Source organism: Antedon bifida, chromosome 5 (genome assembly GCF_963402885.1).
Source record: "Antedon bifida chromosome 5, ecAntBifi1.1, whole genome shotgun sequence".
NCBI classification, from domain to species: domain Eukaryota; kingdom Metazoa; phylum Echinodermata; class Crinoidea; order Comatulida; family Antedonidae; genus Antedon; species Antedon bifida.
This window is the reverse complement of record NC_136230.1, coordinates 30,175,714-30,313,219: the sequence shown is the minus strand read 5'-3', so window position 1 is coordinate 30,313,219 and position 137,506 is coordinate 30,175,714. Positions and strand designations below refer to the sequence as shown.

The following is a 137,506-nucleotide window of genomic DNA, read 5'->3' as shown; positions in this document are numbered from 1 at the left end:
AAAAATATTGTTTTTTTACATTATTTTTTAATATGCCATTTTATTGTCGCATAATAGTTATCCACTTAAAAAAAATGAATCGAAAACAATTTATTTACCTGAAAAAACTGTAATTTAAAGCAAAATATAGTCAAATTGGCTGCCAGCCAATGGGTTTTGGTTGAATTTGACCTTTTTTTTCACGGAAGGGATTAACTTTATTAAAACTACAAAATAATATGGAACGCCGTTTACGCAACATTTCGATGATATGAATTGAATGGCGCGATATACGAATGAAATGTTTTGATATGAATTAAATGGCGCGATATATGAATAAAATGTTTTGAATTGAATGTTTTGAATTGAATGTTTTGAATGAAATGTTTTGAATTGAATGTTTTGAATAAAATGTTTTGAATTGAATGTTTTGAATAAAATGTTTTGAATTGAATGTTTTGAATGAAATGTTTTGAATGAAATGTTTTGAATGAAATGTTTGAATTGAATTGAAAAGTCAAACTATTGGCGGCGTATGTCATTCCCGCTAAAAAAAATACAAATACGATGCGTTTTTATCTTTAATTAATTTGTGTACATGTCATCATTAATACATTTCCTTTCTTTTATAATCTTATACATTAATTATACTTATGTATTTTTTTATACATACATTATCAATTAACAAAAATTGTTTTCTCTTTTTAACAAATAACAATCTTTTTAATTCTTGCTTTGCTTGAAAATAAATACAAAATAAAATGCGTTTTATCTTTAATTAAACCGTTTTAGTATTGCTTTTATATTAGAGTTAAGGGAATAATATTATTAATATTCATTCCAAACAACTTGGCGTATATAACAAAAGGAGAAGAAGCTAACCCGGCCGGCTTAAGAGGTTGAGAGAAAAAATCGTAAGCGAGAATGACATACGCCACCAATAGTTTGACTTTTTCAATTCAATTCAAACATTTCACTCAAAACATTTCATTCAAAACATTTCATTCAAAACATTTCATTCAAAACATTTCATTCAAAACATTTTATTCAAAACATTAAATTCAAAACATTTCATTCAAAACATTCAATTCAAAGCATTCAATTCAAAACATTTTATTCATATATCGCGCCATTCAATTCATATCAAAACATTTCATTCGTATATCGCGCCATTCAATTCATATCATCGAAATGTTGCGTAAACGGCGTTCCATAAAATAACCTATTCAAAGTATGATTTAGTTAATCTTCATTTTTCATGTTCAAATATGGTCCGTATTTTTATTATATCAATATCTGAGGTTTGAGCTCTTGAAAACCTCAGAGAGTATTGATATAATAAAAATACGGACCATTTTATTTATGAATATTTGAGATATACCATCAGTGAAAACAATCCAAAAATTATAATTAATAATAATAAAGTTCAGTCTTAACGAGGTTACGGTCTGTAAAATAATAATACAATTTAGCCTACTAATTTTATTATATATACTGCTCCATTGTTAGTTATTTGCAATTGAAAACCAGAAAATGTGACGTTACAAAAATGGAACGGTCCGATAATCAATCACACTGCGCAGACGCATAGAGCGCGTATTCTTGAAATTTTAACATGGCGTGTTGTTATTAAAATTACGGACACGAGCTCGAAATTTAAAGTAGGCTTGTGGTTTTCTTTAATAAAGTACATAAATTAATCAGTTCTACTCAGACATGGGTTAAAAAGAAGGTAGAGTATATATACACACACATACATTAAGACTGTAAATAGACACGTTTGATGTTCATAGCCAATCAACCAACCCGTCTATTTTTAGGCCTAGCTAGCAGAGCTCTGGGCTAGCAGCAGCAGGACTAGACCTAGGCCTATAGGCTAGATAGTCTCTAGCTCTATTCCTACTAGGCCTAGCAACTAACTCACTCGCTTCGAGGTAGGCCCAAGCAAGTATGTAGGTTAATTTACCATGGCATAGCCTACTATACAATACAAGTACTTTATTCGTGGATATTATTATTAGTATTATCTACTATAATTATAAGTATACTTTTATGTTAAATAAATATTTATTAGGTAGGCCTAGCTAGGACCTCACCTAGGAGGCCTGTACTACACTACAGCAGGCAGTAGCTAGTACTACAGGCTGTAGTACTAGCCTACTGCCTGCTGGTGGGTAATTATTAATAAATACTAAGTAAATAAGTAGGCGGCATAACATTACTGTATACGAGACTGTGCCATGCATTGCCCATGTGTTGTGATGTGTGACCTACTGTACTTATTAATTAATATTATGGTTTGAAATAGCTAGTAGTAGACTAATTTAAATTATAGTAATAATACTGATTTTAATAGACAGGACTTTCTCAGATTTGTGTTCAAAGACTTAAAATTAATAACTGTAAAATTATTAGTATTTTTATTTAATTTAGACCAAGACAAAAATGTGATGAACACTATGGATTCTAGACACAAGTTTTCAAAGAAAATTTGCTGTTCTGGAAGATTGCTACCTAATGCAGTTTGTCAGCAAGACGCAAAGCCGTCACCAATTGTGAGCAGTTTATTTGGAATCTACAAAGAAAGATGCAAAGATGATCTTGGAGCCGTCAACTCTGAATGGTTCTCTTCAGCTCCATGGAACTATGATGCTGTGTCTGGTGTTGATAGCACCAAGATTAAGAATGATGTATCTCGTTTTAGCAGAAAACAAAGAGAAGATACTCTGTGTACGCTGTCCAGTGAAAACATAAGTAAAGACATTATTAAACACAGTGAGCATATGTCATGTTTGGATGTTCCACCACGAAAATCCTTACCGTGTCTGGTAAAAGGAAAGACTGGCCCTCAGAATTATATTGAACAGAAAAACATCTCGTCTGAGCTGGTCAGAGTTACAGATGTTCAGGGTGATGAGGTTCATATGGACAGAGAAGGAACAGATGTAGTCAATGATTCATTAGTACACATTGAAAGAATGCATGATGTTGAGGATAAAAAGGAAGAATTTGCATTCAAAACTCCAAAAAGAAAACCATGTGTTGACAAATCAAAACAGGTATTGTATGTTTCAATAAAACATTTTTTACTCTAATTATTCATTTTTATATTACCGTAATTTAGGCATATTTTTCATGAGAAAATACGCTGGATGGATTCTGCATTTTCTGGTGAAAAGTCGATAAAAACTTATTTTTGTATATTTTTTAAGCTGTATTCAACTCCTCTCTTTCCATCGCCATCAACCAATGTATCTACACCTTCACTGTTCAGTCAAGATGAGCAGATTAATTCTAAGTACAAGTATTGGAATATTTCACCCTACAAAAGACTCAATAGTAAGTCATCACTCTTTTAAACTAATACATTGATTTTATTGTTATAATGATGATATATTTTTTGTAAACATACATTACACATTTCAAAATGGTAAAATATTGCTACTGGTAGTGTAGTTGTTTATTTCCCATCTTTTCTACTAAAACCACACACAAATATTATTTATTCCACACTCACAAATATTATTTATTCCACACTCACAAATATTATTTATTCCACACTCACAAATATTAACTACAGAGAGCGATAGCCTACTAAACTAATTGCCTATAATGACTGTACCCAATTATTATTCAAGGTAAATTTATTCATTCAACAATTATTAAAATCATACAATGTAGTAAAGTTTGTACATAAATACATACTAGTATATAAAGTAGAGGACCTTTCTGGTGAGTGCTTTAGGTATGAAAGTGCAATGACATTATTAACTAAATAAAAAATATTCTTTTTCAGCGTTAAGCCCAGCCACACCTGAAAGCCACTACCAGGCATCAACATCTAATCTTGAAACCCCCGCATCTTATACTCCTTGCCATTCTACGTTACGTTATGTTAAAACATCACCATTTGCTCCTTCTCATTCATTCTGCCATAATGAGTCTTTCTCTACATGTGGTGATACACCAAAGTTTATGGAGGAACTCCTCATGGATGAAAAATCTGAGACTAAGACGTCATCTCGTTTAGAAGAGTCCCTTGCGTCGTCAAACAAGGTTTGTTACCGTTACTTGCATTACTTAAGCTCTGTCTTCATTACCATATTTGGGAACATCACACTTAGTTTGATAGTGTAGACAGAGATTAACTTTTCAAGCAAACCTTATGAGCCCCTATAGGCTCACAGAATTCATTAAAATGAATTAGTCAGTTTCTGTACTTTTTGTGGGAACCTAGGCGTAAAGTTTAACTTATTTAGGCTTCCTTCCACACATACTATGTTTTTAATTACTGTACTCATTTACTTTCCATATTTTTTATATGTTTGGAAAATATATTGAATAAACGAATAAACAATTTAACTTATGTTCATATTGAATTTCAGCTGATTCCATTGAGTCTTGGAATAGATCATGAAGCAAATATCTCATGGACCAGCTCCCTTGCAACACCACCTATTAAGTCATCTACAACTTCTGCAAAAAGTAGTGCATGGCATCCAAGGGAATCAACAGATAAACAATCTGGAGTAAGATTTTTTTTATCATAATATACTTATAGATATTGTGTCGTTTAAAATGAAAATTAAGAAATAATACAATCTTGTTTTTATCTTTTTAAAATAATCTTTAAATTTGTCCTGACCCATTTCCTGCTTGCTTTGACCCTTCGTTCTGTGTCCCAACTCAAGATCATGTATGTTTCTGAGATCCTGCCTTCTTCCTTTTTTATTTTCTCAAATTTTTATTTATAGTTATTTGTATATTTTGAATTTGAATTGAATTGTATTTTTTAAATAAATAAAATCACATTTTTTTAAATTTCTCAGGTAATAGCTAGAGCACTGTTCAACAATAGTAATGCTGATACCTGGGAAGTGGACAGCCATAATGCTACTGATATGCTTGATCTGGCAAAGACCTCATCAGATGAAGAAGAAAGAGAAATGACTGTTGAAACGGAAATATTAGAAGCTACACTACAACAACAAGCAGAAGAAACTACTGATAATTCGTTAATAAATAGAACACGATCAAAAGATGAGGATATATGTGAACAAACCAAGTGTGATCTAGTCTTTCAGTCTGGAAATTCTAAACAAAAACCTGCAATATTCGAAGCGTTAGTTCCAAAAACTTGTGATAAACTAAAAAATAATGAATTGGAAGATGACAACATTGATAGCAAAAACAGATTTCAAACAATGAACAAAGTTGACAATCAGATTGATTCAGAAGCAAAAGTACAAAAACCTTTTCCAATCAAGACATCTTTATCGCAAGTAATTGTCAATGAAATATTAACAAAATATTCTCCTGAAGATGGATCAAATATTGCAGACACGCTTGCATTCCTCCTTGATACACCTCCTGAAAGAAGGCAGAGACTTTCTAAAAAGAAACCACCACCAAAGAAATCATCTTCCAAACGTAGGAGTAAGCGAAAAAGAAATACATTTAAAAAGAATGAGGAAGATTCTGTTACAAACATTCTTGATAGAAATTCAGAGGATAAATATATGATACAAGACGATTTTGAAATGATATCTCCAAATTTGTCTCGTAATCCTTCAGAAGAAAATGACAAACAAAACTCTCACCTTGTTCCAGAGTCTCTACCAGATAACAACAAAGATAAAGTTGTTCTCGAACTAACTGCAACTACTAAAGTAAAACCTTTATTTCACAACAAACTCAATGGTGCTATTGTCGCAACTCCCTCAAGTCAAGTGGATCCATTTTCGCAAATATCTCCATCATTTATTGATACACTGTGTAAGGTTACAGACGATGCTTCTGCAACTTCAGAAGTTGCTAAAGGAGTAAAAAATGGATGCCTTGTAATTAAATGTGCTTTTAAAAATGAAGATAAATGGTGCTCACAAGATAATATGTGCAATATGTTGACCAACGGTGCTATTCTTGACAAGTCTATAAATAACAAACAAATTGATCATTCCTGCCAACAACCATTCCTACATCTGAAGTCTGATTCAGAAACTGAAGCTTGCAATATGACTAACATTGATGAAAAGAATAGCAACGGGTATTCTGTGTCCATATCAAAAAAGAATTCATCAAGATTTATATATTCTTCAGATGCACCTCCAGTTTCACCAAGAATTAACAATTTATTCAACCATGTGTTGACTAACAAATCTTCCTTTACATACTCTACTAAAGGAGCTAGGCAACCATCTCCTAAAAAGTTTAAATGGATGGAGAACGCTACAATAGTAAAAGAAGATAGTGATAATGAGGACGATAATACTACTAAGGAGGTGCCAACTAAAGAGAATGAGAAATTTTCATTTCAAATTAATCCACGCTGTCCTGTTAAAAAAGGTGCGACATTTGAAATTTGCTTATTTTCTTTCTTATTTTTTAACCTTAAAATTAACAAATTAATGTAAAATAATGTAAAAATATAACATTGCACCCAATTTAATTTCAATTACATTCTTTTATTCTCTGCAGATTTCTTAACTTTTTCCACATTTTTTGACAACGAAGATGAAAATTCCAAAAAGTCTGTGGTTGAACATGAAAGAACACCAGTCAGTAGGAAGCCAATACATTTGCCAAGAACACATGGAAAGTATGAACTTAAGGTAGAAGACATACCAACAGATTACATTAATAAGAACATTCCAGATAGGACAAACAATACAAAAGTTGAAAGTTTCAGCAGAAAATCATTGGATGTCATGTTAACACCTTGTTTAGTAGAAAATGTGAAAGAAGGTGATGAACAACTCCCATCAACTTCAAAACAATGTATGGCCGTTGCTTCAAGGGATGCTGTGACACAAGGTCATTTAGATAACTTTGATGATGAGTTTGTGACTGCGACACAAGCTCAGAAAGAAATAGCAGCTGCTGATGAAGCTGAAATGGTATATGCATTCATGCAAGAAGAGGATGAAGATTGCCTGATGGAAGAAGTTAGCTTTTCAGGAGTTGATAACAACCTCAATGGTCCAAGTAAAGTTAATTTTCCGTCAGACGATAACATTTCAGAGATTACAAATGCTAGACAAGGTATGAGAGAATTTCAAAGATTAGTGCGGGACATTTCAGATGAAGAAGCAACTGTTGATGCAATGCAAACTTCAAATTTAAATGAAAAAAAGAATTTAGCTGCTAACTTTCATAGTTTGGAAACTAGAGAAGAAAATGTTTCAAAAACAAAGTTGAAAGTTGATGTTGAAGATCATAAAGATCAACTAGTTCCTAGTTCTGTCTGTACTGACATCGATGAAGCAGCAACACCTTTTGTTGGGTTCATAACTGGAGCAGGAAAGAAAGTAAACATTTCTGAAGATGCTTTGTGCAAAGTTAAGGAAAAGTTTAATGATGTGGATGAATTATCAAATGAATTCTTCAAGACAGAAAACAGTTCGAAGGTGAATCCACTCCAGCCTAAAAAGACAACATCTTTTGGTGGGTTTATGACTGGAGCAGGAAAGAAAGTAAACATTTCTGAAGATGCTTTGTGCAAAGTTAAGCAAAAATTTGATCATGTGGATGACTTATCAAATGAATTCGCCGAGACAGAAAACAGTTCGAAGGTGAATCCACTCCAGCCTAAAAATACAACATCTTTTGGTGGGTTTATGACTGGAGCAGGAAAGAAAGTAAACATTTCTGAAGATGCTTTGTGCAAAGTTAAGGAAAAGTTTAATGATGTGGAGGAATTATCAAATGAATTCTTCAAGACAGAAAACAGTTCGAAGGTGAATCCACTCCAGCCTAAAAAGACAACATCTTTTGGTGGGTTTATGACTGGAGCAGGAAAGAAAGTAAACATTTCTAAAGATGCTTTGTGCAAAGTTAAGCAAAAATTTGATCATGTGGATGACTTATCAAATGAATTCGCCGAGACAAAAAACAGTTTGAAGGTAAATCCACTCCAGTCTAAAAAGACAACATCTTTTCGTGGGTTTATGACTGGCAAAGGAGAAAAGGTAAACATATCTGAAGATTCTTTAAGAAAAGTAAAAGACATATTTGAAGACAATTTTACAGATGATCATTTACAAGAAAGTATAGTAGTGTCTAATAACAAACCTCATGCATCAAACCAAAGAGAGACGCCTTCTGGCAAACCAGACAGAGAGAAGCCTATTGTTGGATTTATGACTGGACGGGGAAATAAGGTTACATTTTCTGAGGAATCCTTAAAGAAAGTGAAACAGACATTTGAAAATGATGACTTTGTGAATATTAATCCACCTCACACAACAAATCCAATTGAAACATCAGCTTGTGGTAAAGACAAAGATAAGCAGTTTGTTGGTTTTATGACTGGAAGAGGAAAGAAAGTGAAAATATCTGAAGAGTCTTTAAAGAAAGTTAAACAAACATTTGATGATGAAGACCTTGCTACATTATTAAAGGTTAATAAAAGTTTGACAGTGACATCATCTAGTAAACCAGACATCGATAAACCATTTGTTGGTTTTAAGACAGGAAGAGGAAAGAAAGTGAAAATATCTGAAGAATCTTTGGAAAAAGTGAAACAAACATTTGATGATGAAGACTTTAACGCAGTAAACATTAACGCTAGTCATTCAAGAAATTCAACTTCTTTAACATTTGATAAGCCAGACATCGATAAGCCATTTGTAGGTTTTAAGACTGGAGCAGGAAAGAAAGTTAAAATATCTGAAGAATCTTTGATGAAAGTAAAACAAACTTTTGATAATGAAGATTGTACATCTGATATTCTCATGAATAAATTGACATCTGACATAATGGAAGAAGACAGCCAGACCACGCCTTTTGTAAAAACTGTGCCTCATAGCTCACACAGTAACAAGCAATTTGTTGGTTTTATGACTGGAAGAGGGAACAAAGTAAAAATATCTGAAGAATCTTTGATGAAAGTAAAACAAACATTTGATGATATTGAAGATTCAACTGATTTTACCTCCTCAAGCTTGAAGAACAACTCTAGTCATTCAATTCCGTCATCATTTAGTAAGCCAGACATCGATAAGCCATTTACTGGTTTTATGACTGGAAGAGGAAAGGAAGTGAAAATATCAGAACAATCTTTAAAGAAAGTTAAACAAACATTTGATGATGAAGAAATTAACGCAGTAAACATTGATAACAACTCTAGTGATTCCGTTTTATCATCATTTAGTAAGCCAGACATCGATAAGCCATTTGCTGGTTTTATGACTGGAAGAGGAAAGAAAGTGAAAATATCAGAAGAATCTCTAAAGAAAGTGAAACAAACCTTTGATGATGAAGAAATTAACACAGTAAACATTGATAACAATGCTAGTCATTCAAGAAATTCTACTTCTACTACTTTAACATTTAGTAAGCCAGACATCGATAAACCATTTGTTGGTTTTAAGACGGGAAGAGGAAAGAAAGTGAAAATATCTGAAGAATCTTTGATAAAAGTGAAAAAAACATTTGATGATATTGAAGATACAACTGATTTTACCTCCTCAAGCTCATCAAATTGGGAAAATAAGTCACTCTCTACTTCATTACACAAACCATTAGAAGTATCAATTTTAGAAGACTCTTTAAAAAAGATTCAACAAAAATTTGATGATAATATTGTACCCAATGTTACTTCAACAAGTGAAGTGTGCACCAGTTCAGGATTTACTGGTTTCAAAACTGCAGGAGGTACATCTGTTCCTGTTTCTGCAGAATCACTGAGCAAAGTTAAAATGGTCTTGGAGAACCAGAATGGTAGCATGGACCTTAAAGATACCAGTTGCATACCGGCATTTGTTACTGGCAGAGGAAACCAAGTCGATATATCTGATGATGCTATTCGACATGGAAAGCAACTTCTTTGTAACGTAGAAGATAAAATACCAAGTAAAAGCCAAGTTGTACCGGCTACAAGATCAATACCAGGCTTTCATACCGCTCAAGGGTCAAAGGTTGATATTTCAGATGCTGCTATCAAACATGTTCAAGGTGTTATTCAAGATCAGACATCAAAACAGAACTCTGAGATGTCCTCAATGGAAGATGTTCTTCTTCGTGAGAAAATGTCCAAAAGCAAGGAAAACTTGTTACTCAAGAGGAACCAATCTGACCGTAATACGACGACTCCTACAGGTTCATTCAGGAAGAATTCATCAAATACACATGGCTTGCATGAGTCAGGTATTCTTTGATTTCAAATACTTTTTTGCACTACCTATTGTCTTGTTTTCTACAAATTTAGAATGATGATTTTGACATTCCAATATACAGTAATCACATTTGTTTATTCAGTAGATTCTTGCTCCAAAGACATCAGGCAAGAAGGAACTCGATCTTTCAAAACTTCTCCAGAGCGTAAGTTTAAATGTTTTTTTTTTTCGTTTAAGTTTTAACTAAATGGAATAAGTTACAACATGAATAATGTGTGTAATGTATACAATTTAACAATATAAATTGATATTAATAATTTAACATTTTCTTTTATAGATATTTTACAAGACAGGATCTTACCAGGCAGCATCACCCATCAGTTTAAGTCACACCCTAATAAGTCTAGTTTTAAGTAAGGTTAACAATTATGAATTACATTATTAATTAAAAACATTACTTACTTAAGTATATAATCTCTACTTCTTGCTTTAATCCACTTGTTTCCTGTTCTGATGATAAGAATAGTTTCTCAAAACATGTCAAGACATTTTAAGGCAGTTTGCCTGTTTATCAAATGCATCACAATTGTGATTTTAACTCGAAAGTTTGGTGGAATCATACATGATTTATCTAACTTGTATTACTGTGTAATAAAGCCAACACACTTGTAAGTAAATTTCTTGTTTTATTTTATAGGAGAGGAAGCAACTTGGGCTCTGAAACTGTAAGCAAATGTCAGAAATACCCTGAAGCGTCATCTTTTACAACTCCTTTTAAAGAAGGTGCAAGTTCAAAGTTCAAATCAGGCCCCCAGCCAAGTAGATTATTTGACGAACCTGCATCGTACAGAAGGACGGTTGTAGGACCATTTGCAAAGAAATTAAAGCTGGATTTGGCATCAGAAAATGGTGTTGTCGATGAATTGTGTGTGAAAGATGGCAACTGTGTTCAGTCCTCTATCAGAGAACAACAGAGTAACAGAATTCAAGAAAAGAAGGTTTGTAAAGATATTCGACCTCTGTTGTTTTTCAGTGCGTTTTCAGCCTTACCAGTTGAATCAATTGGTTGCAGAAACCACAATAGTGGCCCTTACGTCCCAATGGGACAAACATCAACTAAAGTAACTAAACTAAACAAGTTTTTCCTAAATGTTTTTACTGCCATTACTCTATTGAAATAATATTCATATATTGCAGAACTACACTGTGAAACCTTCAAGAGGAACGCTTCGTCATAAACGGAAAACGTCGGAGAGGATCAAGCTTTGTGACGCAGTTGATGGAGCTCTCCCAGGACAACATTCTAAAGAACAAGTAATGTTACTTTATTTTCATAATAAGAATCTTTCTCCCCCACTCTCCAATTTCAAACCACTTTAAATCACTCATTCATGCCTACCATCTTTCAAGTAGGCCTACAATATAGTCTTTCAATAAGGATGACATTTTTAAATTATGTGTTGTTGAAAGATTTTGTTGCATAAAACTACTTTTTTGTTGATTTCTGAAGAAGCATTGGAGTGTATTGTTTACCAACATTTGAATGTTTATTATTATTTCTCTGTTATAAAAAAATAACTTGTGTAATGTAAAACTTATATAATTCCATTTCACATTAGATGTTCTATTATGGTGTGCTGCCCTCAACGGTTGCTATTTCAGCTGATTCTGCTGAGCAGTTCCAGCTTGATGGATCAGACCACTTTTCAGAAGGGGTGCTTTCATCAGGAGGAATTAAACTTACAGATGGTGGTACGCTTGTCTTTGATGATGGGGGTAAAGCGGGAAAGAAAGAATTCTACAAGTATGATAACTTATTTGATAATGTTTATGTAGCTTTATTATAAAGCTCTGTCCACACTATCAAACTAGTTTGACAATAAAGGTGTGGTGTGCCCAAATATGGCACTGATATGCACAAATATGGTAGTGTTATGACATCATCAAGTCCATATATGGGCACATCACATTTTTTTGTCACATACAGTTTGATAGTGTAAACAGAGCTTTAGGTTCACTTATTTATGTAAAAAATTGCTTATCAAATAAAAATAAATTATTTAATGTTTTTATTAATTATTGTCTTATTGCAGTGCTTTGTTAGACACACCTGGAGTTGACCCACGACTTGTGACGCCAGAATGGGTCAGCAACCATTATCGGTGGATTGTGTGGAAGTTAGCATCTCTTGAGCGTTCATACCCAAGTCACTTTGGAGGAAGGTAATTGAACTGATGTCATAATCTCTATCAAATTGTTCAATATTATATTACAGCAACTCTTCCAATACCGGACACCTTTGGGCTGGCTAAATATGTCTGGTTTTCCAGGGAAGTCTGGTATTTGGAATGTGTTTTTAATGGTAAAAATGAATTTGTGACTGGTTGGACTAGAAGAAAGAAAAGTCTAGTTTCCGGTTTTCAGAGAGTCCGGTATTGGGAAAGTTGCCTGTACTATGAATTCCAGTTACTTAATATATTCACAACAATATAAGAAGGTCTATGATGTTTTAATTCATACCTTACTTCTTTGTATAGATTACTTACTCCAGAATCAGTCTTGCTTCGATTAAAGTACCGATATGATCGTGAGATCGATGAAACTCAACGATCGGCTATAAAGATGATAACTGAAAGAGACGATACGCCATCTAAGACTATGGTACTGTGCGTTGCATCTGTGTTTGATCACACTACTGATCAGACCACTAGCCCGTCCAAAGCAAAACAGGTAAGTTGCTTTTGTCTTCCAATATTAATTGCAGGAATTGATATTTTGTGTGCAATTTCTCCCGAATGTTTTGGATATACAAAAACAAATTTGGATGACTATGACAAGTTTAAAAGACAATAAAAACTTTTTATTTCAACCAATGTTTGTAAAGTGCCCCTGAATATGATTTACATCATACAAATGTGTGCTATGTTAAGGTTAACTTTCCGAAAGTTTGTGAAATCTAAATGGTATTGTAACATGATCTCGTTTAGACGCAGACAAGTCTATTACTGACTGATGGCTGGTATAGCATCCCAGCCAATATTGATCCAGCCCTACAACGATTTGTGAAGACAGGAAAGCTGACAGTTGGTCAGAAGATTATCATTCACAGTGCAGAGTTGACTGGTTCCCAAGAGGCTTGTCCGCCACTAGAGGTATTGAAAATGGGGGTGTTTGTGGGTTTTTTTTCTTATTATTTTATAACTCTCATCCAAGTAAAACATTTTATAACTCTCATCCAAGTAAAACATTTTATTATCTGCATTTGTAAAAGAATAAGAATATCATTAATTGGTCAGACCAACTTATAATCGACAAAATTGCTTTGTTTATATCTAGTTTTAGTCAGCATTCATCTTATTTTGTTTATATTTCTCTCTTTCTAGGCACCCCCGAGTTTAAAACTGAAGATATCAGCAAATTCAACTCGTAGAGCACGGTATGACGTAAAGCTTGGATTCCAACGCAACCCCCAGCCCTTTACGGTGCTGTTATCGTCATTGTACGGTGACGGTGGCATGGTTGGATGTTTAGATGTAGTTGTTGCCAGAGCTTATCCCATAATGGTGAGTACATCTTATTATAAAGCTCTGTCTACACTACGTTATGTGATATATGGACATGATGATGTCATATCACTACCATATTTGGACATACACTACCATATTTGGTCACATCACACTTTTCTTCTCAAATAGTTTAGACAGAGTACATCTTGTTAGAAATAGTTATATTACTTTCTGTTTAGAGTTTGTTTATCTGTGAATGAGCTTCTTAACTAAAGATGTTCTTTGATCCATTGGAGATAGCGAGACGTCCTCAGCATTTTTATCTATTATTAGTTTTTCAATAGGCAGATATTCATTTTTTTTAGATATACTTTCACCAGAAATATTTTAAATAGTTTTATAATATGTAAGAGGAGTATAGGGAAAGACTAATATAAAGTGGTTTTTTCTAGTTCAAAGTTATTATTACACCACTTGCTCTTTTTTATAGTATATGGAGAGGTTAGCGGAAGGTGGTTTTGTCTTTCGGTCTGAGAAAGCCGAACGCAAAGCTGCAGCTGATTATTCAAGAAATCATCAAAAAAAAATGGAAGACATTTATTACAAGATCAGTTCAAAATTTGAAGACGTTTCCAGTGGTAGGCTCCTTTCCTTTATTTGCAAAATAAAATCATTTTTCTTTACGTAATTTCAGAAATATCACCAATAAAAAAAGTGTTCTCACATGGAACAAGCAGCATTAACAATTTAATTTTTAAAAGAAACTTAATTAATTAATTAGTTAATTAACTACTCAAACATGCAATGGAAACTATTTTTTTTAAAGGATTATTTGGTTTTTCCTGAATCTATTCATCTTCCTATGTTTCTCCTTTGTTTTTCTCCTGATGTTTTATCATTTGACTGTTATTTATGTATCAACCTCTTTTTATAAATATGTTTGATGTATGGATTTGAAATAAAAACAAACAAATATGAATGATTTTTTTATAGCACCCTCTATTTTTTAAGATTTTGACCCAGTAGAAAGATACTGTATTTATTTAAAACTTTTAAAAGAATATCCACCTTTTTTTCAATTGATACTCTGCTCTATTTGAAAGTTAGATACTAGTAAGTTTGGAATGTTTGTTCCTTGATATCAATCTCTAAATTTGTTTCAAATTTGTTTTCAGAAAACAAAGGTGTAAAGAGGAAAAGAATCTGCAAGTTGTCAGTCAAAGAAATATCAACATTACAAACCGGTCGTGAGATACACGACGCAATGGAAACAGCATTTGATCCAAACTATATCAAGGTAGGTTTTAATGTTTAAGCCCTGTTCACACCTATGTCAAATATTAATACAATGATTGCTGCGATATCTCAAGTTAAGCTGCATTCACACTTGTTTCGTTTCACTGCATGGAAGATGACTCAGTTTTATGAAATATATTAAAGAATTTTACAGCGCCATCTATGGGTGTAGTTTTTACATATTTCGTACACTATGGGTAGGTTTTAATGTTTAAGCCCTTTTCACACCTATATTAATACAATGATATAGCCCATTGCTGTGATATCTCAAGGGTAAAGCTGCATTCATTCATGATGATGATGAGATATTATACAACTGGGGTTTTCCTTTATCTAGATGTGGTTCACTTTAACTATTTTTTTTGTCCTTTTAAATTTAAATCATTTTTGTTCGGTTTTTTCTGCAGAGGTGAATAACTTCAAACTGCAAAATGGCCTATTAAAAGTTTGATTTTATTTATCTCTAATTTTGATGTTTTGGTGAACAATGCAAATTTTAAGTTTGCCATTTGAAATTAGATTTTATAATTTAATTGAATGCGTGTACATGTTCATTTCATTGTGTCCATATCAGAGATAATTTAAATACATTTTATTTGATTTAATCTTTTGTACCATTAAATTATAATTACAAGTTTGGAGTTACATGTTCATTGTTGTGAAATTCCTTGACCCAAATATTAATATAAAGTTTGAGTGACATCAGATTTGATTAAATGTTATTTTCTATTATGTGGTCTAACAATAATGCGGTAACCAACTAAAGCATTTATACATGGAATAGTCGTTTAATTGTATAATTATATAGTTGGCCTAATTTATTTTTATTAGTTTTTATCATCGTGCTTTCAGAAATTCATATAGATACACACATCATAAAGTTTAATTAAATTTAATTGCGTCGCAGCGTGCATTACAGTCCTTCACCCCTGATAGTACTAATACCTAACTTGCTGTTGTCTTATTTTAAAAAGCAACGTAACAGGTGAACATTATTTTAAAACTTTCGCTAACAAATTGTTCAACATCATTTAAAACACTTTAGTTCTTCTTTTTTTGAAATATATTTTTAAACCCAATTTGATTTAATTTATTTCAGCATCATAAAAAGTGCGGACAAAAACAATGACACAAAATATACAGGAAAAAAACATCATAAAGAAATTGCAATGCTAAGAATAAATCATGAATGTCCTTTCTGTATTTGTTGTATCTTAATTCACATAAAGTTTGATAATGTAGACAGAGCTTAATTTTGACTGCATCAGTAGTGCTGTCTGCCCCTGATTCAGACATGGTAGTCAATCATTTGTTGATTGTGAGACATTTTGTTTCATGGTCTTGTGTCAGTCAGTCAGAGTCAGTTTTTTCCCTATATCTATAACAACCCAAGTCTTTTATAGTTGTATAGTACTTTGTATTACTTGTAGATTAGTATTAATATTACATTTATTTATCATTTTACCCAGGGTAGCCCAAACAGTTAGTTTTCATTGAGGCCCTGAATGTTATATTACACAAACACAGAAAGTCTTGCCACTTCTATGTCTACTTTCCCCTTTCTAAGGACCTTTCATCTAAATCTCCTATTTTGAAGGATAAATCAATAGCATAGATAAACCAGTTTATATGTATAGTGCATGATATTGTGTTTAATAGGGAACATTAAAATATATGTTCCATTTAATGTAGTAACAAAACAAATCAAATTCAGAAGCTATTTAATTCATGTTAACCCACTTAGTGCAAATTTTATTGCTAGAATATTTTAAAGCAGTTTTTATGAATAAAACAAAGATAATAAATTATATGTCTGAAGTAAATTTAATCTTAAGCTCTGTCAGCACTATCAAACTTTATATGACAAAAAATGTGATGTGTGGTGATGATGTCACCATATTTGGGCACATCACTACCATATTTGGGCATATCACTACCATATTTGGGCACATCACTATCATATTTGGGCACATCACTACCATATTTGGGCATATTACTACCATATTTAAGAATAAATTCAAGGAATGTACACAATAAAACCAATGTTCGATAATTCATTTAACACCTCTGAGAAACAGGAAAACAATGGCCTATTCTGGTGGCAGTAGTTTTATGGAGGACTACAAATTTAATGTTAGCAAACAAAAACATGATTTATGTATTACACTTTGACATTTTGCATTCTGTCAAGAAACTTAAAAACAAATGTTTGTATTTGTAATGTCTTTCGCATCCATTGCATGTCCTTTTTTAAAGATGTATTGTGTCTCCCCCCCCCCCCCCCCTCAAAAAAAACCCATGAAAAATGAAGATTAATAAAATCAGATTTTGAATAGGGCATTTTGTAGTTTTAAGAAAGTTAATCACTTCTGCAAAAACACCTAAAAATGTGTTCATTTATAAAAAAAAAAAGACAAGACAAAACTTAACCAAACACCCATTCTGCTTTAAATTACAGTTTTTCAGGTAAATAATTAATTTTTTTTTCGATACAATTTTTGGTCAAAGTGAATAACTATTATGGAACAACAAAATGACATATTCACCAACATTTGAAAAAAAAACTTTTTCAGGAGGACATTATACCTTTAACATTTTTGTGTGTTAATTATAAATCCTTCATTTCAAATTTAAATGAACATGTTCTGTTTTCAAATCCAAAAACTTTATTTTTTTAATATCACCATTTGTTGTGCCAAAGGGGGTTTTTACGATCAATCAATATTGAGTATACTATGCAGACAGTATGTGGAGCCAGATCTCCTGTTGTGTAGTATTATAAACAAATTAATTAATAAGCCTAATGGCCCTACAATTAATTATAATACCACCGTTGTACATACATTTGATATAAATATTGTTATAAAAGAAACTGCTATACAGTAGCAGACAAATTGTTTAAAAAAAATTGATATAAATTACAAAGTGCAATTAACTGTAATACCATTTTACTAATAATAGGCCTACATACATTTAATATAGATATTGTTATAAAAAAAACTCTAGACAAATAAAAACAAAATGTTATATTACTAACTTACTGGTACATATATTTAATAAATATTATTACAAAAGAACTTATAGCATAGCAGACAAATAGAAAAAAAAGATATATTGCTAAGTTCTAAATATTAATCCAAAGGCAAATTACTGACAAAATGACAATGCTGTGTATATTATATATATATATAATATTTAATTCTTAATTATTAATATACTTTACTGTCTGTAACAGCAGTGCAATGATCCTAAATGACCAGTCAATGATGATATTAAACTGATTGTCAATTAAGTGTACAATAAGTCTCAGATATTAGATACCTAATTTAATAGATTATTATTACACAAACAAAAGACCTCTTCCTTTTCTTAATATTAGATGAGAAGTAATTCCCTTGAGTCCACTGATCTCTTTTGGCTATTGACCATTAAATTGATATGAGATGATATTAAATAGCTTGATGGTCAATTAACTGGACAATTAGATCTTTGCTATTCCCCTGGACATAGTAACAGTCATATAAAATGTATTTCTTTTCTTTTTCTGGTTTTGTTTGTGCAACTAATTTCTTTTGATTGGCCTGATAATAGTGAATAAAGTGAGCACTTGCGCCAACACTATTCCCTAGGACGCTATCAATATAAGCTTATTCAAAACAAGGTATCCATTTTGTTTAGTTTAATAGTTTTCAATTTCAGCATTTTTACTTTTATGATATCTCTATGGGAGATAGTGATACCTTTCTTTGTTATAGTCACCATCAAGTTATCAAAACTTATTTCTTCATCAAACTTAAAATACCCTCCTAAATGAAAAAGAATTCCGCTTTTTTCAATAAAATTAACTTATAGTTATGATTACTTTATTATTATTATTTCAAAAAGATTTCAGATTTTTAAATTAAATCACGGAGGTAAAACAAATTATCCTCCTTGTCAATAAAAATTAATTTTGATGATCAATTTATGACATATTATGGCAATTTAAATCAATCAAGCCTACATGATGTACCTGCACACGACTACGTTCCCTTGGGTCTAACAAGTCACCCGTCCCCTGACTTTATGACAAGTAAATTATACCCATTCTCCAGCATCTCAAGGCCTAGCCTAATATTTGCATTCAAATGCCAAGTTTATGCTTATTCAACACCTGCTAAAAATCCTTCTTTATGAGTACTTCATCTTTATTGTTTGATGTCAAAAAAGCATCATAATCTAATACATGTTTCCAATTTATGGCAATAAAACTTAAAGTATTTGACACAGCCTAAGATCGGTGCTAATGCTTAAATACTAAGTAAATGATGCTGAGCTTATGAGGCAGAGCTGCTTATGTCATGGCCTAGACTACCCCATGGGTGATATCATCTCCTAGTCTCTGATCACTAGCCAAAGCCTACTGCATCCCAAGAGGATGCCACCAGCTTTCCCTAATCCCACCAAAGCTCAATAAACGTGTTGCAGAATCAATTAAATATCATAGTTCTTCTACTCAATGTTTTTCTTCAATGCGATCTCCATAAAATTTTGTTTTAGTAGTCATATCTGGCGGACTATCTCGGATCAAAACAGTTTACACTGTTTTATTCTTACATTTACTTTTAAAGCTATTAAAAAACATGGACTCATAGTAATAAAATTGCTTTTATATTCTATCAATGTTCAATATAATCTGTCATATTGGTAGTTGATGTAATTGACTTAGTTAGTCTTAAGGGAAATGGAAGCAAGCTAGCATTCCTAGATGCTGATTTTTTGCGTTTTAACAGCATAATTGAGTTGAACTATGATTGATGGCACAATTCAATAGAAAGTGGAGTAATTTGATATTAATAGTTGTTTTTTTGGGTAATAATAATAATAATGATTTAAATATACTCCCTTGAGTTGACTTATTTCCATTTTAGTTTTTTTTTCATTCAATTTCTTTTTTACTACATTGGCACTTTGTTATAAGCTCACCCTGTGTATAAGCCTATGGTATAAGCTCATCCTGTGTATAAGCCCATGGTATAATGAAGTAATCTTGAGTATTACCCTACCTGTTTGTAAGCCCATCTGTGCCTGTGCCCACCTGGGTCTAAGCCCACCCTGACCCAAAGTATAGGTAATATAGAATATAGCCCTATCCCTATGAATGATAAAGGTCCTTTTCGTCCATATCTTTAATTTATTAATAAGTTATAAATTGGAACTTTTTTTTACTAATTTTATCTGATGTATATTTGCATAACTTCTTTTATTGTATTTTTTTTATGAGGTTATTATAGATTAACTAAAATCGAGGAATTACATTGAACCAAAAATAAATAACACAACCATTACTGTTTTAATATAACAGTTGTTAAAATCTGAGGTCAGATTCAATAATAATAGTTTAATTCTCACAATTAAATAGTACATGCCTTACATGAACTTTACAAATCAAATTCAATTAATATGAAATACAAATGATGTTTTTTATTGTCACCTAATATTCCATAATGAAAAATGTCGTAAAATTAAATTACAATAAATAATGTCGGGCAAATAACTATTGTTAACATAATTTTTACTTGCTTGCATCTGTTGTTTGTCCCATGGTTGTGTTAAAACCAAATACTGTAAAAAAAATATGTTAATTTTATGTCTGGTATTTGACTTTTTTAAGGTACTTTATTTAGCTATTTTTTCGACTAAAAATTAATTAAAGCAAAAAAAACTGTTCCACATTGCATAGTCAACATTTTTATTTTGGTGAAAATCCAAGCTTTTATTTTAAAAGATTGAAATTAGTTCAGAGGATGTACACATTCAAATTACTATTTACAGTATTTATTTTTATGAAATACAACCAAATTGTTTACATTTTTTTAAAAGAAAAAGCAAAGAGTAAGTAATAAATATAATGAGACTCTAAAATATGATGATGTAATACACCCAATTTTTTGTTAAGAAAAGGAAAGCAGTAAATGATAATTATAATGAGGCTCTAAGATATGATGATGTACTGTTGTAAAAGTAACAATTTTTGTTTTATTTGGACTTTTAAAAAAATGCTTTCACTCATGTTGTCATATTAGCCCTGGGTTGTGGAGGTATACATTGTTATGCAATACAGGAGTTATAAAGAACATTTATGTCTGAGTGGGGAAAGGAGGGTCGTATTTAAATCGCTATGCACAGTGGTTTAAAAAAATTGTGATATCTGGTGGTGGTTAAAATTGTTATACATAGCTTTTAAAGTAGTACCTAACAAAGATGATTGTGATACATTTTATCTTGGCTTTTTCAATAGTTAAAATCTTTTTATTCTTGCATTGTTTTAAATTTATATATTACAATTTTAATTACATAATAAATTGTAAATGTCAGGGTGTGGTGTTGTTGTAAGAATAAAAGTAAATTTCATTCGTTCAAGGCTGGTTTAACAATACACGTTGATGTAGTATAAAAGACCAGTCCTGTGGTAGCATGTTACTCTGGGTTCAACCGCATGCAACCATGTGCAACAATCACACTATTTAACAGTTTCTTATCTAAAGATATTAATTTATTTCTTTTTTATTGCCTTGTTCATTTATTGCGGAGGGTGGCCTTATGTAAACTTGTAAGAAATGTAGTTTGATGAGGTGAAAGGTCAGCTTTAATGTGTTCTACTTTGATCTCTTTAAATGAAAGTTGTTTGATTTCAAAAGAAAATTGTCTGAATTTAAAAAAAAAAAACAAAAAACTACAGCCATGTGATTGATTGAAAAGATGCATTTTAATTGATTATTATTTATTGATTGATTATCATTGGTTGATTATCATTGATTGATTATCATTGATTGATTACTTTGATTGATTATCATTGATTGATTACTTTGATTGGTTACTTTGATTGATTATTATTATTGATTATCATTAATTGATTATCTTTGATTGATTATCATTGATTGATTATCTTTGATTGATTATCATTAATTGATTATCATTAATTGATTAATTTGATTGATTATTATTGACTGATTACTTTGATTTATTATCATTGATTGATCAGTCACCATATTGATTAATTAACTATCAACTCTTCCACCAATTTGTAATATTCATTTTATTTTGGTTTCTATAGAAGCTGTAATTATTTTGTAACCTAATTGACAACTTTTTAATATAATAATATAGATGCATTTGAGCAGCGAGCAGCTTGAAAGCTTTGAAGCTTACAACAGACGAATGATGGATAAACGTCAGTCTGACATGCAAGCGGAAATGCAAAAGGTCATAGGTCAATCAAATGATAGGGTAATGCTTTCTGTACTATTGAATTGTGTATAAGAGAAGAAGAAATTGACTTTATTTAAAAGTGAAACATTTATTTACATCACCATTTATGAATAAATTTAACAAAGATATTTTCATTGTAAAGTTATGTTATGTAATGCTTTAGTATAATGTAAAATAATATTGATATTGATAATATAATACATAATATACCAGTAATAATATAAATGTTTCTGTAATTGTGTTCATTAAATCAATAATTTCCATTATTTTGTTATTTATGAATTTTCTGTCTCATTTTCTTTTATTATCTTTTTTATTTTCTCCTCCTTCATTCAACTATATTCTTTTCCTAATCCTTTCTACTATCTATCTTTTTTTCTCTTTTTATCATCATTTTCTTTGTTCAACCTTGTACTTCTTTGTTCTTTTTTTTTAAATACATTATTAATAAAATTCAACAAATAAACTTTGATAAAAACACCATAAATCTACAAATTCTTATTAATATTATGTTGCAACAACGTTTGATTTCATCAATTAATTTGACAATCAAAAAGATATTAAACACTCAATTCAAAGCAAACAGGTGGATTTATAGATCAAAAACACCTGTAATTGATATTACTAAGTGTATTTATTGTTAAAATCTTTGATTGTGCACTTTATAAATCATAGGGTTCAAAACGCGTCGTAACACCATTATTAAAAGTCAGACTGGTTGACTACAACCTCTGCGAACGGAGCCTAGCAACAAGTGTTATGTTCACAGTGTGGCGCCCATCTGAAGAAGTTGTCAATCTTTTGAAGGAAGGTCATAGGTTAAAGGTCTTCAATGTTAGTGCGTCGATTGGATGGTAAGAAGCTTTAGCTAATCACATGTCTTAAATACTAATATTTAAATGCTGAAACCACTGTATATTGTGTGTACATAATGTATATCAGAAAGCTAAAGTTGTTTTTCAAGTGTATCCATTTCCCTAGCACTAATATACTTTCCAAGTAAAGTCCAAGCTTCTACATTAAGCTCTGTCTACACTATCAAACTTTATATGACAAAAAATGATGACGTCATATCACTACCATATTTGGGCATACCACTACCATATTTGGGTACATCACACTTTTTTTGTTAAACTTGTTTGATAGTGTAGACAGAGATTTAGTTAAGTTTATTGTAAATATTAAATACCCAAATTTGTTCTATAGGTCAAAAGATGGGTCAAATCCAGTGCAGCTTGCCTCTACAAGATCTACTCGCTACAACATCCTGTCTACAAGCCCAGGTGTTCTAAACGTAGTCTACTCACCACGCGTAGTCACTGATTTCTGTGATGTAGGCAACGTGTGTTTCCAGCCAGACTACCAAGAAATGAATGTTTTAGGCCTAGTGTTGCTTGTCACACCGTACAGCGGTAACAGGTAATACTATTTGGTTACCACAGGTTGGATATCTGAAAGATTAAATTTGTTACCAATTAATGGTTTGTCTTTTAACAATGTCAGTTTTATAATATTACTATCATTGACCATTATTAATTTTTCCAAATTTGATTTATTTTGATACCAAGCACAGACAAAAACATTTGCATGGTACCAGGGATAAGCCCTCTAAATCCCCAGAAGGTGATTTATATCCTCAGGTCCTCTAAAGACATTTTTTGAGAGAGAAAATATCACTGTTTTTTTTTACTTTTATTGTTATTTAAGTTACTGTTTTCCAACTGACAAACCACTAGCTTTAATTTTTAAGGCTTTCTCGTTTTTTTTTTTAGTTCTCGACCGCAAACTGTTTACTTATCTGACAAAGATGTTAATATTTTAGCACTGAAATTTTGGGGAGGAATAAAGGTAAGTTTGTTTGTATTTTTATATAAGTAAGTTTATATAAGTATAAGTTTATATAAGTATAAGTTTATATAAGTATAAGTTTATATAAGTATAAGTTTATATAAGTATAAGTTTATATAAGTATAAGTTTATATAATTAAGTTTATATAAGTAAGTTTATGTAAGTATAACTTTATATAAGTAAGTTTATATAAGTATAAGTTTATATAAGTAAGTTCATATAAGTATAACTTTATATAAGTAAGTTTAGCTATAGAAACCGGAACATGCATAATATAATTGTAGAATTTTCTTTTAGTTTAAGTATCTTCTTTACTGTATCTTCAACTTAGAACAAAATGCTGACATAACAATGCAAGATTATTATAGACCATATTTTTAATGCGTTCTCTCTGTAAATATCACATACATGGATACATGGATACAATTAAACAACAAAGATTTATGCATATTTTAATTTTAAAGGTTTATCACGTTGATGAGATTATGAAACCTGGTAACTTTATATGTGTCAGTAATCTACAGTGGAAAGGTATGGATAAGAGATCAAGAATTGCCTGTGGACATGTCAATGACATGACAGTTATAACACAGAACCCAAGAACACAATTCTTGAAGAATTCACTGAAATGTCTTCAAGATCAAATTATGGTAAGGTAGTCAACTGTTCCAATCAATGCTTGACTCTCTAAAAACCTCACTAAACTCACCAAACCCAGACTTTTCCAAAAGGTCATCCCAAAATCTTTTTTACAATCAATAACATAATTAATAACATGGAAGAGTGAAATTACTTCCCTGGTAATACCAGAAGACTTATCAGGTCAACTCAAAGTGTCATGTATTGGGAGAATTTACTGTGTTCATTTCTATGGGTTTTTTTATACAATGACAAACTGAATAAACAAGAAATACTAAGAACAAAATGTGTAATGTTGTTTTATTTACTTTACCCCCATATATATATACATATAAAACAGAGAATTACAATAAAAATGGGAAGAACCTACACAAGAAAAAAAAACAAATTTTATTTTAAATTAAGGTGATGCTTCTGCTTCCTTTTAATATTATTAATGTTATTTTTCAGGACCCAAAGTCTTTCATTGAAATAAATCAAGATGTGATAGAAGACTTGTTATCCATTGTGCATCAGCCACAGACCCCAGTGACACCATATATTCAACCTCCGTTACCACCACCATTGAGCACTCCAAGGTTACATCGATCAAAGAGAATTGGAAGCTCTGTTCAGTTCACACCATCGCCCTCATTTGCTGTTCCTCGATCATCTGCCCTGCAAGACCGAACACCAGTTTTACCAAAAAATAAGTTTGCCACTCCAAAGAGTCAAGACTTTAGGTCGTACTATTCTAAACGATTGTACACAAAGGATGGTAAAGAAACAACCGCAAGCTTACTTGATCAGAAAAATGTTGACATTCAGGAAGGAATTAAACAAACTCCAAAGACAAGCTGTCGGAGGGAAATCGATCACAAGGCGTCAAAGACACCATTGCTTTCAACACCTGGCAATAGTTCTGGAATAACATTTCCATTGTCGACCAAGAAAACAATAACACCAAAAAGTCAGAACTTCAGTTCTTACTATAAAAACAATGCCTCAGCAGGAAAGAGCCAAATGACATCAATGCCTCATTTGACATCAACACCAATGAGTGCCAAGAAGGAAAGTCAGTTGAAAAGGAATATCTTAAGACTTGAACAACTGTCCAGGATACCTTCTCCTCCTCCCCTTCAGCAACTGTACTCCGACTCTTCAGCACTTTCACAGAGTTACAAGAAACCAATTGATCATGCTCACCAGAACACAATCCGTCAAGAAATCTCAGAAGGAATGGATGATCTGGAACTGCAGGCATTAGATGCAGGATTCAGCAACAGAACTCTGGCTTTAGATGACTCTGGAGATTTTGATTTTTCTGAAGCTTCTCCAGAAGGAAAGATCTCTTGCCAAAATAAGACATTTGATGATATTGAGATGGATTCCTCTTTGAATACTTCGTGCTTGTCGCAAATCTCTGACATCCCTACACAAGTCTTGAGAGACCTTGATCTGTCAGGATTAGAAGAGATTACAAGTAGTGTGTCATCAATGGTCAAGAATGATGACCAAGACACAGCTGACGTGACATCAACATTAACCCAGTTGTCAGAAATGGTAAAAAGAGAAAACGATCCTCCAGCAGTAATGGAGGATGATGGAATATCAGAACTGGTTATAAAAACCAATGTGAGCACATCTCAGGAAGATCTTGGTAGACGAGAAAATGATGCTCCAGCAGTAATGGAGGTTGGTAGAGTATCAGAACTGGTTATAAATACCAATGTGAGCACATCTCAGAAAGATCTTGGTAGACGAAAGAGAAAAAGAGGAACTGATGGCAGCGGAGAGCTCAGTGATGATGGTAAAAGCTCACAGACATTAGATGATACATCATCATCACGTGATACTGAATCACAGAGTTCCTCAAGACGTGTTACAAGATCAAGCTCTAAGAAAGTCTTTAAAATGTGAAGAATGTAAAATAACTTAAAATCTAAAGCTAAAGCTCTGTCAACACTATCAAAATTTGTGACAAAAAAATGTGATGTTCCCATATATGGACATGATGATGGCACATTACACTTTTTTGGTAAAACTAGTTTGATAGTGTAGACAGAGCTTAAGAAAAGTACTTTCTTAATGAATAAGAAACGAGAATGTTTTAATTATTTATTCGATATGTTTGTAGCTTCCATCATACAGCTTTGTATCACGGAAGGCTGCAGGCTCTTGCAGGCTTGTACAAGTCTTCAATGTTTTAACGTGTCCATATCTATGCAATCAACCAAATACTGTACTTTGTAAATTAAGATGAAGAGGTTTTTATGCAAAGTTTAACGTTTATTTTAACAAAAATGTAAAAAAAAAGTGTACAGTGATTGTTGTAAAAACCATCTATAATGTGTTAATATAAACAGTTAACTTTTAAATATATTTTAGTAGTCTTTTTGTGACGTCATCTAATTAAAACCTTCCTACGAAAATCATAAACTACACATTGCATACTACCACAATAAAACTAACTAATTTATTTTAAAAACTTTTATTCAGAAAGCTAAATCAAAAAGGCATTCAAAAAAAAAATTCACAAATATCCACTCACGAAAAATGAATAAACCAACAAAATTTGACTTTGATTAAAATTTAATATATTTACAATGAGATGGATAACTACAGTTGTACATTTCTCTGCATAGAAGTGTCCAAAAACAGATTATCAAGTCAAGTTCTTCTCAAGAACGTTTGGTGTATATTGCTACAGTTTGCGCACCAACGTCCGCTATGTAGATCAGATCAATTCCCAGTGCATAACCGTAGCTACTTTAATTAATACAGAAAAACAGTTTAACAGTTTTGATTTTCCACTACTCGTAACATAATTGACAGTTCGTTAAAAATGACAGCTAATTTGACAGTATTTATAAAAGTATTGTGTCCGCCTTGAATTAATGAATTAAGGTAATTATTGTGGATATTCGTAGAAGGAGGCCTATTGGTTTTGGACATCTGTCTGTTTAGTTCGTGGCCCTTGACCTTATATATATTCGATTGTGTTTTCCAAAACTGGTTTCAACTGAGAATTGTTTTAATTTTTAGTTTTAGTAATTTCCAATGATGAACCATAAGTGAATTCATTCTCTATCCTTAAAAGCTGGACACAGGTCTTTGGAAGTGGAGTTGAATTTTGTCATGAATAAAAGACTCGGACAGGATTTGAACCCAGAACTCCGGAAAGAGCGCGTCCAGATACACGCGCGCGTCCAGATACACGCACGAAACACTATTTTCGTTTTGCAATTAATAACTACGTAATGCTCTATACTTATTTATTTCATAGACATATGCTTATTATAGGCCTACTTGTGTGTAAGCCTATATATTATATTTTTACTATGATGACGTATTGATACGTCACAATTGAATATCTACGCACAAGATGATTGACAGGTCATCATTAATCGTTTGATTGAATTGATAGAAATTAGGTTCTGTGAGTGATTATCAAATGGAACAATAATATAACCCATTAAACATGGACGTACACAAACGATTTGCTGCCCCAAGGCAATATTCAACACTTACCGTGGAGTTAGCATCGTACGTTTGGGCTAAGTACAGGTGCCATGCCCCTATGGCCTTTCCATACGACAGCTCAAGGCGCTTACCCTTCCTAAAAATTATTATATTGATTAATTTCTGTATCTAATTAATTTGTCTTCTTTGTTGATCGAAATTTAAATGTTTATATGTTGATGATTTACACGCCATTGAGGAATAACGACGGTTCGTTAAACGGCATGTATCTGGTTTAATAATTATTGAAAACCGTACACAAGTTAACAATTACATAGTGTGCGTTATTGTATCAATATAGTATAATAGCGACGGGTACTATCGGATAATAGTTATTGTACGAATTGTCACATATCTAGATTTCGTTAAACGCCACTTTGTTCGTGTTGTGTTTTAATTAGACACAAAAACGTGTCCGTTCAGCAATTTATACCAACACTCGTAGATCCGTTCTTAACCAAAAAGAATTCTAGGTCTAGGTGATCAATCAAATTTAATAATGCCATCATCAAAAAATCTACATAGGATTGTTATCAAACTTTTCAGTAATTATTCTCGGACTTTAATAGTCTGTACAGAAATTAATTTACTCTATATAAGGCTTTGCGTTGTCTTTGGAAACACGGTCGCGAATTGAAAGAACCCGATTCCCTTGTTTATGAAAACTTTTCAAATTACAGCACCAGAAACAAATATAAAGTAAGGATAAATATGCTTAACCAGCCAAGCTTATATGATGATGTTCCCCCCTCCTCCTAAAAATCCTATAGCTATTGTCTTGGACATTCGCCGACTGGTAAGCCTACTAAGCCAATAACCCTGCTAAGGAGGAGGACATTGGGTGGTCAGCGGAGGAGAGAAACTTAGGGTTAGAGAAAAGGCGAGTCAAATTGTGCTGAGATTTCGTTACGTTGTCTGGCCATTGGTTTTAGTTATTGCATGTCAATGGTCATCTGTTCTATAATAGTGGTCAGTTCATTCTATTATTCATGGCTGGTTAAATTTGTGGTTAGTGTGTCAATTAGTTGGTGCGCCGCTTTCTCTGACAATGAAAGCCAAAACGTACTTAAATATTATAATATATTAATTAATTTCGAAAGCTTGTTTAACTTTTAATGTGTTTGTCTTTATGACTTTTGACGACGATGTCAGTGATCCTGTGATCTTTCATACATCCGGCCAACAGGAGTAAAAACACGTTAAAATGGGTTATTGTTCTTAACAGTGGTCCAGTTGTCATCGTCCTACCACCACGTGTATGACGTAGTGCCTTGTTAACTCCACGCGTGCGCACAGGTTCGACGACCTGTATCCACAATACGTAGAGCTTAATCCATAACGTAGGAATTGAATTAGACCGTGGGTCACAGCGTTGCTCTTGGCACGTTCAGCGTGCCTATTCGTAAAATCTCGTAATTGTATGGATAAAGGGCTAAAGGGCCATGTTGATTTTTACTACACATGCAGAAAACGTATAAAATCATTGTTCTGCACTCACTATAAGTTGATATACAAACACACGGGAGATCACTGTTAATTAAATAGCACAGTATTGATAATAGAATCTCATTTAGTGAGATAAATATAATTGTTTCAGAAAAATAAACATGTATGTCAGGGTCACTCTTGAAATTTTTCCTAGTGACACTATTGTAGTACATGTATACAGCGAACACCATGACACCCCTATACAGCGAACACCATGACACCCCTATATCCAGGGGACACTCTTATACATCGGACACCATGACACCCCTATGTCTAGGGGACACCCCTATACATCGGACACCATGACACTCATCATATATACCGGTACCCAGGGGACACTCTATACTAGACGTGTGACGTCGTCCCGTATGGGTTCTACTTTACCTACACACTTCTAAATCACTTTTTCTGCTTAAAGTTTGGTTTTTCCACTCACACGCAACGCAAGGACGTAAGCGCAACGCAAGTACTTGACCAATCATAAGCGACAGATTATTTGAACTGTCGCTTTTCATTGGTCAACTCACTTCCGTTGCGTCTATACATCCTTCCGCTGCGTCTTGCTTTGCGTTACGTCGTTGCGTTGCGTGTCTCTAGTGAGAACCAAGCTTTAGTAACGTAGCCAGATTGACTTGTCTCTTTTCTCCTATCCTTAGGTATCTCATAATTTTTAAAATATCATATGATATGTAAATTCCTTTTTTGAAAACGAAAGGCTGCCATTCTGTCGGTCGTACTTAGATCCGAATGCATCCGAATGTTTCCGAAACTTTCTTTGTTGCTAATTAAAACAATCTGGACGCATTAAGTCTTTAAAATAACTGAAATATCATCCTAAGTATATGAGGCGTCGATAAATAGAAATAACAAACTTCCATTTAGACTTGCTGTTATTAACGAACACTATTCCAAATATCGTATTAAGTTTATAATATGTTTTGTTATATCACCTTTCGTGTTAAAGAATACAATTTTATTGTGTTTTCATACAATAATCGTTGGATGTAACTGGGAAAACTGAAATTAATGACCATCATGGCATTATAATGTTCACGATAGAATTACATAATGCTCCTATTATGATGTAAACAAGGTTTACGTTGAAATGGAGGTTAATTGTACGGATTGTAACGAGGTACAATACATTATTAACGAAATATAAATTAATTGGCGATTGGTTCCCATTTTAATCAGTTACTTCCTATAAAAGATTATTATAAGATTAAAATGAACGATCAATGCGAACCCAATCTCAAATATCATTGATAAATAAACCAATCAATTGAGAATTATTGCGCATTTTGTTTCATATAATTTGACTTGATATCGGGGCTAGAATAACTCCGCACCTTCTAGAGTTACATTTAGCCGTTGGTGTACCACGTGATCGTCTACAAACGGTTCACCTGCCGCCTTCCGTCAATGTATTAATTAGCTCGTCATACACAATCACTTATTTTTCCTAGCTTATGTTTAATTACTGCACTAAACCCGTGTTAATCGGCTTCGACCCCATTAACTGTTTATCTCAGATAATTCTAGGCCTGGAGTTATAATCACCGAACGCATTGTTGTGATGTTGACAGCAATCTCGTATGCTGCGCGTAGTCAAGATGTCATATCTAGTTCTCCTCGCGCACCGATAAGTAAAATCATATTTCACGCCTGGTTACGTATTAAGAATGCTTAACGGGTGATAAAACTTCTTAATTAATTTCTCTATAAAAACTGACATGTCGACAAGCGCTTGAAACAATTTCCGACAAAAAATCGATCTGATAAATTATTTAATTATCACGTGTGCATTGTTAAGTGTCGGTATTAGATTTATACTAACAAATCGCTTTAATTTGCTTCACTTGTAACGTTTTTAATTTGAAACTGTTATTTATTTGTTATTGTATGGATGTGTTATGTTCATGGGATAAAGTGATAGAATATCAAATCCAATATCATTTCCCACGTCCATATACATACTTATTGGCTCTTTGTTTTACAGAACACTAAACACAAAACAGGATTCTTTTCACCACGCAAATCTATTTTGTATCTCCACACATGTCAATTTTTGTGCAGTATCATAAGCATATTCCGTATAACATAGAATGTATTTGTTTCACACGTGATGCCTGTGAAAGGGTTTCAGGCTTCACATATGATACAGTATCATTGAATTTGAGTATGATACTGGGTAAATTTAGATCATGTATTAATCCATGGAGTCATAACCCCGTCGACTATTGCATCAATATAAACCACTTCCTCTTTCCCTCCACCTCCTCCCGCTAGTCCACTAAACTCGTGACGTCATCGGCATCTCATGAGGCGAAAAGGTTGCGTAACGATCACGCTATTTATATAATACAATATTATTCGATTATCACTGTAATATAGATATATTCCGTGATACAGCATCACATGAGTTGTCATGCGGAGATACATCACTGAGCATCGGGCCTACACTCAATTTAGCAAAACTCACTTTTCAGTCTTCTCAATCACTTTTAATCTGAATTTTAAGTATCTCATAATATGAAGAAACCTTTTTGTTTAAAAAAAAAGAGCTAAATTAACTGTAAATAATTATATTCTGTCACTTGTTCGTTCCTTTCTCGTTTAAAAGCCCTATTTTTAATATTTACGTAACCATTTGAAAGGTTTTAACCCAGAGGCTAAGCTTTAGTTCTTTTATTCTTTTTCCGCCTTCAATCTCTGTTCGCATTTAGTTTTAATCGTTTTATTGTTTGTAATCTTATTAGACGTACAAAGGCAAACTACTTTTTTTTTTATTGATCTTGCCTTTTACATTTTCATTCGTCTCTGTACTTTCGTGAAAACTAATTTCATAGCTGTCATTTCCTCGAGAAAAAAAATGTCTACTCGCCAAAATTATTTGTTCGCAAAATTATGGTATCGCAACGGTTAGGCCGATGCGCACACATCAACGCCGTAAGATTAAAGCTGCTTTTTGTAGGCCGATCATGAAATTGATTTAGAAATATACATTGATAATGAAGAATTTAGGCTTAATGTCAGTGCATTGTCTAGTCTTCATCTAACTTGAATCTCATATAAAAAGTAAGACATATTTTCTTTTTGTTGCAACCCTGACCATCAGAGGGCGACAGAAGTATTGAGAATGCTGTTTTTAAATTTAGAAATAAACTTCTGTACTTTCACCACACTTGAACATAATCAAATGGATGTTTTACTACGGTACCGGTACTAAATAAGGCCCTGAAACTTCTTTTGTAGAATTTAATTTCCACTTCTTTACCGCTATCATCCGTAAAGAATAAAAAGTAAATCTTCTTATCGGAGATCACTTGTTTGTCATTTTCTAAATGGTTTGTATCCTCTATCATCTTAAATCACTATTCATAATCCATTAGCCAAGATAATTAGGTGCTTATTTTAATTACACCCTCCAGTTATACGGTGTGAGAAACCTTTTAACTTTGCACCAAACGGGTATTTACCAACGAAACAAAATAGCAAATTGTTGTTGCCGTTTAAATCGTTCTTACACTTTGTTCAAATTGTAAGCGAACTTCATGGTTAAAATGGTTTTATCTTTTGAAAATCGTGCTATCGTGAATTCTATGTTATTTTCTAACTGTACTTAGTGTAGCTTTGTTCGTATGCTAATTGTACGAGTAGAGTTTACATTATTATATACAGTACGGACTATATATTTTCTATATTGCCAAAAAATATTTACACACTTTATACATATATCTAGGTTTTGTGACGCATAAAAATGCGCAACCAATCAGAACACAGGTTTGTTCGATTCGCGCGAGTTATTCGCCTAGTGGGGAACATGCATTATTTTACTGTGGCAACGCTGCAGTATCCACTGCATTAGAGTTGGTTTAGGTTCAAATCATGAGACCATGTACATTTAAGGTGTTACGTTTTTATATTTTGTTTTAAATTGTATTGTATCTATGTTTCTAAGCTCAGGAAAACAAATTTCATGTATGTAATAATTATGGGACAATAAATTGAATCCTGAATCTCTTAAATCTTGAGACTGTTCATGAAATAAAGGCGAAACGATTAAATGACTATGAATCTAATTTAATATTAAAGAATATTAGTAAATGTGGTACCCATTATTTATTGGGTAGACGTTTAAGAGTGCAGTACATTCTTAAAAAAAAATAATAATTGGGGATCGTGTACAGTAGCAGTTTTCTGTGCAACTCAATACTAGCAGGATCCAATCAGAAATAAGTGTTTTTATTTAGTCAGTTATCTTAATAATGTATCTATATCAATAACCATTACCAATTGTTCCCCTTTCTTATAAGTTAAGTACCCATTTAAGTCATCGTTTGAACCCAGCTGACATTTCACTGGTCGGTGTTTACAAAGACAAACAATAACAATTTTGTTACAAATCTTCATTTTATTTCTGTAGTACGGTAACGAGATTTAACAATCATTGTTACGTCATTGTGTTCCAGATTTTATGACCCAAATCTGTGATTCAGATTCGCCACTTTTATAGGTAGTACCTGCACCTGTCTTAGATAATATGGTTTGATTGTATAGCTCGAAATGAGGTTTTTAATTAGCTTCATGCCTATAAAACAGATATCAATATAAATTCATGGGTGCCTTGTATCGTGTATGTATTATATTTGTTCTGTGTAAAAAAAATGGATCTTTTATGTAAAACAATTTAGAGACATAGCTATAAAACGAATTGTAAACCAGGCGGCGCCGGAAATCACATTATTTTCAGACGATAAGAAGAAAAGGCGCAATCACCAGTACTTTACAAACTGTAGGCGATGCTTTATTTAAAATTATTTTTATTTCTTTTATTCTGACCGTGAATGGCTCATATACCGATGATGTTTGATCATATTGGGTTTCCGGATTTTCCAATTAATCCATTACAAAAGAACATTCAAGTAAAGAACTGTAACCCGACTTTTTAAGCACGTACTTATTGCCATTAAATCTTAAGAATTCTTCTGAATACTTCATCCTTTTGATTTGTTTTTCGTTGTAAGTATGAAGTGTTACAAATCTGAAAGTTTGAAATACTAAGTTTGACTTAACTGCACGAGTAACAAAGAGCACTCTGGTTCGTGAAAGAATTGGCACATCATCGTATTCATTGTTGTGACTGTCATGGCCACAGGTTTCATCATATAAGCCTTTTTTATAGTTTTGATTTTCGATACTTCAACTTGATTGACCCTTTTTCCCTGAAATGGCCTCAAACAGAAACTAGGCATAGCTTATGAAGATGTTTTGACCAATCATAACTTTCATCATCACAAATGTTAATTTATTAAAAAGAAACAATAGGTATACAACACCACCCCCTCCCTTCCGCTCACCCCTGTACATACTCCCAGTCATGTGGCATTTTTGGATGAATAACAACAACATTTAACAACCCTACTTTGTGGACAAATTTTGTTGCTTGCTATGTGATGGTTTTAGCTGAGTCTTCCTACTTCCATTACACCACCCACCCGCCGGATTTGACTGGAACCATCCAATTACAAAAGACAATGTTCTTGTTTATGCTAATCAAAATGCAAAGACTTCTTAATGTTTTCCAATCCAATTTGAATGTTTTGAGTTGTTTGTAAAGATTTCAAAAGTGGATAATGATAAGCTGAACTTTGATTCTAACATCACAGCACGTAGCAACACCGTGCTGTGATGTCACAATCAAGATTATGACATCACAGCATGTATCAACACCGTCTGACACCAACTGATTTGGTTTCACTTTTTCAGCCTCATAATCGATTGATTGACACTTGATGTAGAATTGTGAATGAAGTTAGATCAAATATTATGAGAAATAGAAGAACAATTTCAAATAAATTAACTCTTTTTCCGTAGAAACAAATCAAAAAATATTATTGTAAAAATGTTATCGCAAGAATTGCAATTGGTATTTGTCATTTCTATTGTCTTCATTTTTGAAATTCAAGAAAAATAATTAAGTTATCTAAAGAGATGGTTTACAAAAGACACAAATATCATTATAATTATCATCATCATCATTATCATTATCATCATCATCATCATGTCGAAGGCCTACCTAATGTTTGTAAAAATGTATTTTCCGTTTATATTATTTACTGATATAAATATAGTTTCGTTGTCCTCTCTGCAATGTGAACTGAACTGAACTTTTATTGTATCTATTTTAAATCAGAGGCACAGTCTCAATGAGATGTGCAACAAGTTTACAGTGAATAAAAAATATATATTTTAAAAAATTAGACATAAAAACAAATTACAAAATATTTACAAGGTATGCTTTGTCATGACAAAACACTGTAAAAGTTGAATATACATGGATTATATCGTTTGATGACATGTCATTAATTAAATATGTTAAATCTGGCTGTCTAGATTTTAATGTCATGTTTGCAATGACCCCTTACTGATAAGCTTGCATGTTACTCATTAATTAATAATAACTTGTTTGTTTTTGTTGTTTACAGTAATTAGTGACGCCAGTAAAAGGCGCAAGACAACCGCCGTATGTCAAAAACTAAGTTTTCCTATTAATAATACCTTTGTTTTTGTTTACAGTAATTAGTGACGCCAGTAAAAGGCACAAGACAACCGCCGTATGTCAAAAACTATGTTTTCCTATTTTATTCTTGTTGTTTTGTATTGTATTTCTAGTTTTTGTGTAAACAGTTTGTTTCGTGGTATGATTTTACCAAACAATGCGGCTGTCAACAAACAGGCAGGCAAACAATGGTGGCTGAATGTAAATAAACCTAATTCTATTAGTATTACTGTATACAACATACTCTCCAATGGATGTGCCTTGTTTTTTTTCTTCTAAAAAATTAAACTCCATGCTGCTTTAGTATTGGTAGTAGGCCTACAGTATCACTATCAAACCTTCGGGAATACTCCGATTTATTTTTTGTCCCATTTCACTATCAAAATGTTCTTTTTTCTTTTCTTATTCCATTTATTCTTATTCCATTTATTCGTATAATTTGTGTATTTTATAACATTTAAGAGATTAATCGATTTCTTCAACTAAGTGTAAATTTTGTTTCTTTGTTTGCCTTGTTTCTTTAACTTACGGTAGTCTTCAATTCGGTTTATTTTGCTCTGATTTTGTTGTTGAATCTTCTTAAAAACTAGGCCTATATACGGCCCACTATATAGGCCTATTTATCTTGCATCATGCATCCGCCACCGCAATCAAATGGTTTAAGTACAAAATTAAACTTACATAATTTGAATTTAATAATAATTTGTGTTACTCCTTATGACCGACCTAATTCCTATCGATCAATGGGCCAAACAAGGCAACGGGTAAAGACACGACTTAAAACCAGAACAACTTCCGTTAGCCGCCGTCCCAATAGACCCACCGTCCCAATAGACCCACCAAGGGCTATACTTACCTAAGTATTACCATCTATTGTGCTGTCCTCTTAAACTTTATTATATTGCTATCTATTGAACTATATTGATATCCACTTATAATGCTATAACAGTGATATATTAATTCTCTTTGTTAAATTTTATGTTCGTTATGCCTTTTGTTTTCCCTCAAATATGTCACGTTTTTATGATAAAACAAATCGAGTAAACTTTATTTATACGTTGAGTAATACTAGTCTGATAACAACTAGAATGTTTGTATTGCTTGTTGTTTTATTGTATACTATAGTTACCGTATTTCCACGCTCCAACTTACATCAGCGTTGGTTTTGTGGAAGTTGCTTATATTGTTAATTTCCTGCTGAAATTGTTTCTATTTTTGTTTTTTGTATGTTTTGTACATGGATGTACTATCCGAAATAAAGGAAATGAGTGAATGCATGAATTGTGAAAACATCAAATTCAATTCAGTTAATTTGACGGATACAAAACTATGAAAATAATTACAAAGTTGTTTTCTTCTATTTGAGAAAATCATCTGTAATTGAATAGAATCCAATGTTTGTAGAATTAATTTTACTCGATAGGATTAAATCTTTACTAGTAGTCATACCAATAGGCGTGTTAATAGCCTCAGCAGGGGGCGGAGTCAGCTTTGTGATTGGTCAAATCATTGAGAAGTAGGTACACCTTTACCACGTCGATCTTAACTTAACACGCTTCACTAAACTAAGATAAGAGGTACTCGCGTGCGAGGCACACGCCAGCCTTTTACAAACTTGAAGGGTAATACGCTGAAGCTAAACAACTAGAAAAGAACAATAGCCTCTTAATGGAAAGGCCAATCGCGAGCTTCGACGTAAGAAGGGAGGCCTTTGTTTTGGTAGAAATGATAAAACGTAATAATCTAAATCGATGTGATAGTTTGTCAACAGACTTTTCATAGCGGGCACGTGAGTGACGATTACAATCGGTATATAAATAGCCTGACAAGTTTCATACTTCAGTCAGACTATCAACAAGTAACATAGAAGCAGGTACTCACTCCTAACAGCAAGATGCATCATCAAAAGTTACCAACTACTGACTCTACAAAGGAGGATAAAAGAAAGGATAAACTATCCCGTTCTTTCTACGTCGACTCGTTGATTTTAGCTAAACCATCGCCTGTGATGACCTCATCTCGCTCACCTCTTAGTTTCACCCCATCTGAACCTAGAACTGTTCACTGTTTTCAATCTCATAACGATATTATGGGGACATGCCCCTTATGTGTACGGAATTCAACGACATGTGGTCGAGTCACCCTACCTACTACAACGGATTCTGCGTTCAAGTCTTCTATTACAGCTCCAATTGTATCTCATCCGTACCATCAACTGAATCCGTTTTTGGATCGCTGTGGTGCACATCATCTCCATCCGGGCATATTGCATCCTACGTCACATCATTTTTCCAGGTCGTCGGGGGCTGCTCCTCCTCAGCTTCCGTGTTCACCACCGGTTGACCGCCGAGCTCTACATTTTGTTGGTAAGTCATGATTTCGTTTCTTTTAAATACTTTTTAATAGTTTGATCATGTTACGCATCATTCATCTTACTCTTTAAATTGAACAAATTAAATCAAATCAATTTGTATTAAAATAATCATAATTAGTAATTATTGTAACATTACTTTATGTTCAGTTACCATTTGATCATAGTTAAACGACTCTCGTCTTGCGACATGACACCATTTTTTCCAGCCATTTTTCTTTGTTTTTTGTTTTTCTCGCCAACATGCAATAAATTTAGTAAATTTATAGTAATTGTATGTTAATTGTTTGTTTGTTTTATTTTAGGCGCCAAAAGGCACGCAGAACCAGACGATGATAGCTCAAGTAGCAAACGGATAAGAACCGCATTCACAAGCACACAACTCATCGAACTAGAGCGTGAATTTTCTGCCAACATGTACCTCTCAAGGCTTCGTCGAATCGAGATAGCTACATATTTGAACTTATCAGAGAAACAAGTCAAAATTTGGTTCCAAAATCGCAGAGTAAAACAAAAGAAAGAAGGCAGTGAAGACCCACGTGATTGCCGTTGCCATAGGATTGCATCGCGTACCAATAGGAGTCCGTCTGCTACTTCTGCACATGTTCACAGTCATGAATCGGACTGTAGCGATAATAATTCTGAAACGCCTTAAAGTATTTGAATTTAAATCGAACACTCATATGCTGCAAACTGGACACTACATTGCCAATAATTTAAGGGGAAACGGGATACGATTGGTTAGGTCAGAGTTCAATTACAACTTCACTGAAGCAAAAACATGTTATAGATAAGAATTATTATTCAATATATCTTTACATTATTTAAGGTGGTAGTAATATGCCTAGGCGGCCTAAAGTTAAATAACTCAAATGAACACGTACGCAATTTTTTTTAAAGATTGTTAATTTCATCGAAATTATTTAAACATTGTGAGCTTTTAAATTGCTCTTTAAAACTGAAAGTATTTAAAAACTTATATAATATATTGTTTCTAAAATGAAATAATAAAAATATTCCAAATGTTTATCATTCCATAATATTTATTATGCAAAATATTTATTTTGTATGTGATTTTTTTTGTATGACGTCATGACGTTCAATGATACTGTAATATTTGTACAATATATTGAAAACTTTCTTAATAAACACAAAAAAAACTGAACTTGATTGATGTGTCGCTTCCTGTTATATCAAAGTTTATTGTTCGTTTGTTCGTCATTTTCTGATACATTATAACTCAAGTACGTGACGTGTTTAAAGTCTAAAAAAGTTTATGACCGCAAGAGGGAGACAAACAAACCAAGTACTGAGTGTCTGCTACTGACTGGCTGACTGTTCTGACTAACTAAAAGCAGCTATTAATACGATCGTAATTAAAGCCGACTGCCACAATATTAGAACAAAACTAATAATAATCATTCGTTATACCAATATAAATTATATTAGCAAATGATGATTAAATTACGGTATAAGGTTTACTGTAGTTTACCAAATAAATCTAAATAATCTAACAGGTACAATCTGGGATAGTCTGGCTGCTGCCTTGCTTCTCTCGTGTTACAAAATGTTCTTGTCAACACTCCGCTTAAAACAAATTACTATCACGGTTCTTCTGAAACAAATTCAACGTGTTTTGGATTGATTTTTATTAGTTATTGCATAATTCAATTTTAATAAACAATATAGAGATTGTGAGCGGCCACGTTGAGTGCATTAGACAGGCCAAATCAGCAGAAAGTAACCAAGTATAAAGGGTAGCAGCTCTATACATTTTAGGCCTCCTGATATGGTGTGTATTATGGTAACTTATACAATGTTGTACTCCTGCCGTGTCCGTCGTACTCAGGTAGCTCTCAATTGTAGTCTTCCTATGCATGAAGCAAAAACAATGTGCATTCAATTATTTTCGTTCTCTTTCTGCTTAATGTCATTAGTTACGGTACCATCATCACAAATCCCGCCCCTTGTTTTACCCCAATAAAGTCTGACTAATCGATTCAGTATATCTTTATCAAAAAACTTAGTCTGTCATTGACAATAAACAACAGACTTCACTTTTTTTTTCAGACTCTGGCTCGTGCCTCCTGTTATCATCTTGATCTTTTCTTGACGAGAAAATCATCATTGTGTTATATGCACTATTGTTTGTTCTTTGGTTATGAATAATAATAAAATTTGATTTATTTATTTAACTCGTATGAAATATGAAACAAATTATTACGAGCCTACCAGCCATGTGTTCTATACACGGACGGTTATATACCAGTCATGGGTGCGTTGTTCTGTACACGTACGGTTATATACCAGTCATGGGTGCGTTGTTCTGTACACGTACGTAGATACCGCGTGCCCACTGACACAATCAAGTAAATCTCCCACCATCAATTATTCTTGATTCTAGATTTTTTTTCTAAATCTCTGTCTACACTATAAAACTAGTTTGACAAAAAATGTTCCCAAATAATGGTAGTAAATGGTCAAATATGATAGTGATATTACATCATCAAGTCCATATATGGGCACATCAATTTTTGTTGTCACATAAAGTTTGATAGTGTAGAGAGAGATTTAGAGGATTTTTTTCCTGACAATTATATATATAATAATTTGTGATCCATAATGATCCATTTATTTAGAACGTTCTGTTTGGTGGTATATACAATAAATAAATAAATATAATATCGCATTTAAAACACCTGTCTAATTAAACCTCTCAATACCTCATCCCAATCAAATACCCGGATAAACATAACATAGATGTTAATTAAAGCTATTTAGATAAAATATGAAAACAAGACAACACAATCCAAGATTGAAAGGGCCACTCATAGATAAAACTTGTACTCGACAATCGCTTCATACTATTTTGATTAATAAGTTGCTGTATGCTAATGCGTGTCCTTAAACAAGTCCATGATTGGCATGATAATACTTAACACAAACTAGTAATAAACCTTTGGCTTTAAATCAACACAACACAAAGGAACCACATTCAAGTTTACATCTCTAGCATGTATTTTGCTTGTTTCTAATTACCGTCGAGTTGGTTTAATGCGTACATCGATTGAGGTGATAACTGCTACGTTTGATTCAAACAGTCTGGAGTGCGCATCTTTATTGATAACATGAGTACACGCGAGTTTATATCATGTTGATAATAATGATTTTACAAAACTTGATGCGCGTATAATGATGTGTAATGGGTTTACGCAAGTGCCACTAACAATTACGTACGGAAGCTTCATGAAAATGTCTTTAAAATGAAAAGAATGATATTATTATAGCCTAATGATCTAATCATAACCATTCATGTCACATAATTTTTGTTTAGAATTCCTATTAAGTATGGCATCAAATATTCGTTTGTTTGTGTACGGTTGTTGCCATTAACATTATGATAATGTACTGTATCATATATGACTATTCCTGATTTGTTTTCAACTCGTCTACTTTTTATGTTTTAGTCGGTTGAAATAAAAACCCGATACAATTTGCTAATATACTTAGTTACTATTCACAGGATTAAACCTTATGCAATCTCAATTTGATAAATATTTTATGTATATTTAACGATATCAGCAGTATAATTATGAATAATTAATTTATTCCACAGGTGCAACACGAAAACAGGTGTCACTAGATAATAATCAAGCATTTATTTAATGATATTTATTCAGCAATTAATTATTCTCCAGCAGATTTAATTGTATACATCATCATCACTAACAGTGTATATAGTATTAAGTGGAACACATGCTGGGATCATGCTGCTAGTAAGAGGTGTTTAACCCCCTTTTCGTAGTCGCTTCTATTCAATAATATTAATACGTTTGCTAACTAACCATACTTACCGTAAAGAAACAAAATTCATTCATTTATTTATTTGATAAAGTACAGTAATTATCTAGCATTATATAATAAAAATGTATCTATTTTTTGTTAATTGATTTATTTTTTTTAGGATGAAAATGATTTTAACTAAAATACATTAGAACCCCTCCTTTGTGTGACACCCTTTCCCAGTCTAATCAAATGACTGAGCGAATAGAAATAAGTGTTTTAACACTTTGGCCAACCCCTATTTGAGAGACACCACTATAATGGATACACTTTTTGGGGGTCCCGGATGTTTCCCCTTATAATAGGGTTTTTACTTTAACGATTCTGTTTTGACATGATAATGCACTCTTTAGACAAGGTTAAGCCTAAAAATGTTTTCTTCTTAAACTTTAATATCGATTGGTCCACAATCACCTGTACCTCAATCGATAAGCACCTGTAGTATGACGTTACAAATGGCCCTTGTTAGTAAGACGTTATTCTTATTGATAAACCGGAAGACATTCATATAGGCCTAACAGATAAATGTTTAGGATCGGATTAGTGTAGGCCTTGTATTGATTGATATCGATTAGCCGCTCTAGTCGCGTGGATTCACTGTTTATTATTTATAAGTTAGTGGTATTTGTCACTTGTTGTTTTAGTACAAATCCCGTTGTTTTCAAACATACTTTTACTTGAATCGATTTTTCTTTCTTTTTATTCCGCCATTGATACCTAATTCGAAAATCGCCTTACTCTTATTACTGGGTGTCTACTATGAAATCAATATTACGAAGACCTTGCTCGTAGATACAATGGGATCGGTATCCTAGGCCCGACTCTCCAAGTTTTCTATCGCGGTATTAATGTACCAAGGTCACTGCTCCACACAGCCTACCCATCACATCGATTAGGCTTAGGATTAATTTGTTTGTAAATCTATAACACTTCATCTCTATATATTATTTGTATTTTTATATTTATTTTTGGAAATTATCAACAGATTGTCGTTAAAATCGTTAAAAAATCAGACATAAGGCAGGAAATATATCAAGTTATACCTGTATTTAAAAACCAAGATAACAGATGAGTTTTTAAGTTAACAAGCGTTTTTGCTCACGTTTAAGTTACAAGTTTAACCGCAGGATAGAAAGGCATCTGTGCGTACATTGCCCCATATGTTGATTTGGGTAAAGAAGACAGGTTCTACACTTGGGTAAAGCGTCATCAACAACGAAACAATACGGTGATACGTGCCAAGGACCTGCGATGCGCGTTATTATACGCAGAGCACGCGTTAATAGTTATATATGACATTAGATGAAATTGTCAGCACGTTGAAAGCAGACGATAAATAGAAATGTGGCTAATGATTGGTCATCTAGGATGACTAATATAATCTTAATTGGTTACGAATCTCGGGCCTGAAACATTGAGTGCAGGTGCAGAGACCACTCAATAACTCTCAATTGTACATACAAGCCTAATTCACAGCCAGTTATATGTGTTTACCTCAAAATACAAAGGCTTTTTCGCATTCAGTAAGGCAGCTGCACTCATAATTTATTGGTTAGCGATGCTGCCCCGATAAGGTCGACACTTGGTCCGGTTGGCTTCGCATGTGCCAACCGCCTCCCAGACTTGACGACAACAGGTTCTTCATCCATTGTTCTTCATCAAATCTGTCGTTTCTATTGTTTCTAAGGCTATATACGGTGAATTTGTACAAGACCTACTTCTTGATTGCAAACTATCTTGGCAAAGTGCCCTGAAGCCAGTACAGCGCAGCGAGAATTAACCGAACAAGCGCGTGTCGAATTCGGTACTTATCGACAACAGTGACGAATTTACACACTAATACTTGATGCATTCAACAACCCTTTAAATATTGCACACTCGGTATATGTATAAGAAATATCATATAGTTTAAGATGTGAAATCAATCGATTAAAGACAAAAACAAAACAATTTACAGCTCAAATTTCTAAACCGCGGTGCGCAAATCTGCTTATTTGTCGGCCGACGAGTGTTCGGCACTTACGTCCTTTGTGCCGGCATATCGTCACCAGCCTGATGTACGCCCATAGCCTATCATATTTCCCTGTTTTTTAGTAAAATCACATCCCTTAGTCAATAACCTAGGTTGATTTTAGAATTTCTATTGAGGACCTGGCTTAAGTTTTTTCTATTTTGTTTATAAAGTTAACATCTGTCAAAAAAGTTTTCGACAAGCGGCACGTCGTGTTAGTGCTGTGTGCCGCGTCGCACGTCTCAGAGGCCACTCGACACCTAATCGAGTTCTTATTTTCGTGATTTATGCGGCTTTTGACAATTTGAGTAACTCGTTTTAGTAAAATGTTTAAATCGCTTTGTTTCTTGCTACAAGTGAGACGTCAAACTGACAAAGAACTATGATGACAGTAGTTATATTTTAACAGCAGATGGCGAGGAGGAACTGAAACAAGTGAAACAAACTAAGAACCTGTCGTCGTCGAAAACACGCCGTGTCAAACATCATATTAATTATTTATTGCAGTATGAATTATATTCATGACAGATTTGTCTTAATTGTATTACTTAAGGCGCGATAGATTAATGCGATAAATGATAAGAAAAATACACAACAATTAAGGAAAAAAAGCTATTTAGACGGCGATCGTGCTCGAAGAATAACCATACCTTTTTATGTTTGTTTGGACTGGTGGCCGCCGACGAAAGTCAACGAAATCATTACAGCAACACTACTTTTGTTCATTTTATTAGTTTATTTATTTATTAATGATGTCAGCTATAATAAATATTTAAGACTTAAGTAAGAAACGAGAATATAAAGGTCCTTAATCGTTAGGGTTTTCAGCTGATGTACAATGCAACAAAGGGTTATTCTTTGGGTCTTAGAGTCGTTAACAAAGTACAGTAAGATGCTTCTCCGTGTGACTTAGGCCTACCGACTACTTTTGCCATGTATAGTTTGTGACTATATTAATATATACAAGTGTAATCATCATCAACTAAAATGTAATATGGTTGTCGTGTTATATATTTCCATATTAAAATTAATTTTTGTTTTCATTACCAACTTAATGTAATAAATTCAAAATTCTATCAATTTTACGACATGAAATATTTCAATAAACGACATAAGGTCGATATGTCGTGTTGTAACATAATCAAATTAAATTGATTTAAATATAAGAATATGATTTAAATGCATTAAAATGATATTTATATGTACGACGGTTCAAGACCATTGGGTATTTGGTGGTGTGTATATTGACCAACATCGGACACGGTCACTGTTTCTGTAAACGTATTGTAGTTTGTTTTCATCTCTGTTTGTATCGCTGCATTATTTTTATCAAGAAAAAATACAAATAAAATGTCGTTAGGTGGACAAAATTATATATACCAGGGGCTTATTAAATTTTGTGAAATAGTGTGTGTAGGTTTGAGAGTTGTCGTCGACTTCATTAATCTCGACATTAGCTGATGTGTTACAAACCTAAAAATTGTAGGCCCTATGTCTTGTTATATTTCTTTTGCAGAATATTTATCAAATAGTACGAATATGAATTTGTTGATTTGTATCATGTTGTGCGTTTGAGGGGGCAAGATTAAAGACTTATAATTAAAAGGTTGACAGGTATACCAGTAAAGTACAGTACCAATTTCCAATTGTGGCGGCGCTCTTCTGTTTGACGTAAAAAGTACAACTTCTAAAAACGAGCTGTATCGCTTTTTGAACTAATAATGCATGCTGCCCTCAAGACTTCATCAAAACAACATGGCTGCGCCCAGTAAATGTAGGCATGAGATATCTAACTGATGTATTCCTGACATTTAGGAAGACAAATATTGGCAAAATGAAGCACGTTATTTTAGCTTGGTAAACGTCATGACGGTAATTCCGACTTTTGATACAATAGTGATTATAAATACAAAAAGTGTAGGCTAGGCCTAGGGACTAGGGTAGCTAGCTAGCTAGTAGGGCCACCCTAGAGTAGTAGGGGCCAGACATCCATCCAACAAGAAGACTAGAGGGTCTAAAGATGCCTAAATACTAATAATACTAACTATCCTAGGCCTAGGTTAGGCGTAGCTATTTACTATGAGAACCGGTTGACAGTGTTACTTTTATAGCTGCACTCCAGGTATAAGACTAATCAAATTATTATTATTAATATTATGTATTGATTGAATTTGAATGATACTACATACAACAACATCAGTAAGTTTTGAGAAACTGTTTATTAATCTTTTTGATATGCGTCAACAAGTTAAACAAGTCATCCTAACATACAGTAGTTGTTTATTGGTTTTAATTGGTTGCAAATCATATTAGTTGTTATATAAACAACAAATCTTAATTCCAAGTTATCTTTAACGTGGAAGTTAGAGACTGGTTCATGTTGGATATTGTTAAAACCTGAAAAAAATAAATAAAATATGATCATCAGTACAGTAGGAAATATTGCCTCAAAAAGATTATTACCCTGTCTGTGATAAATCAATATACTTATTAACATTGACCAGAACATTGCTCAAACTGTCTGACATGCCACTGCAACCACTTTTAAAAAACGTTATGGCTAAAGATACGGTACCGTATCCATACTTTTAAAAACTAAAGATACGGTAATTATAGAGGGCGCTATGTAATGTGGATGTTAATCAAATAGGCTATTGCATTGGTTTTCTGCAAGCCAGCTGTGTAGCCTAGTGGGCATGTGATGAGGCTTTGGCTTAAGGTGTTGGAGGTTCGATACTCTTCTTGACGTCTTTTTTTTATTTATTTTTTTAGTTTTTAATTTAAGAAAGATTATTTAGAGGGTTAGGTTTTTAATATTTAGAAAGGAGTTTAATATTTAGGAACAAGTTTTATATTTAGGAACGAATTTTATATTTAGGTACGAGTTTTAGTAATGCAATTTTACCGTACTTTTAGCAAACGGAAGCGCCCTCTATAACTACCGTATCTTTAGTTTTTAGAAGCAAGGATACGGTACCGTATCTTTAGCAACGGTGTTTAAAAAATGAATTTTTTCCCCCTAAAACACAGAATGCAAATTGAGTTGCAAATTACCTTTGTTGATGAATCAAAGTCAAAACTAGAGTGACTAGCGCCCCCAACTGTAACTGAACTAACAGCCTGTACCCCTAGCACTCTGATTGTGTTCCATGTGAGTCCATTGGTCACTGAACCTCCTGTGTTGCTCACCGTTCCTGTCAGCGTTCCCTAATAGAAAGCATCAAACTTTTGATTGTAAAATATTAAAATGTTCAATTAAAAAAAATGAATTGCATCACTATTACTTTGAGAAACATTTTGTGACATAGATGTTACAGTGTATGGCGACGTGTAAAACAATTAAGTATAAATGGATGTCATTTGAATAATTAAAAAGGACTTACCTTATTACAGGTAATGTCCACAAGGTAGTAATTTCCATTTTCGTAAGTATCTAAATTATTTAAAATGATTTAATTAACAAAAAAAGCATTGATGGAATGGCTAGATCATGATTACATACAACAAACACACGCTTTAGATCATAAACTTCTTGTTACAGATTTGTGTACAATTAAATGAGTCCTAGTTGACTCTCTAGATATAATAGTATCTCTATGGTGCTTACCAACAGAGTCCCCGTCATCCCAGAACATTGATCCGGTCGCTTGGTCCACATCGTCAAGGGCAACGATAAGACCAAATGGATTTTGTCGACTACAGAGAAAAAAAATTATCTTATGAACTTATTATATTATGTATATTCAGATTTCAGAATTTAGTGTAGTCTGTAGAGCTATCACAATGCTGGCAAAATGAACACAAATATCATATGTTGCTTTTTTGTAGTTGCTTTATTTCTTAATGTCATATTAATCAATTCTGACAAACCTATTTAATAACACAACTGTATTTTCTTTAATGTAAAAATGTTAATGTCATAATTAGACTACAATTCATTTGACATGCTACAACCTTTGACACGTTTACCTTAGCTCTGTGTTCCAATCAGGATCCTGTGTGGCAAGGATGTATCCGCCTCTGACATGGAGTGGTATATAGTCCATTGGAGCATTCAATGTCACAATGTTCAGTCTACTTGATGGCGCTATTTCAGCTCCCTTCAAACATTTCAAATAAAATTTGGTTAATACCGTATTTACAAGATGTACTTCTAAAGATAAATATTTTTGCATACATGGCGTTTCATATATATAATGGAATTTTTTTTTTAAATCAAAATGCCCGATGGTGGCGCTACGTAGAAAAAAAACTTACCGTATAGTAATCGTACCAGCGACTGTCTGGGAAATAGGCATCTACGGTCGTAGCACCCTAAAAATTAAATATGATTGCATATTATTATTTAGGCTATTATGGTATAATAATAATTTGATAGTTTATAATTGATACAATGTCTTTTCACCAGTTTTGAAAATATCTTTGATGAGACAAAGGTTTAAATTAAATGTCTTACCTGATCTAGAACAGGTGAGATGAGAAGAGCAGGGCCCCACAAGAACTGTGTATCTACGGTGTGTGTAACTGGATCATTAATAAACCTAAAAAGATGTCATTTGTTAGCGCGTGTACATGTGGCGTGTAAAACCTGCACAACGTCACTAGGATGTAACGCAATGACGTACGCACAACGTAATAATTAATTGACCAATCACAGGAGACAGTTTCTGATGATCCGTTGTCGCTCGTCACAGTTTTCGTGACGTGTGCGCCCTTGTGTTACATTCTAGTGGGAACCAGCGGTCTACTGTACATGTTGTATTATAAAACACTAGACATTTAACTATTATTAAATATAATATAATAATTTTGAAAAATAATATACAATTTTACACGAAGTACTCAATCTGATTGTTATCTTTTTCCTGTCGTCAAAACCTTGTATTAAACACCTACTCATGCATAACGGGTCTGATAACAGTGGATCCTACGCTGTGTGCTTCGTGGAAGAGTGTGTACAGGTATGGAAGGAGTGTATATCGGACGATGAGGATTTCACGACTTACACGGGCCATCTCATCGCTGAACGATGCTGGATCTTGCTCCTAAAATTAACAACACCACAAAACAAAAGCATTTCATTTCAGTTTCCAGTGTTTTTTCTGGATTTTCCACCATACCTACTGATACTATTTGAATAGTTTTTTTTTTGACCAACCAACTACTACTTGATTGATTACCCCTTCCAACCAACCTAGTAAGATTAATAGTCTGTTCCCATTAGAGACGCAACATAAGAATGTAAACGTTTCCGTTATTTATACCTGATAACCGATTCCGTTGTGATTACGTGAAAACGTGTAGAATGCACCCAATTGCATCCACCGCTGGCAAAGTTCTTCGTCCGCGTTGCCATTAAAACCACAGATATCAGCACCAATCTAAAAAAAAGACAATTCATAAAACAACACTATCAACAGTGCGAGACAATTAAAAGCGTAAACATATTCTAAACGTACTCTGTCTATACTATCAAACTTTATGTGACAAAAAAAAGTAATGTGCCCATGATGATGTCACCCTTTATTTGTCAAACTAGTTTGATAGTGTAGACGGAACTACGCAAAAGATGTTCTGCGTAATTCCGTGTGCAACGCGCTCTGTATACTTACGTATGGTATTCCGAATAAGTTGAATTCGAGCAAACCTGTAAATATACAAATATATTGCAAATTTAAACATTTAACCATCGATGGTAATATGGTAGGTGCAAAAAAAGTATAGAACGTCATTTTGGGACGTCATTACGTCAGAGGTCTATAGATAAACTACCAAGAGGGCGCTATATCAATTATTTCCAATGTCACACGTCACTACTATTATGTATGTGTTTGTGTACTCACCAATGATTGAGTATCGTAGATGGCTCCACTGACTCGCGTTATCCCCCAGCCAATGACCGGCGTACTTCCCGGCCCCCGGGAAAGTGGATCTTGAAATGACAATACTTCGTTTCCCAGTAGCGCTACGTGCAGCTCTAGAAATAACAAGAATTAATATATAGAGTAGACCTAGAATAGATTGGTGTACATTATGATTTTAGTTTCAAATGTACAGAGATTTAGAGACTAATATTTGTTGTTAATGTGGAAAACGTTCTTACATAAGTGAGGGTAGGCATTGTGACCATCCGTAGAGATTGTGTACATCGTAGTGGTTGCCGATGTGAGTACATGCGTCGGGGCACAGTGTCTTGTCGGCTAGCTGGCCACCAAAAATCTCTGTTGTCATAAAATAGTAATAGTATTTCGATTAGTTTCCTAGACTTCACAAATTTAAATACAGAAACTCTGGTATGCCTAATGCTCTGTCTACACTATCAATCTTTTATGTGATAAAAACATGTGATGTGCCCATATGCACAGGATGATGTCATTCGGGCATATCACTACCACATCACACCTTTTTTGTCAAACTAGTTTGATAGTGTAGACAGAGCTTAAGGTTTATCGAATTATAGGACCTTTATTCAAATATCACAATGCGTTTACGAGGGCATAATTATTGATTAAGTCTACAGACACTAACTCGGTTCTAGATATTTGTTAAAGGAATATCGACCCTTATCTTTATAAACAAAAAGAATCGTATAGGTTAATAGAAGACGTGGATGGATTTAACCCTCCCAATTTGTTTGAAACGTTTTGCATAATTTATACAATTGGAACATAGTTTTAGATAATTTTTAAATGAAAACGATTGTACACGTACTTGGTAGGAAAGGCGGGTAGTTGATTGTGTTTTGATCACAGCCAGAGATAGATCCTGTGACGAAATTAGCAGGTTCGTTCATGTCGATCCATAGGCCATCGTAATTAATAACGCCATGGAAATCAACGCACTGTTTCTCCCACCATGTTGTGGTCTCCGGTTTATGAAAGTCGGGGAAAACGCTGTTCTTCGGAGGCCAAACCTGGTATACATTAAATAAAGTGTAAAGTAATGATCTACGTATATATCGATTAAAATTGGTTGGGGCATTACCGAGGGGTAGGGACAGGGATTGATAGTACAGTAGATATTTTTTTTGTATGTAAATTAATTACTGCAATTGTTATATTTGGAAGGGTGCACCTTTGTGCTAAGTGTGTCACCGATCTGAAGGTGCAATTCCAAATAAATATACTACATTAAATGAATTTTGTTAAACAAATTTATAATTCAGGACATTTTTTTAGGCCTCCTACTGGTAATGCAGTGGAACTACATTGCCAGTAAGTGAATTATGTATCCGCAAGTATAATGCCAATTTACCACTTCCCTTGGGATTGCTGGGTTCCTATGGTGTCTCCTGCTAAATAGGAATGTTATTGTGTTGTGGTTAAGTAGGCGTGTTACTGTATCCGGTAACTAATTGTAATTAAAATGAATAAAAAACACAAGACAAAGGGCAAATTAAATCTCTTTTGTATATTTGGGTGGCTCTGAAAAGAGCCGTTTGGTTTGAGAGTTTAAAGTAAAACCAATTTACTTTTTAGCGGGCTTCTTAGCAGCAGCTTTCTTTGCTGCTGTTTTTTTAGCGGTTTTCTTAGCTGGTTTCTTGGCTGCAGGTTTCTTTGCTGCTGGTTTCTTAGCTGCAGGTTTCTTAGCTGCAGGTTTCTTAGCGGCAGGTTTCTTTGCAGCTGGCTTTTTAGCGGCAGGTTTCTTTGCAGCAGCTTTCTTGGCTGCTGGTTTTTTAGCCTTCTTTGCTGAAGTCTTCTTCGCTGCCTTCTTTGTCGCTTTCTTAGCGGCATCCTTTTCCTTCTTAGCAACAGCCTTCTGTTTAGCCTTCTCCTTCTTGGCTTGAGCAGAAGCCTTAGCAGGGTTTACTTTGAATGAACCACTGGCACCGGTTCCTTTCGTTTGGACTAACTCTCCAGAGACGACACCTCGTTTTAAAGCCAATCTAACATGTACGGAACTACCTTCTCCAACTTTGTAGTTAGCTGTGATATACTTATCAATAGCTTGTCGTGAAGAGCCGTTACGTTCCTTCAATGCTGTGATAGCCTCTGTGATCATAACGATGTATTTTGGATGCGTAGCAACCTTCTTTGGCTTGGAAGCAGTTGTTTTCTTGGCTGGAGCTGCAGACATGATTGTAGTTTTGGTTTTCTATCAACGTCGAACGATTGAATGAATATCGAATTTACTCACCGCCAACAATTTATACTCGTTTTTGCGGACCGATACCTAAGCGCCTGACTTTAATCTGACCTGTGCGCGCTTAAGTACATAATTGTAAGAATTCGTAACAAACTGTGCGAGTACACTTATCATTTTTGTATTTTTCGTCTATAAATCATAAATAAAATTATATTGTGTGTAGATATTCTTAAAGCTTATTCATTTGTGTTTATTTCTACATATTTTGTGTCAATATTTTACGATAATTTCCACATGAAATTTGAGATTGCAAAACATGTAAATTTTTCAAAACCAAACGATTGAGTTTAAACCACTTTTTTAATATTTTATTATTTATAAATTTTTTTAATTTTGAGTTTAATATCAAGAACAACCATTATTCTACTTGTATGCCAAAATTGAGAAATATTGATGCGTGTTAATCGGAAATATTTGGTGTTTACCAAAGTGGTGTAACACACTAAACCGATCGTTTCGTCACGCTTCGAAACCAAAATATTGTTGGTTCCGTTATGTAAACAAACACTTAAATGCCTAAAATATCATATTTGTAGTAAAATATAAATCATAAAAACTAGAACATATCATTTAAATGTTGACTATTAACAAATTGTGTATTTTATAGGTTGTATATCGATGTAATTTGTTCACAAATGGCATTTATTATCATATTGGTTACTATGAGCCAAAGTCGCCATTTCAGTGACTCGAAATTTAAGCCTGCTCTACACCACAGATATATTAATTCCATACCTTTTGGACTTATTTGGGATTTAAAATGTTTAATAATCATTATTGAATGGGCAGTAAATTTGTATTTTAAGATTTAATTCTATAGTAAACTGTGATATACTTAATTAGGCCTATATATCTTGATATAACATTGAATTGCCGCCACGTCAGTCAATCTGTATAATGGTCACAACGTCCTTATCGGTGGCTCGACACGTCATCGGATATTTTTTTTTAATTTATGAGGTTATGAATTATGATATTTGTGTTGTGAATTTTACTATCATAAATAATATTAATGATTAGATTAAAACTAATAATATAAACTGTAATATACTTAAGTATATCTTATTATTGAGTTCTTAGCAACAGTCTCTGTATTGTTGGTCGTATCAGGGTTGTACCTTGTATATGTGTGTCGATCACGTCATCGGATTTGTATATATAATAAATTGTATTCTAAATTTGACTATCATTAATATTAATGATTAAAACTAATTAATACTTCATAAATAATAGACCGTATGTTTGTTTGCTGTGACGTAAGGACAGGTCTATAAGTAGGCCTATTGAGTTAAGACCATTAACATTGGAGAGACAATTTAAGTAAAACTAGTTATACTATATGTTGATTTATGTATATCGTGAATAAAGATGATTTTTAGTGTCAATGAAATGTACAGTAGGCCTATATGGAGATGTCTGAGTAGAGTAGGCATTATATAGGCCATAATGGAGGCCTATATAGACCGATATATACCTATTTATGTAGACGCCGGTCTATGGAGATGGTGTGTTGTAATCACCTCCCTGGTTGAATATTTTACAGGCTTTCTGTATACAATTCACACCTTTTACAACTCATTTGCCACAATGTACCCCACCCTTTGTGACGTCATCAATACCATCAATAGTTAGTAAAATTAATCCTTAAGTGTACATTTTTTATCTATCACTCCTTTATCGTAGACCGTATGTTATATTTGTTTGTGTTTTTATTTTGATTTTTTTCAGTTTTATTAGCTATTAGTTTTAAAGTGTATGTTTTTAACCCTTATTTCTAAAAACAGGACCATATGTAAAACAGGTGCAATATATATACCTGATATGTTTTTATGCTGTCTAAATATGTTTTTAAATAAATAAAATACAAAAGGTTTATGATATTTCGAGGATAATTCGTACAGATATATATATTTTTAAACCGTTTATCTCACAGAAATTCAATCAGTTCGGAGCAGGTCTGAGTTTTGCATTACTTAGCAATTTTAATGTTTTGAAATATTCTGTTATTTATGATGAACCAGATTTATCTTATGGATGATCGAATTTATTTGTGATGGAAGAACTGATACTGAACACATTAGCAAGGTTTAAGACGAAAGACATTATATTGTCATTGATATATACCTACCTTTCCAATAGCTGGTGTTGAACAGTCATTATTCTTAACCCATACATCAGCTGCGGTACCTTCATCGTACGGTGGATATGTACCTGCTGGAAGATCGTTGCCTATAAAAGGATCCTGAAAATAACTGCACTATTAGTATTTTTTCCTCCTCTTTTGTGTGAAACACCCTTCAGTTATATTCAATTTTCATTCTTGAAAACGTAAAATTAGTCTTTATTCGTTCCATTTTCATTTTAATATTGTGTGTTTTCGTGACTTTCATTTTTAAAAACACACAAAGTACAAAAAGGTGGAATACAAATGTAAAAAAAGTATTTGGTCATATCCGTTATATAATGAGTTCGTATCAGTCTCCCTCAATAAGACAAAGTAATTAACCTTGGTTTTAATTGTGTCGAATTATCTCTGTGTTAGATATATTTATGTAGGCCTACATTTGGTGGATCATTCTCCATGGGTGGATGTAGTGATGCTTAATGTTGGGTTATGGTAACGTAGGCCTATATGAACGTGGAAAAATAATAACTTCTTCCAATAGGCCTAATAATGTTCTTGTTTTTTAGAATGTTTCTGTTAATATGCTGTGTCTTGATAAAAAGGTTTAACGTAATTTATCATCTTATAAATACTAACAGTATACATATGACTAAAATAATATGAAATGTAAATATATTTTACCAAGATTATAATGTAGTGCATTCCTTGGGCTTGTAGTTCGGTGACGTAATTCGGTAGCCCGTCATACGTAACTGGGTCATAGGTGAAATCTCTCTGCTCTATCATATAGTCAATATCACCATATTGTACGTCCTAAAAAGATACAATGATAATTCATATCTGAAATTGTATACTTTTAACTCAATTCGGGTTGCTGGTAACAAAAACACACGAAATTAGTTGGCACGCGCGTCAACAATGGGTCCTTTTGCGTTTATTGTCTGGTAAATTTTTCGTTAAAAAATTACAGGAAACAGTACCGGTACTAATTTTCGCAACCCCTGAATAATAAAAGCTCCGACTAAAACATTCATTCAAGGCACTTAAAAACTCACTTGTTTTGAAACGCCATGAAGTATGTTCGTTGGAATGGCGCTTTAAACGATTAATTGATTGATTGATTTATTGATTAATGTTATTGATTGATTGACATTGATCATATATGATATCATTCTTACCTGTGGTATATTATAAGCTCTCATCCGGGATACGGTATCTTTGACAGTATCTAGGCTGTTGTATCCATAGCGACACAACTGGAATCCAAGTGACCAGTACGGTGGCATATACGGGCGACCGATAGCCTACGATAAAATATTAAATTAAAAAACACATGGATACATTATGTTATAGCAATCGAAATTATAAAACTATTCCCAAAATTCCGAAATTACAATTCTGCTGAAGCCCCTAACAAATAATATTGTAAAAAAAGATGTTGAAAGATCAGTCATTTTATACCGCGTATCTCCATAGTTTCAATTTATATAGACGAGCGGTAACGGTATTAAAGATATAGAATCATTGTTATTCCTTATGACCATTTACGTGACACAACGCGGAGCGGACGAGCGGTTCCCGCTCAGGACAGAAACAGATTCTACGAGAGACAAGCTACGCGGTTTTCCGCTTACCGTTACCGCTCGTCTGTGTGAATTAGCCTTTAGGATTGGTCGGAAGCCGTACTTACTTCAGTATACTGTTGGACAACGTTTTCTGGAGTGGGACCAAGAAAGAAGTACATGTCTAGGATGCCACCGATGGTTCTGTACAAAAGGTACGGAGCTGGTGAAAGCGTCACATCTGGATGATATAAGAACATAAATTATACTGTATTAAATACATACATGGCACCAAGAGTACAAGCAACGAAGCGTAACAAAAATGTGTGCATATTCGCGGAAGCTGTCACAACGCAAATAGGTTTGTGCACATGCGTAGTTGTTCGTTCGTTATAAGCGTATCTTTGCTTATTAAAGTTTTGTTGACATTAGAACCACAAGCTCTGTCTACACTATCAAACTTTATGTGACCTAAATGTGATGTGCCCATATATGGACATGATGATGTCATATCACTACCATATTTGGACATATCACTATATATATATATCACCTTTTTTTTTTGTCAAAGTAGAGCTTTAAATTTTATATTTCATTGTTATATTTTGTTTGTTGATGTCTGGCAATCGTACCTTGCGCAGCACTGTTGAGGAAAAAAACACCATGGGCGTTGAAGTCTTCTTCGACCGCCATATAAAATGGATGCACACCGTATAAATTACCGGTAGCCTAGAAGACAGAATCAGCAAAAAAATAACCTTATTATTTTCATTTTGTAAACCATATTAATTACGGTTTAAAGCTCGGTTCCTTCCCCTTGAACGCAACGCAAGGTTGTCCGCGCAACGTAAAGCTCTGTCTACACTATCAAATGTGCCCATTATATACATATTATGATGATGTCACTTCCATATTTGGGCATATCACTACCATATTTGGGCACAACACATTTTTTTTTTCAAACTAGTTTGGTAGTGTAGACAGAGCTTTAGTGTGATTTGACTAATCACAAGTGATGGGTAGTTCGAGATGTCGCTTCCTATTGGTCAACTCGCTTACATCTTGCGTGCGTCCAAATGCAAAACAAGTTGTAATCTATTTATCTAAATAATTATCAATATGTAAAATATATTAGATAATGAAAGTAAAGTGTGGTAGATTTAATTAAGATAACATTGTCCTGTATAACACCTGTTGGAAGATAAAGTTTCTGGGATGGACAGGCGAGCAACAAACACGAGCAATATTTAACCAAAATACATAAACCTCATCATAGAAAACAATTTCTAAAAGATATCTTTGTTTTTTGTGCCAATTATTACATCATTTATCATGGACATTTATTTATCAAGCTCATCTTAAAAATTATTGATTATGAATTTAACATTTAAAATAAGTCATAGGCCTAAAGAAAATTCTTCAGTGGCAAGATCTTCATTGTAAAAATTAATCTAAAACAACGGCAAATGGTTCGGTTTTTTAGGCCGACCAAACGAGGAGTTGGGAATGAACAAAAAACACATGCACTCAATCGTGGGTGGATTATAGATTCGTTCCAAAACTGTATTTATTGTATTTTTTTATGTTAGTCCACCAGTCGGCGTTTCGATTTTAAGTCTGAAAACTACTCAAGTAGTTTACGTATGAAACGCCATATGTGCCAAAATATTTATATTTTTACTAAAATTAAGCCAAAACTCAGTCTAGAACCAGGGAAGAGTTAAAACTCTGCTAGAACCTATAGACTAGAGTACAGTATTTGAGGTAAATAATAGGACCTTTATTACATAAAACGCATTACGCGTCAGTTTACCGTCGGTGGCTGGTCACGTGCGTACATTCCCATCGTCTGCCAGTTCATGTCATGTTTAAAGCTGTGATGCTCGTGTTCTCCGAAACCATAGATTTTGGTATTCTGTGACATGGCTGTAGCGATTTGAAGAAATTGGTCCGAGAATACAAAACCTCCGATCGAGGTGTCGAATCTGTAACAAAAAATAGTTTTTATTTTACTTTCTTTCTATACCGTATCGTTTGCCAGTGACACCTTGATGAAACGCCAACCATAGAAGATGCATTCATGTACTTTAAGTCTAGAGACGGCGATAACATGGCGTGTCATACTTGAGCTAGAATCACTAGTCACTAGTAAAGACCACACCGAGTCTGTACTTACATAACCTCTCCAGTTGATCGTCTGGTGACGTTGAAGTTAAAGACGGGATCGTTACTGAAGCCGACGTCGTAGAGTGGGTTAGCGGCTGGGACATTTGGAGCGTCAATGGACAATGGCACCTCAAATCGGGCTGCATTTGTATCTGTGAACTAAAGGACAAAGAACGTAGTGTTAGAGCCAGGTTATAACGGTATAACATCAGTAGCGTAACGGTTATTAGCGCTTACTGGCTAAACTCTAGGCCTATACGTTACGCCACTGTATAACAGTTGTACGCATCGTAGAGATTTGCTACCTCCGCGCAGATTATGGTCTGAGATGTTGTTAACATCCGCAATACCTGCCCACGATTAGCATCGGGGATTTTTTTTGTAGAAAACATGTTCAACATTAATATTAAGGCGATAAAACATACCTTAATGTGTAAACGTCCATCTGTCTGGAATTCTACTAGGAGCGTCAAATACTGAGCGTCGCCGCCGTAAAGTGTGTTTGTACCACGCTTTTCTAGGTTCACTTGATAGCCCATTGACGTTACAATGGGATCACCTAAAACGAGTTAATAATAGATAGGGTTACACAAGGCGCAGCTAAACAGGTTCTTCACAATAAACATTTAGACCAACACTATATGGCAATAAAGAGGTAACGTTACGGAAAAAAGTACATATACAGACAGACATCAAAATATGGATGGACTTGACTGACATGGTGGTGACATTAAGCCAAAGGAAAGGAAAAAAACAAACAAAAAAAAACAAAACAATACATTAAGCCAATGTTATTGCCGGATGATGCCACGAAATTCGTATGCAAAATTCGCGCCATCTCTGAACCAATCACGTCCTGGCGTACGGTACTCAGTACACATATTTTAGAAATAACAACATTTCGTCTAAAAGCTTACCAATCATCTCGTAACCCCAGTCGTCTGGAAAATAACAAATTGGCGCGTTAGGTACATTAGTACCCATAAACTCGCAGCCTCTGTTGCGGCACTCTTCCGTGTCAAATCCTCCTTCAGGCATGCAGTCAATTCGGAACACATCTTGTGCTGGATCACTTCCTTCACCGGTGAAGTTAAAGAAACACCATGGTACACCAGCGGTGGATGATTCGCACCAAAGACAGCCTCGGTCCACACAACTTGTACTGGAAGCTCCACCACCTTATGTAAATAACAATTTCAATTTATTCCGGATTTCACTCAGAGATTGAATAAACAGTGTTGTCCACAGACCAGAGGACTCTCTACTCTAAACAACGAACGAAATTGCTTTTCATGGAAATTTTTTTGTTATTTTTTAAAGTAAGTAAATTGGTTCAAAAACCAATTTCCCAAATGTTTATTTTTGTTAGCGCTTTATTCGGTACACTTCTCTCTTTTGAGACAGTATTGGTTACATTAATTTAAAAACAGGACCAACCTGTCTGGAGTGGAGTTTGAATTCGACCGCTACGCCAACAACCTAAAATATGTTTTCCTCTTACGTACTCTAATGCTTACCTGGGAAACAGTCACGTCTATTTTGCTCTGGGATGTCCGTTACACAACCATTCTCACCACCGCCGCCGCCGCCGCCTCCTCCTCCTCCACCTCCTCCCCCCGGCGGTGTTTTAGTCGGGTAACTACACCATGGGACATTTATTCCTGGTGTATTGTCTTCGCACCAAATGCAACCCTTTGCAATACAACTCTGTTCCGAAGCTCCACTACCAGGAAAGCAGTCAACGCGATCGGCAGGTGCCAGAGTGGACGCGCACCCGGGGGCGTACGTAGGATTTGGCGCGTTAGTGGGGCCTGTATAATGCGGAGTCGTGTAATGCGGCGGAGCCGTATAATTCGGGTTCGTGGTTACGGGAGCGTTTGTAACCGAACTGAATGTAGTTGGTTCGTCTGTTACGGGATTGTTATCGTAGAAGCATGATGTGTAGCCGTTGAGTGGGCACCATGTACAACCGGCGTCGACACATTTAGCGTTGTCAGGTTGAGGTTTAGGCCAGCAATCGACACGGTCTTTAGGTGCGACGTTTGATTTGCACGTGCCATCAAAACCAGGCTTGGTGTTATCAAAGCACCATGGTACACCCTGAGAGTACGTTTCACACCACGTGCATCCCCTGCAGTAGTAAGAGAGAGATACCGCTACATTACCTGAATTGTTATTTTAACAATTCAGCAATACCATGTTGCACTATAACATTGTACAAAAAACTAAACCAAAAACTACGTCCATTAGGTAGATTTTGAATCTTAAGTTAACGCACTGGCGGTCGACAACAATCGTTTAGTTCTCATTTAGACGCAACGCAAGGAGAAGTAAAGCTTGGTTCTCACTAGAGACGCAACACAAGGACGTACCGCAATCACAAATGATGAAATAGTCAAACTGTCGCTTGTCATTGGTCATCTCGCTCGACGTTGTGTCTACGTTCTTACGTTGCGGCTCTAGTGGGAACCAAGCTTAAGCGCAGCGTAAGTAATTTGACCAATCATAAGAGATGGTTTTTTCAAACTGTCGCTTGTCATTTGTTAAATTACTTTCGGCGTGCAAATGTTGCATTGCATCCTAAGTGGAAACAATAACATGTTTATAATAAGACATTACTATTCGTACGAGATGTGTGCGTTCGGTACTTAAATAATGAGGTTGCTCCTTTGCAGCTCATAACGAAGCCATCAGATGAATTGTATATCTGGTACCGTAAAAACAACATGTGCTCAGATATTCGGCCGCCGATTGATGCATGCTGTGAATAATATTGGGTGGTGTGTGCAACTTGGCAGTGACTTGCCTTTAGTGACGATGTGCACTGATGTGACGATACTAAGAATGAGATGAGAATGATATGACGATGATAAGAAGAGAGGAGATAATAGGAAGAAAAGACGCCGAATAACCAAATTAAAATGATGGGAAGATCCATAACATACTTAGCTATGCAGTTTGCCTCCGTTGCTCCACTTTCTGGGTGGCAGTCCACTCGATTTTGCTCAAGAACTTCTGTAGGGCATTCCCATGCTTTGTAAGCCAGGGATGATGCCACATACGCTAGACACAGGACAATTATTCTGAAACCGGACCTCATGATTACACGGCTCAGAACAACTGAAATAATTAAGATTTCACAATCGGGACTCGTTTTTATACAGTTGCTTGTCCTGAAAACTTGCCAGCTGTATCCAATGAAGTAGCATTGATAGGCCCTACATTATCACGACAAATTTCGAAAATATTGATTTTAGAAATTTAATAGTTGAGTAATAAACATCTTGATATCTTTGTTATATAATATAGATGAGAAGGTTATAAAGGTGTCAGGGGGCGGAGTGTCGGTGATTGAGTTTTAGGTTTTCAGGCGATCTAGAATAAGCATACTACGTTGTTCCAATTATATTATATTACGGAAACTTATTTTTTGTGATGAGAATTTCGAAGTTGGCTTGTCTTTAGTTTTGTAATGTCATTACGTATTTTACCATTATAAAATACTACTTCAATATAAACCACTGTATTGACATTAAATATTTTAAAATTGCAGACTACTAAAATAATATATTTTAAGTAAGTGACTACATAAGACCATAGATTTCTATTCTTTAATCCATGATAAGACAATAATAATCCAATTTATTAGAGCGCCCTCTATTATTTTCTGATCCGGGTTCTTCCTCTTATTCTCAGCCTTCAAGATGGCGGCTCAAATGTCCAAGAAGAGAAAGGTAAATTGAACATTTTAACACATTTTAAGTGTTTATATACATGTGAAAATCCGATTCATTGATAAAGCAATAAGTAAACGTTACATCCGTATGTTTTTAGTGAAAGATCGTTTGATACTGCTGTGATATCGACGGATTCGTACATGGTCTCTCCACGCTTACGTGTGTGGTTGTGCCTGCTACCTAGGCTGGGTAGGCTATAATATATAGGCTAGGGCTAGTCTGCTGTAGACTAACCTTGCTTACATGAAAAGTGATAGCTCTAGATAGGCTAGGCATATAGAATAATAATAAAGTTAGTAGGCCTACTTAACGTACGTATATGGTAGGACTCCGAACGTACGTACCGTTGTTATTTTGTACTTTCGCACCTCTCTCGAGCTTAACCCAATTTAAGAATTGACCCACTGCCTCCCGGCGGTGATACTGATGATGCACGACAGAATGTGAATTCAAGTTAGGCCTAGGTAGCCTAGATGTGAAAGTACAGTCAGTAGCCCCGTACAGCCTGCCTGCCTGCCTGCCTTCAACATTCCTTAATTTAATACAGTCTGTGTAATGTTAACCATTTTTTTTCCAGTTTGTCTCTGATGGTGTTTTCAAAGCAGAATTAAATGAGTTTTTGACCAGAGAGTTGGCTGAAGATGGCTACAGTGGTGTGGAAGTTCGAGTTACACCAACACGAACGGAAATCATCATCCTTGCCACGCGTACCCAAAATGTTCTCGGAGAGAAAGGTCGCCGAATTCGTGAATTGACCTCAGTTGTTCAAAAAAGGTTCAATTTCCCTGAGGGCACTGTTGAGGTTTGTTTTTATATATTTACACAATTCTACCATAGTAGGGATACCGAGAGCTGACTCCATTTTCATTACCACGATTAAACAGCGCGCACGTTACTATGCGCGCAATGTCATTGACGCGGTGTTTTTTTACTTTGGTAAACACTTTTTATTAGGTAATTATTCTGAAAATAAATTAATTACGAAAATATCCTTTTGAGTAAATATTTATTTACCTATTAATCTATAAGATAAAGTATTATTTATTTCCATTTCATTCAACCAAAAATGTGAATATAGTGGTTAAAAGATCGTTATCGCCTAGCGCGTATAGACTTTGTTTACTACGAAACCCTCGGAAGGCTCAATGACCTACCATTTTCAACCTTATTTTTGTAGTTGAGCCTCTTATGACCTCAAAATGTTTTTTATTCCTACACCAAGATAATATAGTTCCACATACCATGTGCTTGTTACTAAGAAAAATATTAATTTTAAGTGCTAAAAAAACAGTTTTATCCCGATATGAGGCCTTTATGATTCGAATATTTCATAGTAACAACCCATATACCATGAAAAATATCCGTTTTGTCCATTTTTAAAATAATTTTTGGAAAATTCCGAGAGGCTCAACTACAAAAACGCCATTTTGTGGTATGATGTCATTGCAAGCCAATCAAACCTCTGCATTCGACCGCTCCGCAGGTCTCACGGTTGAACGATTTTGGATTCTCGCCCTTTGATTGGTTGACGCGAATCAACACACAGCGGAATAATTTTCTCGCGAGTGCCGTGAAGTCACATGGTCTAAGGCCTGTCCAATTACACGTGAAAATAATGCATTGAAATTCTTCGAATGAAGTTAAATTAACACTTTTTTTATATAATAAATAAGTAATATCATATTTTATTGAATTTTACAATGTTGATATACAAATTATATTACTTAAAACCGTGATTTTATTTAATTATTTTTACGAAAAATGACTAGTTCATACAATTGTCGACTGAGGGCGCAATTTGTTTACATCGTTCGTGGCTAAAAACGATCATTTTCGACGATGTTTTAAACCCTATATTTCGAAAACTACAAGTCATATTTTCATAATTCTTTCTTTATTATAATATTGATACAAAATACTAACAGCCAATGTATAATTTGTTTGAAAAATATTAACTTTTAATTTTACATCGTTATCCCTACCATAGTCCTTTGATTACAATTATTTGCATCATAATTAAGTATGTACTTACTGATTTTAATTGGTTGTTAGTTGTATGCCGAGAAAGTCGCTACACGTGGTCTGTGCGCCATCGCCCAATGCGAGTCTCTACGTTACAAGTTGCTTGGAGGCCTTGCCGTCCGTCGTGCCTGCTACGGTGTTTTGCGTTTCATCATGGAGAGTAACGCTAAGGGCTGTGAAGTTGTGGTGTCTGGTAAATTGAGAGGACAGCGTGCTAAATCGATGAAGTTTGTTGATGGGCTTATGATCCACAGCGGTCACCCATGTAACGAGTACGTTGACACCGCTATACGCCACGTTATGTTGCGTCAAGGTAAGCATGTTAAGATTTAATACGACTTATATTTTTACAAGTTTTAAAATACCTACTGTATTAAAACACTAGATATCTATGCATATGTATATGTATCGTATCTTTCTACACGGCAATTACACTGAGACAAACTAGGAAATATCCATGTAATAATACATTACATTATTATACATGTGTACAGTTTATTGAATATCCTTTGCTCTACAGGTGTACTTGGAATTAAAGTGAAAATTATGTTGCCATGGGATCCAGCGGGTAAGATTGGCCCCAAGAAGCCACTTCCTGATCTTGTCAGTATCGTTGAGCCTAAAGAAGAGATTATTCCAAGCCAGCCCATATCTGAACAGAAAGGTGCCAAGCCTGAGCCTCCAGCAGTAGCCCCTGCTGCACCTCCATCAGCACCTGCTCCAGTGCCTCAAGCCCAGGGACCAATGTAAACAATCATGTAAGGTAAGACTTGTAATACTGTTTATTTTGTAATTTGAAGGCTTAGGTTTAAGCTGGGTTTATTATTATCCATTTACAATCAACCCATGACTGTATAAAGCTCTGTCTACACTATCAAACTAGTTTGACGACAAAAAAAAGGTATGATGTGCCCAAATATGGTAGTGATATGCTAAAATATGGTAGTGATATGACATCACGTCCATATATGCGCACATCACATTTTTTTTTTTATGTAAATTTAGTAGTGTAGACGGAGCTTTAGCTGTATAAGTAATAGAGGTACTGAGTAATTATAACCATAACAATGTACTTGTAACATAGTGTTAAATCTATCTTGAATTTCAGGTACCAATGACTTGAACCAACATCATGAAATAGTTGCTTTATACAAGCATAGTATGTTGAAGAAAACGCAAACTATAAACGAAATAACATCTAATGATTAAAGATAAATAAATGAAAATATCTATAAATTGGTTTGTAAGTGTTTCTGTACTTTTGGATTGATACGTTTTGGGACCTTGGTTCTATAGGCCATGTAGAAAATTCCTCCTTGGTTCGACCATTCCGTCACTAACCATTTAACTTGCTGTACGGTATAATTTAAATCCTGGTAACTGTTACACTCAGTGGCGTAACGCAAGGGGAAAATGCCCCTGGTTTAGCCACTGAGCACTAATAGCCGTTGCGCCGCTGGTTACACAGGAATGCTCGAGCGGAGAACTCCATTTTCATTTCAACTTTAATCAAATCTTCACTTTTTTCGCAAATAAAACTTAATTTTAATGCATCTTCAAATTTAATTGTCTGGGAATGTAGCCTACTCATAGTTTGACTACATTGAATCATCTGTAATGGCTGTGCTATCAAAGTAGACAACAACCAGTGTGACAACAGAAAAAGAACAGGTACTCTGAATGTACTGTAATTACATATAATGCAAGATGAACATTTTACAATCAATACACTGTACTGGATATACCATAGAACAGTCTTGTAATTGTGTCTAGCGCCCTCTACTTTATTCCCAACTCCAGTAATTTTAATTGTGTCTAGCGCCCTCTATTTTAGTCCCAGTCACGTCACTATACAGTATTGTACTGTACTATCTTTGGTCACATGGATTAAAACCAAATGAACATTTTAAAAGAATTCGTTAATTCGTGGTACTTTGCAATAATGGATGACGACAAGAGGTTTCAAAGTGATTCGGGTCAATTATTAATCATTCTAAATTATTTATGACATAACACTTGTGCGTGTTTCCTTATTTGATGTGCATTATTTAATCAACTAATGAATGATGACGATTTGGCTAATTGTTTTCAATGTCCACGTTACGGTCGTGATCGTTTTATTTCTGTAAATTTAAATGTCTTGTGAATATATATATATACGGAAGATTACTCGTGACGTAGTGCTGCTGGCAATATTTAAGTTTGGTTCCCACTAAGGACACCCAAGTAGGCTACATGAGCGCAACGCAATTGACTAATTGCGGCATGATAGATATAGGCCTAATAGAGGATCTGCCGCTCTGTGATTGGCCAACTCCCGCTTGTGTTGCGCGCCATGAGTAGCGTCTGTTGTCCGCCCGTTTGTACTAGGAGTTAGGGGGAGGGGACCAGAACATCAACAGCATGTTTGGCTATATTAAGTTTGGTTCCCACTAGAACGTAACGCCAGGACGTAAGCGCAACGTAAGTGATTTGACTAATCACAAGCTATAGATTATTCGAACTATCGCTTGTCATTGGTCAGCTCGCTTGCGTTGCGTCTCTGTCCTTGCGTTGCGTCTCTAATGGGAACGCTTTAGGCTTACTACGGTACTATTTTTTATGAGAGGATCCACAGTCTGAATGGCGACATATTTACGTTGAGTAACAAAACTATTTTTATGACAATAAAATTCATCTTTACCGGATGATGAGTTATAATTACAATGATATAATTAACGCACTTTAATCGTGAACGTTAATTAGATTGTACATTTCAATTAATCGCTTTTGAAGTAAAATTATCGACCATGTCCGCATCCGTAAATTTTTGTTGAATTTTGAAGCTAGGTTCTCACACGTGTCTTCGCGGCAACGCATATGTACGCGCAACGCAATGGATTTGACTATGATGTAACTTTTGATTGGTCAAGATGTGTTTCGTGCGTACATTATGTAAGTTTTCCTCGTGGAAACCAAGCTTTCGATTGTTTAAATTCTAAATTGTTATTGTAAGCCATTAGTATGTACGATCCGTGCATATTATATTATACATCTAACACAACATAACAATGAGAACACAACATGTTATACAACTGATAACATTTATTGATAAGACATTGTTTTCACGCGATTAACTAATTATGATAAATATTTTTCATAATTGGTGTGGATGGCCATCCGGTGACATCAGTGACATTTCTCGTGGCTAGTTGCTTTTGTTTTGACAATAAAAGTGGTCAGTGGCATTTCCGCTGTCCCTGACCCCCTTTCACGTAAACTTGGACGTTCTCAGGACGTCTTGGTCTTGATGGTCATACTATAATACCATTCACTAAGTAGGCCTAGCTAACTCAAGATATACACTCAATGGATAAATTAAGTGAATATGACGAAATAGTAATATTGAATGAATGCAAAATGAAAACGTCCAAATAAGTATTATTGGAACATTAAAAATAGCTTTTAAAAGTACATCGAATTTCGCGTTCACATCGCTGAATTCGTATTGTTATCTTTCGGTGTATTACCTAGTATTATAAAGTATGAGTTTAGTATAATTTCTAATACTTGCTTGGTTATTTCAAAATATCAAAATGTTGCATGTTTTCGATTTATATCAAACAGCCTTTTCATTTTGATTGACGTTTCCGTATTGGTGGAAATACTAAAATAATATAATTTATTAATATGAAGTCTCCACATTTATACGATGTTACAAATATTGTCATTAATAAACCACTTTGGTGACATATTTGTTAGAACACTGTATCATTTTGTAGCGCATTTCAAGAATCCCCATGGAAGCTTTGTTGTCACTTGTAACGCGTATGTCCAAGGCAATTGAGTTGACCAATTACAAGCGTCATGATGATCAGAATAATTGCCCAGCGCTTACGTACGTCCCTCTCCCCCTCTCCTTGAGTTGTTGCGTCCTTAAAGCGTGATTCCCACTAGAACGCAACGCAGCGACGTATCGACGCAAAGTGGTGTATTGCGTAATCACAAGTGGGAACCGACGACACAATAGTGCTGCAAACATCACAGGTTTGATTTCACGCAGGCGGGGGCAAACACAATTATTAGAAGGGCATTTGCTTACGTTGCGTCTCTAGTGGGAACCCGCTTTACAATTAGACCTATTAAAACACATTGACTCCTTTGTTTAATTTATAATCTTTATTCACAATACCAATTTACAAAAGTAAACTTAAAAGTAATATTTTATAAAATGTTGAAAAGATACATTTGCATAAAATTTGCATAAAACTCTCCTTATTAAAACATGTTATTTCTTCTTCAATCTTATTTTCTATAGCACACATTTTTGTCAGTGCTGAAGACAAACCTTGAGTCACACTTTAAAATGCAAGTTTGTTTCTGATATTTTAATCATTTCCATACAAATATTTCTATTCTAGAAATTGTGTTTTTTTTCTGACAAATAATAATTGTTCATTTAGCACACTATGGTTTTTTAACAAATTTCTTATTTTTAAAATTATTTTATTTCTTCTGTATGGTTGTTTTAATGATTTTAAAAGAAATATTTTAAAAAATAAATAAAATTACTGTTGCATTTAAAATATAATTACTTACAAAACATAAAATTTGAAAGAAATGGAATGAAAATTAAAATATAAGAATTCTATGAATATTAATCGTTTATACAATTTCAGACTAAGTTGGGTTGGCTATGTACAATCATGTTTTTGGATATTTTTGTATCATTCTTTTTTTTAAAATCTGGTTTAATAAAGAACTGCTTTCATTGTTGTTGTGATAACATATGTCAAAATGGAAACAAGGGTGCACAAAGTGTCCATATGTGAAAAAGTAACATAATTTACACACATTTTTCTAGCTTACCAACTCTTTTTCAATCTTATGAACTTTGACATGAAATGCACTTACTATCTTATATATGACTATAATATAGTATCTTGTATATTACTGTATTATACAGTATTATGCTTTCATTTTTCAGATTTAAAAAAATATCTATGGTTATTTTTTTTAGAGATGTGTGAGTGAATGGTAAATAAAAATATCTTTTTAAAGAGATTGTTACATTCTTGATTATTATACATTGTTTTAGTTTAAAATATTTGTCATAAAATTTACAAGGTTTTAATTTGTTCTCCGATGCACCGGCACAGCACAATAGAAAAATGTATAAAATCATCATAAAAGCTGACAGATTTTAATAAAATTGTGTTCATCCACATAGACAGGAAGTAAAGATTATGACATGGAATGAACTCATGATTATTCATGAGCAGTTCAGGTCAAACTGCGACCGGTTTAAACTGGATTCCAACGTACTTGTTGGAATCAAAGTCAATGGAACATCTTGAAATGTTGGAATGTTTTGAACAACTTATGAATATTCATAAGTTTGCTCATGAATAATCATGAATATATTTTCCAAAGTTATGAATAATCATTACTATAGTAAATTTTTTTTTATAAATAATTATGAAAGTCTAGTTTTTCACAATTTAATAGTCTGTCAGTTAGCATCTTAGTTACATTGACTACTTGAACCATGTACTGTAGTTGATTCACTTTGACCTAATGCTTTGCCATCACCATCTAGTGCCGCCAGAAAATCATTTTAGCAATTTACATTTGTTTGGGTCATTTTATTCATAACTTCAAGAAACAACTTTGCTAAAATGCAGTAAATAACAAATAATATAATACATTAATAAAAACTTTTTTTTATTTATGAATGATTTTGCAGCATGTAAATGGTAGTTTTGTACGCATAATCAATTCAGTTTTGGCAGTATAGGTTAGGAAAAACCAGCATCCCGTTTCAAAGGTCATACATCAATAGTACCTTGTTTACATCACCACGGTAACCAGGTCACGGACAAACTCACATTAATTTGCCGAATTTCACAGCAATTTTTTGTCTCTGCTTTTCTTTTCATCGACGCCATTGTTTTTTTTTTAAATGGTAACATTCGACAAAACCTTCTACACAGCACTTTGAAGGATTGTGATCTTGCTGCTGGACTCAAGCTCTTCCAAGCAAGAGAAATCCACAAAGTTCATATCTTCTTGATAGAAACCTGATTCATGTTTGCTATGATCCTTACAACAAATGTTCGTTTTAACCACTTTATTATAATCTGGAGGAATCTCATCCTCATTACTATCCGACCCAGATCGGAAACCGCTCGATGACTCTGACGTCACCGATTCTTCACTTTTACCGTGCCGGTCCATGTGTAGCTTTCCCGGTCCACCATGGATGGGTTTTAACGTTTTATGATCGATTGACCCGACTGATCGCCGTGGCGTCATGAGATTGATGATGCAGTTGTCTGCTGGTTTTTGAACGACCTCGCTTCCTGTGAAGCTCTGACTTCCGCGTGTCAGCTCAATGCGTTCGCCATCTTCCACTCTCTTGTCTTCCTTCATTCTGTTTGCCAAGTTATCCTCTTGAACTAACGGATCATTTTCCAAAGCCTCATCTTCAGGAATAACTGCAGAGGGTGGTCTAAATGCAGTGCAAATGTCCATGTACTCCTATAAAAAAAAGTCACATGTATTTTGTTAAAAGAAAAGAATTAAATCTCCAGTTTCAGAAAACAAATACAGGACTGATGCAGCGGTAACACACATACACAATAGATTTTCTTATTCTTTGAAATACATGATATATGCTAATTTCTCAAAGTAGTATAGGCCTATATCAATCAATAATTAATAAATATACCAAGTTTTTTATTACCTCTCGAATGTTAGCCTGTAGCTGGTCTCCCAATTTGCAAACAAGTTCACTAAAGATCGGTCTTTCTTTGGGTTCCGAGTTCCATGAGTCTAACATGATGTGGTAGCTACAAAATAATAATAATAATGTAAATTAAAATCACACATTCAACACAGGTCTTGTATCTTTTACTGTATGACTGAAGTATATTATCCAAGAACTCCTAGAAAACTGCAGTTTTAGAATTGCCCAATAAGATTGTTTTGTTGAGTTTATCATTAGTAGTATTTGTCCTTTACACTTTCAAAAGTGGAACGGCTATATAAAATAGATAGAACAAAATAACAGAACAATTTAAAAGATTTGTAGATTGCCCAAAGATTGGTCCTCTATGATTGGTCAACATCTTCATATATAAATTACAACATTCAATACATGCAAGATAAGGTGAAATAATCAAGTAAACTTACATCTCTTTAGGAGCGTACTCTGGCTGGCACATTCTGTAACCATTCTTCAAGCGGTTATAGAATTCTTCATCAACTTGAACTCCTGGATAAGGAGAGCCACCGAGAGAGAACACTTCCCACATGAAAATAGCAAAGGACCAGACATCGCTGTAAGTTGTGTAAACTTTGTCAAAGATCGATTCCGGTGCCATCCATTTCAGAGGTAAACGGCTCTGTAAACAAATATATTAGTTGTTCAATTTAAATCTTTTTATGACTATGGTAGAAACCTTTGGGACACTTTTATTCAGGGGACACCTCTATTAAAGGGACAGTAAGACCAATATATATGCATACAGTTTGTTTGGTTTTGAAGGTGTCCCCTTAATAGAGGTTCAATTGTATTATATGAATATGTTTCCGAAGAATTTATATTAGTTCATACTACTAGGTTTCTTTTTAACAAACCAATATTAAGAGATTTTCAAATTCATTTGTTACAGAACCAGACGCAGATTTCCAATAGTGATAATGATTTTTAAATACTTACACTGCCTTGGGTCACATAGTTTGGATCAGAATAGATATCTCTACTAAGACCAAAATCACAAATCTTCACAATGTTGTTTTCGGTAAGCAGAACATTCCTGGCAGCTAAGTCACGATGAATACACTGCAAGACAAAACATTTAAACATACTTAGAATTTGTTTTGTTTGTTTTAGAATTAGGTAACATGCACCACAATCTTTCAATATATTTGTAAGTATATTTAACAAATGTATGTCAATTTTGAAAAAATCTTATTTTCTGATGACAGAAATCAGTTGATCATTTAGTCATCAAACTTACTCCACAAAACTCAAAATGTCACAATAAGATTCTTTACATATAATTAAGAATTATTGCTTGAAGTGCTTACTTTTCTAGATGCCAGAAACTCCATGCCCTTTGCGACCTGGAAGCAGTAACAGATGAGGTCTTCTAAGGTCAGTGGTGTCTCCTTCTCGCAGTAATCACTGAACACGTCATCATCTTCATCAGCGGAATCCAAAAAGCCGTCTTCGTTGGTGCTGGTACGGGCACTGCTGGTTCGTTTACTCGTCGATGACATGCGCATATACGATGGTTTCTCTTCCATCACGTAACACTTGCGCTTTGATCGCAGGTAGTCGGACAGGTTTCCGAAACAACAGAATTCAACGATGATAAAAAGTTCTAATTGAAAAAAAATAATTTTGAAATATTTGAATTATATTATAAGTATTCTCAATGTACTAAGTAATAAAGTACAAATTACGTCAGAGTAGGGCAAAACATCTGACCACGAAAGGTTCAACTATAAATTAAGAATTGAACTGAGAAGTAAAAGTAGATTAGATCTGTTTTTTGTATAAATTAATGGAAATAAATTAAACATGTGTCTATAGCTTACGTAGCAATTATAAATGTTTGTTTTAGTTGGACCGCCCCTCAAGCAAACCATATATATATATACTGCTATCTTGTGTAGAAATCATAGTCTAGACAGTTAGCGTGTCTGCTACGCTAAGACGCTGTCTAGTTTTTTAGAATCCTGAATCACGTTCCCTCTTACTAAATTCAGTAGCATCTCTATACAATTACCATGTATAATTCGTAACACGGTTAGGAAATGGCGCTATTAGTTTGGTCTGAGTTGAAACTGATAAGAGAATTTAATTTATCCAACATCGATATATAGCATGATCACAATCGCCTACTAGTTGAAAACATAATATATAAACATGAAATGTTGTTTATTGAATGTGATAGGTACTTAGACCTAGGGAAATTAAATAAGTGCTTGAGGTCCAAATAATCATGGCTTAAACTTTGGTAGTGATGTGAAGTTGGTTTGATAATTTTGTCTATTAGGCCCTAGCAACATTATGTCTTGGAATCTAAATTTTCATATAGAAAAACAGAAGAATTTGCAATCTTTATATTATTAAATTATTGTATTTTTTCTTAATTTGATGAAAAAGCTTTCAAGTGTTATGTAACAACCTTCTCTACAATATTACATAACAATTTAATTTGAGTTTATTAAACCAATTACTGATTCATACACTTATTGTATTATAGCTAAAATGGGATACTAATTAAAGCTTTCTTATTTTGTAAAATTGTATTAGTTTTAACCTCTGTATTTTTAGTAAATATCAGTTGTATTTTTACCATTTCTGGTGCAAGCTCCAAGCAAATTGACAATATTCAAATGAGGACCAATGTGTACAAGCATCTTAAGTTCCGTCATCAACGCCTTCTTTTCAGTCTCGCATGCATCCTCTGAAAGAAAAATATATTTTCAATTAATTTTATTCCATAAAATATACTTTTTAAGCTCTTTCTACACTATTAAACTTTATGTGACAAAATATTGTGATGTGATGGACATGATATCATATGACTACCATATTTGGACATATCACACTTAACTAGTTTGATAGTGTAGACATAGCTTTTAGTAAGCATAGGATTTAATTACACCTGTAGACGAAGTAAACAAACTTGAGAGGAAATAGTGCCTTGAATTTGTTTTAGATTTTGACTTAAGTCATACTTATGGTTGACCTGGGAATGTTTCATGGGAATATAAACTGTAAACATGCATGCTTTACATCATACAGCAGCAATTTCAGAATAAATTCTACCTATTACATGACTAATACTAAGTAAACACTGCCAAAAATGTAGTGATGAAAAGTATATTTCAACTGTTTAACTTTAGGTTTTTCCATGTAAAATCTGTACCACAAGCCTAGGATCAATTATAGTTGATCTGGAAAATCACAAAATACTGCAGAATACAGAATAATTGTGCTAAAGGTCACAAAAGAGTAAATATTAGTGATGACTGAAATTTGAAAGTATATCTAAAAAGTTTAGTAAATATTCATCTATAGAGGGGGCACTTGATGCATGATACAAGTCATCATATTATTTGTTTCCAATGTTTTGCCTTTAAAAATAAAAAAAAAATGTAACTAAAATGTCTGATTTACCTTTCAGCATCTTGACTGCGACACTTGTGAGGGCGATGCCTTTTTCGATGCCAAATGCTTCAGCTTTGTACACTCTGCCAAAAGCACCTCGGCCAATGATGCGGCCTAAAACAAGAAGTTGGTTATTTATCATTATTATAAAAATTATCAATATATTCGTCTTTGAACTACATTTTTATGCAAGTAGTTGGCCTATACACTCTATTAAAGATTAGATTTAGAACCATTCAATGCTTTGACTGTCGTGAGAATATTAACTATTCATCCATAAATGAATCAATAAACTTACTCAGCTTCAGTCGTTCTCTCGGAAACTCCCATTTCTGGTCGTAGGGTAGATGTTCACAGATATCTTCAAGATCGGCAAATGAGTCGAGATGGATTGGCAAGAGCAGGTCATGTGAGTAGCAAGGATGTTTGTCATGTTGCTGTAGTAAAACATTAAAATTTGATTGCAAAAAAAAATGTAATGTAAAGGCGATATAATATAAAAATTAAACTATTTATGATTATTGTTTTTTTTTATCTGAACAGACAACTAACTTGATGCCTTGGCCAATGACAGCTATCTTGTCATATTGTTTGCGTGGACAGCGATTCACTCTCTTGAGCACAAAGGTCATGCATGATAACTTATGATTTTCATGTAATGTAAAGATGATAATATAATTATAGCTATTTATGATTATTGTTTATGTTTTTTAATCTTTATAACTTTTTGTGCGGTATTGTACGGATTGAGACGAAATGTACATGCTTCAAAGTTTGATCAAAATTTGTGAATGTTTAGATTTTTTTTGGAGTGAACCATGACGCATGGTTGATACAAGTTAACTGTCAAACTTTTGAAATGAAACATATTGCAGTAAAACATCATTTATATAAAAATAAACATGATAGTAGGACTACCTCTTTGAAATTTAGTATTACAGTAGGCCTACTATAACATACAATATAATTATTTTAGGACATTTTATACTTGGAACTAAACTTTGCAGTATCCACTTAATCTTTTTCAATTATAACAAAAGATATCTAGTATTAAGTAAAGCAAGTGTTTCTTTATTTGCAAAAATATCATTGACTTAGTCTCCTGTCATACAGAAACCTCAGGCTTTAGAACCAATACTGACTTAAGCACAGACTACCCTCCGGCTTTAAAACCAATACTGACTTAAACACAGACTACCTTGAGGCTCTGCTCTCAAGTACCTAATTCAAAATCTATTCAATTTAATCCTTAACCCCTGTCTACACAGTTTGTGTGACAAAAACATGTGATGTGCCCATATGGACATGATGATGTCATATAACTACCATATTTGGGCATATCACTACCATATTTAGGCTCATAACACTTTTTTTTTGTCAAACTAGTTTGATACTAGTGTAGACATACTATAGCTTTACAGTTTTTGTATGATTTAAATATTTGGTTTATTTTTGTTATTTCCAAATTGAATAAAAGAAGGTTTAAATAAGTCTATAACCATAATAAATAAAAGAATACATAAAATGTAGATAAATTGAATAAAGAATGAATAAGATAGCTTGAATATGAATGCATAGTAGAAGATTTTGAATTAATATGAAAGATCCAGGGGCTAAAAACAGGTGATTTGTTACATTTTTGTGAGAGTGGTACAAGCCCCCTAGAAACCCACTCCAGCTATCACCTGCCCCGAATTCTCACATTACAAGTGACAGTCCGGCAGGAAATGTCACTTAGGTTTGCGCTGACTCATTTCCGCTGTACGCAGTCGATGCCAACCCCACACGGTACCAAACAGACATCCAACCCGACGCCTTGGCCAATGACAGCTATCTTGTCATATTGTTTGCGTGGACAGCGATTCACTCTCTTGAGCACAAAGGTCACGCATGACTGATAACTTTTCACATTGCAATTCATGTACTTTTTTTCTTTTATTAATTTCAATATTTCTTTCATAAATAATTGTTCTAAATTTCCGATTGAATTAGATAGCCATAAAATGTTATACATTTCTTCAAAAATAATAAATTTCAACTTATGTGAGCTTATTAATAAGGTTAGGTGATATTGAAAATTAGTTTTAAAGTTTTAAAATGTTCTTTAATGCCGAATGTAAGATTGCTATACAAACATTTATTTAGTTACAAATTGTTTGTTTTGTTTAACTTTTTGCCAAACAAAGTTTTTTCTTTAAAGATACTCACATTAATATCTTGGTATTTCAATGTTTGAAGTTTGCACATAAGTTGTTTATGTGCATATTATCAGATACTATGCTTTTTAAATGTTGATACAAAATGTATGCCTAGTCCATGGATCTCTCCTTAGACCATATGTACCTAGACCAGTAAGTTGCTAATTCCCTACTTAGACCACTGTTGTTTGACATTTTAAAATGAAACTAGACAGACTAATGTAGGCCTATGTATTACATAATCGTCAACATGTAACCACTGACGTGTGATGCGTAATCAATGATGCGTAATCAATGAAGCATAACCTTTCGTTCGCATCATGTGAATTCCTCAGCAACATTCCACATTTGAAGGAAATGAGTTTAAAATGTTGTAACAATCAGAGGTTTAAATCGAGAGAAAATATTTTAATCAATTTGTTATTAAATCTATTATTCTGTTATTCCTTAAACCGTGTTTAAATCTGTAAATCAGTATAATACAATTATTTGAATTTCATTTCAGAAACCCGACAGCTAAATGTTTCATCCAACAGATGAGTAAACTTGGAAACTTTAAGATTTTGTGAGATAAAAGGAAATCTGGTTTGCAATGTTTGAATGCATATTGAATTAAATAATTTAAAATCAGCATTTTTTTTATTTATGATTATAATTTAATCACCTGAATAGATGGGGGAAGACATATTTGGGTCTCTGTTTCTTGATAAGCACCGACACACATCTAAATTTATTCATATAATTGAAGCATGTGTGGCGGTCAAATTTGGATATGGTCACTGAATTACGTTAGGGTCAGTTGGTGGAGAAGCATACTAACGCGTAAAAACTGTTCCGCTGCGTAACCAACTAACATTTCCTTGTATCGGTAATGACTTTAATTTAAATCAATTAACTTTCGATGAGTTTTAAGAACTTTCTAATTGAAATCTTATTAAACTTAGCACTTGAGGCTTGTTATTCTTATTAAACTTTCATAAATAGTCTTTGCATTTATTTCCGACACTAACCAAATTCATTGCCCCTTGACACCGGTGTCGACGGAGTCTGTTCTGTGTAAATAACAACAAAGTGAAAGCCCGGCAAATTCTTCACATATATAGATATATATATCACTTTAGATCTATATATATTAACATTAATTTCTGTATAAAAATCAAATTTTAATTCTAAATTTCAATTTCAAAGCTGGTAAAATAATGACAAATCTCTAAGAAGTTATTTACTGTTTATTTCATCACATTAAATTTTATTTTCGAATTTAATTACAATTTATACAAGTTTTGTATTATTATGTTTTCATACTACTGTCCATTGAGCCACATGAAACTTCGATAATAACATTAATTCAAAAGCGGATTTTATAAACATGTTGTCACATTCAATCATGTTCAAAACATTCACAACATTGCGTAACACCCAAACAAATCCTTGACTCTTTCCACTTTTTTTAAGATCCAAATTCGTTTTGATTTTATCTATAGATTTTCACAGAAACCTAAGTAATGCCAATAGTATTGTAAACTTGAGTAAGAGGTCTTTGACCTCTACGAGACAGCGGTCACTGACTCGTAGGTGATCACAACAAATAGGAGAAACAATTAACTAATAAAACGATCCATCACTTGGTTAATTAGCGCAATCAATCAGCAATTCATTATTCAAATATTTTTGTAATGTGAATAACATTTTATATGTGATCCAAAAAAGAAGATAATTGTATTTGAACTGTACCGTACTAGATACTTCAGCTGAAATCAAGGCATATAAGTGATGATATAGGGCCAGTTGGTTGATAGTTTGATTTACCGATGTGTTTTTGTCATTTTTAAATGACAAATACCTTTTATTGTAGTACAACCTTATCTCATATAGATAACGGCCTATTTATAATAGTTTTTAACAATATGTAAAGCAATATTAGTCTGTGTGTGCATTCTTCCTCATGAGTACACAACAAATGTTTTTACATGAAGATGTACATGAAAGCCTATTTGTTAATTAACTTTTCTAAAAGTTGGTATTCCTTATTAGACTCACTTACCTGTCGTTTTTTGAGGAAGCAGAAGAACAGAATAAAGAGCACAACAATACAGAATGATCCAAACACTACTGCCTTGAGGATCTCATCACTCATACCATGTGACCTAGCGAAGTCTGTGTGTTCTTCTGGATCTATGTCAAGAAAGAGTAAAACAATGTAAAGCTCTGTCTACACTATCAAACTAGTTTGACAAAAAAAGTGTGATGTGCCCAAATATGGTAGTGATATGCTTAAATATGGTAGTGATATGAACTCAACATGTCCATGTATGGGCACATTTTGATAGTGTAGACAGAGCGTTAATGAGCTTTTGATTTGTGATGACTGACGACCTAAGTCTTGGATCGTTTTCTGGACCTAAGCACCACCAAACCCATCTCAATGTCTGAGGAAGCACATTTAAACATCATCTTTGTGGTAATTTTTTAGGTTCCATCAATCCTGAACATTTGAAATATATTTTTCATGATCTTTGGCCTGGATAAATGTGATAAGTCCCGTGTAAAACAGTTTCTATGTTAGAATGTTGACTTCATCATGTTTCTTCTTAATAGTTTTGAGTTTATCCGGAATAAACGTTGCGGTAAATAAATGTGTCTAAACTTCGTTTTTTCTTCATAATCAGGTCAATGGAACGTGTTTACGGAACTTTCTTAATCCGAAGGTCATGTGACTTATCAGATGACTAACATTGTGACTCAGGTTTGCTAAAAATGTTTAAAAATGACGTATATTTGTTTTTTTCTTTATATATATATATATATATCTGTGTCTGTGATGTTTATAAATATATACATTTGCACTGATGAAGGGCTAGTGTTGCCCAAAAGCTTTGCAAATTTTTTTGTTTTACTTTATCATTTTGATTTAGCTTTTTGCTTATTTTATTTGTGTCTCCATTGAGATCCAGCCACTGATACATATAGCATTGTCATTTTTTCAGTAATTTGCCTTTGGATTTGTATATACATTTGTATATACACTTTATCTAAATAAGCACCACTTTGTGAAACTTTATAGTTTATAGTAGTATTACAAATTATCCGACAGAACATAATTTAATTTTGTAGTAGTTGTCATTTAATTACAAAATTTGATTTATGCACATCATCAAATATATTAATGTTACTAGCAATATATCCATCCAATTTAGATTAAATTAAGAAAATGGTCTAAATATTTTTTGGCGTTCCAAAATATTGGAATAGCTAAAAGGTCCCAAACTTGAATGTTGCGAGTACCGGTCATGTACTGAATTTTGAGTAGTATGCTAGTATAATACAAATTGTACATGTCATTTAGATTAGCAGATTGGTAATTGCTTCATTCTTTTATCATTCAAAAGCAAATGGTAAAGCAGACTTCACGTGAAGAGTCTTAGAGAAGCCACATCCATCCTGATGAATGAAAACATTCTGAACTACAGTACATCTGATTGGATAGCAGCCAATTCATCTATTTTGAGGTACGTCTATTTCTGATGCGTCTTATTCATTGTTTACATTAAAAGAAAGAGTTAGATTCAATCTTCAAACTTGGATTAAAAGTTCTATATTTTAAAGGAAGATTGAGACTCATTCTTACCTGATTAAAAGTTCTACTTTTTAAAGCAAGAGTGAGATTCACTCTTTTCTGATTAAAAGTTCTACTTTTAAAAGCAAGAGTTAGATTCAATCTTTCCTTGATTAAAAGTTCTATATTTTAAAGGAAGAGTGAGATTCATTCTTACCTGATTAAAAGTTCTACTTTTTAAAGCAAGAGTGAGATTCAATCTTTCCTTGATTAAAAGTTCTTTTTAAAGCAAGAGTGAGAATAATTCTTCCTAGATTAAAACTTTTTTTCAAATTCTATTTTATCTAACAATATGTCAATTTCATTAGATATTTTTTATAGGAAAATTTGCTAAATATTAGTGACTAATTACAGAGGTAAATTGTATATATTTTATTGTAAATGTATATAAAAATATATGCTTTAATATTCTGTGATATTGTACGTACTTGTTAATAATAGTCCAAGGGTAAATGATTGTATGCACGTTCTCATGTCCTTGAGCTTAAGAAACACGACCCTCTCAAGAAATACGTTTGAACGGAAATGTCTTTTGGCAAGAATTCAATATCTATCTTGCTTTCCTGAGAAATGTTTTTCAGTAAACAGTCTGAAAATTGCTTTTATTATTATTTTGAAAACTGTGTTTATAATAATTTTGCGTAATCTGTGGCCAATAACCTCCATCTAAAAATTACCAAAACAAGGCTATAAACTGTTCCTTTTTGCTTTTTTTTTGAAAGAATAAATGTAAATTCTTTAAATATGTATGAATTATTAAATAAATTAAGGAATGAATCATTGAATAAATAAATGAATAAAAGGATGAATAAAGAGTCATTTTACATAAATTTACTATACACTTACACACACCAATCTTGTATTTTGAATGATGTACTTTATCTGTATTTTATCAAATTTTAACCTCATTTTTGTATTTTCATGTGAATTTTTAACTTTGTTCAAAGTTAAAACGATTTCAAACCATGTACTTTTTTTGTGTTTGACCATGAATAAATAAAAATATAAAATAAATATGTAGACACTTACATAAACTCAACTGTATCTTGGCACGATCAGTTCCCAATTTGTTTTCCCCAATGCACAGGTACGTTCCATTATCCTTCACCTGGACATCCGTCAGGTACAGGGTTCCATTTGGATTGTTGTATAGATGCTCTGGAAGGAGTCTTGTTGTGGTACTGTTGACGACATGCTCCCATGTTATGGAAGGCTTGGGGACACCCAACAATGTGCAACTCATTGTCACGTTGCTTCCTAGCTTAGCCATCATGTTAGTGCTCTGTGCCGCAGAAATTGATACTTTTTCTATATAAAAAAAAAGTTTTGTTTATATTACAAAGTTTTTAACAACAATATTGTATATAATGATTACGAGGCCATCCCTGGGTATAGGTACATCCCTGGCTATAGGTGTATCACTGGGCATAGGTACATCCCTGGGTATAGGTACATCCCTGGGTATAGGTACATCCCTGGCTATAGGTGTATCACTGGGCATAGGTACATCCCTGGGTATAGGTACATCCCTGGGCATAGGTACATCCCTGGCTATAGGTACATCCCTGGGTATAGGTACATCCCTGGCTATAGGTGTATCACTGGGCATAGGTACATCCCTGGGTATAGGTACATCCTTGGGTATAGGTACATCCCTGGGTATAGACACATTCATGGGTATAGGTACATCCCTGGGTATAGGTACATCCATGGGTATAGGTACATCCCTGGGTATAGGTCATCCCTGGGTATAGGTACATCCCTGGGTATAGACACATTCATGGGTATAGGTACATCCCTGGGTATAGGTACATCCATGGGTATAGGTACATCCATGATCCTACAATCATTTATACATAGACTTAATTAAAACTTTTTCTGCCTTACAACCGCACCCACAATGTATTTAGCAATAGCTACAGACAAATAAACAGTAATGCCATAAATTTTTATGACTATCATTTTTCATAATAGTTGTAGTCAATGTGAATATTAGCCTACCCCGATATTTATAGTTGATTTGTGTATTATTAATAGGGACTTTGTTTACAAATGAAATACCCTCTTACAATAGTTTTCAATTAGTTTAATTGCAAAACAACAAATATAGGATATAAGCACTTAAGTTCAGACTAAAATGCAAATTATAGTTTATGGCATGATTAACACTACAGTAGAATAAGGGGTAATACTAATGTCCCAAACCTCTGTATAATAGATATAACTCAAATGGGATATTAAACACATGTGTCTTCAATAGGATTTTTGCATACGGGTTAGAACCTACGAGTCGTATGTTAATGGATATAGCTCAGGCGTGGTTGTGTTGTATACAACCACGGGAAGCCTGTCATTGATTTGGAAGCCTGCAGCCTGTTTTCAATCAGCATTTCCTGTGTGCGTACTATGTAAAACACTGTTGAATCATGGGAAAATGATTCGTAAATACCCGGATGTTAGGAATAGACTTAATCTGAGTACGTGGAAAATAACATCATACTTGACCTTAAGTCCTATTCTTAGTTAGAGTGAATACGTTGTGAGTATTGTGTTTGGATAAACGCATTCATTTGATAAATATCAATTGTTGTTTTATTAATAATTTATTTAATAATTTCTTACAATTTTGAAGTTTTAGTTTGTTTTTTTTCACTATTGAACTTAAAGCTTGCTTGCTGTGGTGTCCCTTTTTCACTTATATATTTCCTTTCTTGCATTATATTAGTTATGTTCATTATTGGTTCTACATTTATTATGTTACTCTGTATTTTGCTCTATTATTTGTCGAAATAAATGTTATTATTATTATTATTATTTATAAGAATTTTATATAAGAATTAAGAATAAAGAAATATTTCAAATATAATCTAATTGTTACTGTAATGAATTTAGTATTAACACATATTTTGGAAGTGCTGTTTAACTTTGAATAATTTGTTGAAAATGTTATGATGATAAATAAATGAATAATATTGAAAAACGACTAATAAATCGTCTACGTTTGATTTAAATTAATTTAGAACAAACTAATCATATTATGATCTTATTTTCCCAATATGCAAATTTATGAAATCATGGAATTGAGAGGAAATTGTACAAAAAAGACAGGAAATGTGAGTCAATGCTCCAGAAATGAAAATCTAACTTAAAAAAGTAAAAACAGAGAACAAATGGAGTGTAATGTCATTGTCAAAATATGTAAAATAGTTTTCCTTGCCCTAAAAATCTTCATACAGTAGAATTCTTTTTGTTAGGTCTAAAGCTCTGTCTACACTATCACACTTTCTGGACAAAAAAATGAGATGTACCCCTATATGGACATGATGACATCATATCACTACCATATTTGGGTATAGCATGACTTTTTTGTCAAACTACTTTAATAATGTAGACAGAGCTTAATATACAAAAATAAAACATAAAAAAAAATATTTTAAATACCTAGAACTTTGATATCAGCCGATGCATTCACCCGTGCAACACGGTTCTCAGCGATACACGTATAGCGCCCACTATCTTGCACAGATGTTATCCGACTTCGCGTGATATTTGAAACAATTGTGTTTCCTTTAGTGGATGGATGGTTTTTGGTAATAATGTTTTTGCCGTCTTTTAACCATCGAATGGTTGGTGTTGGGACGCCCTCAGCGGAACAGCTGAGGTTGAACTGTTGCTGTTCACTGGTTTTTGGTACCTCCATACTTTCTGGTCCAGTAAGTATACGTGGCATTTCTTTGTCTGTTTAAAATAAAACATTTATAACCTAATTTCAAATAAAAAAGCATTGTAACATAACATTGTTAGTTATTCATCATCAGATAAGCATAGTGAAATGAAGAGATTGAGAATGCCTTTCGTTAATATTAATGATATATTGTCCCCCTAAAACTGGTTTTTGGTTAAAATTTAACATTTCTTTTGTCTTTTTGTGAGATAATTATATTTTTTGGTTTATTTTTTACAGAAGTAAATAACTTTATTAAAACTGCAAAATGGCCTATTTAAAGTCTGATTTTTTTTAATCCGCATTTTTCATGTTTTTTAGGGACAAACATCTTTAACATTTTCTTTTCTGTTTCAGCGAAACTACAGGTTCATGTGTAAGGAGGCATTTGTTCAGGGCATCTCTTTCTATAAATTTAATTTATTATTATTATCATTGTGTCCTCATCTCAGGTCCTGTTACTAAACACGCTATCAGAAGAGAAGGAGAGAACAGAGAGAAAACATAGAAAAATCAGTTGCATTATTTACCAATAACTTGTATAACTACGGAAGCATTAGCTGTCTTCATATGTCCATAGTTGATTTTCTTATCTGCAGTACATATGAACTTGCCACTGGTAAACAGGCCAACGGATCTAACAGTCAAAGTGGAAGTCTCTGTGAGTTCATCTTGATCTGCCTTGATTTTGTAATTATCATCTGTGTGTATCGGGATTGTGTTATTCTCAGAGGTTATCCTACTCCACTTGAGGTTCTCAAAAGCATAGATGCTAGCCTGACATGTGACAACAAGTTTGTCACCATTTACTGGTGACACTGTTGATGCTGTGACATCAAGACCACTAGCAACATCTGGCAAAGAAAAAGAGAAACTTTATTCAATAAAATTTCAGGGAGTAACATATCCTTTCACGCTCTATTAAGGCCAATTTACACAACAAGCGGTAACGGTAAGCGGAAACGCACGTAGCTTGTCCAACATAGAAACTGTATCTGTTCTGAGCGGAAACCACCCGTCCGCTCCGCGTTGTGTGTAAATGGTCAACAGGAATAACAAAGATTCTATATAATACTTTATATTACCATTACGCTCGTCTGTGTAAATTGGCCTTTATGCATATCCACCTTACCACCATCACTCCCCTCCCATTTCTTTAAACATGGTGCTTTCTTTAGTGAAAAAGTATTTTGTTGCTGTAAGCATATAAATAATGTTTTGTAAATGTTGTTTTTAGAGTGTAAAGTGTATCAATTTACCTGTAATCAAAAAGTTGACAAGTTTGCTAGAGTTGAAACTCTCCTCTTTTACCGCGACCTCTGCCACCGCTACACAAGTGTAGTTTCTCATATTACGTGCTCGCTTTATGTGTAGAATCTGTTTATCAAGCGATGATTCTTCCACGTAAAACTCATCAGCGATTTCCGTGCTGATTGGATGCCAGTAGGTACCATCACTATATGTCCAGTAAACGTGCGGCGCAGGGCGACCTTTACCAATGCAGGTCAGCGTGTAGTCAGAGCCGCGTTGAAATAGTGAGGGCTCCCTCGCTGGTGGAGGCTCTGGTTTTATTTCTATGGTAGGTTTAACTAAAAAAAAAACCAATAAAAACATGATTTTTACACAATAGAAACCAATGAAATGGGAAAAGTTCCAATGCATTTTTTTTTCTTAAAAATCATGCATTATAATATGATTATATGTATTTGAAAGCATTTTGTTTTTTATATTTGTTAATATTTCTAACTTTTAGAGTCTGTCAAATTAGGTCGTACTTGCTTATTTAGACTTTCTAAATCCGTTCATTTCAACAGTGAATCAGATAATTTAATTTTAGTGGATGTTAAATTAACATTGGCTGACTTAGTGGGAACAAAGAATATATAGGATACATACTTAATTGATGTTAAAGCAGCCTGCCAAAAGTCTTTGTACCATGGCCATATCCCAGAGACCTATTTCCTGTTTGCTAATTGGAAGATACTCCTCTGAATTTTTGTTTGTAACTTTTTTGGGGACAATTACTTATCTTAGTGCATTGATACTATTTTTATACCTACATGGTTGATGGTATCATAATTGAGAGATTTTTAATAATTACAGAATTTATTTAAAGATCCTATTGTGTGAAGAAGTGCCTTCTGCCTTTTGTCACAAACAATTATGCATTAGAATACTATATATCGCCTAACAATTGAAATCTCATAAACGTATAATTTCTTGTATAAATTAACATGTTAATGATCGTACCTAAAACCTCAAGATCAAATGTTTTGTTGACGCAGGCATATGCGTTTTTACCCACGAGCATATACTGCCCTCTATGTTCTTCTTTAACGTTGCGTATCAAGAGTCGCCTGATGTCCGTCTGTTCTCGTGGTTGGTACATTTTAATGTCTTTTGGTGTTATCAGCACACCATCTTTATACCATTGGTAATCAGCTGCTGGGTATGACTCGGTGATGAACGAAATACGGAACCTATCCTGGCCTTTGAGGACAGTTAATGGGTTATTCTGCCGCATTTTCTTTATTGAAACATAACCGCTTTCTGTTAGGAAAAAAACAATTTTTTTTTAAAATGTTATTGAAATATAATCACTTTTTGTCTATAATTGTTATTCTTCGAACAGCCTTGTCTTGTTAAAAAAAAACAAAACAAACAAAATCTGTGTTTTCTTATTTTTTCACCTTCCATAATTATTAATATTTTTTGTAGACTTTGAGTGTATTGATATTTGTCATTTTGTAAAAATGGTTTTCTATAGGAATATGTAATACAATGGTTGCAATTATAAATTAGAAGCAATAGCTACACTACAACATTGTTACCAACATGCAACATAATTTACCAACATACAATACAGTAACCAACCACCAACCAAAATGATAAGGACTTTTACAGTTACTCAGAAAAGGGATTTGACTATGAAACTTGGAAAAAATGAAGAGTCTTGGCAAAATTTTTTCTGATTTTTATATGGAAAAAGTGACAATAAATAAAAGCAAGTAACATGACATAAGCATTGTATTATTTTCACACGACACAGAAATACAAGTATAATGCTGAAGCTTTGTGGTTAAAATGTTATGATCATTCCAAGAAATTTGTGGTACAGGGTTTTGATTGAACATACACCCTCAGAATAGGAAGGGAAAACAAGCTGCAATGCCACATAGCTGCGTTTATAAAGTGCCAATAAGTACATATATAGTGATTATTATTATTACTAAATACTACTACTACAATGAATATGATACTGTACAATGATAATGTTAGACAATGAATTAATAAAAACATAAAAGTTATATGTATATATATTAACTCTTTTTTTTTTTTTTACTAATAGCATGTAATAATTAAGGCAGATTGACGAATGATATTTACTTCTGAAGAGGGGGTTAGCCTGCCCCATCCTCTTGATTGAAACATACCCACGCTCTATTTGAAAAGAAAAGTAAACAAAACAGAAAAAATGAAAACAAAAATTCAACTAAGTTTGTTTAAATGAAAGCTCATAATATGAACTTGTCTTCTTACCAAGAACTTTGATATTCACAGACACATTGCGTTCCCCTTTGCGGTTATGTGCAGTACAAGTGTATTCCCCGTTATCTTGCAGTGTAGCATTCTTCACAGTCAGCGTATTAACTAATCTGCGATAAGTTCTTTTATGACGATTTACAATTTCAACTACCTCTTGGTCTTTTTTGACTTCCGTAATACGATTGGATACACCCTTAAAGAAATAACAAATTTATTAAAATTAAGTTGATTTTATGGGTTATCCTTGGTTTCTTATTTAAATAAATGTATTTGCTTGTAAATTGCTTGTATTCATATTGTCTTGTAATCTTATGTTGAAACCGAATAAAATCAAATCAAATCACATTTTGGTCTTTCGGGTAAGTAGTTTCTTCAAAACTTTTGTGTTTTCAAAGTAGACATTTCATTGATCCTTACCTCTGTACCCAGTGAAGGGTAAGTAAAATACAGGTTGTTACTTGTACTCAACGGAACCTCAATTGTGCAGTTGATAACAACATCTTCTCTTTGAATTAACTCGCTTTTGCTTGCACGTAACGATGGATCCGGGATTGGTGCGTTAGCTGTGTAGAGGCAATTTGCATATGTGTTAGCAGGTGTAACGAATGGCATGCAACCCTTTTTATTCTTTGTCTCTCTCTCAACTACCGACCATCGAACAAGCAGGACTTATTTGTTTTACTTACCGTTGTTTGTTAACTCAAGAAACTTTGCGTATCCTGTACATGTACAGAAGAAACTATATTGTCGGAATATATTATGTGTATATAATTACGGAGCCAAGTATAAGAAGCTACTAATGATATTTGGACCCAATGCATGCTCTCACAACACAGTATAGTGGGTAAGTTGGATCTCACTAAAGCTGTAAACACCAAACATTTTGATTTTTTTTATTTAATAGACAATTTTAGCAATACTATGTGTACAAATTGTTTTTTCATAGAATTATGAGAAAGTTTTCATTACAAGGTTTTTGCAACAAAGTTTGTGAGAGAGTCACCATTATAAATATATAATAGTTACAAGGTTTTTGGAACAAAGAAAAGTACGAAGCCATAGCATCCCAATACCAATATCTCTGATAACTGAAACCCTAAACAAAAAACGCATCAATTTTTTCATATTGGATTGCATTTAGAAAACCAGACTTTTCAGAAAACTCAAAGAGGGACTGCCTATAGGTTGTCAAGTTTAAAACGTTCATAAAAATCAAGATGGCGTGTCATTTCGTCAGCCATTTTACAGATGTTTTATACTAAATTTCATTTGTTTATTTCTCAAGTTCTACTAGGTATTTGAATCTAATTTTTGCTGTGTTGTTTATTCACATTTAAAGGATTCACACAAAATATATTTTTTTGAAATTTTAAAATCCATTCATATAATCTTTAAGAAAACTCACCCTCAAAATGTGCCAGGAACATCTCAGTAGCGTAATATCTCACTCCCTGATAGGTAAACACAGCCGCGCATTGCATCATCTCATTAAACATAGGGTCGCCTCTGGCACCAATGAATCCAATTTGAGGGTCGTATCGTAGGTTATCATTCATCTCAAAAGTACGATAACTAGATTTTAGGTTCACCACGATGTTGGGATTACTAACGCGACAGGGTAGGATGAATTGTTCGTCTGGGAACACGATTATTGGTTTCCATTGGACTGGCAAAAACAATGAATTATCTAGAAAAAAGAGATAATATCGTATTTACATTTTTAGATTTAGATAAGTACAGTATAAATAATTATTAAATATTGTATAATATATAGAAAAGAAAATCTAAATAAGCCATGAATGTTGGTTGAATACAATTGCGTATTTGGGTCATTGGGTCATTAGGTAATTTAAAGTGAAGGTGCCCTTCCCAAAAAAAAAAGAAGAAGACATATCTCAGATGCTTTCATCTCATCCTTTCAAAAAAGGGTGGTAATTGGAAGCTAGATGCCTTTTGAAAAAGATCTGAATAATGGTACTTACTTTTAGCCTCTGTGATATATACATACACTGTGTCAGCCGTCTGATTATTAATCAATGGTGAATCTTTTGCCATGTATTTGTTATAAACACAGCTATAACGTCCCGTGTCTGTGTATGACACATTACGAACGGTCAGAAAAGCGTGAAACTGCGTACTACCATCGTCATTAAATGTTCTATTGTGGGAAATTATCAATCGCTGTTTCAATGGGTATTCTAGTTCGCCTGGCGGAAAGATCCACTCCATTAGAAGAGTGCCCTCACACTTTAAAATTAAATCACTCCCGGCTGAAACAATTTTCTCCTTTGTCTCGGAAATTAGATGTGGTGGTTTTTCCGCATCTAAAAAAAAATAATGATATTTAGAAAGCAGAAAATAGTTGATAAACTTTTATCCAATCAAAAACATTTAAATAAGGATGATGGTATACATATTAATCATGGACAACAAATGTTCAAATTTAAAAAAGTGGAGCCATTTTTTAAATATTACAACAGGTACATTGTACATAATAGTTTTGAACAACTTCCGGAGAGAGCAATATAACTTGGAAACTTAGACACTAACAGCAGGAGAACTCATTAAGATCTCTCAAAGCTATAGGAAGATAGGTTATTTCCGAGAGACGCGATCAAAATCCTTAGGAAGGAGAAGTAGTTACGTATAAAAGGCGCAAAAAAAAACAATTTTATCAGATGATTACTGATGTATGTGAAAAAAATCATTAATGTTTGACTGTATATATTTTGTAAAAAAAACAATACTATACTAAATATAAAATGCATTTTGTTAAAAAGTAATATAACAATAAAAAAAAATGTTTTTCTTATTTTACCTTGCATACATTTCAGCCATTATCTAGAGTCACTATGACATTCAAAACAACCAAGATACATTTTCTTTGAACTTTAGCATGATCATTTATACCAATAAGCAGGTTATTATATTATTGAGTAAGTGCTTTAATTAATCAAATTAAATTAGGCAAGTCTCATAATTAAGTTCAGAATGAACAAAATGGTAAAAGCTAGAACATTCCCCTTCTCCTTCACCTCCCTCCCTACCATTCATTTATTCTACCATATTTATTTTATAATAGACTAGATTGACTGGCCTACACCCGTCTTCACACTAGAAAAGTACAGCTTTTTTTTCTTCCCTTTGCTTACTAATAAAATGTTTCTAACCTTATGATAGACTCCTTGAACTTATGATGATCTTTCATAATTGATATTATCAAAATACATGTATTATATCAAACTTTTGAATGTCTTTTTTTTACAAGATCAAAGGATGATCACTTAAACCCATAGAATGGGGTTTTATTAGACTAACAGGTGCCAAAATATTGTCTCTCTTTTTTTGTGATTGGAGGGTTCCAGGTAACCTTGGTACAAGATGGGTTTAAAATACCTTAATAAAGCGATATAATAGTCACTGTACTTTATTTATCAATGGATCAAGTAAACAACATTAAGTTAGTTAAGTTTTTAAGTTATTTGTTTACTTGTCAGGGAGGTGGGTGGGAGATGGAAACCAATAACAAACATGAAAACCATATCCCAGGGTTCAGGGTTTTATACCTAACTACATCGTGACTAAAGTCTCCGGTAAAAAATCGAGATATTGTGGTGCCAAAAACATAATTGAAATAAATCTGTTTTTCTATCAAAAGTCATTATTAAATATTCATGCACTTTAAACAACCTAAAAAATGGCATATTTGAAAGATTGTCATAGACACATGACCTATAAAATCCATAATTGACCGAAAACAGGATATTTAAATTTTGTAAAGTTGTTTTTATGTTAGAAATGCTGCACCTCGACACTCTTTGATTTGTGAACTATATAAAACTTTCACTGGGTAATTTGTATATTCTCCTGAGCGTTCATTGGTTGTGCATTTTTGTTATGTAGTTGGTTGTGGGAGGTGGGGGATGGGTTTTGGTTATGGGAGTGATAGTAAAGAAAGAAACTGTTCTGTTTGAGTTCCTCATTTGGAATGTCAATAGAAATAGAAAAGCTGCTAGGCACCAATGCAGCTAGCTCCATTTGACAGCATCACTCCTGTTATACATTGATCAAACGTAACTGTAATTAGTTAATTTAGCTTAATTAGTACCGAATGGGTGACTTAACTAAACAAAGTAGATGGTCATTGTAGATACCAATGTCCAAATTACCTGTGAAAGCTCTACATCATAAATCTCATTGACCTGTCATCAACCTGGTAATGACCGAGGTGTTGTCAGCTGAGGTATTAATCAGACGTTAATTAGACATGATCAAATTAATTAATCTTATTGGCCATTAACCTAACAGAATCAATTAATGTAGGAGAGTTTTGATGTGGTAGAGTGGAGTTTTGGAAGTTGAAAATTACTTTTAGGGGTTGGGTATATAGGGATGGTTTAATCATCAGACTCCAACCCATGTCTTATTGCAACACCCATTTGCAGCCTAGTTTTGCTTGGGCTGGAGTTCAATGTAATTTCTACATACATATGTATAGTTGAAATATTCAATTTTCTAATAGAGACATGTTCTGGATGATAAAAGGCATTTTAAGGTTAAAACTTAAGCAGTATACTTTCACCTATCATTATAAACATAATTGTTGTGCCTTAAGGGATGTGGCCCTTGCAATATGTTCTATGACCTGTGTCATCGTCAGGCTTTATATAATGTAGATTGTAACATCATCATTGATTTGGAGGTTGAATTAGCACCAGACGATTATTTATATTACACTAGCCTATAGTGACATATATTCTGTGTAAATAAATAGCTCTCTTATTCTATGATAACCTTTCTTTATTATGCTCTGTCTACACTATCAAAGTAGTTTGACAAAATAAGTGTGATGTGCCCAAATATGGCAGTGATATGCTTAAATAAGGTAGTGATATGACAATCATCATTTACTTTACTTATATTAATTGCACTGAAGAAGGATTAGAAAGAAAGAAAGAATGCAGTGCACTTTTATTCTGTATATTTTACTTTATCATTTTGATTACAATTTTTTATTTGTATCACCATTGAGACCTAGTCACTGCTATCCACAGCATTCTTCCCCAATAATTTGCCATTGAATTTATCAGTAATATATTTGTCAAAAATATTAACAATAAGTTCTTTGACCCTGTAGCTAATACATCTAACTAACAACAAGTCAAGGTTAGGACTAAATTAGTAGATTAAACAAGATAGTGTAATAGGCCTAATTAAGTAGGCTACAATTTTAAGATACCCAATAATAGATAAAAATAAAATAATAATTTTTTTTTAATTTTAAACAAAAACAGCATAATTGTAAAGATAACACTTCATATTTATTTAATAATAATTACATGTATTGCTTCTTACTTTTAGCTTCTTCTCTTTTTTAAAATGTAACCAATGCTGTATCTATTGCTGTACCATAGATAGATAACCTGATATATATCTAAAATCTAAAGTGTTAAATTTCATATTGGCCATATTTGCACATATGTTGATGACAGGTAGGACACCAGATATTATAAAACAAGTAAAAACATAATCGAGTGATTTTTCAAATAAAAAAAATATATATCAATATTATAAATTAATTCATCATCTTTTGAAGTTTTTATTTTTGTGCGATTTTCACATATATTTTCTCCAAACTGTTTAGGTAAAATTAATTGTGTATAAGAAAAAGATATTTCTATATTGACCCCTTTTTTTGGTAATAAATGTTTTACAATAAAATAAATGATATTGTAGAGAGTTTTATTAATAATTTATTGTTTTGTTATATTTTCTATCAATTCTGTACATGGCAGGTTTCGCGCTGCTAGATATGAAACAATAATAAAATAAATATCGTATTCACAAAGCACTTATTATAGGGCATTACAGGATTAATCATCCTTTTCCATTACCCAATGTTGAACCTTTTGTTTATATATAATTGTTTAGTTTATTTTTTTCCCAATTAATAATAGTAATTATTGGTTTTAAAAACCATACTTAAGATCTTCTTGTAGGACATAAAACATTTTTATTGTAAACTAAAGTGACATTATCCTTTTTAAAATGAAACAGAAACAAAATTATTCATGAGTGTAGAAATTTACAGTTCAAATCTATGTCAAAATATTGTCAAAATGAACTCTCCCAATACTGGACTTTTTGTAGGTCCAAAATGTCCCTAATTCTTTTTTACCATTAAAAACACATTCTGAATATATGGAAACCCAGACATATTACATCAGCCCAAAGGTGTCCGGTATTAGGAGAGTTGACTGTATTTATAAAATAATTTTTTCAGATAGCCGTAAGACTTTATAGTAAGTGACAGTGTAAGGTGCAATTTATATGTTTAATTGAGTTTTGTTTATCTTTGATTATAGTATTTATGAGTCTGCCATGACCAAAAGAGTTTAACTGTATGAATTTGAATTATTTTGAATTGAATTAAATTGAATCGAATTGTATTGATTTACGTTGAATTGAATTGTATTGATTTACGTTGAATTGAATTGGATTGAATTAACACTACAAAGTCTTGAAATAGTTTAGGACAACAGGTGTACAGAAAATTGGAATTAAAGCTACTGTTATGACGTCTTTTCAAACCACACACTTCCTATTTATAAATAACGACCAACTTCTAGTGTTGTAATTTTAAATTTCATTAACAATTAATAAAATCAACTATATTAAGATAAATAAAGGTTTTCTGAAATCAAAGAAAACTTAAGTTGTATTATAGGTAAGTATATTACATTAGAACCCCTCCTTTAGAACACCTCTAATAGGATACTTTCCTGTTAAACTGATGTATCTGCTTTGTTTGAAATTAATTAAACAAGGTGGATTATACTTATAGACATAGTAGCAAAGAAATTAAGTAAAATATTAAATTCTACTTTTTGTAATACATTCCATAGACAACGTTGTCTTGAGCACGGTTGAAATCTCCAGGGCTCAAAATGTACAAACGCAAAACAGGAAGGAATTATTATAAGTACGCGTGGCTGCTGCCGCCGATGCTTTCTTGCAACTTGGACATTGAATTAGAAACAAGCAAACAAATCCTTTTCATTTTTTTTCATTTATCGGTTCATTAAAATTAAGAGAAATTCCAAAGAAATTATCAAACAATAATAACAAAATTCTAAATGAAGTAAAACAATAAAATGTTTTAGAAGTAAAAGTGTTAAGCCATTGAGTGGGTAAACGCAAAACGTTTCAAACAAAACTTGCTTTTTGGCAACTGTTCCTTGTACTAATTACTTACTACTAAAAAAACTTCAAATTCTAAGTAAATACTTATAACTAATATTTAGACGGTATTGAATAACATGAACCGGTAGTAATAACCTTGAAATTCATTAATAAGCTCGTAGAAAAGTTAAAATTTATTTGGCCTTCGTAAAACTACTGTCCAAGTAGTTCCTTCCTTACATTTGATAAACTTCTAGATAGTTTGGAGACATAACTACACACTAGAGTCCACTAATAAAACAAAACAAACATAACATAATACTTGAAACAAAGTGTGGCGAATTACTTTGTCTTTGTTTGCCACTGTTCCTAGAACTATCCAGAAAACATTTTAAAGTTTAAAAACTTTTATAATATATTTCAAAATTTTTTTAAATTTTACTTAGTAATTTAAGTTGAACAATACAATATTTCTTCTTTCGATTTTTTTTCCATTTTTATATAATATATATCATAATTTGTTAGAAATTGCTATGTACTTTAATTTAGGTTGTATTTCTTCTTTTTAGTTTTTTCCATTTCTAATGATTCTCCTTTTTCACGTGACAGTTTACACATGTATTCCTTTCATACAGAAAAAAAGGGAAAAAAAGTTATAACAGCTTAAGTACATAGCAGTTCACATGTTCTCTTTTAACCCTGTCTAAAAGTGCATGAACCTGGATCTCGGCCTGTTAAATGCGAACCCACTCCTTCCCATGTTGATGTAAAAACGCCCCTGCAGATTTTTTTTTATATAAAGGAAGTATATGTTTTTTAATAGGAGGGTGTTTTCTAGCGCAGCCCAACAAAACATTTGGCTAATACAATATGGTGAGTGGCTGAACCCAACGTTATTCCAAGTATCCTGTTTATTCAAATACTTTACTTAAATAATTCTTATAACTTCCCACCGCCTTCCAATTGATTTTCCTTTTGGCCAATAATTGATCATCGCTTTGTCTTAACAATAGCAATCTAACCACAAAATATTTACTTCGTACAAGTGGCAGAAACAAGTGTGCCCTATTTAACGATCTCACCTTAGCCAACATTTAAGAATTTAAACATGTTGATGTACTTTACTTGCATAGATGAACTAATATTGTACTCTATATTGCTTTTTTTATATAAGAGTAAAATTGTGAAATATTTTTCATTAATACAGCTTAAATTAGTAGAAAAGTAAATTTTATATATATATATATATTTTTTTTTTCTTTTGTCAAATACATTCAAATTATAGTGCATGACAAAGTCTTATCTGATATAAATTAAAAATATACACACAAAATTTTCAGTGATTTACCTCTAAATTTAATTTCTTTATAAAGTTTGTTATATACTTTTAAAATAAAAGAAAATTATATCAATTCCCACATAGACTTCTTTGACTCTTCATAGAAGACAACCTACACATTAATTAGCGTTACTCTAAGTACGGATATCACGCCCCCACAAGGCAATAACCATCAACGGATGTTTCCTTTCTCTTGCGTACCATTAATTGCTTTTACAATACCTACATAATATTAACTGTCAGGGTAGGGGAATTAACTATGGTATTTTAGAAATTGCGTAAAAGTGTCAAAATCATTTTTATCACTTTAAACAAAGAATACAACATTTCTACAATTGTGCACAGATTTAAAATGGATACTATAAAAAGTTGAAATTAAAGTGTTGTACAATAACAACAGATCATTCATGAAATACTAAATATTATATTTACAAAAGATTTGTTTTGTAAAAAGCTAGAACTATCGTCATAGCATTTAGTCAGTGAACAGGAAAAGGGTAATTTAGCGTTCTACGTGGAACGATTGTTCCACTGCAAAGACTGGCTGCAAATGGACAATTTTAATTGGTTAGTCATCAGGTGATATCAAGGGGTATAGGTCAGGGGTCGTCTTAAGATTCTGCAGGGTCCCATCTTTACTCCGCAGGGAATTAAGTATTGAGATAATGGTCTCAGATCTAACCAGGGTTAGCTAGTGGTTAAACACTTCCCTGGATAATTTTTTTAGAATGGAAAATACAACGCTCTATGTTTAATATCTCATGACAGCTGGCATGCTCATAACAATGTTTAAAAGTAAATCTTATTATTGTGTTATATCATTACAAAAAAAAAGATTAGTATGCATTTACAATTATCTTCTTACTTCAGTAGTAGACCTACCATCAACTTCTTATATTATAATCTACGTAACTTATATTAAAATATCTATCTCTTATGAATTTAAATATTAATATTTTTTGGCATGGAAGAAAAGTAACTTTCTAACCTAGATGGAAGATTAAATAAAGGTAATCATGTTGAAACTAAATTTCTATTGTCATTTTGAAAAACAATGTGTATATTATTTTTCAAATAGTACATTGAACTACATACCAAAATAAAGCATGACTTTCATTTAGGAAAGACTAAAACAAGCCACAAAAAAAGAAAGAATCATGTGAGACTCTTGCACACATACTAAAATCTGAGCCGTAACAGATACTTAAGAGGTACCAATTACTCCGAATATCATGTTTAAGTTAAATCCACATAGAGAAATAAAAATTAGAGTTGCTTCAAATCTAACCAGGTCATTGTCATGGGAAGTTTATTACTAAATTCTGGATTAAACAATTTAAAATACAGCAATTAAAATCTATATTTAAACATAAGAGATGACGCTTTCTTAATTTTATTTATTAGCATTTAAACATTCATTTGTATAGACAATATGTCTGGATATCAAAATAGTAGCTTTTTAACTTGTTTGACGTGGGTGCAGGCTGGGGAACGCGAAGGAAGTAAGTCTATACTTAAACAAAGCATTTCTATAGATAGGGCCTACAAATAGTCATCTAAGTCAATAAATAATATATTCATTTTTTATTGGACTAGTCAATATATAAAGTTTTTTATTTTATATATTGGCGACAGTCCTTGGCGACGAATTTTTGAAATGTAGTAAAACAATAATATTTGTCAATAGGAGATTACCAAATCTTGGACACGCGTGGGAAAACTTTGAGAAGGATTTGACATCGTGCGGCAAGTGTGAGCGGAAAGATGTCATTCACAAACAAACGGCCTCACATGACCTGAAAAAACCTTGATTATTGGTCGCCGCTTCGGTTTACACTCCATACAAAAAACTCTCATTCATAATTTTCGAAGGAAATGCCATCTCTACTCTACACACACTTAATGCATTCTACATGTGTATACAGCAAGTCTAAAGATGTTCTTACAGATAAGATAGTAAGTAGTAGATACTATGCGACAACATTTACGATTTCAATACCTGATCTTTCGCAAGATCTTCCCTTGTCCTTAGTAAGCTCATCATTTTCTTGATAGAACCTTTATCGTCAGTGACCTTATAAAAATGATACAATATGAACCAAAACAAAATGGTCTTTTGGAATAGTAACATTCAATTGCTTTGTCAATATACACTTTTAACATTTTCTCAACATCATCAGTTTTTCTAATTACCTCACAGAAATATTATAAAAGTTACTTTGAAACTAGTGTCAAAATGGTGAAGTTGTTTCAAAACAAGATTTGGCAATTATCAAACAACTACATATTAAATCTTTTTGAAACTTTTTTTTGGATAGAGCAGACCTATAAAGTTGCTGGAATTTCTTATTTTTTGTTTTGTTTTAACTTTTTAATTAACTGTGAGGACTACTATTGTTAAAGTAACCTAAAATGTAAGAAACACAAATACATATTATGTGTTTATTCAATCACCTTCATCAACGAATGCAATGGGAATGCAAAGGAACTACGAATAAATCAGACCTTGAATTCAATTAAGCAAAAATGAAGATGTAACCTAAATAGGGTGTTTGGTTTACTTTAGCTTACTCAACAGGTGTATAGCTCAAATCCTGGTTACTAAATCAATTGTTGACCTTCTTAGTCTCAATCTTTCTCATTATTTTTAAACAAAGGCAAAAACAATAAAGATTATCCTTTATTGTATGTATTCAATACTTTGATCAATAATTGGTTGATAATAATGATGTAATATTAGTATGTTTTAAAATGTCCATATTAATTAATAATATTTATTTTAGAATTATCTTTTTTTTTTTTTTCAGCTGTAAAAATGACATTATTATTATTATTATACAGTAATTCAATATCATTATGTTTATATTATATTTTTAATTTTTTAATGTCATAAACATATATGTCATTAATTGTTTATATGACATTTAAACAAGTTATGTATTCATTTCATTAACATTTATATTTCTTTTGGAACAATTGCTGAAGGTTACAGGAAGGGGGCCAACATCTGACCTTTGTTATCAATTGAATTTTTCACCCACAGGTAAACACGTCACAAATTGAATCTAATTACATTTAAATTTTCCAACAAGAGTTTAACATGTGGTATGTATAAGTACATATCTTAAAGCATGTAACTTAACATCAATTTATAAATTGGTATCATTAAAACAACATAAGAGCCTTTGGCTAATAAATGTTCTATGCATTTTGTCACACTTTGTTCCTAACCTTTGCACTATAACTTTCATTTACATCTTTTTACTAAATAGATTTAATGATTAATTTAAGTATACCTTGTTTACACATTATATTAAACTTGCAAACATACTTACCTCGAATTTGATTTGTTTAAAGTATAAAATGTAAAAGAATAAATAAAATTATTTTTTCAATCTTAAAGAAATGTTTGCATATTCTTCATATATTGAAAGTTGGTCTTAATAGTCTTAATTTAGCAATGGTATATGAACAATTTATAACATTACAATCAACAGGTATCAGTTCATCCTCAATTCTAGAAACTAATGTTTTTTTAGATATTCTGGTATCCAGATGTGTTTTAATGAATGAATTTCAGACCTTTTAGAACTCAGGTAGTTTTGGGAGAGTTTCCAGTTTTTCAAAGAGAGTTTCCAGTTTTCAAAGAGAGTTTCTAGTTTTCAGAGATTCTAGTATTAGGAAATTCAACTGTTTTAAACTAGAAATATTCTTTTACAAGTTTTTTTGTTTATTCTGTTCTGTTGTCCTTATTTATTTTCAGAAGCATAACTTAATGTACCCGAACAAAGCAATATAATAATAATGGTTTTTTTTTAGTTATTCAGAATTAGTATTACAATAAAATCAAGGTTATACAGTACTTCTATGAATCATGTTAACTAGTTTATACATATTTATGACACATTTGTAGGGGCATTTTTACTATTTTGTTCACACATAGATAACACATTCACTACTAATATTAAAAATAAGTTTGTTTTTTTATTTTGAACAAATCATTTTACACAGAATATCCCAAAGGGCTGAAAGTTCTTCAAATGTCGCAAAGTATAAACACACTGAATAATAACATCCACACAACTTATTAAAAGCATGTCAAATTAATCTACTAATATACATTGATTTATGCAACAGAATTTAGGCCTTCATTTTTGTGACATGTTTATTACTTTAAAAATATATAAATATAAGTATAATATTATACTTTGTTGAAAGTAGAATTTATAGTGGTTAACAATAATATGAATCTGCAATGTGTCAAATATTCATAGTCTTTAATTAAAGTTAATTTACAGGATTTAAGAAAGAATAAGATGTAGGCTCAGATAAATTTGCATAACACTTAAAATGCATAAATGACCCGCCTCTATCCAGGTCAATGTAGTGCTTTACTAGAGTATTAGCAGTAGAAGGTCCAATTCTAGTAAAACATGGCAAAAATAACGGCTAAAAATCCGAGTGTAAATGTAAATCCTTGTTTTTTTAATGAGATGTTAGTTCCTTGATGAACCTATGGAGAAAAAACTAATACTTACAACTATAATTCCATAAGGTCATCAGAGATAAAATCAGTGAAAACAATGTCTTCATCTTCCCCATCTTTGAAAATTTGGCAGACAAGAAGAAGTTGATTCTCAGACCCACATGAAAGTCTTCACAAAAATAACCGCAAATAAATCCTGTTCATGTAAATATTCCTTCGAAAGGTCCAATTTAACATTACAAACTTGATGTTAAAATCCCAGAAACTAACAACAGCATTAAGTTAGGTAAATCATCAAAAATTGTTTTGAGAGTCTCCCCACAACACTTAACTCCCGCACCATACAGTTGTCTGCTGAAGTACGTTCTTTGCCAAACTCGCTGCGCGCTCTGGAGTTAATAACCGGAAATTCATTCAATTGCCAGTTACCCCTCCGCAGACACGACGCTAAACTAATGTCTATAGATCGGTTTGTTCCATTGAAAAAGAAATTGTATTCCACAACTTGCCAGATACTTATTAGAACAACTTAGTTTTTATCTACAGAATAAAACACATTAATATTAGAACTAACTATTTCCTTATTTTGTTTCGTTTTAAACATAAACTTCTTTACAAACTACAGGAGTAAGATCAACAACAGACATTGAAGGCGGAGCCTAAAGTTTCCGATTCATGACGTCACATTGTAAAAGGCACTCGCGAGGCCTGGGATGACGGTCCGTGTATATGTATTGTTATTTACATTTTCTTTATGGCTACAATCGTAATCCGATTAAGTATTTTTATTTAAATTGTACAAACACTTGGAAACTTTGAACAGCTATTGCCAAATATTCATAATATTATTTTACTAAGTGTAAGACTAAGCTATGGTGACTGAACAAGCATGCCCGTCCGTCCGTGATTCCAAAACGGGCGTATACGATCGGATATGTCAGTCCTTGACAATTATAATTATTCTGTAATAATTTTCAATATTGCAAAGAAGTTGAAATGAGGGCGTTTTTTTAAAAAGAAAATCACTAATCCTAACACATAAATAAATTGTTAAAAGGCCCAACTCGTACCACCGTCTTGATTTCTAAAACAAGAAAAATCAATCATCAACTCTAGCAGCAAATTTTAGCGTCATAAAATCCTATTTTTAGACAGCCCCACTTCCTAATTTGCTGATGCGGCATATAAGTTGATCGGAAATTATAATGCAAAAATACAGCAAACATCCTTATTTTGTATCATAAGTAGTATTGTTCTATTGAGGCCTATAATTGGTAAAGAATAGCCTATTGGAACTATAATAATCGAATGGATAACTATACAAGATTGTACCGGATGAAAAGGAAAACTATTAATTATCAAATAATTTTTTTTTCAAAAATAAACTTTGATTTCTTCTCACAATTATTCCACTTACATTGTTGCGTTGATGTCCTTGAAGAACAAGTTTTAAAAACTTGATTATAAATCCCATCTTATTATAAACAAAATGTTCAGAAGAAAAAGACAATTTTCTAGGTTGAGAAACTGTATGAGAAGATTTAATTGAAAAGTTACGCATTTTAAAAATGATAATATTAGGCCTAGTGGTGAGTGATGATGGAACTTTTTCACATTTCTTTCTTATTTTTTTCAAGTTTTAAGGATTTTAACGTCAAACATGATTATCCAATTTTTGAAAACAAAAGCGACACAATGAAGCAGGATTTATGGTTCCATAACGTACCATATCTATTGTTTAGCAGTTCATATTCAAGGTCCTACCCCTGTTTTTGAACCCTGGGAAAATGTCTTTGTTGAGTGCCTTTGGGAATCGATAATAAACAGAGAGGATCAGGAGAAATAGGTCGGCTTATCTGTTAAGCTATACCTTACCTTATGAATCACAATTTCGAATCATTTTGAATAAAGATTACAACAATAAAGATAATGACGTAATAGTATTTCCTGTACATGTTACAGTGCAACAATTATTACTGGTCAATATTTGTTTTCTGAAAATAATTTAAAACAAACTTTTTTTTTATGATTTCAAGGGGTAGGCATCCGATTATCCAATGGCCTTGTGTACAATCATCATCTACACTTTTATTTTTTACCCGTACGTAAAATCACTATTGAATGAAATCTAGCCCAATAATTACAGTTTAAATTTTCCCTTGAGTCTAATTTCCGTAATAAAATCTTCGTGTTGGTATGGGTTAGTGCCAAGAGCCCAAAGTGTGATGTTCACCTTATCTCCGACACACTTTTTGCGTGTGCAGATATTTTTGATGGTGTTCATGGCACGTGTTTGTTGGTTCAACCATCAATCACTATTGAGAGAACATTGTAATTGCTGATGTGATGATGAGGGTGGTACCGGGTGCACAATAAACAGGGACACTACAATAACATGATTGCGTTTTGGTGAAGGAATACAGGTTCTTAAAGTATGAAATGGAAAGTTAAATTCGAACCGTAATTGGTCGACCAATCAGAATCCTACATAGGTCCGGCCTAATCAGACCGTAGTGAGAGATAAGAGACCTTAAGGTCACGACTATTATTGTTTTTCTTTGGTCAAAAATTGCTTCCACATTTACAGTTCGGCAATCTCAACCACACTTTGCCATGACAACCATAGACACGCGACTTTAAACTGAAAGGGTCAGAGGTCAAGATGTTATAAGATATTCGAGCCGAGTCGTCAATCTTATTTATAAGTAAAACACACGCGTCTCTCTGACAGAAGTAGTCTAATTTTTTTCAGATATTACGTCAAACGTTGTCATGCGTAGAACGCATTTACATGCACGTTCATGGCAATTAGTTGTTTTTATAAAAATATCATTTTTCGATTCGACTGAACTGAACCCAATTTTAAAAATAACAAACATAATTCTTTTATTTATACTTTTCCGTAACACAAAAAAACACAATCATGCTAGGTCAGTAATTATACCGTTGGGTCTCAATACGAGGAGAATGAAGTTCACTCAGAATCTATCACAAAAATGATGGTCCTCTACACACCAGGTTTAAACATACCGGGCCTATTTATAACATTTTTAAATTAATCAAGCATATTGAACAAGTGCCACCACATATGCCTAACGACTTGAAAGCAAACATCAATTACGTTCTAGATCTTTGGGGAAAGGTATTCATTTAATATAGTATAAATAAATATATTTTTAACCTGTCGTCAAATTACTTCATATATTAGTAGTGTTTTCTGCAAATAGACTATCTAACATATTTAAAGTATTTCGTAAACAAGTATAGGCCCTACATATATATTAAAAAAGTGTAGTAGGCCTACTAACATAAAACATTAAGACACCTATGCTGTTTGCAAATGATTGTTTGCAAACTACAAGTTCAGGAAACGTTCCAAAGTTTGACAAACTTTGCAAACTGCAGAAAAAGAAATTTGCGGAAAAAAGAACTTTAAGTTTTCAAACAAACGAAAATTCTGTAAATTTTGCTGTACTTAGAAAAAGTTTCTTGATAACTTCGATTTTGCAACAAAACGTTGATATTGTGTAACAGTACTGCAGCCGAGTGGCAGTCTCTTATTTATAAGAAGTTGGACGAGCCTAAATTTGTTAGCACATGCGCATACTTCTTTTGCAAATTAGAGAAAGAAACGTAACTATGGTAAGTATCGGGAGCTAATATTCCTTATTTTATTCTAAAAACAGTATGGGTAATTATGATTACAATCATATTTAATTCATTTGTAAATAAACGAACAGTTGGTTGTATAAAAATGTATTTTTAACGTTTCAAATCTCTAAATTAACATAAATCGGAATGAAATTTGCAAATCATGGAGGCTGCCATCTTGGATTGACTTACAAAGAAGTGTGTATCGGGCTTCGTAAACATAAATTTGTGTTTTTTCGTGAAATGTAAACTGTTTTACATTTGTATGAAACAAATGATTAATCTCAACAAATATCTACAAATAAACTTTTAATCGGTCTAGTCTTTGTGTTTAGAAGGTCTTGTTAGGCTAGCCCACCCATATCAACATCAATCAACATGTTTCATTCAATTCAAACGCTTCCTTGTTGGGTGCGACGGCGCTAAGTTGCGACAGTAGGTAGGCCTAGCCAAAATAAAATTGTCTTTCGTTTCATAACCGATTATTAATTAATTAAGCATGTGAATAAATTTACCCAAATTTCTTGGCAGCAGAAACGGAACAAACTTTCAATAGCAATTTAGCCCTGGGTGAATTATGAATTTTACAATGTTTTGACCATAAAAAAGTTAATGGCATTTATAACATACAACATATTTCTGTTATTTATTATTTTTCAAGGTCCATTACAGTAGTTGTATTATTATTAAAATATCATATTTGTCAATTGTCAATGTTAATTAAAAACTTTGTTTAAAACTAAAGTGAATGCTTCCTTGATAATGAATGGGTCATCGTGACAATGACCGTTAATTAACATTCTATTTTTGACAATCCACATTCATTGAGCACTAATATTCAAGCCATGACCCAAATAAAACACAATGATCTTTTGATTATAATAATGTGATTCATAACTGATCCATCTTCCTTACCTTATATCTTAATTTGAATACTAAATTGAAACATTTCCTACAGTCAGTGACAGTAGTAAACATCTAATGGCAAACCCAGGAATGGGCCCTTGTTTCATTCTATGAAAATATCTCGTTCTCGTTTTAAGTTGGCATTACGCACGTGTAAACAGAATGATCAACAACTGAGAGCTGATAAATTAGCTCAGTCTTACAGTAATAGGGACTACCAAGGTTTTTGGGAAGGTGTTAAGCATATGAATGATACTAGAGCTAATACCTCTGAAGTTATTGATAATGTTAGTGGTGAATACAACATATGTAATCATTGGGCCAAACATTATGAGATTTTGTTTAACTGTGTGGATAACACGACTCATAAAGCATTTGTAGAGGAGACTCTAGAATACTGTCCGCCTGAGATTGGTATTAATGTCACTCCTGATCTTGTATCTAATTGCATTGACAAACTTTCTGTAGGAAAATCACCCGGACTTGATGGTTTGGGTGGTGAACATCTTAAATATGGTAGTAAACGACTTAATATCCTATTGAGTTTATGCTTTAATGCTATGCTGTGTCATGGTCATGTAACTAAAGATCTTGTTAAAGTTATTCTAGTGCCGATTGTTAAGAGTAAATCAGGTGATGTTACTAATAAGAATAATTATAGACCTATTGCTTTAGCGTCTGTATTATCTAAGGTGTTTGAATCTATTTTGATCAGTCATTGTGGTAACTCATTGGAATCCAATGACTACCAATTTGCATTTAAAGCGAAACACTCGACTGATACGTGTATCTTTGTTTTAAAACATGTAATTGACCACTACAATAGAAATGGTAGTCCAGTTTTTGCCTGCTTTCTGGATGCCAGTAAGGCTTTTGATCGAGTCAATCACTGGACTCTTTATAATAAGCTCATTAACAATGGTATTAATCTTTGTATTGTTAAATTGCTCAAATGTTGGTATGAGAAACAGAGTTTTGTGATACGTTGGGGAAACTCTGTTTCAAATCCATTTACAGTATCCAATGGAGTTAGACAGGGTGGGGTTATGTCCCCTCTCCTTTATAACATATATATTAGTACTCTAAATTGTAGACTAAGTGGTTTGTGTCAGGGTTGCCAATGTAGAAACATTATCTTGAATCATCTTAGTTATGCGGATGATCTTGTTCTACTTGCTCCTTCTGTTGCTGGTCTCCAGCTATTGATACATGTTTGTGAAGAGTTTTCGCAAGAGAATGATGTTTTATTTAATGATAAGAAATCTTTTTGTATGCGTTTCTGTCCTCGTACTTGCAAACTTGAAGGTAATTCTATTACTAAACTTTTTGGTAAAAAACTTGCTTATGTTGAGAAAGGTACATATCTTGGTCATATTCTTATGTGTGATTGCAGTGATGAGGCCGACATTCAAAGTCAGTACAGGTCTTTGTGTATTAGAAGCAACTCACTCAATCGTAAATTTATGAAATGCTCTACCAATGTTAAATGTTGTCTCTTTAGATCTTACTGTATTAATATGTATTGTGCAGCCCTTTGGTGTAACTATCGTATGAAGAATATTAGATCTCTTAATGTATGCTACAATAATGCTCTGCGCCGTATACTTAATGTCTCTAGAAGTAGTAGTGCCAGTGCAATGTTTATTGAACATGGTGTTCCTTCCTTTAACGAGTACATGCGAAAATCTACCTATAGTTTCATGCAACGTATGTTGAATAGTGGTAACATCCTTGTTGCTTGTGTTTGCAAACATATGCTCCATAACTCCAAAATGTATTGTAGATGGAGAAGCATTCTATATACTTAAGTTTAGTTTTATGGTTTATAAGTTTATTTATATGGATGATATTTCCGAAATAAAATGAAATTGAATTGAATTAACAAAAAGATTGATTTTTTTTTAAAAGCTAAAACCAGAATGGTCCTAATTTGCTATACAGTAGAAACCCCTATTTTGGGGACGTCATTGGTACAGTGGCATAACACACAGAGGTCTGAGGCCCATTGTTTAGTAACCCTAAGTGGCCCTCCAATGCTTAATTTTTATGCCTGTTTTTCCTCTGGGCAGTGCTCAGGAGCCCCATAAGCTCATGAGCCCCTGGTTTTAGCCAGTGAGCGCTCATAGCCGTCGCCACTGCATTGGGATCCAATAAAGTGTCCTCTTTTAATAGAGTTGTCCCCTGAACAGGGGTTCGCTGTAGTGTTATTGTATATAATTATATATAAATATATTGTTCGTTTCAACATAAAAGGTGTTTCCAAATTTCTCTCATTTAATAAGTTGGATTTTCAGATTTTCTTGGTTTATTAGACAATTCAATATTTGGTTACTTTGATCTTTGATCTGCTTTTTATGGGACAACTTTTCTTAGTGGTGTGCAATTATTTTATACTCATGTTTTCTTGCCAAACTAAGATAATTTTTATTAAAGATTTGTTACCAAAACAGAATCGTAAATTCTACGTGATTCTGTTGAACCAGCACTGAAATACTCCCCAGTGAACTTCTTGCAGTCCCTCTGAAATCCTGCATAATCATACCAATGCATCTGTACTTGATTATTACTAGATTTAGTGCTCACTATCAATAATCTAATTAAATAAAACATAGGCAGAAAGTTTTCAAAGCGTATATGTAGATACATTGTAAATCTTGCATCTTGTAAGCACCTGTTTTGTATTTTCCCATGTCTTCCCAGGTCCTAACCCTTTGTTTAATCATTGCTACTGGGGACCTGTCTATTCCCCCAGCTACCATTGCCCGTCGTCTATGGTGTTCATGTCACATTATGTGGACAATTTGTGACGATAAATGAACGATATCATTAGTTGTTATAACAGTTTATTTATTATATGTTTGGCTTAACGCCAATAGATATTTGATCATCCTCTCATCACAACAAGCCGCTTGATTCAGATGTAAAAAGTAGAACATCCACAAATGAAGTATTTTTATTTACTAACAATTATTAGATTCAGTTAAATTAAACCCTGCAATTTTAAGCCAGTATGCTTGGTTGTTTCTCTAGTTGTACTGTCTGTGTGTACAGTACAACAAAATAAGTAGATTTACTGGTTGATGGTCTTGTTTTTTATTCGGTTTTTGTCAAATTTATCAATAGTATTTAGGTTTAAGGTTAATATGTTTCATGGTTTTCACAAGCGCCTTGAGCACTTTAGTGGATATGTGCGCTGTATAAATCTTATTATTATTATTATGATGGAACTTAATGGAAAATATATGCAGTAGATACCATTTCTATAATTGCATTATAATATATATATATTTTTCAGAATTTCGGCTACCCATCACTTCGTCCAACACACGAGGGAGGTGTTGAAATAGAACACGACAAGTCAAATTATGGTGTTCCCGATGTCATGACTTATGGGTAGGTCAGAGTTGATTAAGTTTTAAGGCATAAAAATAAATACAAAAAAATATATATATATATATTATATATATCCAATCTGCAGACAGTACTGTTTCGATCTTATTAGATCTCGTCAGTGCAGCTCAGGTTTCGAAATGAAATGTACCGCAGAACTGGCACAATATATAGGCTGAGCCAGGTATGCGGGACATGGTACACTGATTATGAACACAAAGATTGCACAAGCTCAACGAGCGTGCTTTGCAAAATGCTAATAGTATTCACAAAAAAATGCACCGTTTCGAAATGAAGAGTGCTCTACAAAACAACATACTATATATGTATAGAAAGTAGAGGAGCGTAATATCCAATCTGCAGACAGTACTGTTTCGATCTTATTAGATCTCGTCAGTGCAGATATATATATATAGATACAGTATTTACAATTATATAGTAAAAATCAAAAAATTATAAAAGTATATGATTATTAAAAATACTGAATATTTCTACTTCAATTTTTCCTAAAAAAGTGAAGGTTCAATTTCAAACAATGTAGGTTAGTACAGTAAGTACTGTAAGTTGAATTGTGGTTTGTCACAGTGACAGTACAAATGCTGCAGTAATCCTATTTGGTATTAAACAATTGAAAGGTGACAACAAATAATCCCCAGTACCATCCTCTCCCCGCCCCTTCTTCTTAATCATCCACCAGATTATGCTAATAACATTACGCTATTTTTTCCTTTCTATCCTCACCTGTTTTATAAATTGTTTTTTAAACTCCTACTTGAAGAATGAGTGCGAGTATAAAAAATGCAGCTCTTTGTCTGACAAAAGTTGTCTTTGAATGTTTTAATTTATTATATACTGAAATACTGAAGACAAAACATTGAGAAAGTGATAGATAGGTAGATACATCACCATAGCAACAACATGTGGTTAAAACCACTGATTTCACAGGGTATAAAAGAATTTATGTGATCTTGAAACAGCTGGTGAAGTCAAAATGTCATGTTAGTATTGGACGGGGGTCGCGTCCGGGTGTACGCATCTCATTTTCACTTCACGTTCATGACGTTTTATCAAACGTTATGCACATTGTTAATGTAAACACATATTTGGTAAATGCTCATTGAGGAGATGTATAGCTTTTGTGCAACCTGTGTGTAGCACGTGTCATTGTAAAAACAACCTCTTTGTTTCACATTTTTATTGAACTATTTATAACAAGATGGACCGGTTATGTTTAGATATGTGATTACCAACCAGTGGAATCCTATTATTATAGTAAAGGAAGTTACTAAAATATACGTTATTGTAATTAAAATTGCATTTAACTTTATTACGTCAACATTTCACAATGTTTGTATTGTAAAAGTATTTTAATGCAGATTTACTGCTATTCACAGTAATCTCGTTATTTTTTATTTATGGTCTTTTTTAAGCATACTGTACCGTAACATGGAATATATATTGTGGATTACATATTATGGCTATAAATTAATATCTGTTGACAAGTTGTGTCATATTGATGGAGAAGATTGATTTTATCACATGAGTATTTTTTTAAACTGATTTGAACAAAAAAATAAAATTGATTGTCTAAACTTTTGTTACTAGAAACCTATCATCGTGTGCTAGTTAAAAAATAGACAAAGTTTTTAGCCACACTGCTCATTTAACAATGCAAGATTTACTGTGTTAATTATTAGGCTACTAAAAAATAATATGGTTAAAAATGACCGGGATAATAATGTGCTTTCCTTTAGTGCATTACATGTATACCTTTTATGGAACAAATGAAGATTTGATTTGGTTTTGGTTTGATATAAAAACAATGTATTATTTACAATTTGATGTTTTTTTTATTGGTTTTGCCTGCTACATGTAGGATTGCTCAAACAATCATTATGAATTGGGCTTTTTAGGTAGCACTTTCACATTTCTGTTATGGAAACCTGCTACCTACAGACTTTCAAAGGTCTTTTTCAGGCTTTTTTTTTTCATTCTCTTGCTACTGAAAATACGAGTTCTGCACAGTTTCATAATGTTATAAACTTGACAATAGAGGGAAAAAGGCAACCTAAAATATTAAAGTGAATGAAGTTTGAACATATTAATAAGGCATTGTTAATATATTGGGTTGGGCTTTACTGCTGTTCCTTGGGGACATCCCGAGGCCACAGGTCCTACAGCAACAATGTAGCAACCCTACCATGAGCAGGTCAAGAGGAAATTGAAATGGACAGCAAATCCAACTGTTTACTACGACACTCCCTAGAGTCTATCTCCATGCGTCTGCCAGGTTAAGCCTCGTGAAATGTTACAATTTCATGTTAACGGTGGATTTTGAAGCCCAGAACAGCCTCCCTCTGCAGCCATGTTGTAGGCAGACCTAGGCTAATCAAAATGCAGGCTTTATTCAAATGAATACATAATAAATGTTACGATTTCATGGTAACGGTGGATCTTGAAGCTCAGAACATCCTCCCTCTGCAGCCATGTTGTAGGGCAGGCCTAGGCAAATAAAATGCATGTTAACGGTAGATCTAGAAGCCCAGAACATCCTCCCTCTGCAGCCATGTTGTAGGGCAGGCCTAGGCAAATAAAATGCATGTTAACGGTAGATCTAGAAGCCCAGAACAGCCTCCCTTTGTAGGCAAATACAAATGCAGGCTTTAGTCAAATGACTACATAAGTTTGAGTTTGCATTACACATTACCTTTTTGTTGTTTGTCAAGAGCCCTCACAAGACAAGGCCTTCTAGTTTGTGGCCCTATCGACAGTTTATTTATTTTTCTTGATTATTCAATTTATGTAAAAGTTATTAAAACTGTTGTCAGTGGTGATAAATAATTAAATGTAGTTATTATTCTGTAGCAGCTAATTTCTTTTGCAGCAAAAGGTCAGAAATATTGCCAAACAAACCACACCAGTACATTATAGGCCAGCGTCCTCCTAGGCATGTGTAAAAGCATGTGCTAGGGAATACAAGTTAAATTAATAACAATTTTAATTTATTGTTTTAGCCTTTAGTGTTTAATTTTGTTTTATCTGTTTACTTTTTTCACAGTTTACAATAAATGAGTTGTGGCATAGAAAACAAAAGAAATTACTATTATTTACTATTGTCTTAGTTTATGGCATGGGTCAAGGTTGATAATAATGATATATTATTTTCTTGTATCTGCAATCTTTTTTTCCTTTTTTTTCAGACAAAAAGAATTAAACTTAAGTTCAAACTTAATAAAACTATTAGTATTAATTTAATTTTTATAATATATTATTTTCTTGAATCTGCAATTTCATTTTCCCTCTTTTTTCAGACAAAAAGAATTAAACTAAAGTTCAATTACTTTATAAAACTATTAATATTAATTTAATTTGTATCATGTGAAGAAATTGTGTTTTTGTTTAATATTAGTTAGTGTGTTTGAATCTACTGTAGGACTAATATTGGTATGAACATCATTGAAATGTGTTTCCAAATATCTGGCAAAGAACTAGGACAATGAACTAGGACAATGAAAAACAAACAAACCTACTTTTTTTGCATCTCAAAATTAAAAAAGTATCCTTACTTGATTTGCTTGAGCTCTTGACCATTTGTTGTTGTTTTCCGAGATCCTGTTTTGGAATTTTGGTTTCCTTCTAATTTCATTTACCTCCATCCTGTTTATTAAAACTCCGATACCTGGGGTAGATGAAATATTTTGGAGCGGAAACTGAAAACGGATTAAAATATAACAAATAGCAGATCACCGGATATCGAACAATGAAGAAGAACAAGCAAAAACAATAATTTAAATTATTAAATAATCCACAGATAAGATTACTTTGGCACAAAGTTATTGTAAAGTTAAAGAAATTGCTGTTTAATTTTCTACATCAGAATATTTTTATTCTTAAAAAAAAATTCCATAACCACCTAACAAACATGGTGTAATTTTCTTGAATTTTACTGTTTGTACCTTTTAAAATATTTTATTGTATTTTTATGTATCTCTAGTTTTATATGAATTTTTTGACATTACATACTGTATATTTTTATATAACCTTTTAACTTATTCTATATGTTTTTATGCTGTTTGTTGCCTTGAGGAAGACAAATTTCAAATTATATATTTGTTGACAATAAAGTAATCTTGAATCTTTAAAACAGAGGTTTAACAGAGTTGTGAGTTACAATCCTGGCACTAGGTCAGGATTTAACCCTGGACCTTGGGATTGGAAGGCAAGATGTTAACCACCAAGTTACACCTCCACTACTGTTAGATAATTTTCCGCATTATTATTAATTAACCAAAACCAAATTATTGCTGCCTTAAAAAATTGTGTTTCTTTTTGTTTTCTTTCAAAAAATGTTTTCCGAAAATTAAACTTTTCAAGTGATATTAATCGGAGCCAATATGAAAATACACAGTTGCGGTATTTCGTTCAAGTAGTACACAGATTACTGTGTTGTTTTAAACGGTTGATAGTTTGTCTACGAGTAGAGATAACGTAATATCAGATTCGCTCTAATTGGATCCAAATTCAGAAAGCTGCGAACAACATCCTCCAAAAATTATACTCAGCGTTTTTCCAAAATCGGTGTGACAAAGCAGAATTGAAATAAGTTAGAAATAATAAGTAAAAAAACATTCAGAGATAGTTGACAGAAAATAATTGTTTGTTTTAATCACACTTTGAGTCATTTTATCAGGAAAAAGTTGTATGAATAATCAATTAGTATTTGAGGAAGACAATAACTATCTTATTATAAATGAGCAGGAAAGAGATATAATCCAATAGGTGTTTTCTATCGCCTTGGTCTTATTATGTAATCTTTCCATTTTTAGTCGATCTATTTTATTTTATTTAAATATTTACATTAGCTCAACTAATGTATCCTGATTGCGATCAGGGCCTCACGCAAGGACAGTTCTGTTTCAGATGTATTACTCACAATTTTGACAATAATTTTTTTATTTGGGTATTTATAACAAATTACAAAAAGTCGAGCAAAAATTGAATATGTTTAAACAAAATTACAATTTTTAATTTAGATTGTAAATTGATATTCTTTGTCATTATTATTACCGTAATTTAATAGTTGATAATTGAAAACATTTCAAAAGGTGGCAATATTTTTTAAAAAATATACCATTGTAAAAGGATTTCTAGATTTTATCTGGTGTTTAAAACTGTTAAACTACTTAATATTGTGTCAATTAAATTGCTGCTAATATCCCTAGATGCTGACTTGTTTGGACTTGCCTTATTATATAAAAAGAAGGGTGCACGATTTCACCGAAAATTTAATCTGATAATACGGCAATAATTATTTTACCAGAAGTTTTGGAAAATTATATTACTATACGAAATAACCATGCTTCTTATTTTGGGAATTTATTGTTTTACAGCATATAGCATAACTTACAACTTCAGTTTATATCACATATACAGTAAATATAATGCACCATGTAAAATTACTGTTTTCTACTGCAGTTACTGCAGTACCTCCTGAAAAAATAATAATTTCATTTATAGAAGACAAAATAAACAGTTTAACCAAAAACCCATTGTCCAACAGGCAATTTGAAAATCAAACTTTTTTCAGGTACATTTGTTTCCCTCAATTTTTGGTCAAATTGAATACAGTAACTTTTATGTGGAATTAAAATGGCATATTTAACACAAAAAAATGTATATCTTTAAGATTCCATTCTGTATTTATTTAGGTCTACTAGAATCTGTTTTAAATTTCGATTTGAAATGTGCTAGTCAGTGATTGATACAAAATGTGGTATTATCCTGGCTCCGGCAATCCCTCGGCCTCCATAACTTGTCACCAAACCAGTTGATCCTATTCCAACATTTGCCATGGCTTCAATTCAGACACATTTCATGTAGATCTACCTGCTTTATGATACAAGTTTCTAGGAAGATGAGTCACAATTGCTTTGAAAACTCTATAAAACTATAAAAACTCTATAAATATGAATTCGGTTATCTGCAAAATACATTTATTACTTTAGTTAGTATTGGTGTTATAGGCTTACACACTTTACCTAGTATAATCATGTCCGAGTTGAAAGATAAATATTAAAAAGTATAGTTTTGAATTTGTAAACCTGCACATTAAGTGATGTTATTTGTTCAAAAGCCAGTAATGTGCTCCCAACTACATTTTTTATTACTCTTTAATAATAAAAAAATCTATAGCAATGTTAATATTATGTAAAGAAAGTTGAAAAAAGTTATGAGACTATAGAGGGCTCACTTCACTCTGGTGCCCTGCATAAACTTGTGTGCATGTTTTGGAAGAAGCTGACAGAAGTTTTTGCAATTCTTTTTAGGAAGTAGTATACATTGTACGAGGGAGGCACATTTAGGAAGGTCGCCAGACCTCAAGGGACCAAGCCACCTGTTCCCTGTGTCAGCAGAATACTAGATTGGCAGGCTTACTATACAGGTCCCCAGACCTGTTAGGACTTCTATCACAGAATTAATACTTATAGTTGATATACTTATAGTGCCTTTTCAGTTTGTTTACTATAATGCCTGACTCTTTCCTGGTAAAGTAATTGGAGCTAATTGATTGGTTAATGGGTGCAAGAAGGTCCTGTCAGTTGCAAACAGGATGTCGAGACATTTTAGACGATTATTTAACAAAAGAAAAAAATATTGTTAGTGCATATTTATTAGATCCTTCACAATTATTTAATTAAGCATTAATATAGTTGTGAAATTTGCATAAAGATGTTGACAGACTTATTTTTAGTTGATGCAAATATTTTTATTTCATATAGAGATATTAATATATGAAAAAATGAAATTAATTTAATTTAATAAAAAAAGGGGGAAAACGAGAGAAGAACATCTTGCATATGATAACAAACCCTAGTCCAAAATTGGCTCTTATTAAAAAATTCCTAAACAAGTGAAAATAACACTAATAACAATATAACAACACAAAATTGTGGCTTAATCCGTTGATTCCTAGAATGGGTTTATCCCGACTACAGTCTACGTCAATAAATCTTATCAGAATGATTCCTTAGATTCCCAGCGGTCTTCCCTATTGTCTCATTATCCTTTTAAATAACTTTTAAAATCCCATCAAACTTCCATAATTCTCGCAATCAATTCAAATAATGATATACAAAAAAAACTATAGAGGAAGTATTGAGATCCCGAGTGATAACAAGGTTTTAACAAGAGTGTTATTTTCCTGCAAGTGCTTTTAATTCATTATATTCTTCCTTTTAATTTTTTTTTAATAAATGCCTTGAACTTGAAATCAATCAGCCTAGTTTATGCAACCAACTTGTTACAACCTGTCTCAACACCTTGCTGTAATCACGGAGGTCAATTGATTGACCAATTGCCAATTGGTTTTTAATATTAGAGGTCCTGTTTCTGCTGCATAAAATTAACTGGTTAAAAACGGTGTAAATAAATAAACCCCAATTTCTTGGGAGCAGAAACAGGACAATTTTTAGTAACCGGTTATATGGCAGCACGAAAATAACGGTTAAAACGATTTTGTCAACGACCACCCACTGATTTAAACGATTATTTTGGCGCTACAGTATGCAGCAGAAACAGTCCAAGAGATGATCAGGTGTTTTTAGTTGGAGTTAGTTAGGGTTAAATTTCATAATTATTCTACTGCAGTAACTACATTTGTTACTGCAGTAATGTATGATTTAATTGTAGAACTTTTTAATAAGCCAGTCACTGCAATGAACATTGTATATGAATGATTACCCAAAGATAAAGTTACTACTGTATGCGAACCATTTTATTTAAAGATGTATTGTCCCCCAAAAACATGATAAATGAGGATTAATAAAATCAGACTTTGAGGCCATGTTGTTTATTAATATTAGCAAATATGATGAGTTGCATTAGTACACCCATGGAGCTATAAATTAGGTCCATGGTACACCTTACCTAATATATTCATGAAATAAGCAATAGATTTACATTACACTACAGTGCTATATGCATTTGAATACATCCATCTGCGAATTTAATATTGGAAATGTCGTGGAGTCTTGCTTCCTGAACGCCCTAATTAATTCCACTTGCCTTTTGATAGTAACAGTTCCCAATAATTACCTGCTATTTCCGATTCAAAGTTTCTTAATATTAATTTGTGTTTCTTGAGGGTAGATGAGTGAGAAGGAACTGAATATGCCTGGGTGTTGTTTATTTTATAAAGTTGAGAAGAAAAGATTTTGTTTTCTTTATTAAAAAAAAAAAATTATTTTATTGCTTGGAAGTTAAACTAATGTTTCTTCCTTTTTTAAAAATAATGGAATGGTCTCGATGTTCATTCAAAAAATTGAATTGGAAAAAAAAAATGTATAAAACCGTAAATAGTCAACCAATAGCCCTTTGTCTGGAAGGAAGTCAATATTTTGTTGGTGTAAATTTATATAAACGATTTATATTATCTTTTTTTATAAGCAAAATCAACCAAAAGTGAATACATTTTATTATATTTATTTTTCATGTTTTTACTGATTGTACTTCTCCGTAATTAAAAATTATAAACCTTTTTGCCTGGCACACCAATTTCACTAAATCATTTATTTATTATTCATTTGCAAAAACTAACCAAATTTTCTAAATTATTTCTGACATAAATAAAATTTTGCTGAATTGACTATGAGGTTAATAAATAAGAAAGGAAATATATGAAATATTATGAATTTTAATCTTTTAAAGATACTTAAAATAAAATTACTTTATTTACAAGGACAACGACATGCATGTTGGTAAAGCTGTTTTCCGGTCATTAAATGTTACTAGAATATTGGATTATCGATGGTTCCTGCAAAGGAGTATACCAGGCTAATACGTCGGCATTGATTAGGCAAGGGTTCATGGGAAAGCACCTTGAATCTGAGGCCCTTGGCGAGTGGGGTTTGAAGGTTTGAATGAACCTGCCATTGAGCTAAGCACCTTGCATCTCAGGCCCTTGGCGAGTTGGGTTCATGGGTTCCAATGGACCCGCCTTTGAGCTAAGCACCTTGCATCTCAAGCCCTTAGCGAGTGGGGTTCATGGGTTCCAATGGACCCGCCTTTGAGCTAAGCACCTTGCATCTCAAGCCCTTGGCGAGTTGGGTTCATGGGTTCTAATGGACCCGCCTTTGAGCTAAGCACCTTGCATCTCAAGCCCTTAGCGAGTGGCGTTCGAAGGTTCTCCTGAACCCTCCTTTTTCCTGAAATGCTTTTTGATGGTAATAGGCCTTCTACCCTAGCCCGATTTTTGCCAATTTTGCGAATGAATAAACTGAAGGAATTGTCCATATTGAATTTTCATAAATTTGAAGTATTTAAATTTGTTAAATATGGCAATAATAATGTCACTATATTCATAAAGTAAATTCTTTAACATGTTTTTAACAAGATTTACAAGATGTAGTCATCCTAAAGGGAATTGTTTTTATAGGGTCCAAGGCTACAGGCATATTAGTTATTACCAATGTAGGCCATCTCTCCCGGATAAGACAATCTGGTCTAAACATTCCCAAATTTAATTCAATACTTAATTGAGTTTTTAATCATTTTGGTGGCTGATTTTTCAGGTATGAAAATGTACAATAATCCACACCTGTTGTATTTAATGTGTACAGTATAAAAGCAGTCTGGGATAACTTGCTCCATAAACACAAACTACAACTTTAGTTTAATTTAGCATACCGTATCATAAACTTTTTTTTATTATTAAGTTAATACATTGGACCATGTCAGAAATAGTCTTCTGTAGTTACTGTAATCATACCTCCATTTTTGCACCCCATGTTTTCTAATGTTTAATCCACCTCTGGAGAAGTCTTGGTTGTTTTTAAAAAGATGCTGACTCACACAGGATTTTAACCCAAACCCTGGGATCTAAAGGCAATCATTTAAACCACCAAGTTTGTCAACTTCTTGTTTCCCAATTATAATTTTCCCTTTTTTGGTTTTCTTTCCTTCCTCTCTATATTGTATAGTAATTGACTTGGTAAATGTGGTGAAATATTAAAATGCAAAATGCATGTTTTACCAAGAAATAAATTAAATAATAATTTCATAATTTGGGAAGTGCTGAATCATAATGTTAGTTAAATATAGCATAGGCAAACAGCACCTTGTTAGATATTATACAGTAATTCAATAATTCATTATTTTTATCTATTATATTCAGGTGACCAATAACTCTAAAATTTGATTAGCTTCATACACATTTAAAATTTAAAGCAATTAAACACTTCTATACCACAAAACAAATTGCACAAAATAGGTCGTATTGGAAAGATCTCATGCGAAACCATACCAGGCAGAACAGTCAGAAGACTACACAGCTTAATAAAGCCATTAAAATTCAAACCCTTATCCCTTTATTACTTTAAACAAAAAGGCTAAAATTTTGCTTAAAATAAAGTAAAGATACAGATTTTTGCATATAAATGATTAAAACACAGCATTGTAACTTAAGTTAAATATAAAATGAAATAAGTTATTGTTGGTAATGATCCCTGTAACTTCTCCATTTTATTTGATATTACACTTATACTATACTTTTACATTTTATTTGCTCATCAAGTTGCTCATTCCAAAGTAATGACCCTTGAGTCCTTATAGTATTTCTAGCAAGATCAGTATGAGATACATCCTTGTAACATGACGATGATAATAACGGTTTTGAATAAAATAATTAACAAAGTTTCGGTATAAAGTTGTTATTCTGACGGGAAGGAAATAACACCACCTCCCAGTGAACTTTGCTCTAAAGTATGTTATAATTAAAAGTACACATTTTGTTTTATTATAGAATAAGAAATGTTTTATCTAATGATCTTGCTCCAGTTGAAAAAGAAATGTAAACACGTTGTACTTTATCCCAACCTATATCATATTTATTTGTGCCTCTAACCATTTAATCTGATTTCGGTACAGTTCAAATGTCCATGGGAGACACGCCTTGTTCATTAGTAAAATATAATTTAAAATTACAAAGCAATACTTTCTTTTATAGAACCCATTCATTGTAGATGGTACAAATATTAATACTAATATTTTACATTCTCTAGAAGAAATACCAACTGAAACATTAATACATTCTCAGCCATATCTCCTTTTAGAAACACATGGTGTGTACCAAAACCTAACTTTACCCGTGTTTATATGCCACGCAAACATTTAAATAATATTTTAAAATTGACATCTTAAAAGTTTGAGTTGGTTTATTATGGATGCATGTCAAATATTGCACAAAGCATCTACAGTAACTGCTATAGTAAACATTTCTATATACTTTGTATATACAAGGTAGTCGGTATTTTAACCTTAGCTTTAACATTATCCTTGAAATAATAAGCAAATAGGTGAGAAGGGATTTTCCACCAGATATTTCATTTACCTTTCTTTTGTTCCTGGATCTCTGTTGGCGACCACCCTTTACGTACCCATTTATGAGAGGTGAACACGTTTATTAGAAGTTATGGAAATCATTTACTGTGATGTTTTTTGTTTGTTTTTGAAAAACAGTAAAAGTAATTTCTCAATATATAATTAAAAACTTTTTTTTATCTGTACAATGATTTCTTAGAAGCTTCTTTATTTTTGCTATGGATATATTATGTAATCATGGTATTCCAAAATAAAAATATGAATAAATGATTAAAATATTAAAATAATTTTAGAAACTGACATCACAATTCTTAGAAATTACTGTATTGTGGATTTACTGTCAATAGGAACAAACTATGATGGCAGCCTAAAGTTTCTAGCCAATCACAAATAAACTTTTCTTTCTGGGATAGTTTGTCTTTCAATGCAATGACAGATGCTTTGACCCTTCTGCTCGTCAACACAAACTATTAATGGTTTAGCCTAGGATTGATAATTACCAAAAACAATAGCATGTTTTATTAATACCAACAGGAGTGATTTATATGTTTGTTTACTTCATGGTTTTGTATTTTCTTGTGTGTTGCTTTTCATAGAAAAGTTCAGTTTGCAGTTGTTCATTCATTCAGTCTTTTATTTCGGATTCTCTAGTCCATAGAAATCAAAATTAATTAAAAATAAACAAGACTGTACTAATTACTAGTGTACTACTCATCTCAGGATGGCATTCCACCTATAGAGCATAACTTTAGACCAATGATTATTGCATTTGAAGTACTTATGTTCTTTGGTATTTCCGATATTATTTTTCGGCAAATTTATTTTCTATATTTTATAGTTTAGTAAAAACATATTATGTTTGTATTAATAAATCATCATGCCATTGGTTATTTTTAAGCCAACAAGTAAACATGAAAAGGAAATTCCAATTATTCAATAAGGTATAAAACAGCACGAAACAGTTAATGAAATTTGACTAATGTTAAGTACTTTACTAAAATCGTCTGCAACTTTCTCACGATATTGCTTATCGCAGTGATATCATATTACCATTGGGCGTGTTTCATAATGCGATGTGATAAAAAGATGGCTGTGTATAAACATAATTGATCAGTTCGCATTAAAGCGCGCTGACGCCTTCGTTTTTGACTACTTCGTCTTTTTGATTTTATTCTGTTTGATAAGTTTTCCCGTCCTATGATTGTGTTTCCTCTCTATCCATACGGCGCTAATTGTTCTCATTTCCTTGTGTGTGTAGTAGTATTTAGTTGCGTTCTTATTTAAGTTGACAATAATTCATGATTCGGCTGCCAAGTTTTCTCAAAAGCAATAAAAGGCACCATCTTATTGCAAAGTAGCTTTTACACAAATGTATTTCTTCTACTACAGTAGAACACTGCTTTGGGACACCCCTATTAGGGGGACACCCCTATTAGGGGGACACCCCTATTAGGGGGACACCCCTATTAGGGGGCCAGCCTGACTGTATTAGGGGGCCAGCCTGACTATATTAGGGGGCCAGCCTGACTATATTAGGGGGACAGCCTTAATTACTGTATTAGGGGGACACTCCTGTCATTAGGGAAACAGTACTATTAGGGGACAGCCCTACTCTATTAGGGGGCCAGCCCGACTGTATTAGGGGGACAGCCTTAATTACTGTATTAGGGGGACACTCCTGTCATTAGGGGAACACTACTATTAGGGGACAGCCCTACTCTATTAGGGGGACAGCCTTAATTACTGTATTAGGGGGACAGCCTTAATTACTGTATTAGGGGGACACTCCTGTCATTAGGGGAACACTCCTGTCATTAGGGGAACACTACTATTAGGGGACAGCCCTACTCTATTAGGGGGACAGCCCTATTAGAGGGACACTCATATTAGGGGGACACTTTGTCACTGAAGGTGTCCACTTAGTGGCAAATAGTGTCGTAGGCTCATGGCTTTCAAAACAGATTATAGAAATGATATTAAATGAACAGTTATTGTAATAACAATAATTTGCTTATTAGTGCAAGGTTTAGTCTGTTTTTTAAAATTCAAAATGATTCATTGATTTACTACCAAAGCATTGAAACAGTGTGATCTTTAGTCTATAAAAGGATGTCTATATTATTAATCTCCTAACCCTTCTGTCAAGGAATATTTCTAAAGGTTTCTCCCTTCACGGTCCTTGTCATTTTCCCCTTTTGCGGTACATCCGACCTTGTCATTTTCGCCTTCGCGGTACATCCGACCTTGTCATTTTGTCTCGTTATTTGTCCTTAATCAAATCCCACTATCCGCTTTGCCCAGCTACTGTTTCTGTCGGCTTCTTACTATCAAACGTCTGCGAACAAAATTGAGATGTTTTAATGACCATGAAGTCGACAGCTATCTTAATAAAGTTACTGAAAATAATTTAGAAAACAAACAAGGCTACTGGATACTGACTGTATTGCTTGTTATATTCTTTTTATATGAAAGAATGAATGTTAGCACAGCCGTCATACAGACAGACTGACACAATTGTTGCATAATAAGTTTTATTCTAAATGTTTTATCTCCAAAGAATGCAATATAACTGATGTGCGTATTTCTTGGCTTGATCTCAATAGAGAGACCAAAAAAAATAGCCAAAAATGTAAAGTAAAACCGGTATAAAGTAAAACAGCCAGAAAGAAAGTGCCAATCTTTTGGAAAACGCTGTTTCATCGACTAGGCAAACTAAATAATGTAATAATACTAATAATAATAATATTTATTTGGCAAAAGTACACACTTTATCATGCACAAGTAAAAAGCAATAGCTCAAACATTAACTGCTCTTCTTCCTCCATTATTAACACAATAATTTGTTTAAAATTTTCCAAATAACATTAAAAGTAAACTACAAGATTATTTAAAACAATTTTATGAATCTTAAGCAATAAAAGAAATGTCTAGACCACTTAGAGAACAAAGAATTAAATTATCTAGAATAAGTAATTATAATGCGGATGTGTGGTTTTAACTGTAAAGCCTGTTTTAACTGGGTGTTGATAAATTAATGAAAACTAATTTGTTACATCATTAAAATGTGTGAAATCTTAACCACTAATTAATTACACAATATATTGTGATAGAAATCGAATACTTTTACTACTATTTAAAAAAAAACTTGTTCAAAGTTGTCCATAATGATGATTCCTTATCTAAATTTACCCAGTATAATATGTAAATACCATGATACAGCATAACATGTGTTTCACATGTGACACCGGTATCGCAAACCCTTAACCTAACATTCCATGATACAGGCACCACATGTGATACACATGAGATGCTGTATTATAAATTTGCCTAAGATACTGGGGAAATATTATAAAATTTGGAGATAAAACTCTGAGAATCTGTGGTGTTTGTTTCATTGTGTTATTTCCATCAATTTCCTTTTTATCGTTGAAGAGGAAGGGAATTATTCGTTGTAATTTGTACCTAATTTGATGGAAGTGACCGGGGTTCACCCAATTTAATTGGTGAAATGCACTTTTGGCAGCAATGTCCCCTACTACCAAACGAGGGCGTCAAACTAAATCTGCCAAATGAGATTTATTCATTATCATCAAAAAATAAAGAAAAACCCGAATAAGAAAACAATTCGATTGTATAAATAAAAGTGAAAAACAGAATAATACAGAAATTCTAAACTTATCTAAAGAGGGCAGTGTTTATTGGTAATAATGGCAAGAAATTTGACCAAACTTTTAAATAAAATTTGATTAATAAGTATGTTAATTTTAACTTTGTTGTGCCTGTAAATTTATTTATGGTTTTGTATTGTATAAACGGCCTTCTTAAAAACACTGTTCAGAAAGTGTTTTTCATTTTAAAATAAAATGATTATATTTGTAAATCGTAATTAAAATATTTAAATTTTAAACTCTATTTGACCAAAATAAGCTTAAACTTTGACAGCTTTTATACTAAACAGAAAGTGTAAGTTTAATTCTCTTTCTAAAAAATGTGCTGACCACTGTTTCCTTTGATAAAACTTGATGTGGTAAATATGCTACTGAATACGACGACTGAATTAAAGCCATTCCCGAAAAAAATTAACTGAAAAACGTCTGAACGGTTTGGCCTTCTCAGTACAGCTGTGTTCGCCATCGCTGAGACCTTCAATGATAAGTGAACGAACTCGTAGAGTACATGACTGAGTGAGGTCCTGGTCACTTCACGTGGCCGACCTTACTGTCTTCCTATTTACCACTGTTTTTCAATTTCTTTTCATACCTTTAGAGCAATAAGTAGGCCTAAGTCGACTATCTTATATAACTTTATATATATATATATGCTTTTAATTTATTTTTTTGCTTTAATAATCTGAATGAAATGAATGTTATCAATTCAATTCAGTTCATTTATTCAAATATAAGAACAATAAGATGTATAAATGTAAAATAAGACCAATAATGCATTAATTATGTACAGTCAGACAGTAACGATAAATACCTTTATATTTATAGTAATTAATAAGTTGTATACTGTGTTTGATAAAACTGTCGTTTACTCTTTGTCCAATGTATACAGAATTTTAGTAATTTCTAGATTTTTATTTACATTATGTGTTAAATTATTCCATAACTTGGTAGAGCATTATACAAATTATATTAGGATGAATTAACCGTATTCCTTATAAACACAAGTCTAGTAGTAATGTAGAATCTGGCAATTAAAGAATTGGAAGAAAAATTTGCAGATAGACATTTGTAATTCATTATTTATTTGAATAAGATCGTTACAATTACTTTATGATTAATGCAACCACTGCAGGAAACACTAATTATCCTTAAATAGAAATACATGGCCGTCCTCATGCATTTTGGTATATTACTCTATTATAATTTGACAGCAACTTAATATTAATTAACCAAAGTTGTATTTCCAATTGTGCTGTGTAAACCATGCTATCCATATCAATCTATGTTACAAGTAACATTTATTATCGTATACAGTGATTGACCCTTGAAAATGTTCAAAGATGGGACATTAATTTGTCACATAGTACTAATGTTTTGTCACTTATGATAGATGTCTAAAAATGTTGTTACTCAATAAGGTAATCATGTACATTATGGATAGTGATATATTAGGTTGTACTGTAATTTTATTGATGCATCAAGTGATTTCAGTCTTTCCAAGATGTGTAAAGCTCTGTCTACACTATCAAAACTTTATGTGACATGATGACCATTACTATATTTGGGCATATCACTACCATATTTGGGCAAATCACACTCTTTTTGTCAAACTAGTTTGATAGTGTAGACAGAGCTTAACTGATTGAATGATTGATTGACAAACAACAATAAAACAAAAACAATGTTTGTGCAAATTAGGCAAACAATGTAATTTCCTTTATGGAAGTTTTGTTCTTAAAAAATTAATTACTAATTAATAAATTTGCTAATTGGATTAAAAGAAATTATGAATGAGTGAACAAAGAAGTAGTAGAGGTTTTAGCTGAAAAGCATATAATGTACTTATTTTACAGTAGTACCTGTAGTACAAAATGCCATATAAGGCAAAATAAAAAATGTGTTTCATTTCCAAGATTTCAATGTTTTTAATTAATATATATTCAATTCATGAGGAGAATTACTATTTGCTAATGTACTGTATTAGCTATTTTTTCCAAAAAGCTCAAAATGGCATTATTTACACACAAAAAAAACAGAACGGAATAGTGAAGTTTTACAGTTCCCTGAAAAAAAAACATCTGATCTTAGATGAGGGATGATTGTATAGATGTTACAGGTGCATAGTGAGTGACCAGTAAACCACCCTGGAAGTGGGAGATAATAATGCTCTTCCTATTAATAACAATAATATAATTTCAGAAAAACTACATTGTCATTGTTCTACAGTTTTTTCCTATAGAGGGGGCTATTTCAACAGTTTGCACTATTTTTGTGGGTGAAAACTATAGAGGGGGGTTGTTGTATTTATTGTAAAAAGTTTTCATTGTTTGTTTTTTATTTTTTATTTCTCAGACCATCAGATGCAAAGAGTAAATTAACTCCTGTTCATCCATTGGAATATTCAGAAAAGCATGTAAGTAAGATGAGACACCAAAGAGATAATTAGTAAAATACTAGAGGTCAACTCCTACACAATCAAACAACAGATCTATATAAGTTCTTGCCTTGTTTGCATCACTTTGCTGTCATCTAGTTGCCTAACTAATAGTATCTATGTATAAACATTTGAATCTATATTTTTCAGTATGATGGAAATAAGGATGAACTAACGATGCGAATGTTGCGTAACACGCAGGGATTGCACGCACCTCTGAAACTGAGAATGGAGAAACATATGCTAAAACAGGTAAAACACAACTACATTAGATAACACAAATATTAAGTACAGTACTTAAGGTAACACCTTCAAGACCCAACAAATCTTTCCTTGATAGGGGTGTCCCTGGAATAGGGGTGTCCCCCTAAATGGTGTCGCCCTAAAAATAGGTTGGCCATAGCGTTTTAAACATACACAAATTTCCCCTTATTTTTTTTCTCAGCAAAGGTTATCCTTAATACTATTAATTCTAATGTAATAATGGAAAAAAAATAATAAAATTGAAAATTTCTTTATACACAATTAGATACCAAAAGGCCCATGTATTGCCAGTACCAACATTGGGCTGGAAACACTGACTGGTGAAGACTTAGATATTGATGTCAAAGATGTGTATAATGGTACGTATATCTAAAAGTAATAATAAAGTGCTACATTCCCTGACAATTATGACTTCTGACATGATCCTTCCCCCACAAAGTGATTCTTATATGTATGGAAAATAGTAATATTAAGGGGACAAATAAAGGGAATGCAGAAGATATTCAATTAAACAGTGAATTTTTATATTTTTATGATTCGATCAATATTGTAATATACTGAAATATTTTGGTTTATTTTTTGCAGCACCTGAAGATGCTGAAGTAATGGGTCACCCACAAGCTATGATGGAGAGACAACTTGGACTCATATGAGCTCCTCTTTCCCAACTCTATGGCTACTTTCACATTGCGCCTGGATTCGGTCCGGCGCCCTGAGAAATGTATCATGCGCGTTGCGCATGCTTTCACATTGAGCACGAATTTGGTTATCCGGTCAAGTGAGGTCATACATGCTCATTGCTGATTGGACGAAAGAAAAAAATCATATGATTCAATACATTCAAAATCTTTTTCTTTCATTTAAAATAAAATTAATACATTATAAATTATGTGATTTTTGTAATAAATCATAATTAAAAAGGGTGATTAAATTTGATAAAAAATGAAATGAAAAAAATGAAGTATGAATCAATCTCAGAAAACAAATGGCTTCTTGATCCATTGCTACGAATCTGGAGCCCAAATCAAGTACTATCCTATGCTTTACCACTGCACTGAAACCATTTTCCGCAATATTTTTCTCAGGGCACCGGACCGAATCCAGGCGCGATGTGAAATCCCCTTTAGTCCAGTTATTGATTCCCTATTTTCTTAAGTGTATTGTATTCTCCGATGAATGCTTTGCATCAATTGGAGATCCTTTTAAAATTTACTATTATAAATTACAATAAGAAGGTATGAATGAATACATAAAGTTCCTACCTGCTAGCACTAGTAAAGTGACTCTAGTCCTAGTAGGTTTGGTAAAGAATGTTTTCTCAAAACCTGAAAGTGTAATTTAATTTGTATTATGTTACTATTTTGAAGAAATAAATCATTGAAATAATGGTCAAAATGTTTAAAATATTGTTTTTTTAGCTGCTTTTAACATTGTAATACATATCATTTTATACATACTGTATCATATGATATGCCAGCATATGCACTCAAGATCAGAAAATCATCACTGTGAAAATTTGTTTTTGACTTAGAACTTTATTCTTGCATTCTTTTTTTTCCTGCATCGAATTGGCTGATGATTTTTATGTGAAGTGCTACATTCCCTGACTTCTGACATGATTCTTCTCTCACAAAGTGATTCTTGTATGTATAAAAAATGTAAACATTAACAGAATTATAACACAATTCAAAATGTCCATTTAAACTTATTTTGCTATACACATTATAGTACTCTGTACTTTAAAGCTCGGTCTACATTATCAAACTAGTTTGACAAAAAAAGTTTGAAATGCCCAAATATTGTAGTGATATGTCATCATCATGTCCATATATGGGCACATCACATTTTTTGTCATATAAAGTTTGATAAGGATAGTGTAGACAGAGCTTTATATAATAAATAAACTTTATTTTAGTTCTCGAGTTCGCCCTCTATGTGTTTATCACACCACCACACATACGACGACCACCACGATCGACGACACGACGCGTTCCGCGAGAAAAATGCAATCATCATGGCCGAATTTGATACAATATACGAAGAAGACAGCGAAGAAAGTGATGTTTACCCGGCTGTCGAATTAAGCATCAACACTTTACCAGATCCAATCATTATTAGAGGAGCTGGTTATGTTACTGTGTAAGTTGAAAATCAAATTAATTTAGTGATATTGTGTTAATTATCCTTACTAAGCTAGGCCTAGCTGGTGTCAATATTACTAAGCTAGGCCCTCTAGCAGGCCTAGATAGTGGTACTGTGTATCAGCAGGCTACAGAGTAGAAGGCCTCAGGCCTAATTAAAGAAGGTAGCTTAGGCCTAGTTACTGTATTCTAGGCCTACTGTATTGACGACCTACAAAATAAGTAACTGTACTGATAATAAATGATAGCATATATTTAAGATAAGAATTTTATTTTTTATTATTCAAAATAGTAAATAAATTTATTTTTAAATATATAATAATTATAATATAATTTTGTCTTTGATTTGACTGTTTCACGCAATAATAATTAATATAGGCTGTAACAAAGTTACATTGTATTGTATAACAGTATTCAATCCAAAGTAGTATAGCCTAGCAAAATAAAACACTTCCTCATGATGTATAGTTTGTACCTTGTACACATATCCAGGAAAGACAAAAGGTCATGGATGTCACCTTTTTGTTTAGTGTATGATAAAAATAATACAAAATGCTATTCTTCATTAAACAATTATATATCTATATACTGTATTAATAGAAAATATCATGAATGTACGTACCTAACCTTTTCCACTACCATCAAGTATCAAGTAACTGTATTTCTATTTAATCAATAAAAACCTTTATTTTCCTATACTGTATACAGTAAACCATGAATACTGTAACCTCCTTGTGTACCTTGTGTATCAAACAAATGAATAAGATATTGTAGGTTTTGTGGTTGTTGCTTGTATATTGTTAATTTTCTGGTGAAATTGTTCAGCTCTTTTTGTTTTTTGTATGATTTATTAGTCTGTCTGTCGGTCCGGTATCACTATGCGTTTTAACGCTTTTCTGTACTTTTTGAATGTACAGAAAAGTTTTAAAGTACATTACTTTTTGAAAGTTCATTTTTTTCTGAGAGCACGCGACTTATGGCTGTTGGCCTTGTTGTATATGGATGTATTATCTGAAATAAAGAAAATGAATGAATGTATACAATTAATACACTGTACACTGTATAGTTTGACTAAGCATACAGTACTGCATTGAAGTAATCAAGCTTTGTATTGTACTTTATATGAAATATTAGTTGTAACCATTAATATTTTGAGTAATTCTGTTAAATCTGAGATTCTATTTTTCTAAGATGCAATACAAATTCTAATACACTTTTAAAATCATAATACAGTGCCATAAATAAAAGGTACAGTAGTTACAAGGTAATTATTAATCATGTATTATGCACAGACATCCTGTATATTTCAGATTGATTTTTCATTTTGAATTTGTCATACAATAATTCAAAATAAATTGCTTTTGTCACAGAAAGAAATATACTTCATTTTCCCCTTAATAACTGCTGTTCCCTTGAGATGAATATGTTCAGACCTTAAATGTTGTTTGACAATTACTGTCATTTCCTTCCGATAGGTTGTGAATGTTAACATTTTTTAGAGAAACGAGAATGAAAATCGGTTTATCTCATTTTGAACATCCTGAAACATGAATACCACACAAGATCTATAAATTACAAGATCGATATATTTTAATGGATGATACCTGTACATTACTCAAACAATCAATTTTAGTGAATGATTGATATGCTAAATAATCAATTTTGTGAGTTGGGGCCGCTAAGAATAAGGTGTGAAAAGCGAGACAGACTGAATACATCTTCCTATGAAAGTCAATTTAAAGTGTTTCCAATGCACAGCTAAACTGTAGTACAATATACAGTAGGTTACAGTATACACACTGTGTGTTTAATGTTTTGATTGAGAGTGTCTAGTCTACCACCAGCAGATAAACTGTACTGTATACTAAATTGTATACTACTGAACCACTTTGGAAATCAATGCTTTAGCAATGAAATTGTCATTCAGAAATAAATAATTGTATGCATTGTTTCTGTGTTTGGCTGACATTGTCATGTACACAGTAGACAACCTGATTTTATCTTTGTAACCTGATGATGATCACAAAGCAATTAAGCTCTGTCTACCCTATCAAACTAATTTGAAAAAAAAAATGTGTGATGTGCCCAAATATGGTAGTGATATACCCAAATATAGTAGTGATATGACATCATCATGTCCATACCATACTGTATGGGCACATCAAATTTTGTTGTCACAAACTTTAATAGTTTAGACAGAGCTTAAGACTTTGACTACTAAATATAAGCCTACATAAATCTCGTATTTGGTAATCATATACAGTAGAGTGTAGTTTTATTACATAGGCAGTACACTGTACTGAAGTTGTATCAGTAATACTAATTGTTCCTTTTTTTTTGCGGCAACAGATTTGGGCTTAGCAATAAATTTGATGAAGAGTTCCCACAGCAACTATTTGCAAAGGCAAGTAAACTATTTTCATCCCGTACAGTAGATAATTGTAATTTTGCTAAATTTGTGATCTGATGTTAAAAATATACGTGCTGATCCGTGTTCAGCCAGCTTTATAATGCACATGATTTTCGCAAGATCTACTTAAATTCTGAAGCACGTACTTACCTGTAAAGCATTGTGAAATAGATAATGCGTAATAAAGATGCAAAAATGCTGTTTTTTACGACAATAAAAACAATGATAATACCATTGCATGTCTTTGAGCCTACTTTATACATGAAATATTCAGGTGTACGTGATTGCTATAAGATTTGATCTACTAAAAAAGTAATGCTTTGTTTAATGATAGTAATAAAGACAATACAATGAGTACAGAGTATAACATAGTAGAGTGTACAATTGTCCAGTTAATGGAATATATATAAATTTAACTTAAGTATAATTATACATTTGACATAGCCGAATGATGTATAAGAGTACAACACAGTGTCGGTAGTCATCTTTCGAGAGGGGTAGGGGGTTACCCTGGTGTACTAGTACATCACAGGCACTGATCATAACTGGGCCCTCTGGGAAACCATTCTTTGACTGAATAGGTAGCCCAGTATAATTCAATAATTTGACAACAACATTTTTTGTTTTAGGTTGCGCCAGAGGAATACAAAGAGAGTATAGACAGAATTAACAGTGTACTTCAAAAAACGCTGCCAATGAATATTAAATGGTTATTGTGTGGCTGTATATGTTGCTGTTGTACGCTGGGCTGTTCATTATGGCCGGTTGTTTGTCTTAGTAAAAGGGTAAGTTTATTATAAACTTTTATGTTTTGCTTGTATAAAAAAGAGAGTTCAATTTTTCCTTCTTTGGATTAATTTGATGTAAAAAAAAAAAGGGCATGCGAAAATAATTTGAATTAATTTATTGACTGTACAGTATACAGGACAGGTTTAATCTAGACAAAGTTTAAATCATTTCTTCGTCTTTCTAAACTATTTTGACAAAAAAGTATGATGTGCCCAAATATAGTAGTGATATGACATCATGTCCATACAGTATATGATACATCACATTTTTTTTGTCACATAAAGTTTGATAGTGTAGACAGAGCTTTAGAAAGATCATTATAAAGATCAAGAAAATTGTAAAATGTTGACAGACAATAGTAATTTACTGTACTTTGACCTTTCATGGACTAGCATCCGGAAGAGTAAATTAAACTTGTGTTTAATTGAAACAGATCAATCAAATTAATAATCTTTTACATCTACTTCATTCATTATTCTGACTGTAAACTATATTTATTCAATTGATTTTATGATAAAATTCTCTTAATATCAAATTGATGAAGAGCTTTCGTCTGGGAAATTAATAATGAATTATGATTTTTGATTGATTTTCATCACATTTTTTTTTTCAGAGTCGTCATTCAATAGAGAAATCAGTTGACTGGGAGAATAGTCGTTTGTACCATAAACTAGGCCTTCATTGGTCCCTATGCAAGGAGAAATGTGATACCAGTAATATGATGGAATACGTAAGAGTATTATTATTTTATCAGTGAAAACATTTTCCTTTTTTTTTCGATTAGTATTGAGATATAGTTCATTAATTGTAAACCAGTATTAATTTGATTTTCGTTTTATTGTTTGTTTTCAAAAGACTTGAGCTGGCGTAGAATAAAATTAAAATATTTAAGACCATTAATCATTACTGCATAAACATTATAATATTTAATATAAACAATATTGTAATTATTTTGCTATTGTACTGTAGTTGTGTTCTATTTGATTTGCATGTGCTACAAATTTATTAAATTTAAAACCCATTTTACAGGTTGTCATTACTGTACTGTAGGTAAACTACATCCATTTTTTAAAATGTTACTTTTGCTATAATAATAATAATTGTCTTTTGTATAGCGTTTAACCAAAATTAATTTCCTATAAAGAAATTATGTCACAATACAGTACAATACTTGATAAAATGGAATTTTAGATGTTGTTTCCTTACTGGAAAAAAATCCGATAGTAAAGTTGATGAATTATATTTAGCATAGCTCTGTGCTGTTATCTTGTGTGCTTGTCTCAGGGGTTTTGTGATTATCATTGATTATTGACGCACATTACGTCTAGTCAGTACCGCTGAGTCTTATTGCATAATATCTTGCAGCTCACACAAGATATTGTCTGCATTGAAATCTGTTAAGAAATGTAAATTTTACTATCTAGAATATATATGAAAAGGAGTATTTATTAGAATGTGGTTTGATTGTTATGGTCTTGTCAGTACCAGAATGTACAGTATATGAAAAGTGTACATTAAAATTGACCATTTAAACAAAAATACAAAAGTAGCTAAATAACTTTAAATGAAATTTATTTATTATGAAATATTTTTAATGTGTTTTCCTCCTGATAATTTATCCTTGGGAATTTTTAAAAAATTGTAATGGTGTGTCAAAATTAGTTTCCTGAAATATTTGATAATTTAAAACCATAAAACACTTCAGTTTCGTTCCTGATGAATCTCTCTGAATGTAGATACTTATTTCAAATTCCCTTGAAAATCTAATTCTAAATTGTCAGATGTATTTTATATCTTCTATTTTTTTTAATTTATGTAATATTAGTATTTTAAATTACTATATCAGCATTTTAGTTTTATTTGGACTGGTAATAACAAGTAATGTTATGGTCCGTACATTAATACTTTTTTTTAGTACATAAGCATTTTACAGTAGTTTTATTTGAACTGATGAATACTGTATTAACAGTAATGTTAGTGGTTGGTACACTTTTTTTAGTACAGTAGCTAAGCAATGAATTGAAACAAATCAATCCATAATATGTGTGGGTTTTCTCTTTATGTATGTTAATTGCCTTGATACTTATTATTACAGTATAACTGAAAAAAAATCACCATAAATATGAAAATATATCTCAACATAATATTATGGAGATTACTCTTGAAACAAATTGGTTAAGATCTTGAAATCTCATCCTGGTTTTTTTTCAATTTCCGGATAATGTTCCTAGGATATCTGTAAAATAATCTTTGATTGAAGTGATTTTTAAGTTCTGACTTCAAAAACGGTTTTCTTTGAAGTTTTAATTTGATTTCTGAGATACAGTAACTACTACACAGCGTGATCAACATTATTCAGTTGTTAAAGGATACCGAGTTGTGAACTTGTAGTTGTGGCATTCAATGTCTATATCCTGACACATATACTATTTATAGTTTGCGGATGTATGATGATGATTTTATTCATTTTCCTATGTGTTATCATGGACACACAGTGTAAAATACTATTCAGTACAAGGCTTATTTGTTTTTATAATATTCATTTATGGACATTTCTTTTGTACTTGATTTATTATAATTCATTAAATTTATTTCATTTTCAAATTTATATCCATAGAAATAGAAATATTATGAGAGAAAATACATAGACCCATACACTTTACTGTGAACCACCCTAAAGCTCTGTGTACACTATCAAACTTTATGTGATAAAAAAAAAATGTGATGTGCCCATATATGGACATGATGATGTCATATCACTGCGATATTTGGGCATATCACTACCATATTTGGGCACATAACACTTTTTTTGTCAAACTAGTTTGATAGTGTACACAGGGCTTAACAGTACAGTAGTTTATTAAGTTAAGCACATACTGTACTGTAATAAATAAGTTTTATCAATTTAATTTAACACTTAAAACAACGAACCTTTTTTAATTTTTTACAATTTTTTTTTCAGGTTTTGAAAATAGAATACATCCCTAAAGAAAGCATACTAAAACCAGACTGAAGAGGGCAGTATACATGCAAGGGGTTGGGTGAGCAAGTACCAAACAAGCCACACTGCTAGCTGGTCTAACATGGCGTACAAATCATGCCTAGATCCTGCTGCTGGTATCGTCTTCATCTCTCAAAGATAGGTCTATCATATTCCTTTCTTAATACTCAACTTTTTATATGTTTCTTTTATAAAGAAATTATAAAGAAACTTAACAATTGGATGAGACATCGTTTGTTTTTGTCAAAGATGTCTTGGGAAAATACTACGTGAATTAATTGTCGATTGAACGTTACGAAATATGCTATAATTCCATTCGATGTCGGGTAAAGATGAAATTGTTTTAAAACTGATTCAGAATGAAAGAAGAGTTTTTATACATTGATATGTTGCTTGCCATGTGATCTCGTCAAGATCAGAATAAAAAATGGCGCATTAAAATTGGCCATTTAACAAGGATACAGTAGCCAAAGGCATTTTATACTGTATGACTTCTTCCTGACATACAGTAGGATATGTCAGAAGAGGTTTAAATTGATTGATACCAAGTAACATGCTTTTATTGCGGGTAAAATAACGAGCAGTTCTTCCAGTTGAGTGTGTTATTCTTAAAACCATTACAGTACAGCAATCGTGGTTGTACATATTGGAGTTATCCAAATTGGTGTCGTGAAATATTTTTAATACCGGAAACAACTATGGAAGTTTTGACACCGAACGGAACATCCTAGGGGACCATGGAGGTGTTGACACCGAAAGGAACATCCTAGGGGCCGTGGAGATGTTGACACCGAAAGGGACATCCTAAGGGCCTTGGAGATGTTGACACCGAAAGGGACATCCCAGGGGCCTTGGAGAAGTTGACACCGAAAGGGACATCCCAGGGGCCTTGGAGAAGTTGACACCGAAAGGGACATCCTAGGGGACCGTGGAGATGTTGACACCTAAACGGACATCCTAAAAACTCTGGATGGTCTTAACATTCAGATAATTTAATATTCAATAAAAAGGTGACAGTAATTTTGTCTTATGAGGCTCAATTGACTGATATAGCATAATGATCAAGAGATGTAAGATGCCAATATCACATTGATACTTGATTTGAGATTACATATCTCAATTCTTGGAGTGATTCCAGTAAAATAATCTCCTCACAATACTTGCCAAAGATATATATTATTGAAATGATGAGACAAATTTGTTCAAGGCTTTGTATATATTAAGAGATATCGTATGTAAATTTATTAGCTAGGCCACAGACTTTTTGTGGTTTTTATTCATGATTTACTCGGAAGAATCGCTGGTGGGTGGAAAGGGGTGGGGGACTTAAACCTTGTTCACAGGCTGTAGAGCATGTACTATGTAGACATGTTTTCAGGAAATTATTACTTATTAAAAAATGTGATTAGCAATACTGTAATTGATAGTCGATCGATCTAAAGTGTGAGTAAGAAACATAGTTTTTTTCTACAATTTTTGCTACACCATTTTAAGATTGTATAACCAGGGAATATTCACTCTTCCCTGATATACCAATAAGGTACATTGGCATTCTGTACGCAACACTGGCAGAAACTGTTCATGGTTTGTTTCAGAAGGAATAATATAAAGTACAGCAATAAATTAGTTTGTGTTTATTGGGGCATGTCGTACATGCATTGAAGAACCAGGGGTGCAAAGTTTCAGCTGGTGTTTGATAGTTCTCGTCAATTTCTCTTGAAGTTACACAAACTCCCTAGTAATAATGTCCAGTTTCAGCATGGACAACAAAGGATTTATTTCAGGAAAAGTATAAAATAATTTTCAAAATTACAATTACAGTATATTGTGTGCTTGCTTTTTCAAGTTATATTACATATCTATTTTAATCTTTAAAATGTTATATTTGAAAATATACACCTTTAAATATCTGGTATTACTACTGCAAGCAATCCTCTGCCCAGTATTACAATATACAGTACAGGTACGCTATACAGGTACGCTATACAGGTACGCTATACAGGTACGCTATACAGCCTCAGGTACGGTATACAGGTACGGAAAGGAACTTTTAATTTAATGACCTGTACACATATTGTGTGAACCTAGAATCCGCCAAAACCTATTGTAAGAACGTTTCTGTACGCACATGCATACTGTATGTACGCATATACTGTATAACATGGCGTTAAACTAAGTCCTTGTACAGTAAGTACTGTAGGCACAATAACACAACAGTACAGTAGGTCACCACAATTCAAACGTTCCTTACTACAGTACTGTGTACAGTACACCAACAAAAATAAAGAAAACATTTATTTAGGATTTATTGAGTTTTATAATTTGTATTTTAGTTTTGCATTTAAGTATTAGAGTTGCAGAGTTTGCATTTTAGTGTTTTTTTAAAAATGATTTTAATGTGTTTTTTTTTGTATAAATTACAGTAGTTTTTTGCCTAATTTATTATCAAAGAAATTAATTATTTAAAAAAAATGTTGCTTTAAATTTATTTCATAAAAAGGGAAATTTTCTTATCTAAAGATAAGATCAATCATAAAATGTTTTAAAAGTGTTTATAATATAAATAACATTATATATCTCCTTGCAATAATACACATTCTTGGCATGCACACTTTGTGCAGATTCAGTGCTAAATTGATAGAATTTTATTATATACAAATTCTACGACGTTATTACAATAAAAAATTGTATTCAGTTTAAAATAATATAATAATTCATTTCATACAATATTGCATGTATCATTTTGTTCTGACCATTGTGAAGTAGCCTATAGGCGTATTTGACTGGTCACTCGCAGACACCTCAGTGATCTTCTCCCGCTGTTAGCATATGAACAGCGAGAAGTTTAAGGAGCTAGATCTGCTGATTATGTGCAGGCCAGTCAAATATGCCTTGTGTCTCCATGTCTCTGACTTCTTGATTTTTGATACTGGTTGCCTTTCTACAACTGTGGTAGAATCAGAACACCTTTGGGCTGGCCCAAAGTACCTGATTGTTGGGAAAGTCTTGTATTTAGAATGCATTTTTCATAACATGAATTGAAATAGGC

The 137,506-nt window shown here is 32.9% G+C and overlaps 8 protein-coding genes across 9 annotated transcripts; 5 read left to right on the top strand and 3 right to left on the bottom strand.

Annotated features, from left to right (window-relative positions):
- Nucleotides 1–2,438: 2,438 nt before the first annotated feature.
- On the top strand, nucleotides 2,439–26,986 carry LOC144843499 (uncharacterized). The gene is made up of 23 exons (XM_078700286.1): nucleotides 2,439–3,038; nucleotides 3,192–3,318; nucleotides 3,776–4,035; nucleotides 4,365–4,508; nucleotides 4,809–6,324; nucleotides 6,457–10,125; nucleotides 10,240–10,299; nucleotides 10,432–10,507; nucleotides 10,792–11,092; nucleotides 11,292–11,408; nucleotides 11,714–11,898; nucleotides 12,188–12,316; nucleotides 12,632–12,824; nucleotides 13,082–13,246; nucleotides 13,478–13,657; nucleotides 14,091–14,238; nucleotides 14,776–14,897; nucleotides 22,046–22,165; nucleotides 22,823–23,001; nucleotides 23,354–23,566; nucleotides 23,920–23,995; nucleotides 24,461–24,646; nucleotides 25,086–26,986. The coding sequence occupies exons 1-23, from the start codon at nucleotides 2,439–2,441 to the stop codon at nucleotides 26,532–26,534; spliced, it is 10,215 nt and encodes a 3,404-aa protein (XP_078556412.1). The 3' UTR covers nucleotides 26,535–26,986.
- A 10,862-nt stretch (nucleotides 26,987–37,848) lies between these two features.
- Nucleotides 37,849–39,565, top strand: LOC144842753 (GS homeobox 1-like). The gene is made up of 2 exons (XM_078699273.1): nucleotides 37,849–38,552; nucleotides 38,863–39,565. Exons 1-2 carry the CDS (start codon nucleotides 38,081–38,083, stop codon nucleotides 39,210–39,212), a joined length of 822 nt encoding a protein of 273 aa, XP_078555399.1. The 5' UTR covers nucleotides 37,849–38,080; the 3' UTR covers nucleotides 39,213–39,565.
- A 7,066-nt stretch (nucleotides 39,566–46,631) lies between these two features.
- On the bottom strand, nucleotides 46,632–61,509 carry LOC144843498 (lysosomal alpha-glucosidase-like). The gene is made up of 25 exons (XM_078700285.1): nucleotides 61,372–61,509; nucleotides 60,962–60,989; nucleotides 59,927–60,574; nucleotides 59,327–59,587; nucleotides 58,835–58,968; nucleotides 58,420–58,568; nucleotides 58,057–58,228; nucleotides 56,876–56,972; nucleotides 56,372–56,484; nucleotides 55,860–55,985; nucleotides 55,363–55,494; nucleotides 54,685–54,798; nucleotides 51,123–51,324; nucleotides 50,515–50,632; nucleotides 50,255–50,388; nucleotides 50,024–50,058; nucleotides 49,676–49,792; nucleotides 49,308–49,456; nucleotides 48,868–48,952; nucleotides 48,669–48,725; nucleotides 48,381–48,511; nucleotides 48,019–48,107; nucleotides 47,795–47,844; nucleotides 47,466–47,618; nucleotides 46,632–46,808 (listed from the first exon to the last, which is right to left on the bottom strand). Exons 1-25 carry the CDS (start codon nucleotides 61,507–61,509, stop codon nucleotides 46,746–46,748), a joined length of 3,495 nt encoding a protein of 1,164 aa, XP_078556411.1. The 3' UTR covers nucleotides 46,632–46,745.
- Nucleotides 51,879–52,487, bottom strand: LOC144843769 (histone H5-like). The gene has a single exon (XM_078700706.1). It carries the CDS (start codon nucleotides 52,485–52,487, stop codon nucleotides 51,879–51,881), a length of 609 nt encoding a protein of 202 aa, XP_078556832.1.
- Nucleotides 61,510–62,087: 578 nt separating the features above from the next.
- LOC144841946 (small ribosomal subunit protein uS3) lies at nucleotides 62,088–65,404 on the top strand. The gene is made up of 5 exons (XM_078698247.1): nucleotides 62,088–62,143; nucleotides 62,724–62,948; nucleotides 64,199–64,481; nucleotides 64,689–64,931; nucleotides 65,277–65,404. The coding sequence occupies exons 1-4, from the start codon at nucleotides 62,114–62,116 to the stop codon at nucleotides 64,916–64,918; spliced, it is 768 nt and encodes a 255-aa protein (XP_078554373.1). The 5' UTR covers nucleotides 62,088–62,113; the 3' UTR covers nucleotides 64,919–64,931; nucleotides 65,277–65,404.
- Nucleotides 65,405–68,892: 3,488 nt separating this feature from the next.
- Nucleotides 68,893–100,795, bottom strand: LOC144843592 (vascular endothelial growth factor receptor 1-like). 2 transcript variants are annotated; one of them, XM_078700438.1, is made up of 20 exons: nucleotides 100,480–100,795; nucleotides 89,403–89,744; nucleotides 88,826–89,107; nucleotides 87,838–87,983; nucleotides 87,415–87,613; nucleotides 87,262–87,315; nucleotides 86,125–86,424; nucleotides 85,134–85,463; nucleotides 84,405–84,728; nucleotides 83,592–83,888; nucleotides 81,180–81,458; nucleotides 78,579–78,709; nucleotides 74,635–74,773; nucleotides 74,346–74,450; nucleotides 73,519–73,629; nucleotides 72,242–72,537; nucleotides 71,871–71,993; nucleotides 71,342–71,553; nucleotides 70,893–70,998; nucleotides 68,893–70,687 (listed from the first exon to the last, which is right to left on the bottom strand). In XM_078700438.1, the coding sequence occupies exons 1-20, from the start codon at nucleotides 100,541–100,543 to the stop codon at nucleotides 70,133–70,135; spliced, it is 4,395 nt and encodes a 1,464-aa protein (XP_078556564.1). In that variant the 5' UTR covers nucleotides 100,544–100,795; the 3' UTR covers nucleotides 68,893–70,132. The 2 variants fall into 2 exon arrangements, with proteins under 2 accessions (XP_078556564.1, XP_078556565.1); XM_078700439.1 differs by lacking the exon at nucleotides 87,262–87,315.
- Nucleotides 100,796–103,994: 3,199 nt separating this feature from the next.
- LOC144842581 (proteasome maturation protein-like) lies at nucleotides 103,995–127,511 on the top strand. The gene is made up of 6 exons (XM_078699034.1): nucleotides 103,995–104,069; nucleotides 108,280–108,377; nucleotides 125,771–125,831; nucleotides 126,003–126,104; nucleotides 126,382–126,475; nucleotides 126,702–127,511. The coding sequence occupies exons 1-6, from the start codon at nucleotides 104,025–104,027 to the stop codon at nucleotides 126,767–126,769; spliced, it is 468 nt and encodes a 155-aa protein (XP_078555160.1). The 5' UTR covers nucleotides 103,995–104,024; the 3' UTR covers nucleotides 126,770–127,511.
- Nucleotides 127,512–128,080: 569 nt separating this feature from the next.
- Nucleotides 128,081–134,920, top strand: LOC144842367 (cysteine-rich hydrophobic domain-containing protein 2-like). Its single transcript, XM_078698818.1, has 5 exons — nucleotides 128,081–128,255; nucleotides 130,607–130,661; nucleotides 131,297–131,452; nucleotides 132,070–132,186; nucleotides 134,419–134,920. The coding sequence occupies exons 1-5, from the start codon at nucleotides 128,131–128,133 to the stop codon at nucleotides 134,467–134,469; spliced, it is 504 nt and encodes a 167-aa protein (XP_078554944.1). The 5' UTR covers nucleotides 128,081–128,130; the 3' UTR covers nucleotides 134,470–134,920.
- The last annotated feature ends 2,586 nt before the right edge of the window (nucleotides 134,921–137,506 follow it).

What these genes read in the sequence shown, in the direction of transcription:
- LOC144842753 (XM_078699273.1), top strand. Translation starts at nt 38,081, where the DNA reads ATGCATCATCAAAAGTTACCAACTACTGACTCTACAAAGGAGGATAAA. An exon ending in CCGAGCTCTACATTTTGTTG is followed by an intron (nt 38,553 to 38,862) that starts GTAAGTCATGAT and finishes GTTTTATTTTAG; the next exon opens with GCGCCAAAAGGCACGCAGAA.
- LOC144842581 (XM_078699034.1), top strand. Translation starts at nt 104,025, where the DNA reads ATGCGCATACTTCTTTTGCAAATTAGAGAAAGAAACGTAACTATG. An exon ending in TGGAATATTCAGAAAAGCAT is followed by an intron (nt 125,832 to 126,002) that starts GTAAGTAAGATG and finishes TATATTTTTCAG; the next exon opens with TATGATGGAAATAAGGATGA. An exon ending in AGAAACATATGCTAAAACAG is followed by an intron (nt 126,105 to 126,381) that starts GTAAAACACAAC and finishes ATACACAATTAG; the next exon opens with ATACCAAAAGGCCCATGTAT.
- LOC144843769 (XM_078700706.1), bottom strand. Translation starts at nt 52,487, where the DNA reads ATGTCTGCAGCTCCAGCCAAGAAAACAACTGCTTCCAAGCCAAAGAAG.
- LOC144843498 (XM_078700285.1), bottom strand. Translation starts at nt 61,509, where the DNA reads ATGAGGTCCGGTTTCAGAATAATTGTCCTGTGTCTAGCGTATGTGGCA. An exon ending in GCAACATTTGCACGCCGAAA is followed by an intron (nt 60,575 to 60,961) that starts GTAATTTAACAA and finishes ATAACAATTCAG; the next exon opens with GTAATGTAGCGGTATCTCTC. An exon ending in CAACACCAGCTATTGGAAAG is followed by an intron (nt 51,325 to 54,684) that starts GTAGGTATATAT and finishes AATGTATACCAG; the next exon opens with GTTTGGCCTCCGAAGAACAG.
- LOC144841946 (XM_078698247.1), top strand. Translation starts at nt 62,114, where the DNA reads ATGGCGGCTCAAATGTCCAAGAAGAGAAAG. An exon ending in AAATGTCCAAGAAGAGAAAG is followed by an intron (nt 62,144 to 62,723) that starts GTAAATTGAACA and finishes TTTTTTTTCCAG; the next exon opens with TTTGTCTCTGATGGTGTTTT. An exon ending in TCCCTGAGGGCACTGTTGAG is followed by an intron (nt 62,949 to 64,198) that starts GTTTGTTTTTAT and finishes ATTGGTTGTTAG; the next exon opens with TTGTATGCCGAGAAAGTCGC.
- LOC144842367 (XM_078698818.1), top strand. Translation starts at nt 128,131, where the DNA reads ATGGCCGAATTTGATACAATATACGAAGAAGACAGCGAAGAAAGTGAT. An exon ending in GGAGCTGGTTATGTTACTGT is followed by an intron (nt 128,256 to 130,606) that starts GTAAGTTGAAAA and finishes TTGCGGCAACAG; the next exon opens with ATTTGGGCTTAGCAATAAAT. An exon ending in CACAGCAACTATTTGCAAAG is followed by an intron (nt 130,662 to 131,296) that starts GCAAGTAAACTA and finishes TTTTTGTTTTAG; the next exon opens with GTTGCGCCAGAGGAATACAA.
- LOC144843592 (XM_078700438.1), bottom strand. Translation starts at nt 100,543, where the DNA reads ATGGGGAAGATGAAGACATTGTTTTCACTGATTTTATCTCTGATGACC. An exon ending in CGTAGTTATACAAGTTATTG is followed by an intron (nt 83,889 to 84,404) that starts GTAAATAATGCA and finishes TATTTTAAACAG; the next exon opens with ACAAAGAAATGCCACGTATA. An exon ending in GGCTGATATCAAAGTTCTAG is followed by an intron (nt 81,459 to 83,591) that starts GTATTTAAAATA and finishes TTTTTTATATAG; the next exon opens with AAAAAGTATCAATTTCTGCG.
- LOC144843499 (XM_078700286.1), top strand. Translation starts at nt 2,439, where the DNA reads ATGGATTCTAGACACAAGTTTTCAAAGAAAATTTGCTGTTCTGGAAGA. An exon ending in ACATGGCTTGCATGAGTCAG is followed by an intron (nt 10,126 to 10,239) that starts GTATTCTTTGAT and finishes TTTATTCAGTAG; the next exon opens with ATTCTTGCTCCAAAGACATC. An exon ending in GTCTTCAAGATCAAATTATG is followed by an intron (nt 24,647 to 25,085) that starts GTAAGGTAGTCA and finishes GTTATTTTTCAG; the next exon opens with GACCCAAAGTCTTTCATTGA.